The sequence below is a fragment of the Rhinichthys klamathensis genome, unplaced genomic scaffold (genome assembly GCF_029890125.1).
Source record: "Rhinichthys klamathensis goyatoka isolate OS25496 unplaced genomic scaffold, OSU_Roscu_1.1 h1tg000181l_1, whole genome shotgun sequence".
Taxonomy (NCBI): Eukaryota; Metazoa; Chordata; class Actinopteri; order Cypriniformes; family Leuciscidae; genus Rhinichthys; species Rhinichthys klamathensis.
In genome coordinates, this window is record NW_026606709.1 from 763838 (window position 1) to 908016 (window position 144179).

At 39.3% G+C, this 144179-nt stretch overlaps 7 protein-coding genes and 1 non-coding gene across 12 annotated transcripts; 4 read left to right on the forward strand and 4 right to left on the reverse strand.

Moving 5' to 3' along the window:
- Nucleotides 1–9172: 9172 nt before the first annotated feature.
- On the forward strand, nucleotides 9173–11337 carry admb (adrenomedullin b). 2 transcript variants are annotated; one of them, XM_056261200.1, is made up of 5 exons: nucleotides 9173–9327; nucleotides 9665–9777; nucleotides 9863–9991; nucleotides 10095–10390; nucleotides 10742–11337. In XM_056261200.1, the coding sequence occupies exons 2-4, from the start codon at nucleotides 9677–9679 to the stop codon at nucleotides 10363–10365; spliced, it is 501 nt and encodes a 166-aa protein (XP_056117175.1). In that variant the 5' UTR covers nucleotides 9173–9327; nucleotides 9665–9676; the 3' UTR covers nucleotides 10366–10390; nucleotides 10742–11337. The 2 variants fall into 2 exon arrangements, with proteins under 2 accessions (XP_056117175.1, XP_056117174.1); XM_056261199.1 differs by having other exon boundaries at nucleotides 10095–11337.
- A 1393-nt stretch (nucleotides 11338–12730) lies between these two features.
- ampd3b (adenosine monophosphate deaminase 3b) lies at nucleotides 12731–28243 on the forward strand. Of its 4 annotated transcripts, none has more exons than XM_056261172.1 (16): nucleotides 12731–12848; nucleotides 13295–13399; nucleotides 17884–18106; nucleotides 18207–18384; nucleotides 19795–19960; nucleotides 20221–20440; nucleotides 20532–20661; nucleotides 20758–20952; nucleotides 21060–21191; nucleotides 21309–21472; nucleotides 23349–23475; nucleotides 23915–24078; nucleotides 24239–24359; nucleotides 26458–26631; nucleotides 26771–26881; nucleotides 27716–28243. In XM_056261172.1, exons 2-16 carry the CDS (start codon nucleotides 13342–13344, stop codon nucleotides 27890–27892), a joined length of 2340 nt encoding a protein of 779 aa, XP_056117147.1. In that variant the 5' UTR covers nucleotides 12731–12848; nucleotides 13295–13341; the 3' UTR covers nucleotides 27893–28243. The 4 variants fall into 4 exon arrangements, with proteins under 4 accessions (XP_056117147.1, XP_056117146.1, XP_056117149.1 ...); XM_056261171.1 differs by lacking the exon at nucleotides 12731–12848 and adding an exon at nucleotides 13066–13182; XM_056261174.1 differs by lacking the exons at nucleotides 12731–12848; nucleotides 13295–13399 and adding an exon at nucleotides 14129–14249.
- A 13339-nt stretch (nucleotides 28244–41582) lies between these two features.
- On the forward strand, nucleotides 41583–54474 carry LOC130094742 (AMP deaminase 3-like). Its single transcript, XM_056261175.1, has 14 exons — nucleotides 41583–41839; nucleotides 42197–42368; nucleotides 43016–43181; nucleotides 44679–44898; nucleotides 44996–45125; nucleotides 45222–45416; nucleotides 45524–45655; nucleotides 45773–45936; nucleotides 50304–50430; nucleotides 51570–51733; nucleotides 51894–52014; nucleotides 52757–52930; nucleotides 53070–53180; nucleotides 54248–54474. Exons 1-14 carry the CDS (start codon nucleotides 41598–41600, stop codon nucleotides 54422–54424), a joined length of 2295 nt encoding a protein of 764 aa, XP_056117150.1. The 5' UTR covers nucleotides 41583–41597; the 3' UTR covers nucleotides 54425–54474.
- Nucleotides 54475–55204: 730 nt separating this feature from the next.
- rnf141 (ring finger protein 141) lies at nucleotides 55205–60763 on the reverse strand. The gene is made up of 6 exons (XM_056261196.1): nucleotides 60631–60763; nucleotides 59452–59648; nucleotides 58533–58641; nucleotides 58196–58377; nucleotides 57979–58086; nucleotides 55205–56465 (listed from the first exon to the last, which is right to left on the reverse strand). The coding sequence occupies exons 2-6, from the start codon at nucleotides 59583–59585 to the stop codon at nucleotides 56315–56317; spliced, it is 684 nt and encodes a 227-aa protein (XP_056117171.1). The 5' UTR covers nucleotides 59586–59648; nucleotides 60631–60763; the 3' UTR covers nucleotides 55205–56314.
- A 311-nt stretch (nucleotides 60764–61074) lies between these two features.
- On the reverse strand, nucleotides 61075–63686 carry lyve1b (lymphatic vessel endothelial hyaluronic receptor 1b). The gene is made up of 6 exons (XM_056261193.1): nucleotides 63476–63686; nucleotides 63225–63390; nucleotides 62213–62352; nucleotides 61566–61973; nucleotides 61402–61483; nucleotides 61075–61314 (listed from the first exon to the last, which is right to left on the reverse strand). Exons 1-6 carry the CDS (start codon nucleotides 63570–63572, stop codon nucleotides 61134–61136), a joined length of 1074 nt encoding a protein of 357 aa, XP_056117168.1. The 5' UTR covers nucleotides 63573–63686; the 3' UTR covers nucleotides 61075–61133.
- A 2111-nt stretch (nucleotides 63687–65797) lies between these two features.
- On the forward strand, nucleotides 65798–70812 carry LOC130094752 (polyamine-modulated factor 1-binding protein 1). The gene is made up of 8 exons (XM_056261191.1): nucleotides 65798–66127; nucleotides 68231–68371; nucleotides 68456–68656; nucleotides 68750–68937; nucleotides 69081–69294; nucleotides 69487–69585; nucleotides 69677–69744; nucleotides 69822–70812. Exons 1-8 carry the CDS (start codon nucleotides 65855–65857, stop codon nucleotides 69973–69975), a joined length of 1338 nt encoding a protein of 445 aa, XP_056117166.1. The 5' UTR covers nucleotides 65798–65854; the 3' UTR covers nucleotides 69976–70812.
- Nucleotides 70813–70991: 179 nt separating this feature from the next.
- On the reverse strand, nucleotides 70992–104055 carry eif4g2b (eukaryotic translation initiation factor 4, gamma 2b). The gene is made up of 22 exons (XM_056261401.1): nucleotides 103980–104055; nucleotides 103047–103058; nucleotides 81146–81254; nucleotides 80418–80483; nucleotides 80200–80340; nucleotides 79596–79698; nucleotides 78893–79024; nucleotides 78646–78712; nucleotides 78361–78512; nucleotides 78129–78239; nucleotides 75463–75645; nucleotides 74111–74249; nucleotides 73862–74025; nucleotides 73673–73783; nucleotides 73239–73367; nucleotides 73001–73105; nucleotides 72687–72902; nucleotides 72336–72594; nucleotides 71919–72123; nucleotides 71603–71811; nucleotides 71358–71479; nucleotides 70992–71257 (listed from the first exon to the last, which is right to left on the reverse strand). The coding sequence occupies exons 1-22, from the start codon at nucleotides 104053–104055 to the stop codon at nucleotides 71192–71194; spliced, it is 2877 nt and encodes a 958-aa protein (XP_056117376.1). The 3' UTR covers nucleotides 70992–71191.
- Nucleotides 73449–73629, reverse strand: LOC130094879 (small nucleolar RNA SNORD97). The gene has a single exon (XR_008808013.1). It is a non-coding gene; the product is annotated as a small nucleolar RNA SNORD97 (small nucleolar RNA).
- Nucleotides 104056–144179: the final 40124 nt, after the last annotated feature.

The following is a 144179-nucleotide window of genomic DNA, read 5'->3' on the forward strand; positions in this document are numbered from 1 at the left end:
ATTCATATTTCATAGTCAGAAGTTAGGAATGTATGAACACAGATTTCTATGGCCGATCATTAATGGCGAAATTTTTCGCATTCCAAGAAGATTTTTGTTGTTGTTGCAAATAGAACTGTGCTAACTAACCAAGCACATATAGCTTTACATTTTAAACATGTTGCTGAAATCCTTAAAGATCCAACACACATTTTTTTCATTTTTTTTTCATTTCATTTGATTTGGTTTATCATTAACAAATATACAATAACAAATATTCAACTCATCATATACATAACTTTTGATTAAACCAAAGGGTATAGGCTGAAGCTCAAGGCTTATTGACGCCTATCCCTCTCCATTTTTACAACAGTCAAACTGCTCAATTCTCTTCTTACAAACACTTGAAACAACAAAGTCATAGATATTAATTACCCAAAACCTATCTATATGAAAGTATCATCTTGTTTCTTAGGAGCCGTTTGAATCCACTTATTGTTTGTGTCAATTTAAGATCTATATGCAAACAATTCCATAAATTCACTCCTTTTACAGAGATAGTTCTACATCTAATATTTGTTCGTTTTTCGTACCTTCAGTTTTTTAAACAAACATGTTCCTTTTAACTCGTACTTACAATAACGTTTCTCAAACATACTCAAAACTTTATCAGGCAGCATTTTATAGTATACTTTATACATTATCAATGTAACCTTGTAATCCACTAAATCATAAAATTTTAGAAAATATTTAACAAATTCCCAATCTTATTTAATATCACAACTGTCTTTGAGATTTTAGATTTTACATAATCAATATGCTTTTTCCACCCCAATTTACAATCTAATATAACACCCAAAAATTGTATTTCATTTACTCTTTCTATTTCCTCCACCCCTATTCTTACTTTCACTTCTGTCACACTATTTTTACCCCAAATCATAAACTTTGTTTTACTCATATTCAGTGACAGCCTATTAATATCAAACCATTTCTTAACCCATTCCATCTCCCTTTCCACATTTATCACAATGTCTTTTAACTCTTTCCTAGAATTAAAAATTGGTATCATCCGTAAAAAGAATAGGCTTGAGAACACTTGAGACCATACAGAGATCATTTAAATATAAAATAAACAATTTTGGTCCCAGGACCGAGCCCTGTGGAACCCCTCAAAGAATTTTCAGGGGACTTGACATAATTCCATCAACACATTACACATCATGTAATGCAGTGTCACAGAATGCCTGACAAAGTTTTTGTAGCTCCAGGGAACATGTGACACTTGTTTAAACATTATACATGTGTGTGTGTGTGTGTGTGTGTGTGTGTGTGTACAGTGCTTATATGTTCTCAGGAAGTTTATTTTAAACTTCAAGGAAAAAACACAGATAACTGGAATCCCGTATAACATCAGCAAATCCATTCAGACTCTTGTGCTCAAAACATATGCTGCCCTTTTTACGGATGAGGGGTCATTCACAAGGTGCAACACAACCTTTACCGAACTGTCCTGTCCCATAACAGTTACCAGCAGTGCTTTTACTGGAAGTATTTAAGGCATAGGTCCTACTGGTATTAAATAAATATTGAATTGGATATTGAATAAAAACTCTTGATGATTTATAATATTAAATACTTTTGGTATACTAAATTGGTATACTTAAAGTCTGCTAAATTGGAACAACTAATTTGTACTTAATTAGTTATCCAGAAGTAGTGCTGAGGTCCTGATTGTGCTAAAGTGGAACTATTGCAAGTATACTTAGGTACACTTTAAATATCTTGCATTTAAAGACTGATATTATACAGAGATTTTTTTTCACTAAGATTAATATGCTCTAGACGTATTTTGTCATTGTTAGTTCATGTTAACTAACGTAGTTAACAAATGGACCCTTTTTGTAAAGTGTTGCCATTTTATCATTATTAAGATTGGAATACGTAACACGTAACCCCAAAATAACCCTAAATGTTAGGGATGCTGTCTCAGATTACGTCTTGAACACTCACTGTTACAGGATTTAACTATTTATCTTAAAAATGTTTTAAGTTAATTAATTGAAAGGAAAAACTCCATATCTGATATTGATAGAATCGTGTTTTAACTTCCTCTTGAATGTACTGATGGGTAATAAGATACAAATAGCATGTGTGGTAAACCTTATAATGGATCTCCAAGAAAGCAGCCTGAAAATGAAGTGATTCCTGAGCAGTTTCATTTTGTCCAAAGATTCTTTAGTATAAAGATTACACAAGCAATATTAAAGTATAGTGCGATTCACACTGGGCAAACTTGGACATCTATTAATACCACAAAGCAGATGACAAGCCAAGAATCAAAGAACTAAACTCCACATATCTAACAAGACGTTGCCCGAAAAACAAAATTAGATGGTGTGCTCCGGTTAGACAAGTAAAAATATCTGGATTATGTGTCCTGATTACCAACACAAAGTCTGGCTACAATGTTAAGATTACATAAACAGGAGAATGTGTAATCACGCGCTATCTCACGACCGATTCGTACGAATTTGACGAGTGATTAAAAGATGGCTAATTCGTACGAATTCGTACGACCTCACTCTTACGAATTTGTATCTTTGTCTAAACCCACGTGATGGGTAGGTTTAGGGGCGGGGTCAGGGGTAGGTCATTCGTACGAATTCATACGAATTGGGCAACTCGTCAAATATGTACGATTTAGCAAAAATCTTAGCAAAAATCGAGCTGAGGTCGTACGAATTGTTACGATTTAGCCATCTTTCAATCACTCGTCAAATTCGGACGAATTGGTCGTGAGATCGGGTTGCATCACTCATACAATCAATCACTCAGTTTTAAAAAATGCAAAAAAAAAAAAAAAGTATTGTACTTTGAATGTCAGGCCGGTTATCGAGAAGCGTTCTAATGAATGCACACTGAGCTAGTTGATATGATCTCGTAAGACTTCACACTGTAAACTCTAACAAGGTGCATGTGCTTGAGTAAATTCATTGCCTCACAAAAATTTCACATCTTAAAACTTGCAAGTTTACTAAATGGTCTTCAATGAATTAACTTAATTTCTGACTACTAGCAAGTAGACTTAACTCAGTATTGTAAATGAGTTTGTTTTTACTTAAAACAACAAAAGACACTGTAACAGCCGTAATGAGGATGGACACATGCAGGACTTTTTGTTATTTTAGATTATTTTCTGAGATAATTGAATTGAACTAAGTTCACCAACAGATACACGCAACCATAATGGTGACTTCAAAGCCAAAAATGATTTACAACAAAACAATATCAACATCACTAAACAGACCTGTCCAGTGAGCCATAACCAATAAGAACTCACAAAAATAATACTGTTCAAAAGTTTGTGTGTGTGTGTGTGTGTGCATACGTCTCTTATGCTCACTGAAGCTAAATTTATTTAATCCGTTAGTTTTAAATAGCTTTTTTACTCCTGTGATGGCAAAGCTGAATTTTCAGCATCATTACTCCAGTCTTTGATGTTCAGAAATCCTTCAGAAATCATTTTAATATGCCGATTTGCTGCTTTTTTTAATTATTTTTTATCATTGTTCCAACAGTTGTGCTGCTTAATATTTTAGTGGAAACCGTGATGCGATTTTCAAGATTCTTTGATGAACAGAAAGTTCAAAAGAACAGCTGAACATTTGAAATAGCAATCTTATGTTACTTTATAAACGTCTTTGCAGTTGTTTTTGTTTATTTAACAACAATTACTGACCTCAAACTTTTGAATGATAGTGTACATGTATTTTCAAAACACAAAATCTAAGTAAATATTAATTTTAAAGAAAATGTGGATGGTGCTTGGCCAGTGCCAATGTTTGAGTGGTCACTAGGGCATTTCTAAATGGGTTCTATAGTTTTTTTTGGTGGGCGCTAGGACATTGCTATGGTGTTACTCAATGTTTTTTTTACTGCACAAAGCCAAAAGAGCCCAGAATCCATATGGATATTAAAAGTGTGGGCCCCCTTTTCAATGTCTGGTCTTTGCAAGCATCTCTACTTCATTATTTAAGGACACAGCACATCGGTTTACAGTGGAGTTTTCCATGCTGGTATCTCCGCTCCACAACTCTACTGGCATACATTATACAGGCATTTCTCTGCCACTTATTAACACTGAGCACTAAAAGGTGGACCTCTGGACCAAGAAAATGCTGGTAAACAAACACAATGAAACCATTTACTTGTTTCAAAACAATGAACAATTCAAGCAAACCAACAAACAAAAAAGTTCCTTGTACTATTAAGGGCATGATACTATGGTTCTTTTATGATTTCAGACATCTTAGTCCTATAAATGTGTACAAAACATTGTTTTGAATTGATAATCATATTGATATAGCCATAACATAATCTAACACATTTGCCCACCCTTGAAACTCCTTTGGTAAATTAGAAGGTATGAATAAAAATGACAATGATATAATGTCACAAATGCCAACAAATGAGCACTAAACCAGCTATGCATGAAAGAACATGAGCAAGACAGCACAGCAGAAAATGACTGTGACAAGAACGGATGGATGACCACCTGGGGATCATGTTTATATTGCCAAGAATCATTACTTCAGGTATTTGTTCCAAAGCCCAATACTTCATTTCACATTCTGCTAGACACATAAGTGATCCACAGCGTCTTTAAAATCAGATTAGGCACAATGACTGACCAATCAAAACTGTGCAATACCAGCAACTGTGAGTAATAAAAATCCAGACAATAATAGCTAAAGATATGCCACGGAAGATTAGATGTAAGTGGTTCCAGAGAGCAAAAATGCTTTCGAATTGAAGAGATGATGTGACTCAAACACAAAACAGAGAATAAGCATTATTAACTGCATGCACGAACAGTCAAACTTAACTAATGACTGTAACATTTATAGACTTTATAGTTTACCAAACAGCTTGTGTTAAGAAATTAATTCCTCTGAAAGTCACTCACCTATTTCAGGTGATGGTTCCTGGAAAGCTACTGCTGGTTAATTTTCTGAAACGCCCTTTGCTGTTTTTAACTGAAATAAAAGGGTTGAATCATCCGCAGTTATACCACGTATACCACAGTTAGTATACGCTTCGGAAAGCTCGTTTTCCCAAGAAAGCTTGCCGTAGGTGCCGGGAAGTTATTTGATGTGTTTATTAGGGCATGCTTGGATCTTAAACACGTGAAAACATTTAGGTTTTGGTTAAGTATGCTGTATACTTCCATGAAAATTTGACTGTGAGGTCTATAACCTTCAAGTACCAGTTAAGAACTGAGCACTACACTGTTTCGGCCTATGATGCAATTCAGATGCAGTTCCAAATATTACATTTTATGTGTAATTGTGGTCTTCACGGTTATATCTGTGAGATAAAAAAGTGGACTACAGATACTATACCGACAGTCTATGTGGCATTCCGTCATTAAAGTGTAAACACTTAGAAGGATCAGAAGAGTTTAGGGCGGCATTTGGGACAGGGCCTTCAAGTTGCCCAAACCGATAAAGCAGCAGTCTTTATGCCGCACTTGTGGCATATATGAAGCATTGTGCTAAAGAAAAAAAACATTACATAAGAGTACTGCTGGGATGATGTATTTTTGTAGGCCAAAAACGTGGATACGAATTAGCATTTTAGCACTTCTGGTTCTACTGTCCCAAAATCAATAGGTTTTTAGTAAAATGCTTGAAATAAGGTCTGTGGTTAACACAAGCTGATGATATGTTCACGTTTTATTCTACAATATAAAACACACATATCAGTATTACCCCCTTGCGATTTTTTTTAAAGCTTTACTTTGCAAAAAAAGTGGCCTAAATGGGACTACAGAGGTTGTCAGGGAAATTAAACATCATCACGTCATACAGAGAAACTCATACTAGTCTGCTTTCACAGCCTTGTTGTGCTTATAATCATGCTCTTGAAAATAGTTCTAACTAAATATTTCAGAGAAAATGCTTTTTTTAAAGGGATAGTTCAATTCTGTTATCATTTACTCACTGTCAAGTTGTTCCAAACCTGTATGAGTTTCTTTCTTCTGTTGAACCCAAAAGAAGATATGTCAGTAACCAAACAGTTGACGACAGTCATTGACTCCCACAGTACCTGAAAACTCATACATGTTTGGAACAACTTGAGGGTAAGTAAATGATGACAGAATTTTCATTTTTGGGTGAAAAATAAACACTCAAAGAGTTGTCAGAAGCTTAGTGATGGTGACGTCGTGTTCAGTTGTGTAGATTATCAGAATCATGACCTTTTGTTGGTCAAAGAGTTTATTTTCTGCAATAATTCAAAAGCCAATGGACCGCTCCCATTGGGGGAACCAGAGTGATGCTAACTTCCAGGTTGGCTTACAAAAAATAAATCATCACTGCTGCACTCTATTGCAATGGAATTGCTTAAACAGTATTTTTATTTGTCTCGTTTTCCAATTAAAATATATAAACATCTGTACAACAATCTACATTTACAAAATTGCAATTTTCCAGAGAACATGTAATTTATGCAGAAATCTAAGCATTTCAAATGTGTATGCTTCAAACAATGCTGTAAGAGAAATGCATTTCAAATAAACTATCTGAAAACAAGTCTTATTATTTTATATAATAAATAAATGTATAGTGTGCATCATTTTCCAGAGCAGAACTACTGCGGTGACTGGCAGGCCACATAAACGCTTCCATGAAACAGAGCAGAAATAACCACACTTCTAAATCTGCTTGTGATTTCTTTCTTAGCATGAAAACAGCATTTACACCATGCAAAGTGCTGATAGTAAAAAAGATATGACCCACTTGTTTTGAATCAAATCCACTGGATACCCACCAGCGGCTGGTTATACAACCAGCCTGTGAGGATTTATATTAATTTTGATGTGCAGATTATTAACAAATAAATAACATGTGCTGTCCGACCACTCGGATGAGCAGATGCCAGCACAGTCATTATGACATCAAACCACTTACTCCTATATATAAAGGATACACAATAGCAATAAAAAAGTGTCAAGCAGATAACTTATTAGAACAGAGGGGATTTTGCGTAAAAAGTCACGGTGGTTTCACGATGCATTACTTGGCAAGTGTACACGAGAGCATGTATCTCACGACATGGGGATGTGATGAGATGTGTCATTTTCATGGAGCAGATTCTCTTCCTGAGGCTTAAAATAATTTGTGGCTGTCTGTATTCATTGACTTGATGATGTTGCAATAACAATGCCTCTAGGGGACTTGCCCCATCTGCTTGGAATACACCCTTGATTTTTTTTCACCCTTGAGTCGTCGCTCAAGCACTGATATAACCAAAGTCTGGTTTCAACCTGCTTCAACCACATTTAACAGCTGGTAATGCAGATAGGAGGAACAAACAGGTAATCGCTCTATTACCAAAAAAAGGAAACACATCACAGCTGTGCTGTCATACTTGCATCAAAACATGTGGAGTTCACTATGAACATAATACTTCAATGCTGTTAGAATCTAATTCTGGTGCACACTTCATTCATGCTTTATTCCTCTCATAAAGTGACAACACGATTATGTGTCTTCCAGTCACCGCAGCATATCAATCTCTCACTATTTTCTTTTAGATTGTGTGGCACTATAGAAAACCACAAATGGATTCAGACAGTCAGTTTGTCACTTACACCAAGAGCAATCGAGCATCTATACTCTGCTGTTAGACTGGCAGAAACATCTGAGCTGGAGCGTTTTATCTTTCCAGAACACATTTTTAAAAATGTCGACACTGTGTTTCTACTTTCTACCGATAAAAAGACGAGAGGGAGAGGCTTTACTCAGGCTTAAATATAGAATTGGGTGTTGTTTAACTCAAAGGAAACTGGTAGGAGTAAAGTTGTCTTTCCTGAGCATGTCTTCACTTGGCAGGAACATTTCCAGCAGCCTTATGAGGCACTTAAAGTAATGTTACCATAGTCACGCAGCCTATTTGCAATTCGATCGTGTCTAATGTGCTAAAACAGTGCATTTAAAAACCAAACAGATCGCAACTGTGCACAACTAGTAACACTGTTGAAACATTGAAAGTTTTTGAAGGACAAATTGATCAAAAGTGACAGGCAGTAAAGACATGATGTTACAAAAGATGTCTATATCAAATAAATGTTCATCAAAGTATCAGTTTCCACAATTAAGCAGCACAAACATTTTCAACATTGATAATAATCTTGAGCAGCAAATCAGCATATTAGAATGATTTCTGGATCGTGTGACACTGAAGACTGGAGTAATGATGCTGAAAATTCACCTTTGCCATCATAGGAATAGATACAATTTTAAAATATGTTCAAATATTCACAATATTAAAATTTGTACTGTATTTTATATCAAATAAATAATCGGTCTTGCTGATAATAGAGATCCCCCCCCCCCCCCCCCCCCAAAAAAAAAAAACATTCCAAAAATCATACCAACCCAAAACTTTAAAGCAGACGTGTATACAATCTAAATATTGAATTTGTTGTTTATTTATATGGACTGATAAATATGCCACATGAACCTGCAACAATCCAGAGAGAAGAACCCAATCAAAAATATTTGAACAGAAATAATTACCATCTACTGTTTTTCTCTCTCTTCAGTTACGAATTTGGGCATGTTCCATTCTCAAATGATTTTGGCAAGGCATCTGGTGTCATATTAGCTGTACTCAATATAGAAATCATTAATTCCACATTCCTAACTTGTTAACAAAATGTGTAGGTGGCTGGAATGTGTGAGGGCTCGTACGGAGTCATTATCCCAAGGACAACATCTCCCATGCAGTCACATCATTTGAAATGAACTCGATCACCAATTAGATGTGCATTCCAGATGCTTCGCAGGAAGTTAATCATCAGATGTTTACAAGGCTGATGCTGAAGCATATTTGTCTGGGAAATGAATCTCGACTCTACAATTCAAAACCTCTCTGACCCCGTGAACACACCAATGCAGGAGATATGAAAATGATTCGGAAACAAAACAAATGGTGTCATCTAATTAAAAACGATATTACAGGAATGCTGGAATAATGATTTCTCTCAGGGGTTATGTTCCATCCTTTTAAGACAGGGCACATAAAGTTGTTGGCTAGTTTAGAACAGGGATGTGGCTGCTGTCACTCAAGACAACTCCCGCCCCTTCCCACCCCCAGTAAAGTATATAAAAGCACTCAGGTTTTTCTGTGTAACTCAGACCATTAGCAGTGTCACAGCTGAATACTCATCCTTAGCCAACTAAGATTTGGACACAACTTGGAAATACACAAAAATACTGACTTCAACATCACCACTTTTCAAGTGTGCAGTCAATTCTAGAGAGCGACCGGAGTTATCAGGTATGTTTTCTTGGTTTGTTCTCTGCCTTTTTGGTTTCAAAGGTCAAGGCAAAAGCATAGGTTAGCGAGACATTTGGCCTTCTGGCAAGTCATTTTCATTGCACCAAGTGTGCACTTGTCTCAGGCAAATTTAAGACTTGCTACTGGTAAAATGACACGGTTGAGCAAAACTTAACCTCTGTGTAACTTTTCAAAATAAATGAATGACCAGTGTGGAGTCAACAAGGAGTAGGAAGATCACGTCATTGGGACTTTTGTTCAAAAATCAGGGTTTTTTTTTTCATGAGAAGAGCATGCATTTTATATGATTAATAATAACATTGCTGTTCTTCCACAGGTTCCATTTACAATGAACTCAGTGCTTCAGAAGGCTTTCCTGTGGTGTGTGCTGACTGCATTTCTGCCGAGCATCACGGGTGCAAAACCTCTGAATACAGATGGTTTGAGAAGGTACGCTCTCATGACTGAACCACTCTTGTCATTCAAAACTCTGATTTTGAATAAAATCTCATGGGTTTCTATTGTCATCTGCTAGGCTCAGTGTTTGGCTTCAGGGTAAGGTGAGGAAAGATGTCAGCAGCGTGTCTGAGAGAAGCGAGAGCGACTCGACAGCTTTGCTGACTCAGAGGAACAGCGGTACCGAGTCATTTGTACCACAGCACAGGTATGTCACATTATTTGACTGGACAAACACACATATCAAGGGCAAACTGACTAATCACTAGCAGCAGATAAAGGAAAACTAAATGCTTTCTGTTTCCCTCCAGGAGTGTGAGGGTAAAGCGGGCAGAACCAGCCTACACGGTCAAAAGAGTCGAAAGAGCGGGCTGTAATCTGGCCACCTGCTCGGTGCACGAACTGGCCCACCTGCTGAATATGATGCACACGAAGACGAGCAACGCCCCCACTGATAAGATCGGCTCAGGGGGCTACGGACGGCGACGGAGACGTTCACTCCCATCAAACCACCCTGCACTAACGTTCCACGAAGGCCGTCTAAAGCTGGCATGGGTTCGATCCATCCACAAAGGGATTTAAAGAACAACCCAGGAACACCTCTGTGGTTTGTCCAGAGCCTTTGGTTTATATTGGCTCCGTTTACTGAGATACTTCTGATACTTCCTTTGCTGAACGTTAGTGTACTCTCTTCAGGCACAAAGGAGCAAGAGGAGCATCCTTCTCTCCATCCTCTGCCTGATGGGTTGGACAGAGAAGGATTCAGGTCGCTTAAAGTGGTTGTGGAAAAAAGGAGTGCTATCAGTTGAGACAAAAAAATATATATATTAAAAAAAAAAGCTTTGTGAGGGTCTAAGGCAATACGACAGGAAATGGGTGGTCAATGCTCTGTGCATGTGTTTAGCATTCTTGTCATTCTAATGGAGCTTTGGGACTTGACTCTCTGTCTCTTCTGCAGCACTGATGCGCCCTCTGCTGGAGGAATGAAGGAGCAACCCAGGACACTGCCAGCCCAAACTTTCAGTGAAGAGGACAGAGAGTGAATAGCAAGAAGAGCTTTCATAAAGCTATTTACCCTGGAGGACCAATGATGAAGAACAGAGAGAGAAAACTCTTCATGGAAGAAATGATTTTTGTTGTCCTCAAGGACATCCACATACTTGAAGACTGATTTATCTATACTGTGGGGGCCGTGCAATAATTTACTTTAATATTATAATGTAGTCTTTTATTGATGTGTGTATAAAGATGTATATTATGAAAACACTGTAGGGCCTACGTTTAAAAGTTCATATATTTATATCTACAAAACTGTACATGTATCCTTAAGAAACTATTGTTTATTTTGCGTTTATTTTGAAATAAGATGTTTATCCTGTGATTTCATATCGCTATAATGCGAAGCATTTTTTCCACATGAATCATTCAATAATGTGTTGTTAATTGATATATTAAACTCCTGCAAGTGTGAGTGAGGACAAATTGTATCTTATTTCCAGGGCAGCTTTCAGGTCGGTACATTGAACGCAAACATAAATGAGTAGCTAAACATAGGCTGATGAAGTTGGTCAAATATTATGTGTGGACCGACTGAAAATTATACATTGTGTTGACGCCATCATGAGAAACTGAAATTACATCCTTTTCAATGCTTTATTACTTTACACAAAACGTTTACATTTTTAATTACCGTCACGCACGCTACTTTTAAGTAAAGTAGCCGCAGTAAAATATTTAATAAAAAGTCGTTTTGGCAAGTGGACTGTGGGAAAAGTAACTTTTTGAACTACATTACAAACCCAGCAGAGGGCGCGGTTTCCCTATTAATTATTAGTCTACACGCTAAAGCAACATTTCACGTTTGATAAAAGGAAATAAATAGTTGCAAATAAAACACTTACCAAATAAAAGCAATGTTAAGATAAGGTCATTTAACTGTGACTTGCAGATTAAAATACAGTCTTGAGCAACGTCCTTCATGAAATGAGTTGGAGAGATAGCCTATAAAAAAAGACTTTCCCACATTGTTTGTTTCTAATTAAAAAGTGTTGCACTCAAAAGAATGGTAGGCTACTTCTCAGAATTTTTTAAAATAGTGTACACGTACATGAAATGAATTTGTCTCCAAGATGTGTTTTGTAAAGGATGAAGTTCTTGTTTGACAAATCGTGTTAAAAACGCGGCGCTTGTGCACGTGCGAGACGCCGAAAAAATAGCAAGACGCAAAGACGTCTTTGCATTTTTTACATAGAGAAATAGAAAAAAGCAGCAAAAGGGATTAAGGAACGCAATGACGCGTTTTTTTGTGTGAAGATAAACATTCGCCTTCATCTCAGTTCTCTTCTCAAATTAATGGGATGTCATGTGTATAAAGTCAAGCCTCGAGGTTGAACAACATAACGCGAAACATATCCATAAAATGCTTTGTAGTAGAGAAAAAATGTAGTTAGTTAGCCTATGTTTTGTTTTCATCAACAAATAGGCTAGTCGCAAAACGTCGAAAGTCTCTTTAAGCACTCTGAGAACAATGCAAAACACAATAAAAGCCCAGAGAACTGAAATTAAACACACCAGACAAGATCCAAGTCCCAAGTTCAAGGTACCACCAGCACCGAAAGGGTTAAGTGCAGTGACATTTTTTTAAGATTCAGCTTGTAAAAGCCTTGAGGCATTTATCTTCACACCCAGTGAGTTTTGCACTACTGAAAACAGCAGAATCTCCCAAGGGACTGTCACACGAACAGAGAGAGAGAGACCGAAAAACTTCAAGGATAACAGATAGAGGTCTGCAGACAGAAGGTGAGTTGGTTCATATCGCTTTAAAACAAATTTTAGTAACCCTTTGGCAGTTGGGTTAACACAGTAGAAGTGCTGTAAAATATGTGGCCTCTTTTCTTTCAAGCATCTCCTGCAGGTCTGAACCTGTCGACGGGTGATGCCTCGTTCCATCACTGCTTCTCTGTAGTCTTAATCCATGTACATTATTATTGCTCTGTCTTGCATCATTTACATATCTTTCTTTATAAAATGGAAGGATTAAATATTGGAGAGTTTTACCAGGTGTGGTGGTATGTTTTTGAACATTGAGGCATTTCCTTATTCAGAACTGCACGCTGTTTGTGTTCTTGTAGATAAGCTAAGATGACAGCTTACAACGTTCTAGTGTTTATCAGGAGTTGTTTCACCCTAAAACATCAGAAAATGTTGCATTTGCTGTAAAGCAAGAGCTCAGGAAACAAACACACTAGAAAATACCAAACTTTTGTGTTTTGCTTTTGGATTTGACTTTGCAGAAGTAGTGTCCATTAGATTAAAGTTAGTTGGTTTACTTATGAATTTCCTTTTCCTGTTTTTGAAAACCAGAAGACTAGCAGTTAGCTTTCATCTGCTCGCGGAGAGGTAAACAGTTGCTGTAGAATTCTTATCAAATTAATAAGGGTGTTTTTAGAGTGGAATTTTTCCTTCCTGCAATGCATTTTAAGAACACAAGGAGTTTACTTCTGTCTTTCAGGTGGAACTTTGACTAGAGATCGTGTTGCATCTGCTAAGCTGTACAAAATGAACAGGAAAGGAACCCCATTGTCTAAGCAACAATCAACACCCAACTTTGGAAGGGGTAAGTTTGGTACAGTATATGATAATACTACATCTCAGTGCTTCATGTTGGCTTGCGCAATGTTCTTTTTTTGTGTGTACATTTTGTCTTTGTAAAAGGCTAGTATGTTTAATGTGCAGGTCCACTGCACAAACTCCTGAAAGCTGGCATCCAGACATATTGTTGGGTATTGTCAAAATAGGTTAAAAGTATAGCAAAACATTGTGTCCTCAACATTCTTTGCAAGCTTGTCATAAAGTGCTCTATCAAAAGAGCACTGAACCTGTTCTATAAATAACCTCTTTGCAATGAAGCACTTTGCTCATGCCAGGCTCGATGACTTGTGCAATCATTGAACACAAAGTCATTGCAAAATATTTCTGTTTTCATTTAAAACCAAAGAAAGCTTTATTATAAATACAATTATTTAAATTACACTAATGGCATTCCATACATTTGACTCCATTATTTGCTATTTAATATAAGTCTGTGAGAATGATGGCACTGTAATTTAATGGTTTACACTTTTTCAGTCTATGAAATTAGAGTCAATTTTAACCAAATACTACAAAACAAGAAGAATACTGCAAATGTATGGCACAAAGTGAGCTGAACTTGTGTGTCAAAATGAAAGTATGGCTTTTCCGTCTCTGAGATGTAAAGTAAGGGGAGGGGGCAGAGGCTTGGTAGGTATTGAACCAGTGCTACGCTGCAGGGCGGAGTTCTGCTTCTCTTATTCGTTTTCCTACAAATGAGTAAAGGTCGGAGGAGACACGGTTTTAGTAGACACAAATAAACAGAGCTATCCTGTCTGTCACCCCTTATACTTTCTCTGAGACACTCTGGTAGCCTGACCTTCTAAAAGCTCCAGGTAAATTAATGCATTTCTGAGCTGAGCTGTTGTGTTTTGAGAACGCTTTGCTCATTTACTTTAAGCCTACGGTTCTTCCATGCTCATTTTAAGATCCAGCAAAATTAGGTGAGTGTAACTTCAGCCATGGGGATGTATGAAAACGGATTAGGACATTAATGGATGCGGTTTGAAACAGAGTATTCCTCTGGGGTCTTGTGTGTGTCAGCGTGTGCTTTCCAGAAGCTTGATAATGATACGGCACGTACAGTATACTGGAGGCGTGTGAGTTATGTTGATTTAAAAAGGAGTAACCTGTGATTCTAGTTATCTGTGCAGGGGTAGGGCATAGTGTGAGCTGGTTTAAGTCAGGTTGAGCTGTTATATAAGTTGCTATGGTTGTGGATGGGAATGTAAACAACCTGTTTTTAATAGTGGATATATTGTAAGCCATAGCGTATACAGCCTGTCTTTAAAGGTTCATTAATGTTACTGGAACATGCGTTAGCTAATGCCAAGACAATGTTATTCCCTTATAAAAAAAACAGCGAGCTGGGAAATGATCCTGACAGCTTGCAAGCTCCAGAACCTGCCAGCATTTAGAAGGGTCTCATGTTCAGCTCGCAGCTTGTTGTGATGTCCAGCCAGGGCTCTCTGCTGATGATGCTGTCAGACCCTTTAAATAGGGAGGAGAGGGATACTCACTGAAAACACTGAAGCTTCTTAATAAGACCTAGAACAGAAGACCACAGTTATAAAGCAACAAGAAAACAGAGAACCCAAACACAGAGATCCAGTAAAACCATGGCAAAAATAGCTAAAGAAGGTAAGAGAAAAAGTGTATATTCCAACAATAGTACTATAGGATCGGTCAAGCTGAATAATAGGGGTCAGTGACAGTCAAAAGATTGGATATTGACAAGCTTTTCCTTAGTTAAAAGTTGACAAGATATAAGATATATTTGTAGTATAATAGTGTGTGCTTAAAATAAACAATTCCTTTGACAATTCCTTGTTTATTCAAATATAAATAGAGTAAAAATCAATTATATATACATGTATTATTCTATTTATGAAGTTTATAATATATTTACACCATGCCTTAAAAAAAAATATATATATATAATAAAATATTATATACATAATGTATTTGTTTTTTACTGTATATAATGCATATCTTACAGTAAAAATATATACGATTGATTTATATAACTGAGGGGTTTACTTCCATGCGGAAGACACAGCTGTTCTAGAAGTGTGTCTGGTATCTAGGTTTCCTAGATGGGCAGGGCTGAGAGGAGTCTGGAATCATTCATCTGACAGGCTTGTCAAGCGTCTAAATCGAAGGGCTGCGGTTTGTTGACAGTGCAGTGGAATATTCAGTTACATGTCAACACAGGTGGAAGTCAACAATCTTGCACATGACTTTATAACCCTGCCTGCCATTAAAAACTGTTTATAGGGATGGGCCTGACCTACATTGCCATGCTATAAAAGCACTGGACCTTGTACGCTGATGTCATATCCAATGTGATATGGGAAATAGAAAGGTGGCCAAGGCATGGTAACTGATATGAAAGTATAATCTATTGGACAGGATGCAAATGTGGTTTTGATATGCACAGGGAGTCTGTGCACGAATGGAGGAAGGGTGGTGAAGTTAGGCATAATAGAGACAAAAACCAGTGGTCAAGGCCTGACAAATTATTTGTGAGATGCTTTTTGAGAAAAATTCAAATAAGAAATTCAATTAATTATTACACTTATCCAACATTATTTTTTTGCAAATTTCAAATGTCAAAAGCATCCTGCATTAGCCTGGGAAAACCCAGACAACTTCCGGCAAATTTAGATTTGCTCTGAAAGTTAGTCTAGCAAAGAGCTCATTCAAACCCATTTCCAATCCGTCGAAATCGAGGCACCAATCAGAAACGTTGGGGCGGGCTTTACATGATGACGACAGCCCTGGGATTTTGAAGCAGATTTTGTAGCCTACATTACAAAGATGGATGCCGCCGTCGAACATCACTCGTTCGAATCAGCAATCGCGTCTGTTTTAAGCAATTTGAACGTTTCCTTTTTGTTAAAAATCGAGCTAAGAACAACACTCAGAGATTCACCGCCGCTCTGCATACGTCATCTCCTTCATCGCTCTGATTGGTTTTAGGTCTATCCGCGACATCCGTTGGTGACGCCCCTCTGGAAATGATTTGTCTTATTACTTTGTATTAAGTTAACAAACAGCATTTTTTTTTTTACTTACTATTAGGAAGATGTACATATATAAACCTAAAAATAACCAGATTTTTTTTTTTTTTTTTCACTGTTTACAACTAGGGCTGTCAATTTAATAAAATTGAGAATAATGTCCCAGATTTTCAAAAGCAACTTTGAAAACCCTAAAAGATAGGCTACATTTAGTAAAGTGTCAGATTTTCTGTAGACCCAGACACCAGTTTGAAAACAAGACAATTTGCCTTTTCTTAATGTGTTGCATGTAAAACTAAACCACAAAGTTACACTTTGCAAATGTGCTGCATAGCTACTTCTGCTTCAGTGCATGCATAACATTTAATGCATTATTATATAAGTTCCCCTTCCACTTGTGGTTTGTTCTTCATGATTGTGCCTAAACTAATTATGATTGTCTACCAAGTAATTGGGGGCTTTCACACTGGCAGTTTAGTTCGGAACGGGGCACGGTTCGCATGAAAAATCGCTAATGTGAACGCTGTCATGGGACCCGGGTGCGCACTGGGGTACCGAACCCGAGACTACCTGGAGGACTCGGGTGCGCACTTGTTCAGGAAGTAAAGTGACCTGCGCATGCGTTTTAGCTTATTGTGATGTATTCAGTTAAATAAAACACTTGTAAGGGATGATAGTGTTGATGATTTACCTTGGGTACGAGCGAGAGTGAGCCTGCAGTGTATTTGTGCATTGCGCGTGAAATCTAGGGCACCAAATTTGGAAATCCTCTGTCTCCTCAAAAGAGTCCGTTTGCAAGCAGCAGAAGGCCACCTTATGTGACACACGCACAGTAAACCTGTATTGTTCACTCAACTGCGCATAATAGCAGCGAATTAATAAAAAACCCAATATTGACCCGCGTTCTGTTTTCTCTCATGCGCCGTGCACGTTTGCGATGACGTGATATGCACGCAAACGCGTGTGAAACCAGACCAACGCTGAGGGGGGCGCCGGGAACAAACGCGCTCGGACCGCAGCAAACGAGCCCAGAGTAAAAGCCCCCTGAAACCTGAACTGTGTGGACCGATACTTGAGGACATGTTTACAATCATGATGTGTGCAGTTGCAAAACTGCCACGACTTACACATACACATAATTACCTCCGGTTTATTTTACCACCTTCAATAATGGTTTTACATTATGGCAAAATCCAGTAAATAATTTCTTAGCCAAAATATGACACATAATAGGCTAGGCCTTCTAACAGTGCCATGTTATTCATTTCAAAGCACGACTCTCAGTTGTCAGGTTTTGGCAACATGTTTGGGTACTGCCCAAAGTAATGAAAGTTTTTAGAATACTTCATACAAATGAACTCCATGTACATAAGGTGTTCCTACACCTGATGAAAAACATTGGCTAATTATAGAAAGACATTCTTTCTGATGGCACCACTCCTTGCAGAAATGCCGCGTCAGTTCACGAAGATCTCTCTCCAAGAGGTGGATGAGAAAGTCCGACTCATGGCTGAGAAAGTGTACGCTTCAGCTCTGAAGGAAGAAGAGTCTAAGAACAGCTTGTCCATGTTCACCGTCCCTGAGGACTGTCCCATTGGCTTACACCAGGCCAAGGAGTGGGAGCTACGCAAAGAGATGGAGGAGCAGATGTCAGAGAAATCTGTCAAGAGGTCAGTGAACTCAAATGTGCCACGGGTTGCAGAACTAATCAGCAGTTTGCATTATTGTGATGTTCAATATGTATCTATTATTCTTTATGCCCCATTTTAGGAAACAAAGTTTCAAGCTGATACGATCCCAATCAATTTCCTTGCAAATCCCCGCCGCTCAAGATTGGGCTATGTCTGTGATTTCACCCCTGCTGACCCCTTCCACAGCCACAGGCCTTATGCCAGACAATATCCCAGAATTCCAGAGGGTCACCATCAGTGGAGACTACTGTGCAGGGGTAAGAGACAAATGATTATATATATATATATATATATATATATATAGTACAGTATATTATATTTAATAAGGTATAATGATTTATACTACGGGGCTGTTGAATGATTGAATGAATCTGATTGGTTGACGAACGTTCTAAGGTGTGCAATTACTTTCTGGGAAACACATGGCTAAAGTAGTTAGCCAGGCAGGTCTTGGTATTACAGTTCCATATCACTTCGCCAAAAGATTTCAGTTATTTCAAAGTTCCTTACAACCCACAACAGCAAGAGAACCAAAACCCACAATGACACTGACCAAGCAAATAAATATAGTAAACAATAGGATAAAAACGTTTTGTTTTTTCCCCACAAAATTACGTTTTATTATGTACGGAAAGCACATAGGCCTACTCTCTTTCTCCCTATCTCTCTCACACTCAAACACGAGGTGCATTACCGGGTGTGCATTATTTTTCTAATAATTTAACGGCCCCTCGTCAATTATTCCTTACATATATTATATATGAAGATATTTAATAATATAATATACTTAAATATCTAAGTATATGAAAAGTTCAGGAAAGTTAATAAACAGGGCTGGGTACATAGTACAAGTACGAGCAAGTCACACCTGTGCGACACAAATTAAGTTTGCATGACCAGTACAGGTGTGGTTTCATAATCAAATACTTTGGATGCAATGGTAGATTAGTAGACTAAATTATGAAAAAATGCAAGCAAGAAAGTGCCCATTATACAGTGATTCATATTTGATGAACAGAGTATTTTATGCGTACTTTTAAAAGTACACTAGCATATTATGCCTCCAAAGCTAACAAGATATGGACTACAAGTCACAAACTTTTAAACTTAGAGGTTTAAGGCATATATAATTAATATCGTTCAAAAGTTTGGGGTCAGTAAGGTCTTTCTTTTTAAAGAAATTAATACTTTTATTCAGCAAGGACACATTAAATTGATCAAAATCGACAGTAAAGGCATTTATAATGTTACAAAAAATGCATAAATGCTGTTCTTTTTAACTTTCTATTCATCAAATAATTCTGAAAATGTATGATGGTCTCCAAAAAAAGATGAATAATCAGCACAGCTGTTTTTTAGCTTTATAATAATAAGAATTTTTGTCTTGAGCACCAAATCAGCATATTAGATTGATTTCTGAAGGATCATGTGACACTGAAGACTGGAGTAATGATGTTTAAAATCAGTTTTTCCATCACAGGAATAATTACATTTTAGAAATGGAAAAGTTATATAATATTTCACAATATTACGTTTTTTACTGAATTTATGATCAAATAAATGCAGCCTTTGTGAACATAAGAGACTTACCAACTTTTGAACTGTAGTGTATATTCTGTACTCCTAAAAGCTGACAAAATTAATGAATCTATGATCACTTCTGACAGATAACAGTTGAAGACTACGAACAGGCAGCAAAAACTCTGCTGACAGCACTCTTCATCAGAGAAAAATATTCCCGGCTGGCATATCACCACTTCCCCAGGACCACAGCCAGTTTTCTAAGGAGTGCCAATAATGAGAAATGGAGTGAGGAGGACGAAGTGCTGCCAGGTATGTCATGGTTGGCAACAGTTCATGCACCAATAACCTAACTGTTCAAAGACCTATAATGACAACAGCTTTGAGACATAAGAAATGAGAAGACTGTCCTAAATCCTTAGTACAGTCTCAAAGACTGTAGTGTGTTCATTAGGTTTGGGAAAGTGATACTAAAAACATTTAGTCCTGTTTCTATTTATATCAGGACATCAATATTATACGACATTAGTATTCATCAGCACTACCGTTATACTTTATTTCCATGGTAACAGATATCTGCCCCCCTTCAAGTGAGGGTGAGGATCCCTACAGTATGGAAGACCTCCCACAGGATCTGAACTACTCCCTGAGGATGAAAGATGGAATCATATATGTCTATGATAATGAGGATGCTTTAAAACAGGATCAGCCACGGAGCTTGCCATATCCTGACTTGGAAACTTTTGCTATTGACTTGAGCCACGTCCTTGCCATGATTGCAGACGGACCAACGTGAGTTCGGTTATATTATATTTATAACACTGCATGCATCTGTTGCTTATTATTATTATTATTATTAGGTGAATTCAATTCTCTTTTATAGGAAGACCTATTGTCACAGAAGGCTTAACTTCCTGTTGTCCAAGTTCCAACTACATGAAATGCTGAACGAGATGGCAGAGTTAAAGGAACTGAAAGGCGTTCCTCACAGAGACTTCTACAATGTCAGAAAGGTATTTCAAATAAAGTTGCATAAACACTAACATTTACACTATTTACTGCATAAAGACCCTTTTCACTCCTAAATGTACATATTTGTGAATATTCAGGTTGATACGCACATTCACGCAGCTGCCTGCATGAACCAGAAGCATCTTCTGAAGTTCATCCAGGACACCTATAAGACAGAAGCAGAGCGAGTGGTGGTGGAGAAGAACGGAAAGAAGCTCACCCTCAAACAGGTGTTTGACAATCTGAAAATGGACCCTTACGATCTCACAGTGGACTCATTAGATGTACACGCGGTACGTATTTCAGATAACCTCGGGACTTCCAAATTATGCTTTTATGCTACATTTTCTTGCAGAATAGATCTTGCCGCAATAAGAAATTGCTCTATTGTCTGTTACAGGGCAGACAAACCTTTCATCGCTTTGATAAATTCAATTCCAAATACAACCCAGTGGGTGCTAGTGAGCTCCGAGAGATCTACCTCAAAAGTGATAACTACATCAATGGAGAATATTTTGCACGTCTCATCAAGGTAAAATTGATCAACTCATATGCTGATACACAAGATAAAATGAACTATAACTGTCAAGAAAATACGGACTATTTTCTTAAGTGGGTAACAATCAATCGCATTGTTCCTGTTGTGCAGGAAGTTGCTCAGAACCTGGAGGAGAGTAAATATCAGCATGCAGAACCCCGTCTCTCAATTTACGGCCGAGCCCCTGAAGAGTGGGACAGCCTGTCCAAATGGTTTATCAAGCAAAAGTTGTACTCCCCTAACATGAAATGGATCATACAGGTGCCCAGGATTTAGTAAGTCCTCTTCTAATGTCAATTAACATATGAATTTATAGAAATTTAACAGTCAATGAAACTTCAATAATCTAACACATTTTTTTAAATATATAGATACAAATGTTTAATAAATGTTTTATATATTTTCAATATATTTAAGAAATTAATTAAATATATTGAGGAAAAAATATTTTTTGATTCATACAGCACTTATTCCACTGGTCTACAATTTTTTAAACACTATTTATTATGTATTTGATGTGCTGAATTCAAATATAACAATTAAAACAACCGATTGGCTACTGTTTCCAAGATATTGAAGTTTTTACATTTTACGTCAATGTATATTGTGTTGAATAGATATTACCGGTCACCTGTCATGTTTATGTAACACTCAGCAAAAAATTATTATAAAACAAAAGGCAAAAAAAAATCTGCACTTCTTTGGCTTGTCTCTTGTATTCATTAAATGGATTATCTCTTCTCACTGTCCAGCAATATTCTGCAAGCATTGATGGGCTCCATTTGCAGTTATCTGCACTGCAATGACTAAACAGAACTGTGTCCCGTTGCAGAATCAAACACTGGCAAATATGACACTGTTTGACAGGGATGCAAAACTCAGTTCCAGGAGGGCCACAGCCCTAGTTTAGCTTCAACCCTAATTAAACACACCTGATCCAGATCATCAAGTCCTTCAGGCTTAAAGGGTAACTAAACCACTGGTCAGAGCTTGACTCCACCCACTGGGAATATTTGAAAAATGCTGGAAAAGTGGGCGGAGCCCAGCGGAGATAGAGGGAATGAACGGATACTCTATCCTGATCGTTTTCAATACTCGCAATTCCAACTCCTGACTCGCTACAGTGGTTTTGACAAAACAAGATGGTTTTTATACTGCCATGGATGTGGTAGCTCGTACCAAGGGCGTGATAAGCTGAAACCTGCTTACGTCAGCTGTCACCGCTACCGTCACGAACTACCGCAAACATCCAATAGGAAAATTCAACTGCAGTAGCCACCGTTCAACCTGAAGAGGGTAGCACTCAGACGTTTTTACACCATTTATTGTAGAATTAAAACACTCTATACCCAAATGTCAAAAAAGTTACTCGAATCAATGACCAGCACTAATAAAGCCCCAGTCTTACAGATCATTAATAAAAAAAGTTGGTTTAGTGTTTAGTTACCCTTTAATTGAAAACTACAGGGTTGCGTGTTGGCGCAGGATTGGAACCATGGCTGTGCCCTTCCAGGAATTCAGTTTCGCACCCCTGCTGAATGACTTCTAGAGCTGATTTAGGGCAATTTGTTCAGCTGAGTGATGTGAGCATTGTTATGATTGCATCATCCATGACTTCAAGAAATATGAAACAATACCAGCTTCAGATTGCATAATTTATTGGTTTGCCTAAAAACAACTGTCCAAACCCAGTCATAAATCTATTCATAGATCCAGTCAAAGATGTATTTTAGTAATTATTCATTCATCCTCCACCATTCCCACATCAATGTTCGTATATACTGACCTAATAGCATATCTTTGAAAAACTAAAGCCAATCAACAATTTTAAGCATAATTTTCATTCTCAGTGACCCAGAATTAGTCAAGTTTGACTACATTTATTTCAGAAGCATTTGGGCTGTACTGTTATTGTTTGGGCTGTACTGTAATTCTGCTTTCTAAATTCAAATTACAATTCTGCATCCTTTTTCTCTGTCAGTTAAAATTCATGATTTTAAAAGGCATTCTCAATTCATTTCTGAATGGCACAACTCTACAACATATATGATGTTTCCACTCAAACATCTATATTTTTACTCATACTTGCTCATAATACATCTCCAGTATTTCTAAAAGCAAATATTCCTGACTTGTGTACTTTGTTTTTAGTGACATTTTCAGATCAAAGAAGATTGTTCCCAACTTCGCCAAGATGCTGGAGAACATCTTCCTCCCACTGTTCCAGGCCACCATCAACCCTCAGAAGCACAAAGAAACACATGTCTTCCTGAAACACGTAAGTGCTTTTGTTAAGCTGGCAAGACCAGTCAGAGCAGATTCATGCCACAATAGAACATTTTAACACCAATAGTACAATTAACAGCTTAAACACAAAACAGTCATTTTACTAGGGAATCAAGATTTCAATACCAAATCCCTTATGAACAATTAAATAGTTCTCAGATGAATATGAGTTCATGTACAATTGTCATGCACTATAAAATCACAGAAAACATAGTTGTGGTTAAACTATGCACAAGTCAGTAATGTAGTCATTGTGTATTCATTTTTTTTCCCCACCAAATGTGACCAAAGTCAAAGGAACGCCACCTTGCCTATATATCTGAACAGCCTGATCAGTCCTTATGTAAATATTAAGCCACAACCTCAGGAAAATTAGGGCAAAAAGTGACTGTAAAAAGATGTCAAAAAAGCTTTCTATGTTTTTTCTGCAGGTGACAGGCTTTGACAGTGTGGATGATGAGTCCAAACATAGTGATCACTTATTCACCTATAAGAGTCCAAAACCGGAAGAGTGGACCATGGAGGAAAACCCACCATACACTTACTACCTCTTCCACATGTATGCCAACATCATGGTCCTCAACAACCTACGCAAGTAAGTCACTATAAAGATCAAGCTCTGATTTCAGCACTACAACCCATTGTCTTCACAGAACAAGCTAATATATCAAGACAAGCTATTCCCTTCAAATTTAGCCTTAAGCTTTATAACTGAAGTCACAAGCCATGTTAAATAGTGAAAATGTTTTTTGCAGGGAACGTGGTCTCAATACCTTCCAGTTCCGTCCTCACTGTGGCGAGGCAGGATCCATCACCCATCTGGTGTCAGCCTTCCTCACGGCTGACAACATCTCTCACGGACTCAACCTGAAGAAGGTCAGTGTCTAAAACTAATTGTTCACATCAAACCACACAACATTGCACCCACAGGCAGAGTAGTTCAGAATCCACTAAATAAACAAACAATTATTACACCACTTTCAACAGTAAGGATCGTTTCACTGCCAATTACGGGGGAAAAAAAGCATGAATTTACATGCATAATTTCTAGGGCATTGACACGAATTTTACCATTCGATTTAATATCGATTAATTGGGGACTATTAGGTACAGTAGGCTACATGGCAAAAAAATCTCTCAACTAACGCTGTAAACTATACAGGGACAGTGGTAATACATAGTATATAATATTAAAGGTAACTTATTTGTAGGCTACCTAAATTACACATAAGGAAGGTTTTTTAAAATAACGTTATAATAATTTTTTTTAAATGACGTAATTGTGTTTCTACTCGTCGTATTTGGTGGCTGTCATAAAAACATGATGGATTTATTCATACATGCATACATACATTAAATATTGAAGAGCTGGTTAAGTTGAAATACAATGAATATGCTAGTCCCTCCAGAAAAACGCGATTATGCGATCGCATGATTTAGTGCATAATCAGCCAAAGTCCGCATATTTATGCGGGGGCCGCATTTTTTCAAATACGCCGGACTTTCGCCGCATAAATTGCCGATTTCCGTGCAAAATATGCGGGGCTTGCATGATTTCATAATCCTCGCATTTTCGTTGCAAAAAAGTTTGCTTCACACAAGAGCAGCCATTTCCCCCTGTTGCCATGGGAACGTTATGAAGTGACGTAATTAAGCGACGTGAACATCATCGAAAAGCTGTAAAACAGGAGCACGCTATTTTTTTATATTTTATTTATTCATTTTTACAGAAGTTGTAGCATATTCCTTTTGTAAAGCTACAGAACTGGTTTGACTCATCAATGTTTTGTAAGTTTGTTGTTTTTATTAAGGTCTGAAATAAAACAAGATGGGAACTTAAATATTCCCAGCACTTTCTGTGATGTAGTATGCTTGCTTATCATAGGAAGTAAATAAATAGCTCTTTACATTAAGGTAGTAGCCTAGTGAGAACAGGGTGTTGGGGGAATCACTTTTTTTTCTCTTTTTCATCAAAACGCAGTTTTTGCAAGTTCCCGCGATTTTTGCAAGTTCCCGCGATTTTTGCAAGTTCCCGCGATTTTTGCAAGTTCCCGCGATTTTTGCAAGTTCCCGCGATTTTTGCAAGTTCCCGCGATTTTTGCAAGTTCCCGCAATTTTTGCAAGTTCCCGCAATTTTTGCAAGTTCCCGCAATTTTTGCAAGTTCCCGTTCCCGCAATTTTTGCAAGTTCCCGCAATTTCATCGCATAAAACTGCATAAATATCCCGCATATTCCATCGCATTTTTTAAGAAAACGGGCCGCATAATCAAGGATTTTTGCCCGCAACAATCACAAAAAAACGCTGCGTTTTTCTGGAAGGACTGTATTGCATATATTTATCAAAATGCTCCTCTCCAAGTTAATTTTCCTAGCTGACTGACGAGTTTTTGGACATTGATTGAATGGCTTTTCTGAGGAAAATGTAAGATGACGTGACATTATTTAGGCTACAATCTGTTTTATTGACATGTGGTTGAAACACTGATTGAGCGATTACACAGATTTCAGGTAAGTTGTGCTGAATCTTTCAACATACTTTCTGAAGTTCTTTCATGTTTGTTTCATGCTATAACTAGCAAAACAGATGACGATCAGTTCACGTGCGCTAAGCTTGAACCGAAGGCGCTATATGATATGTCACGCCACCAAAGAGCACCAAAAATGTATTTATCGTTTGAATTTCATAATACAATTGACAGAATTTGAAAGCTGAGGCATTATTATATATCAGAAGTAATAAAGCACAAAGCTTATTGCAATTTATTAGATTGGAGGCGCGCTACAAATGTTCTTACTGACCCAATAGGACAAGTGACTGTTCTGTCAACTGACCATCATTATTATTGCCATGTATGCTAAGACTCTTAGAAAGGAGTAATTTAACACACAAAATACCTTGAAAATCATCAGATACCAGTACTGATGTAGTCTTTTCTTGTGGTTTAACATTGTTCTTGTTCATTTCTCAATACAGAGTCCTGTGCTGCAGTACCTGTATTACTTGGCCCAGGTGCCGATTGCCATGTCTCCACTCAGCAACAATAGCCTGTTCCTGGAGTATTCCAAGAATCCCCTCAGGGAGTTCCTGCAGAAGGGCCTGTGTGTGTCCCTCTCCACGGATGACCCATTACAGTTCCACTACACAAAGGTCTGGGAAAGCAGTTCCTGTGAATGACTCGCATAGCAACAAACACTGCCAACACTGAATGAGTTAATTATTAATCTACTTTGAGTGTAATCATCTAAAGCAGTCAGGTGATGTGATTCTGTTGTTTATGTACCTTTAGGAGGCCTTGATGGAGGAGTACGCCATAGCAGCACAACTGTGGAAACTGAGCACATGCGATGTGTGCGAGATCGCCAGAAATAGTGTGCTTCAGGGCGGTCTGTCTCATCAGGTACTTTCTCTCTCTGTCTTAACCTATAAGGGATATTCTAGGTTTCAGATTTCAAATAATTTCAGATCATCCTTGTTTTCTTAAAAAAAAGAAAGAAAAAGAAAAACCCAGCGAAATCTGAGGTGACATTAAGGAACATTCAATGGCAGTTAATGGGGCCAATTTGTAGAGGATTTAAAGCTGAAAGTTTAATAAAAGCACTTCCATTAAAGGTACAATCATGCTTGAAGTGGGCCGGAACACACCGGTACTATACACACTTATATATTTTAATCTGTAGCATATGCTCACTTTTTCTTGAGTACCGGCACTTCACTTCACTTCATGTTGCCATTGCCGGTACTCTGAAATGCAATTTCTTTTTTTCAAATGCAAAATTTCAACCAAGGTGGCTGTTCTTCCACAAAACGCAAAAGTTACGCAATATAATTATTCTGTTTAAACTTGTGTATTATTTGAGCTGTAAAGCTGTTTAAATAATTTTTACAGTCTTTCTAGGGTTTTAGAGTTCATGGTATTGCATTGCCCTGCAACTGGTTAATAAGGGATTTTTTTTTTACACCAAAATCATGTTAACATGCTTTCTGTTCATGTCTTTTGGCTGTACGATTGAAACAGTATTTGTATGAATTGGCCCTTCACTTACATTGTAAGTGCCTCACTGTAACTGAGATTGTTGCTTTTTAATGAAAAAAAAGAACTATGATACAAATACTGTTGGTTGTATACTTCTACTGAAACCGGAATATTTGCTAATTTTAAATGCATTCCAACACTAAATTTAACATCAATCCTTGTGTATAAAAAAAGCTGACATTTAGATTTCCCTTGCAGGAGAAGAAACACTTCCTGGGTGAGAATTATCTACAGGATGGACCAGAGGGTAATGACATCCGTATGACAAATGTGGCGCAAATCCGTATGGCCTATCGTCACGAGACCTTGTGCAATGAGCTCAGCTTCCTAGTGGATGCCGTCAAGTCAGAAGCGTTGGCCGCACAAGCCCCGTAAACATGGCAGGGTGACCGATAGAGTCCATATGAGTGGACCAGACATCAGCATAAAACTTTATCTTGCTATAAGTGATGCACAAAAGAGCCATGGATATACATCATTCAGGTAGCAAGATGTGGAGTCATGTGACTTAATGCCTTATATGATGGGCATATCCCTTCCCATAGTGCCTTGTATGTAATGGATATATTTCATATCTCAAATGTCAAATATCCTTTTAAAAAATGGGACGTTCTTAACTGTTTCAGTATTTTGCATGGTGTCTGAAAATGGGAGGGGCATACATTTGTTACCTTTTCTTAACAAGGGAGTCTTCGGGTGAACAATGTATTCTTTTGTTCAAATAAATGTTTTTGTAAAAAAAAAAAAAAGGCACTGGAACTAAAATTTGCCTTGATAAACTAGTTTGTTTGCAACCTGAGATTCTGGGGTGGGTTTTTTTTTTTGGCACAAAATAGACTTGTGTACTTGAACTTGCACATTTTGTACACCAACAATGATGGTTAAACTGTTGTAAGGATGTTGTATAATGTATGGGTGCTTGGCCTCTGAAAAGCCACCTGAAACATGTGTGAATGCTTCATATCTTTGCTAATATCTGAATACTGCACTCAAAGTAAAATAAATGAAGTGGTGTCAAAAAAACCTTGCTGAATCAATTCATAATGAGATTGTAATAGTTCATATTTCAGATCATTAGATAAAGTATTCTTTATTTGCTCGACACTGCAGCCTTCAAACAAACTAGCTAGAACAAAATATTCAATTTACTTTATTATTCAAGATTTACACAAGAAGACAGAACTGAGAACATCAAACATCTCAATTTAGTCATAAGTAAAAGAAATATCCTTCAACAACACCTAGCAGCTAATGTCATTTTATCTCTGATAAAACTATTAACATTCAGTCCAGTCTCTATATAGCTGAATATTGCAGAAATGAACATTTTCCACAAATTCACATACTCTTCTCATACATAAGTCCAAGATGAATAGGATTTCAAATTGAAAAAACCAACAACACACAGTTAAAAGGTAACACACCCCCACTGACAGCGTCAGTGATGCCCTATAAAATAAAGGTTTCATTTGCAAACCATTAGGCTGCAAAAGAAAACAAGCACATTAGTTCATTCTCAAATGTTAATCCATTTGAAAGATCCAATTATTTTTCATAATAAATGTAATGAGTCATGCCCTATAATTAGCATTTGGTCCTTACACAGAAACAAAGTTCATGTTAAATGGATATAGTTATTCTGTTAAACCTTAGATAATAAACATTACTGAATCATGTGTGACTAAATTATAGCATACATACACTTAAAAATAACCAGATTTTGTTTATTTCTTACTATTAGGGCTGCCAATTGAATAAAATAGTGATTAATGTCAGATTGTTTTGACCAGATTGTCAAAAGCAGAATGAAACCACAATAACATTATATTCTGTAAATGTGTAAAAAAAAATTTGCATTAAACATTTAATTTATGTCTTTCATCATCAACTTTGAAAACCCTAAAAGATACATTTAGTAAAGTGTCTGTAGACCCAGACACCAGTTTGAAAACAAGACACTTTGCCTTTTCTTACAGTGTTGCATGTAAAACTAAACCACAAAGTTACACTTTGCAAATGTGCTGCATATACTTCTGCTTCACAGTGCTGGTTGTGCATGCATTCTGATATATCAAAGAGCAATGACTCAATATTTAACATGCTTTATTAGAAACATTACTGTATTATATGAATATGTACACAACTCCATTTCCAGGAGAGAAAATCTGTAAAATGCAATTAAATCAAGAATCTGTGATTTGTTAATTGTCTTTAAACTTTATTTAACTGACAAAAAATACAACAAAAAGATTTCCAATGTTTTTCACTGACCAACTTAATTGTATTTTGTAAATATAAACAAATTTAGATTTTTATGGCTGCAACACACCCCAAAAAAGTTGGGACAGAGGCACATTTATACCAATATTTAGCAAATTTTTTATTTATTTTTTATCTCAACTGGATATGAATATAAAGATGTTAGTTCAAAAGTTTTTTTTTTTTTTACATTTAGACACCTACGTGTATGGCACACAGAAGGCCTTGGGACTGAGAAACATGCTGGGGGTGCAAGGTTTATGTATGCACCATTTTTATATTTTGCACTAAAAACAAACAACGCACATATCTAATAATCAAAACTCTCATCATGAGCACAAAACAAAGTAATAATAACGAATTATAACTAACATTATTATAACTAATAATAACTAATTAAAACTACGTTTTTTTGTCTTCGCTTGCCATATCTAAATAATTTTCCAAATTATAACATTGTTTATTATGAAATTCTCTTAATAAATATAAATATATGGGGGGAAAAAAACATCTAAAGGTGCCACGTGGTATAAACTTAAACAGTCAGAGTCAACTGTGTGACAGATAAAAATAATTATATTTGCGTTTTAGTATATATTTTCTGTGCACCTTGTTTCTGCTATACTGTTGTTAAAATAACCACGTCATCCGCAGCTCTTAATGTGGCGCTTTACATCTTTAGCGGAGAAGAGAAGCAACATCATTACAGTACAGTATCATTACCACTCCGTTGTTTTGACGCACTGGTAAAATGGCGCAATTATGTCCTGGGCCGCAGTCCGGATGAAAATGGAGGTTCTCTATTTGATTTAAAATACCATTGGTGAGTGTCCGTCTTTGGGTCTGAGAACTCGATGTTCGTTTTCCCCCCGAAAACAAGCTGAAACGTGGACTCATCTGACCACGGCACACATTTCCACTGTCTTTTGGATCATCTGAGATGAGCTCGGGGCCAGAGAACTCGTGGTCAACTCTGCATAGAATTGATTTAAAGCTTTATCCTTGCGTAACAGAGATTCAAGTTGGATTTCTTGAAGCAATGTCAGACTGTGTTAAGTGAAAATGGTTTTCCAAAGTACTCCCGATCACACATGGCTATATTTAACACAGTAGCATGATTGTTCATGCAGTGCCATCTGAGCGCTCAAAGGTCATGTTTCCTGCCTTGATCTCATGTACTGAGTTCTCTTTCATAGGTTCACTCAACGCTGCGGAAAGCGCAGTGGGATATCCTCTGGATGTGCTGATTGCCTGAAGCCCTATAGAATCACACCAATTCATTGGCTGATGGCGCTCGTGCAAAGCTGGCTCCGCCCCGACGCTCTTACGTCGTAGCATGATGAACGCCTGCGCGCCATCCTCTCCTCAGATTTCTCTGCCTTCACGAAGCGGTCACATCTTGCCCTTCGTTCGGTTTTTCTGAGCCCGAATTCTTCAAATTCAACTTCAGCTTTCGTCTCGACACTTCAGCGACTGGTATAAGTGGAACTCTGTTCTCCTTACAGTGAAGTGTCATGGATTATCGACGCTGCTCTCCGCCATGCGTTGGTTTTATCTCGAACGACGACCCTCACAGTAAGTGTGTTAAATGTATGGGTTTTTCGCATGCGCGTGAGGCTGTATTAGGATTGTCAAAATGTACATTTTGTGACAATCTCCTTCTCAAAACCCTCCGCTCTAGACTCGCGGTTTTTGAGAAGGAGTCATTCGTTCCCCCCCGTCGCGCTCCCGAGACTGCTGAGGCCTCTCGTGGATCCGCGGCCTGGGGCTCGGATGTTGAGCTCGAGGATATTGAGTACGAGCAGACGGGCCTCGCCCTTTCTCTCCCTCCCTCTACCGAGCACGCACGTGGCGCGGTTGAATTCGCGCATGATTATTTATGCCCCAGCCCGGGAGCCCGCGAATCGGTTTCTTTCGGTCTGGATGACGTGATTTACACTGCAGCCTCCGACTCCGAGGATTTCGGGCCTGCTTTGACTGATGACGTTATCCCGCCTAGCGGCCAGGACGCGCGGCCTACTCCAGCCTACACTGAGCTTATTGACGTGCTGTTGCGCGCTACATAGAAGCTCTCTATTGACTGGCCTGATGAGCCCCGCGAGTCTCAATCGTCCAAACTCGACGAGAGGTTCCTACGTGGCCCTAATTCTAGGCCAGAGCGAAGAAAGCTGCACTTTTTCAGCGATCTGCATCACGAGATCTCCAGATCCTGGAAGCAGCCTTTCTCCGCACGCCTAACTAATGCGGCAGCCGCTGACTTCACCAACCTTGTGGGTTTTGTGGAGCAGGGTTATTCCGTTATTCCAGCGGTCGAGGACACGCTGGCTAACCACCTCGCCCTGTCGTCTGCACAGTCCTGGAAGGCACGTCCCCTTCTTCCTTCCAAGGCTTGTAGGACTACTTCCTCCCTTATTGGGAAGTCTTACATGGCGGCTGGTCAAGCAGGCATGGCCCTGCATACCATGGCCATCCTTCAAGCCTACCAAGCGGACGTCTTGAAGGACATGGATGAAGGAGAGGGACTGACGCCCGAAGCTGTCAAAGAGCTTCGCAAAGCCACAGATCTGGGGCCTCATTTATAAACGTTGCGTACGCACAAAAGAAGGCGTACGCCGCTCTCTACGCAATAATTGGTATTTATAAAAAGCAAACTTGACGGTAAAATGTGCGGTCCTTCACGCAAGCTCTGACCCAGGCGTACGCACAAAAACGGGTGAACTGAGAAATGGCGACACCGTCGGCAGATGGAAGAAACACGTGAAAGTGTGTGAAACTGTAGACCGTTGTGTAAAATAAATGGCAATACTGCCTCTCATAAATCATAAATAACTTCACAAAGCAAGTCTTACAATTAACAGCCTACACGAACACCCGTTTGATCGATCTGCAACAGAAATGCAAATTAACACATATTTGCAAAAAGAAAAGTGAAATATGTTCTGCAATAATATTGGCATGTTATACAATTCATCCTCATAAATAAGTTGGTAAACAGAACGAAATAATGTACAAAACTGATATTCTCGCCAATGTGTCCGTCAGGCGGAGCAGATATAGATGCAATTAGATAGATAGATAATTAGGGAGATAGATAGATAGATAGATAGATAGATAGATAGATAGATAGATAGATAGATAGATAGATAGATAGATAGATAGATAGATAGATAGATAGATAGATAGATAGATAGATAGATGTATTATTTGTCCACTGGGGAAAGTTGTTTTCATAGTAAAAATGACTTCATCAGCTACGGAATCATGGTATTCATGCATATGCCTTTAGTTTGTTTTATTTTTGATAAAATAACGTATGACGTAGACCTATGTCTCAACCATTCAGAAAGCTCCAAGAAATTACATTTGCGCTGAACTATTTCCCATTTCCAAGTAGATTATAACCGACATCTGTAGCTTGTCATTTCTTTTTTATTTCGGCCACAGTCCGAGGTTGTGAGGCTACAGCATTTACGGCGTCTGCAACCTTTTGCCACTCAAGTGCCTTTTTGGCATTAGTAGCCTATATGCCCACACTGTGCCCTCCAAACAACATTTTTCTCCTCTTTTCCACCTCGCCAACGATAACTTCTACTTCACATTGAGTGAAGTTACGTTTTTTTGATTTCCTCTCTATGTTTGCCATAATTTTGCAATCGATGAATATTAACTTATGGGCGTTTCACGGACTATTTATGGGCAACTATGGGCGTGACATGAAGCCGCAAAAGCTGCGCTACATTTAGAATTGATTGTGATTTATTAAGGGAAAAATGCGTAGGATGTGCGTGCGCACGGTTTTATAAATCCGAATATTTCTGTGCGTACGCACGTCCTATGTTTCATCCGTACGCCACTTCTGACGCAAATCCTACGCAAAGTTTTATAAATGAGGCCCCAGGCCCTAAAAGCCACCAAACACACTGCTCGGGCTGTAGGTCGCTCTATGGCGGGCTTGGTTGCTGCAGAGCGCCACCTCTGGTTGAATCTCACGGAGATCCGAGACAAGGATAAGAGTTTCCTCCTGGATGCCCCTATCTCCCCCTCAGGTCTTTTCGGGGAGGCGGTCAACACGGTGGTTGAGAAGTTCCGCGCCGCTAAGTCTCAGTCGGCCGCGTTCAGGCAGTTTATGCCCAGGAGGGTCAGAGGGCCAAGAGACTCCAACCCTCCCCCTTCTCAAACCCGAGAACGCTCTGCTCATAGGGCTGAATTCCCTACTAGCAGGAGTGACCCGGCTCACCACCCACCAACTACGGTCTGGGGAGCCCGAAGTCATCCATTTCCCCGCCAGCGCCCTCACAAGCGCCTTCAGCTGAAGCGGTCCAACAAATCGGCCGCTCCAGCCTCCTCGAGCCGTTCCTGACCCACAGGTCAGAAGGAGGAGAGCCTCACCAGATCTACGAGGTTGGGACAGACCGTGCAAGCATTTCTGCCCTCCTCCAGCCGGCTCTCCTCATCCAACCGTCACCTTCGCCACCCAGCGTGTTTCGAAGTGCAGGTCCTGTTTCACTCTCTTCACCCAGTCCGGCGCAGGAGGAAGGAGACGCGTCTTGCTTTCTCCCCTCGCTCCCGGTGCACGTTACACCCGCCAATCGCTTCCTCGGAGGCACAGTTCGTTTTCCTCTGGAGCAGGCGGACCCAGTTACTTCTATCCAGGTGGTGGTACCCCCCAGTCAGGACGCCAAGCGCTCTCCTCCACGGTCAACCGCGCCTCCCCATGGGAACCAGCGCAACACCCTACCTCAGGTCAGTGGCGGATTTAGCAAATTGGGGGCCCAAGGCGAAGGTAGAATGGGGCCCCCCATCCGATCTTTAAAAGAGAACGAATTTTTTTATTTTTTTTTAAATAAACCATTAAATGGCACTTTCTGGGGAGTTTTGTGCAAAGAAATATAGAAAAAAAGTAGGTCTAGCAAGTCTTATATTTCTGTAATTCACACAGATCAAACACAAATATGCTGACTGAATAGATTGCTAGTTGAGAAACACTGCTTTAATTAATGTTTTTATGATGACTTTGTGAAAGGTTAACTAAACAGCATGAGCCGTCTTCCTGCTGGCCAGTAAGTTATTTGGCAAATTTCATTCATATAGATCTGTATTATGCTATAGTTTGTGATAGTGTTATACATTTCTTACAGATAATCACGATGATCAGTGCGTTTGTCTTACCGAATGTGGTAGCTTTATGCAATTACAGTTTGTCTATTTTTATTAATGCCGACAGTAAAATGTTGCCAGATATTGCTACGAGGAACAAGACAAACAAAACAAAATAATAATAATAATCCGAAATAAGTTCAAAGCTTGTGTTTTGGAAATAAGATTAATATATCACTAACCCTAACATGCAACTTTCCACTTTAATAACTTCCTAAAGTGTCACATTAAATCAGAAAAACAGGTCCAGAAGCAAGGGGGTAAACCATCGACCGGAAGTTGAAGCCGGCCGGGTGCCGCCATGTTGTAGCAGAACTTCACTTGCGTTAGCATTTCCATTGACTCCCATTCATTTTGGCGTCACTTTGACAGCGAATAACTTTACATCTGAGGCGTTTAAAGACTCCATTTGTCCATTATTTATTTCTAAAGAAATACGACAATGTATAAAGTGCTCCATTACCTTCTATGTTACATTATGGCCCCGTAGAAACAGTTTTAGTAAAAATAGGCTAACGATTGCGTCATAACCACTCGACTCTCTGTCGCGCTGTACAGAAATTACCGTACAGACAGGAGGAGAAGCTTGCAGGCAATCGGGGGGACGCCCCGTCAAGGGAGAAGCCCATAGATAATGAGTCCATAAAAGCAACGTAATACTTACTCCTGCTCACTCACGCCAAAGAACTCTTTGCTCAAGTTCCCCGTCTCTGCAAGATTAACGTTGGCAATTTTCACGCACAGCTACTAGAAGAGTAACGTCTGTCAGACAGGTTTCTCACGTCATCAAGCTTAGTTTGAGTCGGTTTGAGTCTGCGCGTCAGGAACGGAAGTGCTCAGAAATCGCTAAAAATGGGCTTCAACTGTCTCAACTGAGTTCCAATGAGATGGCTCTGTCCATTTCTTATACTGTCTATGTCCAGAAGACTACTGCCACCTTTCCATTAGTGGATCTGGCAACACGGAGGCTGCACGCGCGCCCTCACTCACAGCGCGCTCTCAAGCCCCGTTCACTGCGCTAGCTTCTCGCAGCAACATGAATTGCAAACACTCATATGAGGTGGTTTAAACGGCTAATTAATCATTCAGAGAGCTTGACATTTTATTTTTGAATGTAAAAAAATGACAGAGTTCCGGACCTCGGTCACCTCATAGCTGGCTACGGCCATGGACTAGTAACATATCGTTAGCATTGTTGTCATTGTCAGCGGGCATCACAAAAAAGTTTGTTACCTTCTGCAATTTTGCTAAAAACGTTTTGCTTTCCTCCCGCTTCCTGGTTTTTCTGTACACTGTCTGTTAATCACTTCTTTTTCTCCGTCAGTTTTTTTTGGCGCATTACAGCCTTGTCACTTTCGCACGCAGAAAGTGAGAAAATGGAATAGTCCAATCTAGTGAGGTGGGGGGCCCCCTCCTGTCTGCGACTAATGATTTGATGCCTTTTTTCCGCAAATGTTTTTAGAAATATATAATTTGCGAAAAGTAAAACAAAAACAAAAACGTAAGCATAATTTAATGGGGCATTTTGGGTGCCCCTAGGTAGCTCGGGGCCCAAGGCAATTGCCGACCTTTGCCTAATGGTTAAGTCCGCCCCTGCCTCAGGTATGTCCCTTGCACTGCAACACTCCTCTCCCTCTATCACATTTCGTTCAAGAATGGGAGCATTTACCAGGGGTATCGCCTCAGATCCTTCGCACAGTTCGGCTCGGCTACACGCTTGAGTTTTGTCGTAACCCCCCCTGCTTCAACGGGGTCTTTCCTACTGTAGTCGACAGCGCCGCTCAGGCTTCTGTACTACAGCAGGAGATTTCATCCCTTCTGCTGAAGGGGGCGATAGAAGAGATTCCTTCGGGGCAAGTCGAACAGGGTTTCTACAGCCGTTACTTCCTGGTCCCGAAGAAGGGAGGAGGCCTGAGGCCGATACTAGATCTTCGCCGGTTGAATTTCTCTCTTTAAAAAAAGGGAAATTCAAAATGTTGACGCTGAAGGCCATCATATCTCATATCCGGTTGGGGGACTGGTTCGGGACAGTAGACCTCAAGGATGCTTATTTCCACATCCAGGTCATATGGCGACACAGGAAGTTCCTCAGGTTCGCCTTTGGAGAAAAAGCGTACCAGTACAGGGTCCTCTCCTTTGGCCTCGCTCTAGCACCAAGGACGTTCACAAAGTGTATGGATGCTGCTCTGGCCCCGCTGCGGCTCCAGGGCATCCATATACTCAACTACCTGGACGATTGGCTCCTTTTAGCCCACTCCAGAGAGTTGGTGACTCACCACAGGGACATTGTCCTCCGTCATATTCAGTCTCTCGGTTTGAGGTTGAATACGGAGAAGAGCGTTCTTACTCCAGCTCAGAACACTGTTTTCTTGGGGGTACGCATGGACTCCCTTCTTATGCAGGCCCGTTTGGCTCCTGCACGGATTTCCAGTCTGGTGACATGTCTGTCCCGCTTTGCTCTAGGCCAGCATGTTTCCGTGAGCACCTGCCGCAGACTTCTGGGCCTTATGGCCGCGGCCTCCCCTGTGCTACCTCTGGGGCTACTCCACATGAGACCTTTTCTGTGGTGGATGAAGCTCTCAGGGGCTCGGCCCACGGGGCCAGCCCTTCGCCTATTGAAGGTGTCGCGTAGTTGCTTTCGTGCCCTGTCAATCTGGCGGGACCCCCTCTTCCTTCAGAAAGGAGTCGGTATGGGTGCGGTATTCCGTCGCCAGATGGTTACGACGGATGCCTCTCTGACCAGCTGGGGAGCGGTTTTCGAGGGCAGGCCAGCGTGTGGGGTTTGGACTGGCGAGACCCTCTCGTGCCACATAAACAGCTTGGAGCTGAGGGCTGTCTTGCTGGCTCTTTGCCACTTTCTCCCTTTCCTCGAAGGACACCATGTCATTGTCAGAACGGACAATATGGCAGTAGTGTCCCATGTAAACAGACAGGGGGGTTCACGATCGCGCACCCTAGACAGGCATGCGCGTCACCTTCTCCTGTGGTTCCAGGACAAGTTCCTCTCTCTGAGAGCAGTTCATGTCCCAGGGATTCTGAACCTCGCAGCAGATTTTCTGTCGAGGCAGAAGCTCAGGTCTGGGGAATGGATGTTCAACCGCCAGACGGTGGCCCTGATCTGGGAGGTGTTCGGGAAAGCGGAAGTGGACCTCTTTGCATCTTAGGAGTCGTCCCAATGCCCGCTTTGGTTCTCTCTGAGCCCTCCAGCTCCGTTGGGGATAGATGCGTTCGCCCACCCTTGGCCGATGCAGAAACTCTATGCCTTTCCGCCCATCAAGCTGATCCAGGCGGTTCTGTCCAGAGTGAGGGAGAGCGGAGTCCACCTCCTTCTGGTAGCCCCATTCTGGCTGTCCCAGCCATGGTGTTCGGAGCTGATACCTCTGTTGGAATCCTCCCCCTGGGAGATCCCGGTCAGGGAGGACCTGCTTTCCCAGCTTCAGGGCAGGATATGGCATCCTCGCCCCGACATTTGGAAGCTGTACGTTTGGCCTATCAGAGGCCGTTAGCTTTAAGCTTTGATCTCCCAACCGACGTTCAGGAGACCATTGCGAATGCTAGAGCCCCTTCGACGAGGAGGCTATATTCCTCCAAGTGGAGGGTGTTCGAGGTGTGGTGCTTAGCACATGATAGGAACCCAGTTAGCTGCCCAGTAGGCTCAGTGCTGGAATTCCTGCAGGAAAAGTTTGCTTCCGGAGCGGCCGCTACCACTCTCAGAGTATATGTCGCAGCTATAGCTGCTCATAGAGAATCAGATGAGATTCCCTTGGGGAAACTGAGGTTAGTTTCGGCCTTCATGCGTGGGGTTAGGCGCCTGAAACCGGCTCGCCCCCCTAGTGTTCCCTCGTGGGACCTGTCAGTCGTCCTGGAGGGTTTGACAGAGGCTCCCTTCGAGCCCTTGGAGTCAGCCCCTGAGCGGATTCTGACTCTTAAGGTTGCTCTTTTGTTAGCTTTATCTTCACTAAAGCGGATGGGGTATTTGCAGGCTCTCTCTATTAGTGGGTCATGCTTGGACTTCGCTCCTGGCCTGGTTAGGGTTACCTTGAGGCCGAGGTCGGGGTATGTACCCAAGGTTCTTTCCACGGCGTTCCGCTCTCAGTTTGTTAACCTTAACGCTTTCCACCCTCCTCCTTTTGCCTCTGAGGAAGAAAGGAAACTTAACTTGCTCTGCCCGGTCCGTTCTTTGAAGTTGTATGTAGATCGCTCAGGTGGTTGGAGGAAATCAATGTGTGGTATGTTTTGGTGCTGGCCGCCGCGGTCTTGCAGCATCAAAGCAGAGGATTTCCCACTGGGTAACGGACGCTATGTCGCTGGCTTAAGAGGTGCGTGGTTTGCCTTCACCTCTTCGCATCAGAGCACATTCCACCAGAAGTGTGGCTTCCTCTCAAGCTCTCTTTAGAGGGGCCCTCTTGGAAGACATTTGTGTGGCTGCAGGTTGGTCCTCTCCGCACACCTTTGTGAGGTTCTATAATTTAGATCTTGACATGACTCCAGGTTCCCAGGTTCTATCTGCTTGAACCTATCATGGTTGTTATTATTATTTGGTCTGGTAACAGTTATGGCAGCGCTTAGCTTGGCGAGTTTGGTATTTCGTTCCCACTGCGCTTTCCGCAGCGTTGAGTAAACCTATGAAAGAGAACGTCTCTGGTTACTTACGTAACCTATGTTCTCTGAATAGGGAACGAGATGCTGCGTTCGCTGCCAAGCTCCTCGCGCTGCCGACAGTTTTTCTTTTCGGCAGAGAAATCTGAGGAGAGGATGGCGCACGCGCGTTCATCATGCTACGACGTAAGAGCGTCAGGGCGGAGCCAGCTTTGCGCGAGCGCCATCAGCCAATGAATTGGCGTGATTCTATAGGGCTTCAGTCAATCGGCACATCCAGAGTAACCTGGCCCTAGCCAGATGAATTTCGCTCCGCCTAGCTTCACTCACATCCATCTGGAACCTCTTCCATTGAGAGTGATTTCTCCAACCAACTTTATGGTTTAGCCAATCAGGACGCAGGGCGGGAGTTTCATAGATGTGACGTAGTGGAGAAGCGACCGTGAGACTGTTTTGATTCAGATAACAATGGCGGCTCGCATCGAGGAAACAAGCGTTAACATTGATGCTGCTATTTCATCCGTGTTGTCCAATCTACCTAATATTGTTTCATTAAAAGAACATCAGAGAACGGCTCTTAAGGCTTTTGTTGGTGGAAACGATGTTATATAGATCAGTGCCTTCTCCCGACCGGATTCTTCAGCGTCACGGGTTGGCTTCGGTGTGAGTGGTTGAAATAGCACGTCGATAAAGATGACAGACAAGTGGCTTATCCAATCATATGCAAGGATTTTTGATAAGGCCCAGCCTTCTGAAACGCCATTTCAATGGATCGGTTCCAGATGGATGAGTGAAGCTAGGCGGAGCGAAATTCATCTGGCTAGGGCCAGGTTACATCCAGAGGATATCCCACTGCGCTTTCCGCAGCGTCTCGTTCCCTATTCAGAGAACATAGGTTACATAAGTAACCAGAGACGATTTCTCTGGATTCCCTGAATCTTTTCAGGATACTATGTAAGGGAGATGGTAAAAGACTTAAATTCTTTGCAATCTTGCATTGAGAAATGTGATTTTTGAATTATTTGACAATTCACTTATGAAACTTGACACAAAGTGATGAGCCATTACCCATCTTTGCCTGCAAAGACTGAGATGCTCCTTTTATACAGAATCACGATGCCCCCACCTATTACCAATTCATCTGTTTATAGTGGACTGTTTTAAAACAGTTTAACATTCTATAACCTTTTCACTTTAATTTAGCCTCTGTCCCAAATTTTTTAGAGTGGGTTTCAGCCATCAAAAGCAAAATTGGTTGAATACCGAATACAATTAAGTTGGTCGGTGAAAACATTGGAAATCTTTTCTTTCTACTTTTGTCAGTTAAATAAAGGTTGAAAAAGAAATTAAATTGATTCTTGATTTTATTGCATTTTATAAAATGTCCCAACTATTCTGGGAATGGGGTTGTATATACATTAGTTCTCCTGTCGTTCTTTCTTCATGATTGTGCCTAAACTAATTATGATTACCTACCGAGGAAATAAAGAAATGCTTGCCTGCGCACCATGAGTATTTTGCTGCCAGAGGACACAACAACAACAACTCATCTGACACTTTGGGAATCCAGCCTCTAATAGGACAGGAACTTAGTTAACCTCATAGATACCTGACTAAGACCAAGGCACAAGATGCAGAGAGAAACCTGAACTGTGTGGACCGATACTTGAGGACATGTTTACAATCATGATGTGTGCAGTTGCAAAACTGCCATGTACACATACACGTTACCACGTGTTATTTTTTACCACCTTCAATAATGGTTTTACAGTAAGACAAATTATTACAAATAATAGGCCTTCTAATAGTACCATGTCATTAATTTCAAAGCATGACTGTCAGTTTTTGGCAACATGTTGGTAACTCAGTCATAACACAAACACAAAGTACTTTCTTTTTGTGGATTTTGTGGAATAGATACAGGCTTGTGATCAAGCTGATGGAAAATGGTACTGCCCAAAGTAATGAAAGTTTTTAGAATACAAATAAACACCATGTACATAACAATGTGTTACACCTGATGAAAAACATTGGCTAATTATAGAAAGAAAAGACATTCTTTCTGATGGCACCACTCCTTGCAGAAATGCAGCGCCAGTTCACTAAGATCTCTCTCCAAGAGGTGGCTGAGAAAGTCCGACTCATGGCTGAGAAAGTGTACGCTTCAGCTCTGAAGGAAGAAGAGTCTAAGAACAGCTTGTCCATGTTCACCGTCCCTGAGGACTGTCCCATTGGCTTACACCAGGCCAAGGAGTGGGAGCTACGCAAAGAGATGGAGGAGCAGATGTCAGAGAAATCTGTCAAGAGGTCAGTGAACTCAAATGTGCCACAGGTTGCAGAACTAATCAGCAGTTTGCATTATTGTGATATTCATATGTATATATTATTATAAAGACAAAACACTCCAAGGCACTCACGTGATGAACGTAAAAAGCCTTTAATTAACTGGGCTAAGTCATTAAAAACATGTTTTTAACGATTTAGCCCAGTTAATTAAAGTTTTTTTTACTTTCACCACGTGAGTGCCTTGGAGTGTTTTCTCTTTATAATTTGATGTTTACCTCAAGTTTATCCAATGAGCACCAGTGGCTACGTAAAGACACCCTCACTCTCTGCTTTTGTTGTTTGGTAAATGTATTTATTATTCTTAATGCCCCATTTTAGGAGACAGAGTTTGAAGCTGATGCGATCCCAATCCTTGCAAATCCCCATTACTTCAGATTGGGCTATGTCTGTGATTTCACCCCTACTGACCCCTTCTACAGCCACAGGCCTTATGCCAGACAATATCCCAGAATTCCAGAGGGTCACCATCAGTGGAGACTACTGCGCAGGGGTAGGAGACAAATAAGCATGTATATATCTAAGTATCTTACATATTATATATTAAATATAATATATATAATATATATATATATAACATACATAATAATACACATTAAAAGTAATATAATATAATATAAAGGGAAAGCTCAAGAAAGTTAATAAACAGGGCTGGGAATTTAATTTGAGCCAAACAGCTATGAAATAATTATAATATAAAAAAAAAAGTACAAGCAAGTCACACCTGTTTGACACAAATTCAGTTATAATTTGCATGACCAGTACAGGTGTGGTTTCATAATCAAATACTTTGCATGCAGTGGTAGATTAGTAGACTAAATTATGAAAAAAGCAAGCAAGAAAGTGCCCATTATAAAGTAATTAATATTTGTTAGACTATTTTGTATGGGTACTTTTAGAAGTACATATTAAATTGATTAAAATTGACATTAAAGGCATTCATAATGTTACAAAAGATTTATAAATGCTGTTCTTTTTAACTTTCTATTCATCAGAGAATGCTGAAAATGTAATGGTTTCAACAAAACATAAGACACTCCTTTCAAAAAATCTTACCAACTTTTGACTATTGATCTGCAGTGTATATGCTGTATTCCTAAAAGCTGACAAAATAAATTTATCTATGATGATTTTGGACAGACAACAGTCGAGGACTACGAACAGGCAGCAAAAACTCTGCTGACAGCACTCTTCATAAGAGAAAAATATTCCCGGCTGGCATATCACCACTTCCCCAGGACCACAGCCAGGTTTCTAAGGAGTGCCAATAATGAGAAATGGAGTGAGGAGGATGAAGTGCTGCCAGGTATGTCATGGGTGGCAACAGTTAATAAATGCATTAATATATTAAAGGTATTGTAGGCAATTTTCGGAGTTAAAAGCTACAGTAGCTTTGAAAACACATGAAAGCACACAGCAGAGTTTGCAAAGTGTCACGAGACGAGAGACGGCGTTAAACTACCTCATGTCTCAGAGTATAACATTACAATAATAAGGATCATTAACAAATTAACCCTCCTGTTACCCTCAAATTTACCAACATATTTTTTCCCACTGGGGTAAATTGGACTGCAGAAATTTAAACCTCCAGAATATGATTTTTTTTTTAAAAAAGGTTTATGTCGGGTACTTTATGTTTCTTTGTTGACTACTTAAATAGCCCTTTAAATAATGGTGACACGATTTCGTAGTTGACTCATTTAGGAAGAGAGTGTTCTGGCACTTGTGGACACCCTGGGAAGTCCTGAAGCCTTCTTCACTGCAGTTGAACCCCTACTCCTTGAATTCTTGATCCGGTAAATGGTTCTTTCAGGTGCAATATTCTTTGCTTGCTGCAAATTCCTTGCATGTGAGGCCATTTTGATGCAAAGCAGAGGGAAGTTTTTTGAAGATTATAAAATTGCATTATAATGACCTCAGTATCATCCAAAACAACCAAAACAAATGTGTGTAAAATTTTATTTTATACAGCTAAATGAGCATGGGGCCAAATTGACCCCAAAGAACACTGATGCTAAAAAATGTGTACTGGACTTATAAGACTGGGCATATCATCATTTAAATTTTGTGTTTACCCAGTTGCCCTTATTAAATGAGGAAAAGTCATTAAAAATTAAGCAAAAGAAAATGTCAATCATATATTTAGTACCACCTGACTGCTGGAGGTTCATTTCGGCGTTGATAGTGTTGCCATTGAAACGCATAAATTCAAGTCATGCACAGCTCCGGGTATAACGTCACAGGTTTCCATCTCCTCCAAATTACAGTAGTTATAGCTTGAACGCAGCATAAGCACATTGTTTTGGTTCAGGAAGAACTGTAAAAAGTGGCTGCTGTTTTGGTTGCAGTGCTCGCCTCCATGAATGACGCCTGTCTAACTCTGCAAAGCATGAAACGCACTGGTGCGCGGAGGTATGAAAATACATATTTTGTTAGGCAGGTAGGACATTTTATAGTCCTACGGCTTCCACAGATGACATACATTTAAATACGTTTAGATCACTTAACTTAGTGATTGCTATCAGGACTTTAACCAGCATGACAAAAAAAAAAAAATGCCAGCTTTACCCTGCCTTTAACTGTTCAAAGACCTATAATAACGACAGCTTTGAGACATAAGAAATGAGAAGACTGTCCTAAATCCTTATTACTATTCTGTCTCAAAGACTGTAGTGTGTTCATTAGGTTTGGGAAAGTGATACTAAAAACATTTAGTCCTGTTTCTATTTATATCAGGACATCAATATTATACGACATTAGTATTCATCAGCACTACCGTTATACTTTATTTCCATGGTAACAGATATCTGCCCCCCTTCAAGTGAGGGTGAGGATCCCTACAGTATGGAAGACCTCCCACAGGATCTGAACTACTCCCTGAGGATGAAAGATGGAATCATATATGTCTATGATAATGAGGATGCTTTAAAACAGGATCAGCCACGGAGCTTGCCATATCCTGACTTGGAAACTTTTGCTATTGACTTGAGCCACGTCCTTGCCATGATTGCAGACGGACCAACGTGAGTTCGGTTATATTATATTTATAACACTGCATGCATCTGTTGCTTATTATTATTATTATTATTATTATTAGGTGAATTCAATTCTCTTTTATAGGAAGACCTATTGTCACAGAAGGCTTAACTTCCTGTTGTCCAAGTTCCAACTACATGAAATGCTGAACGAGATGGCAGAGTTAAAGGAACTGAAAGGCGTTCCTCACAGAGACTTCTACAATGTCAGAAAGGTATTTCAAATAAAGTTGCATAAACACTAACATTTACACTATTTACTGCATAAAGACCCTTTTCACTCCTAAATGTACATATTTGTGAATATTCAGGTTGATACGCACATTCACGCAGCTGCCTGCATGAACCAGAAGCATCTTCTGAAGTTCATCCAGGACACCTATAAGACAGAAGCAGAGCGAGTGGTGGTGGAGAAGAACGGAAAGAAGCTCACCCTCAAACAGGTGTTTGACAATCTGAAAATGGACCCTTACGATCTCACAGTGGACTCATTAGATGTACACGCGGTACGTATTTCAGATAACCTCGGGACTTCCAAATTATGCTTTTATGCTACATTTTCTTGCAGAATAGATCTTGCCGCAATAAGAAATTGCTCTATTGTCTGTTACAGGGCAGACAAACCTTTCATCGCTTTGATAAATTCAATTCCAAATACAACCCAGTGGGTGCTAGTGAGCTCCGAGAGATCTACCTCAAAAGTGATAACTACATCAATGGAGAATATTTTGCACGTCTCATCAAGGTAAAATTTATCAACTCATATGCTGATACACAAGATAAAATGAACTATAACTGTCAAGAGAATACAGACTATTTTCTTAAGTGGGTAAAAATCAATCGCATTGTTCCTGTTGTGCAGGAAGTTGCTCAGAACCTGGAGGAGAGTAAATATCAGCATGCAGAACCCCGTCTCTCAATTTACGGCCGAGCTCCTGAAGAGTGGGACAGCCTGTCCAAATGGTTTATCAAGCAAAAGTTGTACTCCCCTAACATGAGATGGATTATACAGGTGCCCAGGATTTAGTAAGTCCTCTTCTAATGTCAATTAACATATGAATTTAAAGAAATTTAACAGAGAAACTTCAATAATCTAACACAACAAAATGGGCAAGACAATTTTGTTTTTCATATACAAATTTATATATTTATATCAAATAAATCATATGTTTTTATAATATTTAAGAAATTGATTAAATATATTGAGAACATAATGAAAAAAAATATGTTCTCAATATATTAAGTTAATTTCTTTATATACAATTGAAATGTTTTATTATATATATTATATATGAAAAGTGAAATACAAAACTTATGTATTTGTGTACTTATGTGTTAGCCAACTACATGTCAAACAACACTGATTACAATAGTCTACAATGTTTTGGAAGTCATCTGCTTCAGAGATAAAATGTACTATTTATTATGTATTTTGATGTGCTGAATTCAAATATGACAACTGATTGGCTATGGTTTCCAAGATATTTAAGTTTTTACACTTTACATCTATGTATATTGTGTAGATAGTACCTGTCACCTGTCTTGTTTATGTAACACTATAAAAATAATCAAAGGGTTATATAAATTAAATGTACCATGAAACAAAAGGCAAAAAACTATTACGTACATAGTTTAGTCTTAATCAGTGTCTACTCGGCGCTTCTTGGCTTGCATCTTGTATTCATAAATGGAGCATCTCTTGTCACTGTCCAGCAATATTCTGCAAGCAGTGGGCTCCATTTGAAGTTATCTGCACTGTAAACACAACTACGAGGCATCTCTGCTCACTCTGGCAAAACAGAACTGTGTCCCTTTGCAAAATCAAACACTGAAAAATAAGAGCACGACACTGTATGACAGGGATGCAAAACTCCTGGAGGGCCACAGTCCTGCATAATTTAGCTTCAACCCTAATTAAACACACCTGATCCAGCTCATCAAGTCCTTCCGCCTTATTTGAAAATGTCTCAGGTTACAACTGTAACCATAGTTCCCTGAAAAGGGAACGAGATGTTGCATCGGAGAAGACAACGCTGTAGCAAGACCTCTGCGTGATTGCGTTGTGAAGCATGTGTGAAATCAGCCCAATGCGCTGATTTCACGCAGCCGCCATTTTGAAATCGCTCCGGTGGGAAGAAAACCGGAAGTGTCGCTTTTAAACATAGGAGAGTCGGGAATGCGATGGCGTATTGTTGTGTTTAATGTAGAAATTAGTTATTCTAAAAATGTACATACATTTCTTTCATACTTTAGACTATATATAGTGAAATTCATTTATAAATAAAATTATTTTTTTATATATAATTCAGAACGTAAAAAAAGAAGCAGGAACGAACTATATACATATCCTATATTGGATATTAACATCTAATAGTGTAAATCGCGGCAGCAGCTTCTGGTTGGTAGTCCAAGGCATTGTTGTCTATCTGTACTTCCGGGGTTCTTCCCACCGGAGCCTCGCTTTCGATTTCAAAATGGCGGCTGCGTGAAATCAGCGTATGGCATGATGGAACGTCATAGGCGGGTGACCTCATGACCAGGAAACTATAAAGCATACCCGGACTAAACAGTGTTAGCTTCTGATTAGTCTCGCGTAGCCAGACCTTCAAACTGACAGCTGAAGGTCTGGAATTCATAGCAGCTTTCTTTGGCCAAGGCCCGCCCATAAGGCCGTTTGACCGACATGTCAAACAACCAATTACAGTTTGTTTCGTTCAGCGTCAGGTTTCGGGGCGTGGAAATGTCCCCACAACAACAGACCGGCGTGCAACAAGTCAGTCAGCATAGAAAATCAAAGAAGGAGAAGAAAACTTCAAGAGTCTATGCCGTGAACCTCGCATACTTTTGAGAATCCTACGTTTAGCTGATCTTGATAAATGCTCATTGCCACTCATGTAAACACAACAGTTTTTCTTCCGCAATCACACGTCTGCGCTTTGTTTCCCGGCGGACCGAAAATAAACGCGACACTCGCGCCCCGCGGAAATCCGATAAAATTCAACCAATCAGATGACGACTTCGACATTCCTGAAGTGTTTCCAGTTAAGTGTACCATATGCATCAGACGTTTAGCCAACGTTCCGTGGGCGTGACGTCTGAGGCTGAGACTAGCTTCTGATAGGCTTAAGTAAGTCGATTACAGTCCTGCAGGAAGTGTGGCAGGGCGACGCAGCGTCGTAACAGTCGCAACAATCGCAACAGTCGTAACCTGAGACTTTCCTTTTCAAGGGACCTCACGCTGCATCAGAGAATTCGACATTGAGGGAACGTTTATACCCACGCCTGTCTTGTGTGAAATCGTAAAGAGCAGCACTGAGACACCAGCACCTGGGACCCTGGTGTACAGCCCAAATACAAGTTATAAAACCTCACAAAAGTGTGCGGAGTGGGCCAGCCCGCCACATCACATAGATCTTGGAGGAAAACCCCCGATAAAATAGCCTTTGAAGCAGCCATACTCCTAGTTGAGTGGGCCTGGACAGCCATAGGTGAAGGCTGGCCAGCTGACTCATACGCAAAAGAGATAGCCTCAACTATCCCCTTGCTCATCCTCTGCTTAGACACTGGGGACCCCTTCCTGGGTGACCCAAAACAAATAAACAGCTGATCAGATTTGCTCCACACAGCAGAGCTGTGGACATTCGCATCTAGTGCCCTAACTGGGCAAAGCATATTCATTTTCTCCAGGTCCGAAGTTCGAAAGGGGGAGGACAAAAGGCCTGCAGTACAATAGATCTCGCCACATTACTGGGGACCTTAGGAACATAACCCGGTCTAGGGTATAGAAAGGCTTTCACTATACCTGGTGCAAACTCCAAACACAAAGGAGAGACATAATAGCGTTTTGAGTGTCAGAAACTTTGCTGGAACCTCCTCAAGAGGCTCGAAGGGAGCCAGGAATAAGCCTTCCAATACCACGGGCCAAGTCACAGGCCGGAACCCTTATGCGAACTGCCTGTACCATGGGGGGATGAGTGAGGGAGAACCAAAGCAGAACTTCCATAAGAAGCAGCTTTCGTTGAGCCAACAGGATGATCTGGTGCACTAGTTTGTAAAGCGGGGGCGACCACAGGCCCCCCTGATGATTTATGTAGCCGACCACCGATGTGTTGTCTGTATGGACAAGAACATGGTGGCCCCTGAGGTCTGAGAGGAAGTTTCAACGCCAGGAAAACCACCATCATCTTCACGCAGTTTATGTGCCAGGAGAAATGATGACCCCTCCACAGACCCAGCCCATGAAGGGAAATGGTGAAATCCATTTCCCCCATAGAAGGCAGGAAGTGTTCTTCTAGCTTACTTTTCGAACAAACTTCCTGCTTCTCGACCGGCCAGACGATTTAAAATGCTGTTTTTTTTGTTGTTTTTTACCATTTTACAATCTTTCTATATATAACTCCGGTCTAATACAAAGAATTGTATGCGACAGACAAACACCAAATAGACGATTTCACAGAGAGCGCCTGTTGAAGACACAGAAGAGAAAGCTGTTTGGACCGGGTAAGCTTTATAGTTTCCTGGTCATGACGTCACCCGCCTATGGCGTTCCGTCATGCCATTGGACTGATTTCACACGTGCAGTCACGCAGCAGGCGCTCCCTATAGCGTCGAATTCTCAGACACAGCGTGAGTTCTCTTGAAAGGGAACTACAGGATTGCGTGTTGGAGCAGTGTTGGGACTAAACTCTGCAGGGCTGTGGCCTTCCAGGAATTCAGTTTTTCACCCCTGCTCCTGCTGAATGACTTTTAGTGCTGCTTCAGGGCAATTTGTTCAGCTGAGTGATGTGAGAATTGTTATGTTTGCGTCATCCATGACTTCAAGGAATATGATGCAATATCAGCTTCAGATTGAATCATTCATTGTTTTGTCTAACCAAGTACTGTTCATATTTATTTATAGATCCAGTCAAAGATGTATTTTAGGCATTTCAGGTTTAAACTGAGATCCCTTCCCTTTATTACTCACGTATCCTCTGCCTTTCCCAAGTCAAGGGTCGTATATACTGACCTAATAGCATATCTTGAAAACTAGAGCCAATCAACAATTTTAAGCATAATTTTCTGGGTCATTCTGACCCAGATTTAGTAAAGTTTGACTACATTTATTTTAGAAGCATTTTGGCTGTAGACCAGTGTTTTTAATATTAGGCTACCTAATGTTCAAACCAATGTATGAAAGTTTTTCTAAATTCAAATGATGATTCTGCATCCTTTTATCCTTGTCAGTTAAAATTAATGAACTTAAAAGGCATTCTCAATTCAATTCTGAATGGCACAATATATGCACATATATGATGTTTCCACTCATACTATATTTTTACTCATACTTGCTCATAATTCATATTCAGTATTTCTAAAAGCAAATATTCCTGACTTGTGTACTTTGTTTTTAGTGACATTTTCAGATCAAAGAAGATTGTTCCCAACTTCGCCAAGATGCTGGAGAACATCTTCCTCCCACTGTTCCAGGCCACCATCAACCCTCAGAAGCACAAAGAAACACATGTCTTCCTGAAACACGTAAGTGCTTCAGAGTTTTGTTAAGCTGGCAAGACCAGTCAGAGCAGAGCAGAACATTTTAACACCACCAGAGCAATTAACTGTCAGGGTTGAGGTAAGGGATGAGGTGAGGACTCAGAGATGCAGAAATGGGCTTATATTTGTTATAAAAAATAAAACAAAAACTACCCCCTGCCCCTGGGGGAAAACAGGACTGGTCAGCTTGACTTGGCAGGACATGACATGGCATTAGGGATCAGGACACAAGGGCACACAGGACGCAACAAACTGGCCCAGGACTAAAAACACAAGGAGAATAGGGAGCAAACAAGGCAGGTAAAGAGGGAGAGCAGGTGGGACAACTGAACCAGTAATAAGCTAACAAGAAGGGTAGGGTTACACAATAGACATACACACATGGCACAAAGAAACAAACATGACAAGCCATGTGCTCAAACAAAACAAGACACGAACACGCAGCTGAGAACACTCATAAGCCGCCTGTTCACACAAAACATAACATGAAATAACGCAGCCAACGATAAACACAAGTCTTGTGCTACACAGCACAAGACAAAACATAACATAAAAGTATGTGGCTGATGAAAACAAGAGCCGCGTGCAACACAACGAGAAAGAACCGAAACCTAACTAGAACGAAGTGCCGGGATCCAAACTCCACAGAGTCCGCACACAAAACAACTTAAATGGACAGAAGAGTGTACGGCCCAAGCAAACTCGGAACCGCACGCTCAATAACAGTGTCAGAGCTCTGTCACCAAACCAAGAATAAACAAACCGAAGTGACAGAACCCTGACATTAAAAGCTTAAACACAAAACAGTCATTTTAGTAGGGAATCAAGACTTCAAAAATCCCTTATGAACAATTGAATAGTTCTCAGATGAATATGAGTCCATGAAAAATAGTCATTTACAATAAAATCACAAAAAAAAAAACATTAATGTGTTTAATTCCCCAACTCATTAATGTATTCTATTCATTGTGTGGTCGATTTTTCAAAGGATGGTCATCAAAGTCAAAGGAACGCCACCTTGCCTAGTCTTTATGTAAATATAAAGCTCCAACCCTTAAGGAAAATGAGGGCAAAAAGTGGCTGTAAAAAGATGTCAAAAAAGCTTTCTATGTTTTTTTCTGCAGGTGATAGGGTTTGACAGTGTGGATGATGAGTCCAAACATAGTGATCACTTATTCACCTATAAGAGTCCAAAACCGGAAGAGTGGACCATGGAGGAAAACCCACCATACACTTACTACCTCTTCCACATGTATGCCAACATCATGGTCCTCAACAACCTACGCAAGTAAGTCACTATAAAGATCAAGCTCTGATTTCAGCACTACAACCCATTGTCTTCACAGAACAAGCTAATATATCAAGACAAGCTATTCCCTTCAAATTTAGCCTTAAGCTTTATAACTGAAGTCACAAGCCATGTTAAATAGTGAAAATGTTTTTCGCAGGGAACGTGGTCTCAATACCTTCCAGTTCCGTCCTCACTGTGGCGAGGCAGGATCCATCACCCATCTGGTGTCAGCCTTCCTCACGGCTGACAACATCTCTCACGGACTGAACCTGAAGAAGGTCAGTCTCTAAAACTAATTGTTCACATCAAACCACACAACATTGCACCCATAGGCAGAGTAGTTCAGAATCCACTAAATAAACAATTATTACACCACTTTCAACAGTAAGGATCATTTCAGCTTTCCTTGTTTGGGGTAATGTTCACTGCCACCAAATAAAAGCATGAATTTAAATGTATAATAACAAATAAATCTGCACCGTTTACACTCGTACAAGGCATCTCAGCTCATTTTGGCTAAACAGAACTGTATCACTTTGCAAAATCAAACACTGACAAATAAGAGATTATGACACTGTATGACAGGGATGCAAAGCTCCTGGGCATAAATTTAAATGTATAATTACAAATTATTATTTTTACATTTTTATTGTATTTGTAAATGTATAGTTTAAACAATGGCACACAAGGTGACATACTAAGTCATTTTTGCAATTTTGTAGAAAAAATACCCTCATTTATGTTGAAAAAAAAGACCACCAATCATCTATGTAGCCAGATAGATTCACCTAGTTGACCAAAAAAAAGGAAAAAAAAGAAGAAAAAAAGATACAATACTGACAAGTGACAGTTCTGCCAACTGGCCATCATTATTATTGAGCTATGTATGCTAAGTTTCTAAGAAAGGAGTAATTTATTACACAAAAAAAACCTTGCAAATCATCAGTAGGGCCTACTATGTAGTACTGATGTAGTATTTTCTAGTGGTTTAACATTGTTCTTGTTCATTTCTCAATACAGAGTCCTGTGCTGCAGTACCTGTATTACTTGGCCCAGGTGCCGATTGCCATGTCTCCACTCAGCAACAATAGCCTGTTCCTGGAGTATTCCAAGAATCCCCTCAGGGAGTTCCTGCAGAAGGGCCTGTGTGTGTCCCTCTCCACGGATGACCCATTACAGTTCCACTACACAAAGGTCTGGGAAAGCAGTTCCTGTGAATGACTCGCATAGCAACAAACACTGCCAACACTGAATGAGTTAATTATTAATCTACTTTGAGTGTAATCATCTAAAGCAGTCAGGTGATGTGATTCTGTTGTTTATGTACTTTTAGGAGGCCTTGATGGAGGAGTACGCCATAGCAGCACAACTGTGGAAACTGAGCACATGCGATGTGTGTGAGATCGCCAGAAATAGTGTGCTTCAGAGCGGCCTGTCTCAGCAGGTACTTTCTCTCTCTGTCTTAACCTATAAGGAATAGGCTATTCTAGGTTCTGATTTACAAATAATTTCAGCTCGTCCTCGTTTGTTTAAAAACAAAACAAAAATAAAATAAACATTTGTTCAGAATTTATGAGTGAGTACATCATGCATCCATCGTCGAAAAAGTGTTTAGTCTTATTCTGAATCACTACGGTACGCCTATAATATATTCGAACTATTTTAGACCGGACGGAGCCACTGCGGTGTAACTACATTTTTTTTTACAGTCTATGGTGTAGCCATAGTGTGTGTAGCCCAGTACCTGCATGACTTTACAACATTAAATGCCCTTGCACAGTCTGAAATTCGCGTCCGACATTTTCGCACGTTAAAAAATAAATACGACCTAACGTTAATCCTACTCAATCACGCTTGCACACTGCTTCCGAAACTTTCGTCCGTCATAAAAAAAGTCGAATCGGGTTCGATTTTTTGCGCTTTTCGCATTCTTTAGCAAGCAGTTTGAATGGTGTTTTGACAAAGAGCCACCGAATCACAAATACGAAGACTTCGGAAGGACCAAAAGTAGCTCCAGCTACAATGTCCTTCCGCAAAACGCATGCGGTTTGTTCGGCAAAAGTGTATAGGCCTACCTTTAATTCTTCTGTTAACATTTACGTATAATTTGAGCTGTAAAGCTGTTTAAACTATTTTTACAGTAATTTAAGGGTTTTTGGAGTTTATGTATTGCCATGCCGGTGAAGTTGTAAAATTTTATATTAATAAGACTTTTTTCTTTTTTTTTTCTTTTTTTACACCTAAATCATGTTAGCATTCGTATGTTTGTTTTTGGCTGTAAGATTAAACAAGTATTTTAACATGTATAAATTGGCCCCATTCACTTACATTGTAAGTGCTTCACTGTAACTGAATTAAATTTTTTTTTTTAAATACTGTTGTTGGGCTTAACTTCTACTGAACCCGTAATATTTCCTTCAGAACAGTTTTCTAGTACTAATTTTAAACACATTCCAATGCTGAATTTAACATCAGCCTTTGTAAAAGCTGACATTTAGATTTCCCTTGCAGGAGAAGAAACACTTCCTGGGTGAGAATTATCTACAGGATGGACCAGAGGGTAATGACATCCGTTTTACAAATGTGGCGCAAATCCGTGTCGCCTATCGTCACGAGATCTTGTGCAATGAGCTCAGCTTCCTAGTGGATGCCGTCAAGTCAGAAGCGTTGGCCGCACAAGCCCCGTAAACACGGCAGGGTGATCGATAGGGTCCATATGAGTGGACCAGACATCAGCATAAAACTTTATCTTGCTATAAGTGATGCACAAAAGAGCCATGGATATACATCATTCAGGTAGCAAGATGTGTGGTCATGTGACTTAATGCCTTAAATGATGGGCATATCCCTTATCATGGTGCTTTATGTGTATATATTTTATATCTCAAATCAATTCTTTTAAAAAATATGGGACGTTCTGATAAACTGTTTAAGTATTTTGCATGGTTTCTGAAAATGGGAGCTTACATTTGTTACCTTTTCTTAACAAGGGAGTCTTCGGGTTTCTGACTTAAATAGTGTATTCTTTTTTCAGATATATGTTTTTGTAAAAAAAAAAGTCACAGGAAGTGGAATTATTTAAACTAGTTTGTTTGCAACCTGAGATTCTGGGGCGGTTTTTTTTTGTGTGGCACAAAATAGACTTGTGTACTTGAACTTGCACATTTTGTACACCAACAATGATGGTTAAACTGTTGTAAGGATGTTGTATAATGTATGGGTGCTTGGCCTCTGAAAAGCCACCTGAAACATGTGTGAATGCTTCATATCTTTGCCAATATCTGAATACTGCACTCAAAGTAAAATAAATGAAGTGGTGTCAAAAAAACCTTGCTGAATCAATTCATAATGAGATTGTAATAGTTCATGTTTCAGATCATTAGAAAAAGTATTCTTTATTTGCTCGACACTGCAGCCCAGTGGAAGTACTAGGAACTCTTACAGTCTTCAAACAAACTAACTAGAAAAAAATATTCAATTTACTTTATTGTTCAAGATTTACACAAGACGACAGAACTGAGAACATCAAACATCTCAATTTAGTCCATAAGTAAAATAAATCTCTATCAAAACAACACTAGGAAGCAGCTAATAATGTTATTTTATCTGATAAAACTATTAACATTCAGTCCAATCTCTATAAATCTGTGAGAATATTGCAGAAATTAACTTTTTTTAAACTAGATTAGTAGATCTTGATAAACTGGATTAAATCATCATAAACTGCCACACAAATTTATATGTATATACTGTAAATAGATGTAGAAAATTTGAGCTATACATTATCATATCTTTTATAATACAAGTGACTCCCCTAAGCCCACAAATTCACAGTCTCTCTCATACACAGAAAAGTGCGAGATGAAAAGTCTAGGATTTCAAACTGAAAAATAAAATAAAATTAAAAGGTAACCAACCTCCACTGAAAGTGTCAGTGATGCCCTATAAAATAAAGGTTTCATTTGCAACCTATTAAGCTTCAGAAGAAAACAAGCAAATTAGTTCATTCTCAAATGTTAATCCATTTGAACGATCCAATTATTTTTCGTAATGAATGTAATATAACTGAGTCATGCCCTATAATTAGCATTTGGTCCAACTTACACAGATAAAGATCTCATGTCAAATGGATCACTGTAATTATTGTTAAACCTTAGATTATAAACCAACATCAACATTACTAAATCATGTTTGACTGAATTATAGTGTCAACAATACTATTAAACTGTTGAACATGCTGATACTGTGATGTTTTTTCAGGTGTTACAAGGCCTTTACAGAACAAACGTGATTAAGTGCAATTACTTCACAAACAAGATAAAACGGCAAGTGCAACGAGGGAATTATGTTTTACAGCTACATGTTGTCTAGAATTTACCAACATGCATTCCCAGTCTGTCAATTGACTAGATGTTATAAATGACCAAAACAAAAAGTCAAATAATCAGCAGTTATTGCCTACAGTGAATGACACTATATAGTGCAAAAAATACCCAGTCACCCTAATAAAATAAGTATTTAAAGAAGGTCATCTGTTATGGGGAGACAGTGAGTTTGACAGTGGCACAGTGCTTCATTTTAAGGTCTGTGTGGGTGCCCGGCTTCATCTGCAAGATTGAGAATGTACCCAGCTATATCTTCCTCCGTGGGAGCATCTGACATGACCCATGATTCATTAGCGGCAGTCACCTGAATTCGGCAGACGGGGCAGTTTCGGCTCTGACCGCTCCTATATTGAGGCATAGACACACAATAGCACAGGGTTTGTCATGGCTGATTAAAATGATTTGTGAATTCTGTCATTATTTATTGTCATAATGTTGTTCCAAACCAGTTTGTCTTTTTCCTCCTTCACTTTCTGAAAATCTTCACTTTTTCCCCCCATATAATGCTAATAAAAAATGAATGAGGACTGAAGCTCTCAAACTTTATTAAAAATGTTTAATAATAATAAAAAAAAAAATATATATATAAAATGTATTATTTTTGTAGTATATAGTCCTCAATGAACCGGGCTGTAAAAAGTCTTAAATTCAGTTTGATCAAATTTGAGGTCGTTAAAAGTTAAAAGTCAAAAACAGGAATCACAATTAAAAAAACAAATTAAAATTAAAATGGGAAAAACTAGATTTACGATGATGATGATAACTTAGGAAACGCGTCATCACAGTCCGTGAAAAGGGTCCATTCCTGATTTCATGCCGACTTTAATGTGATGATAAACTTCAAAAGGTGGGGTCAAAAGGTGGCACTGTTGCACGTTCTGGTGCAGTTTTAAAGCAGTTTTTAAAAAATAAAACCCGCACATTTATGCCAAGTGATACTGTTGATGATTTATTATGCATTATAGTTGTGAGAGTGCATGTTTTATCTGCCTCATCTTTTTAGTGAGCAGCTGGAGGTAGTAAAGCAAAGACATTTCAAAATTAGAGTCCAAATTTCAGGATTGTTCTTAATTAAAAGTCCCACATTATGCATAAAATCTTTTTTTTTTCTGGTAATTATTGCCATTTTGGTTACATAATAAAGTGTATCTGTCATTTAATTCAAGTTTTGTAGCTTCTCTCTAGGCAGCTCTGTCACAGGAAGGAAAGACGAAGAACAGTATTTGAAGTCACCATGGAAAAAAAACAACAACTCTTTGTTTTTTTTATGGAATATTGCAGTATCTATTATAAATTATATATCCGTGCTCCAATATCAATCGACCTCTAATTCGTATGGATTGATATATTAGTATTACATGAACCAATATGTACATAAACCAATATCAGGCATGTGATCAGTTAAATACAAGCAAGAAAAACCTAGATACCTAACCTAAACATAGATATTTATATAATTATATCACAACCATGGCGAATAACACCGTTTCAACGTCGTGAGCTTGCAGCGCTGTCAGAATCAATCCGTGCATGAAATAAATGTAATAGAAAACATAACATCTTGCATGTTATTTAGGAAATGTTTAATACCAACTAGCCAGCCTGTTTAATTAAGTTTTGATTTCTAAAACTTTGCAGATACCCTGGATCCAATTCACGAAGTCGGTCTAAACTATTCATTTGGAGCTTGAAAGCCCGAATCCCTGACCAGAATTCAGAATCAGATTTTCTCCTTTTTTTGTCCCACGGACAAAAGTAAGCTATAAAGATTTGGAACAATATGAGGGCAAGTAATTCCTTATTTGGGTGAACTAATCGATTAATCAGTCATGACGATGAATCACAGATGATTCTTACCACTTGTCAATACACTTCTGACAGAAGCTATGTGCGCAGGGCAGAATAAGGTCTGCTTTCCCATCCATACAGATGCAGCATTCTTCCTCATCAGTCAACTGTTTAACCCTGTTACAGAGCACAAATAGCATATTTTGCTGGGTGAGACAATGAGTCATCCATTATGCATCATTACATCAGGTGCAGATTTGGCAAAGAAATGCAGTCTCTAAAGTACCTGCCCATCCACATGCTGGCCTGGCAGGTGTCTTCTGATGACAGCGGTCCTGAGGATCCTTCTGCTGCCACCTCTAAACTCCAGACTTCAGCTGCTTGACTGGTGATGTCTTTGTAGAGCTGGATAAACTGGTACAGGTTCATAATACGGGAGGCCTCCACCATTCCATTCTCCTTGTTAATCTACAAGAACACAGAGAGAACAGCAACAATTGCCATCCCACCCTAGATAAACATCAACCACGCAGAGCAAATGACTAATGTCTATAGCTTGACTTCATTGTAATCATATTAATATATTCCACTGATAAATGTATGGGTCTTTACATTGACCTCACCTTGGTGCACACTATTCTCACAGCAACCTTCCATAAAGCAGTTGAATCAGATCCAGGCTGCACTTCAAACAAAAGGTGTTTCTTTTGGCCAGAGGCTAGTTTAGCAGTTCTGTGGAAGAAAATTAAGTCATTCCACATCTGTCAAACGGGATAATGTGTATATTTTCCACAATAAATGGTAAAGTTATAATTAAGAAGGAACCTATAGTGATGTCATTCTTACTTTTTGAAAATTCAAAAAATATTAATAGATTATATATTTGTATTGTTATTTTTCTTTCAAATAATAATAATTATTTATTTAATATAATTGTATTGTTTTACATATTATTTTCAATATTATAATAATATTATGGTTTATATGGGACGCCACATTCTTATCAAACTCCAGCAGATTATTGTGTCATTATAATACAAAAAATGTGCCTATTATAATAATAATAATAATATTTTGTTTTACATAGTTTTAATAACATTTTCAATATTATAACAATGTTATGGCTTTTATGAGACGCCACATTCTTATGCCAATATAATTAAAACAATTATTATTAAAAATTTTATTGTTTTCCATATTATAATAATATTATGGTTTTTATGGGACGCCATATTCTTATCAAACTCCAGCAGATTATTGTGTCATTATAATACAAAAAATGTGCCTATTATAATAATAATAATAATAATATTTTGTTTTACATAGTTTTAATAACATTTTCAATATTATAACAATGTTATGGCTTTTATGAGACGCCACATTCTTATGCCAATATAATTAAAACAATTATTATTATTATTTACATTTTTATTGTTTTCCATATTATAATAATATTATGGTTTTTATGGGACGCCATATTCTTATCAAACTCCATCAGATTATTGTGTCACTATATTGATTTATCCTAAAAGCCTCACTTACACATCATTGAGCTCCGCCACACGACCCAAGAACTCGTCATAGTTGAGGTAGCCACTGTCACGCACTAGCCCCACATGTTTGATCAGTTTCTCAGGCAGTCTGGTCATTGCCTGGCCAGAAAGATGCTGGCCCATCCTGGCTCCAGATGGAGGTCTGCTCTGTAACAACTCTAGACCTCATTCACTGCTGGTGTGGCCCTAGACAAGAGAGGATGCTGAGCTGACATGACATGCTGCCCTGTAGTGTGACATGCTGTACTTTAAACAGTATTTTCTTACACATGCAATTTTATTACCTCATTTTAATTCATAGAATACACTAAAATATCTGAACTTGTAAAAATGTATTTATTTTGTCACACCGAATAGATATTATGTGTAGTGAAACTTCACTAAAATGTGTTGTTATATTTGTTAAAAGAACTGGCGGCCAGTCACAGCAGCTAAAATATAGCCATTTCTTTTATTCATGCACTGTGGGGTCCTGAAGTCTGAGACAACACTGAAAACTTGTTCAAACCTTTAAATATCATTTGAGGATTTGGGGGAAATAAATGTGTGATGTAGATATTTAATGTAATGTAGAAGAGTGCAAAAGTAAGCATTTTCATTAGTGCTCACAGTCACATGCATTTGGATCCCACTCACTAAATAGTTAACCCTAAAATATTTATGAAAATTAAGTTTATGCTTATTAGGCAGCGACGCATGGAACAATATTAACTTCTTGATGTGCTACAATAAAAGCATACGGCCACAAATTGCCACAAGTTGTCAATTGAGATCAGCGGTACATTTAGCAGACTTTGAAATAATCCCTGAAACATTCATTCATAACAAATGTGCAACAGTGCTTTCGAATTGAACAGGTGTTTATTTATTTTCTTATCTGCCCAATTTGATGTAGCTACCAAAAAACAAAACAAAACAAAAAACGAACTCTCTTTTAAAATAATGTACACGAGTGAACAATATAGGTTTATTTCGGAATGTGAAAAGGCGGCTTAAATACTGATGATGTTTGTATATCGAATATTACTACAAAAACAATCATCTGGCTACTAGTGTTAGCTTGCCCAGCCAAAACAATACATAAATCTCTTAAAGCAAATACACCAAAAGTTGGTATTAGCTACAAATATACAAGAACTCATCGAGATGCAAATAAATGTGTACAAACCTGCTGACATTTGTTTTATCCAAGCAAATATTCGAGATGACAAGCAGGATGATAGCAAGAAAACCTTTGACGCGGAATGATGACGTAACGACCAGACTCGATTGTAAAAAAAAAATACATCGAACCTTGAAGCAGATACTAGCAAGTACAACTAAGGAATGTAAAGAGTAGGCTAGGCTACACATTATTCTCATTTAGCCTATTAAGTTCATTAATGGTCAAATGTGCTAAAAAATTATCAAGAACAAACTAGTATTTACATCAGTTCTTAATATTTGATATTGATATATATTTTTTAAATGAGCATCAAACAAAAAAATAAAAAATAATAATCATTGGTTTTTCACCCCAAAAATGAAAATGTTGTTTCAAGTCTGCAGGGCTTTCTTCTGTGGAACATGAGAGGAGAAAAAATCAGAATAATGTGCAGGTTTCTCTTTTACATGCAGATACAGTGACAGGACTTTTTTTCTCTCTCTTTAAATACAAAGTTCAGTGTTTTCTTAGGGAGAGTTTGGGTCTTGTTCCATTTGAAGGAGGATGTTGTTACATTTCCTATTGTTGTTGTCTTTGCTGGTCTTTTCTGGCATACAATGCCTTTCATTTATTTGTTTCCACATCTCCGTTTCAATAATCTGTTTTGGCCTCATTCTAGTCCAAGATGGAAACCGTTGTCTTCTTTTGCTGAAAAAAGCATGGAGAATAGACCAGTCAGTAATGCAAAGCCTACACATGTCTCTCTCATAATAGTCATTAAAAGTAAAAACGTACATTTTGAGGTACCAAGCTGCACCTGCCGCTGCCAACAAGAGCAGTAGCACAAAAGAAATGATGACAAATGTTTTGGGAGTTGCTAAAAAAAAAAACCGACAAAAGAGTGTGATTAAATGAATGTGTAAAGTGATTAAAAAGTTATGTAACTTTTAAAAACCAACCTCTGGATGCTCTGTGAGGTGTAGTGGTCTGGGACAGTGCAGGCTGACCTGTGGAAGTTAAAGTATGCTGAAAAAGAAAATGAACGGATGAATAAGAGGAAGTCGAGGGGGATGAGGTTGAGAAGTTGGGCGAGGTTCTGGAAGATTCTGGAAGTTCTGAAAGAGACAGAGGGCTTGTTGTTGCCTGGGAACTTTCACTGATGTCAGAAAGACTAAGTGTTATAAATGTTGTGGAGGAAGTGTTGAAAGCAAAGGAAATGGATGGGGTGGATGTGTAGGCAGGTGAAGTAGTTGACTTAATAGATGATGGATGGGTTGTTTCAGTGAAATAATGCTTGTTTGATGGTGTTCTTCCTCCTGTTGTAGGTTGAGGCCTGCTTGATGTTGTTTCAAATGATCCATCAGGACCTGAGGTGCATTGAGAGAGACAAATTCTGATTATGTTGCACATTTTACTGACAAACTATGTTAGCAGATTTATGTACTGATTTTATTATCATTATATGTTCTTAACAAAATCCAAAGTCCAGACATATTATAGAATTTTAATGTGATTAAAAATCACATTAAACATCATTGTTCCCTATTTCAGGACACTGATTATTATGATGAAAGCATTTTCAAAAACATATTACACATATAATTACCCGCTGGTTTAAAACAATAAACATCAAACTTTGTGCTGATGTCAGCTCTCCAAACAGAAACGCCTGAACTGTTTCGACCACATTTTTCATTTCTCTCAATTCGAGGAATAACTGCAATTCGCTCTTCGATCCAACCAAACCTGTGTGAAAGAATGATATTGCACTCTTAGAAGAAACATGAACTATAAACTATAGAGTTCAAAAATACTACAAAATATGAGGACTTTAGATACTTTAGTTGTACTTTATATTTTACTTGTAAATATTTGAAATATGAGAGAAGGAAAAAACACTAAACTTGGTTAAGGTTAAGATATTTATCTGACAAAATAATTAGGCAAAACAAGGCAATCTACAGCTACAGGTTTTATTTTATTATGCAAAAAAAAAAAAAAAAAATATATATATAAATGCATAGAAAACAAACTCAGAAAAAAAAGCATATACTGAACATAGTCAGTTATTACTATTTTTTCTCTCTCTTGTTTTTGCAAGTTTATAATTTATTTGTATGACAGCCTGGCCAAAAATGATGTCTGCACAATTTGGCATGTTTTTTAGTTTTTTTTTGTTTTTTTGTGTTATCACAAATAAAATAATTGACAACATGCAATATGCTTAACAAATATTTTACAAACTTTTGAATAAAGGGTGAAGATGTCAATTTTCCTAGTCCAGGCATCACTTTTGGCCACAACTGTATTTTTAATTATAGACAGCATGAGACAACACACATAATATGTGATAAAGATGGCTCATATTTTATTTCAATGAATATTATCTGGTATTGTACTTTAAAATATACAAAGCATCCATTTTTAAAATGTTATTTAGAAATAGGAATCATATTTCCTAAAAAGATCAATATCATATAGGCCTATCTACAGTAATATTTTAATTACCTATTCAATTACTATTTGATTGTCTATAATTGACTATTAATCAGACCATTAAATTACTTTTAATTGACTATTAAATAACTATTGAAGTCCCTCATTAAATAGTGCTTTACCTGCATGTCTGTAAGCCATTTTGGTTAGCTGTCTCCACTTCAGCTAGCTTTGCAATTCTCATTTTAATAGCCTCACATGCCTCATGCGCTGTGGTGGCATTAAAACTGTACTTGTTGGTCTTGGTTTGGACTAACAACACTCCAGAAATTCCATCATTTGAAGGGACTAAAATGCAAAAGTACAGATTCACAAATAATTAAAAGCAAAACAGTGCATTTAAATCAACAGAAAAAGAAAGAGAGCAACCTACCTAGGATTTGACTCACGTCCAGACAGGGTGTGCTTGTAAATAAGAAAAACAGTAGACAAAATGCTAACCAGACTCTTGCCATGACTGCAGAACACATGCCACCAAAACTGGCCAAAAGCTTGAACACACTCAGTCTGTTGATGGTGCAGAAAGGGACCCATAAAAATAGGAAACAGGAGGTTGAGGATGATCTGTAAGATGACCTTCCCAAAGAGGGCATTTAAAGCTGGGTCAGAGGACAACTGAACATTGTTTTTGCTTCCTGTGGTTGTACATTAGTTATGTTACATATCTTTAAACACATTCAATACATCATAGACATTCTGGACAAGTTGGAAAAATATCCAACTTCCAGGCAGCTATATCGGGCACTTTGGAGCTAATTTCTCTCAGGCACCTAACAGGCATACCTTTATAAAAATACTAAGCAAAAATAAAATGATAAAATTTGATAAAATTATTATTTATTTGATGTTTTTAAAGCTTTATTATAACAATTATATTGATATATTTATTATTAATTTAAAAAAAAAAAAATGTATCCAAATATCCAAGTGAAAAATGTATAAGCCTGTGTAGCATGAGTGACATAGGTAGGCCTGCTTCTTTCTTCAGAGCATTCTATCCAGTGTTGTCTGTGATTTTGAAGGCTAAATAAACAGAAAGGATCATTACCAAGTCACTTTCAAAGCAACCAGCCAAGTGGCATGCTGCTATTGCAAGAAGCTGGGACTGAGAACAGTGAATTACAGGCTATGTTAGTCTATAGCGAAGACCTATCAGGCAAAAATCTTCTCCTCCATATGAACCCATAGGGGAGATGTACAAAATGACAGGAAGTTATTCAAAGCATCCTGCCATTTTGCAGATCAACATAATTTATTATCTCATCTCTAAATTCCTGACTTAGAACATAAAAACATATTTTCCTGACTGTGCAGAGAGCACAGGAAATAAACCATGACAAAAGGTAGGCTATATTGACTGGGACTTTCAATATTATTCTTCAGGACATTTGAAGAGGTTTGCGTTCTCTGCTCCTTTTATATCACTAGTTTGTAGTCACAAAATGTTACAAAAAAATCAGTTTTTGTTCAAATGGCAGAATTGTTGTTAAGCATTTAATATTTATAGCAAAATCACAAACAAAGCTAACTAGGCCAGTGGAACTTGTCCTATTTGTGCTGCTTCACATGCTTGAATAATAGAGGGGGTTGAGTTTCCATGTCTGTAAAGTAAAGGCATTCAATACTTGTAAACAGTGTTGGGGCTAACGAATTCCAAGTAACGTGGGTTACGTAATCAGATTTCTTTTTTTCAAGCAACAAAGTAACGCATACTTTTCAACTTACAAGTAAATATCTGAGTTAATTTTTTAAATAAGTAACGCAAGTTACATTTGTCCCCCATTTATTCACTGACACCTCTCCTGTCCCCATGTTGTGTGAACATGATGGTTATTAGCTCTACACTATTGTGAGCATGCATTTACCCATCTCACTTACACAAAAACAGATTAAGTATCCCCAAAATGAATAAAAACAGTGGAATGCAAAACCCTGCAATAATTAAATGATAAATAACACAATATACTGTATTTCACTGTATAAATGTAATCTCGCTTTATTAACTGATGTCTTTGCTGCTGACCTCAGATGATCCAATTCAGTCATACGAATAAGCAAAAATGACTTTAGTTAAACAGCACATTTGTGTTTCATTTTTGAATTGCTGCAGAGTGCAAGAAAAGTGATCCAGGATGGCAGCACAGCTGAGAGGTTTGTTTGAGCTGCGCCCTCTACTGTACAGGTATAAATTTGCATTTATTTCAGTCTGAGGCTTATTCATTTCATTATTCATTTTGATGTGAAAGGCCCTTTACATTTGCCAAAAAGGGAACTTTATTCTTATTAAAAAACAAAGAAGCAAGCCCAGCTTAGGTGAGAAAAGTAACACAAAAGTACAGTAATACTACTTTCCATTAAAAGTAAAATTTCACTCACATTTGCATCAGAAAATTAAACAAAATCTAGTCATTCTCCATTCCTGGCATCATTACCAATATGCTGTGAACCCTAACCAGCTTAATTCAGGATGTTGAGAGGCACTATGGTCCAATTAGTCAAGGACGAGGAGAGCTGTGTTTCAATCCTTGTGGTAGCATAGAGTTTCTGCTCCCTCTGTGGTGGTATAACATTTCCCTATAAATAATTGAACTAGGCTGCATGTTGGTGAGTCTCCTTAGTTCCCATTGCATGCACTTCTACAGGAACTCTGGGTCGACAGAAGCAACAACAACAACAACAACAACAAAAAAAAACATTTTACAACTGCTCAAAATTTGCAGTTTAAAACTGGTTTCAGCGTCCAGTCAGAACGATGACCCTAAGGGCCACCTCTCATGGAGAGCTCCAGAATCTGACTTCAATGAAGACCTATGGTTCAGACAGCGGTAGTTTTAAGTCTCTTTCTCACAGCAGCAACAACATGGGGGGACGATTCGAAAGCATTGAGGAGATTAAAGGAGTTTCGAAACCCACACACCCTCCTCGAAGACCTGTACGTGCAGTCCGACCCGTCAGTGCTCTGAGCGCCAGCGGATCCTTCCTGCAGATCAACCACCTGCAGGGAGAACTGGTGAGGAAGAGGAAGGTAGGTGCTGACATGATGGAGAACATTAGAGCAACATCCTGCGGGCACATTCTGAACATTAGGATGTATTTATACTGAATCAATAGAATTCTGTATTTGTGGTTTGACTTTTTCACTTATTCTGCCTCATGTTTCAGAACATTGTGAATGACGTGCATGTGAAAATTAGCTTGTAATTAAGTCATTTTCAATGCCAGTAAAATGTACTTGTATTATCATGTTCAAGTTATGTTGAAGACTATATAATGTTTTTCAGTACAATTAATTATAAACTGTATATATATATGAATTATATATATATATATACACACACACATTTTTCCTATTTATATATATACACACACACACATTTTTCATATATATATATATATATACACTCACCGGCCACTTTATTAGGTACCCCATGCTAGTAACGGGTTGGACCCCCTTTTGCCTTCAGAACTGCCTCAATTCTTCGTGGCATAGATTCAACAAGGTGCTGGAAGCATTCCTCAGGGAGTTTGGTTCATATTGACATGATGGCATCACACAGTTGCCGCAGATTTGTCGGCTGCACATCCATGATGCGAATCTCCCGTTCCACCACATCCCAAAGATGCTCTATTGGGTTGAGATCTGGTGACTGTGGAGGCCATTTTAGTACAGTGAACTCATTTTCATGTTCAAGAAACCAATTTGAAATGATTAGAGCTTTGTGACATGGTGGAAGTAGCCATCAGAGGATGGGTACATGGTGGCCATAAAGGGATGGACATGGTCAGAAACAATGCTCAGGTAGGCCGTGGCATTTAAACGATGCCCAATTGGCACTAAGGGGCCTAAAGTGTGCCAGGAAAACATCCCCCACACCATTACACCACCACCACCAGCCTGCACAGTGGTAACAAGGCATGATGGTTCCATGTTCTCATTCTGTTTACGCCAAATTCTGACTCTAACATCTGAATGTCTCAACAGAAATCGAGACTCATCAGACCAGGCAACATTTTTCCAGTCTTCAACTGTTCAATTTTGGTGAGCTCTTGCAAATTGTAGCCTCTTTTTCCTATTTGTAGTGGAGATGAGTGGTACCCGGTGGAGTCTTCTGCTGTTGTAGCCCATCCGCCTCAAGGTTGTGCGTGTTGTGGCTTCACAAATGCTTTGCTGCATACCTCGGTTGTAACGAGTGGTTATTTCAGTCACTGTTGCCCTTCTATCAGCTCGAACCAGTCTGGCCATTCTCCTCTGACCTCTGGCATCAACAAGGCATTTCCGCCCACAGAACTGCCGCTCACTGGATGTTTTTTCTTTTTCGGACCATTCTCTGTAAACCCTAGAGATGGTTGTGCGTGAAAATCCCAGTAGATTAGCAGTTTCTGAAATACTCAGACCAGCCCTTCTGGCACCAACAATCATGCCACGTTCAAAGTCACTCAAATCACCTTTCTTCCCCATACTGATGCTCGGTTTGAACTGCAGGAGATTGTCTTGACCATGTCTACATGCCTAAATGCACTGAGTTGCCGCCATGTGATTGGCTGCTTAGAAATTAAGTGTTAACGAGCAGTTGGACAGGTGTACCTAATAAAGTGGCCGGTGAGTGTATATATATATATATATATATATATATATATACACACACACACATTTTTCCTATTTATATATATACACACACACACATTTTTCATATATATATATATATACACACACACATTTTTCCTATTTATATATATGCACACACACACACATTTTTCATATATATATATATATATACACACACACACACATTTTTCCTATATATATACACACACACACACACACACACACACACACACACACACACACACACACACACACACACACACACACACACACACACACACACACACACACACACACACACACACACACACACACACATTTTCATATATATATATATATATATATATATGTGTGTGTGTGTGTGTGTGTGTGTATGTATAGTTTCCACAGACATATTAAGCAGCAAAAGCTGTTAAATTAGTTATAATCAGAGTTAAAAAGAAGTATTTGAAACATTCTCCATCAATATACTTTGTGCCTTGGATGCCTAGTAACCCTCATTGTCGCTGTATCTGTGTTCAGGAATGTGAGGACCTGAAAAAGGAGAACAAGTATCTGTCTAATGAAATTCACATGGAAAGGATCATGATGAGAACTGAGAGTGAGCTCACAATGAGAAGCCTGCGGAATCTCAACCAGGAACTCCAGGCCCAAGTTAAAGAGGTTTGCACATTAAACATCTTGAAATATAGAAGAACAAGAGAGAAAAAATAATAATACCAGTTTTCTTTCCTTTGTTATAATAAGCTGAAACAGAAGCTCTATCTCAGCCAGCAGAGGGCGACACTGTGTTCCAGGGCAGCTGAGGATGCCGATAGAGCTCGAGCAGAGGCGGACAAGAGCAGGGCACTGGCAGAGACCCGGGCACTGGACAGCAGGCAAGAAAAAGATCTTACACTAGCTGACAAAACACGGCTGGGCGAAGAACTACAGCTGCTGAAGAAAGAGGTACACATACAATATCATGAAAATATACACGGGATGCAAAATAACACTTTGGCTCCACTGAAATTAAACTAATTTGCATACTGTCATCCATAGCACAAAGATGTCCAGCTACTTTTAGCACAGGCTGAAAAGAATTACTTTGAGACCAAGCTTAAACTAGACAGGGCGTCAGGAGAAAAGCAGACTTTCCTGGAGGAGAACAGAATACTGGAAGATGAGAGGAACACTTTACGACACAAACTGAAAGAACTGACTGAGGAGAACGTGAAGATAATGGAAAAGTAAACTCACGAGCATTCAGCAGTGCAATTTATCTTTTGTAATTTAAGCAAAAGATCCTGACTGGCATGCCAGAATTCAGGCCATTATAATGGAATAAAAGCTAAATAGGAATGGTTCATGATGCTGTCTGTCTCCTCTGTAGGGAGGTGAACTCCAGACGCAGAGCTTTGGTTGCTGAAGAGCAGAGTGAGAGGGCCAATAAAGCCCTGCAGGAAGCGGAGCAGGAAAGACATTTAGCTGAGCAGGAGAGGCAGGATCGCACCAGGGAGTGTCTCAGCTGGAGAGAGAAACACCAGGCCCTGGCAGAAATCATCAGAGCCCAGGAAGAGCTGAAGTCCCTGAGGCAGACCAAAGCCGTAAGTCCTCCTAACTGTAGGGTCAATCCATGAAGAGTTCCTTTTGTATTTTATCATCATTATATACAAGTAAACAGAATTTTACTTGCATCTTATTTTATACTTTTTTTTTTTTACTTGCATTACTCGTCAAATTACTCTTTAGAATGTTCTTTGATGGCACTAATAACACATACTCGCATCTCACTTCAGTGTCAAGCTAATATTAAGAGCTACTTCCTGTGTATGACTGAAAGCGACCAGAGGGTTAAGATCCTAAAAAATCAAGACGGCACACCAAGGAACTTCACGGTAGATTTTCTTTTCAGCACATTATTAATAAAATAATAAACATTTGTTTTTTATTATTATTAAATAAAATTAAACAATATGCCCCCAACAGGAAGGAGACCCTGTGTATATCTCCACACCTGACCTCAACAGTGAGGATTCAGAGAGGAGGTCAGGGAGGTAGGCTTTTTTTTTTTCAATGCTAAATTAAGACAAATAAATGTCTTGACTGTTAATTTGTCTCATCCCTTCAGCAGAACAATGTACAGGGTGGCAGCTCCGCGAGTTGGAAGAGACACTGGCCCATCCCACTTCAGTGAGCTGTCACCAATGGCTGACTCCCACGATTCTGGATTTTCAAGGAGAAACAGGAAAGTGGAATATTTCTGGATCCCCACTGATGAGGAATAATTGCACTTAAAACACTTGAGCTGATCAAATTTTTCCTTTATTGTAAAATCAGCAATAGTGGTGAATCCAGCACTAAACAGCCTTACAATGACATGATCATAAGCCATTTCATTTGACAATTGGATCAGTTAACATGTTGGCAAATGTAAGTACAACAAGATTAACTGTCAAATACAATTAAACACCTGTCAATAAAAGGTTGTTTGAGAACCCCTTATTGACAAGGGCAAAAGCCTTTCCCCTTTAATGGGCATTAAGGGTTTCCATTTACGTTTAATGATCAATTAAAAGGCAGGTTAAAATAATCCACCAGTTTGAGGGTTAAGATTGGAATAATTTGCAGCAGATCATTGGGACCTGAAGGGCAACATTACTACAGCCATCAGACAGAGAACACATCTCAGGTACCTTGTCAGACCACACTGCAGACAACATTAAGTAAGGCTGGGGCAGCAGAGGCATTAAGTTGACTAATAGCTTGATATCGGAAACTTCAAATGGAAAATACTTAAACTGTTGCAAGCTGAGATATTAGGTAGTGTGTTGTGCAAAACTGAATGACTATGCAGCTGTTCTGGATCTTAATTCAAGGCTAAAATTTTAGACGCATCAGAAGCCTGTACTAAATAACGCTTATTCAGGAGGTAGAAGTGGAAACTGCTAAAAAGTTACAGTGATTACAGTTTTAGATGTTTAAATCATGCACGAGGGTTGAATAAAATATTGCAACCGACCCAGAATAACACTAAAAGTGTCTACAGCGTAACCTATGAAGGCCTTTCAACTAGGATCTCATGATCAATGTTAATCAATCCCCCAGACAGACTGCAAACAAAACATTGGTTCTATATAGTGACTGCTTAACTTTCGCAGAGACATCGAAAGGTTTCCTGTCACGTTTCTTGTGAAACAAAAAACGATTAAACCAGGCAGAACATGTAAGGAGAATTTGACTACCACTTTTTCTACCGAAAAAGCATAGTGGCTGATTATCTAAAAAAAAAAAAAAAAACCCGATAACAAGCCAGATATTGGTTAGGATACAAGCAAACAGAGACATTATGATATTGGTCTTACTATGCCTTTCGTTTAATTCATGAGCCTAGCAGCAGTGTAATAAAGCTGTCTGAGTGTGAGCTACTGCAAAGAGTGTTGGAACCAAAGAGAAGAGTCATGTAGCAGGAAATTAATATGTACTATGAGGATTAGTCCCTCCTCAGTCGGCTTCCTCCTCTGACTCCTCTTCCTCAGCCGTCTCAAGCCAAGTCAGCCACTGGTTCACCTGAAAAGAAAAAGATTTGTAAATGTACATGCTTGTACTGAAGAGAGATAGATAACTGTGTTTGAGAACACTGTAGAGTTTGCAGTAGTTAAATAAACACCTGGAATAAGGCTTTTCCTTTTCCAGGAAATTCTTGGGAAACGTCTTCTTTCCATGCAATGAAAGCTTCCTCCTCGATGATCTCCAGGTCATAAAAGTGGACAAAGTAGCGAAGCAACATACCTAAATTGCAATAAATAAAAAAAAAGATAAAATAAGAGCCTCATACCTCAAATAAGCAGTCATGTTTTATTGATCTCAACAGGATCTTATATAAGATCTTACAAATCGCAGTAGTTTCTGTACCTTTTGGGAAAGCGTTGGAATTGCAGTGCACCTGCAGGGCGTACAGGGCACTGACCTGTAGGTCAGTGTGATCGTGGAGGAACTTCTGCATGACTGGCTTGAAGGCGAGTAACAGTTGCTTCTCCAGGTCCAGCTGCTCTTTAGAAGGTGACGAAAGTTGCTCGTCACCCTCGGTCACACCAAGCTCAGCAAAGAAGTACTGCAGGAAACTGTTAAATGGAAAAACCGCAAGGCTTGTAAACTACAACATTGATTATAGCAAAATCTGAGTTGCATATATCTGCATTTGTAGATGTGAAGATACAGTGGGCTGTACCTGGTCATAAGTATGTTGACGAAGCCCTTGTCTGTGTGGAGTTTGAGAGAAATATTGTCTTTGATCCACTTGTAGATGGTCTGAGGGGAGGGGTCTGCCTTGATTTGTTTCAGCAGTTCCTTCTCCAGTTTTAGCAAGGGGAAGAGGAAACTCAGACCTTTCCCCTCAAGAACCTCCAGCATACGATCCTTATTCTGGTCGATTTCTGAAAAACAAAAATCCACTAAATCAATCCTATTTAATATCAAAATATCTAACAAATAATAATAAAACAATCTTTCAGAGGACTTTTCTCCTGATATAGCAAAAACCAAAAAAAACAAAACAATTTTCACTACTTAAAACAATCAAATGACCAATCAAAGTCAAGTATTCCAGAGTTGTGTAATAAAAACCGAAGTGTAGGAGGACACTTACCAGGAAGCATCTTCTGCATGTTGACCTTGCTCTGCTGGAAGAGATCTGTGAGCCATTCGCGGTCCTTGAGCTTGGAAGCTTGCTGCAGGCAGAGCAGGAAAAGAGGAAAGTGGTTGCCATTCTCCAGTGGATGAGCCAGTTCTGCCACACTGACCAGCTCAGCGATGACGGCTCGTGCTGCAAACTGGGCTAGGTATGACTTTACCAGAGGAATGTCTACCTCAATCTTAGGGCACTGATCCAAGACATTCAGCAGAGCCTGATGACAAAGCACAATTATTGGAATTAACAGTGAAATGCTAAATGCAAACCTTTTGATTGCTTAAGAAAAAAAAAAGCAAGGTAACTTACACACATGAAGTTTTCCCCAGTGATGAAGCCCTCAGTACGCAGTGTATTGATAAGAGTGCTAGCTTGTTCTCTGTCTTCATCAGTTCTTTCCAGAGAACAGAGGATGATCTTACTCAACATCTCTGGCAGAAAATGTTTGGGAGCTTTCATCTCTCTCACACCAATGACAGCATCCTCCATGTTCTTGCTGTTCAGATACTCAGTTACAATGTTCTCCTGTTGTAAACAAAATCCGTGAACCATTAGAAAATACTCCATCAATCTGTGATAAATGTTTTGAACATAAGAGTAGTACAACAAACAAAGATACCCACAGTCATTTTCAGCAGTTCTTCCTTAGTAGGTGCTGGTTTCTTAGTAGTCTTCTGAGGTTTCTCCTGGATCAGAGGCGGGTTGGATTTCAGACCAAGTTGAGGAGGCTAAAAAGAACACATGAAAGATGAGCAACACACTGGCAAGATAAGATTAAAACCCTATAATAGCAATGACTTGCTCCCATATGTAATTAGTTGTAAAAAAAGAGAGTTCAGCAAAGCTTAGAGAGATTTATACCTGTCCAAGTGGTGGAGTCTGTGTCCGTGGAGGCTGAGCACTGGGAGGAATCATGGTGGGAATCTGGGGTTGCAGTTTTGGCACTTGGTTTTTATTCAAAAGGAAGGATTGAGCAGGTCTAAGGCTGATCTGTAAGAATGGATCATGGAAAAACAAACATTGTTAGGTTAATTACAAAGATTAAAATGTTTAAGACCATTGTACCAATTCACACCCTCATATCTCATAATCGCAGTCAGCGGACTGGGTAGGAGTTCAAGAATGAGGGATAGGAAAGAAGCAAAAGGAAGAGAGAAAGAAAAGGACGAAACAGAACAGACCAAGAAAGAAAGAAAACTACTATCCAGTTGAGTCCCTCAGAATAACGCGTCTTTTTATAATCACAGGGTGCGAGAAGTTTTGGTTTTACTCAGTAATTAGTGTCTCCGGTTTACCTCATCTGCATTGAGCTGCCCCTTCTTGAAGCGTGGAGGCATGTCTTTAGATTGAGCTTGCTGCTGGTTCGAATGGTTCTGGTTTTGATTGTGAAAATGCTGATTCTGTCCCTAAGGATATACAGTTATTTAGCAATCTCATAAACTGCTTTGAAAAAGGCAAATTATTGCTGAAAAAATGATGCTTACCTGGTTAGACTTGATGAAAGGCTTCATACCCATGTCAAACTGTGACTGTGGTTGGGAGGTCATATGTCCACTGTGGCCATTGAAAAGAGGATTTGTACGATGACGTCCTAGGGTGGGGGAAAATCTGTCCTGGATCACACCTGGACCAGTTCCTATGCCAATACCTGCACATATAAATGCAGTTAATATGAAGACATGGCATTTATCAAGAGACAGTTGATCAATACAATTAACAGGTTCTTTACTCACCTGGAATCTGACCAAACATATCGGCCAATCCCCCGAGAGTTTCTCTATCCAGTTTCATCCTGTTCGGCATGAAGGGGCCTTCTAGGAAGAAGTCCATTCTCATACCCTGGTTCATGGGTGGAATAAAAACACCCAAATCCTTCACAAAAGGAAAGATAAAAACTTCTAATAACCAGCACTATATAAACTCACATCAGTTTATAATAAGAGTCAATGGCCCTCATTTATCAAAAGTGCGTACACCAAATTTCCAGCGTACACCTGGCGTACACCCAAAACCACGGTGACTTTGAGATTTATCAATATGAACGTTGGCGTACGGCACGCTCAAATCCTACGCCAGCTCAGGAGGTGGTGTACGCACGTTTTGAGTTAGTGCGGAAATGCGCAGAAAAACAATTCCTAACACCACAAAACGCACTGACAAACTAACTGATCAACTGCTCAAACTGACATAACTAAAAGATATGATATATTGATATATGACCAACAACAACAGTAATTATAAACTTCAGTGTTTATTTTTGTGCAACATGGACTTCAATGTTTAATTTGTGTGACTTTACCAAAGCATTTGATTTATAAGCATATGTATTCCTTCAGTTGCGAGCCTGTGCGCTTTACCCTGACGTTTCATGGTTAGGCCCGGCAGGTGCGCACGGACTGGGTTCGGTAACGAAAGGCTTTCAATGACCAAAAAATAATTCAGACTGACAAAATAATAAAAAAAACATTCTTCTTCTTTTAAATAATAATAATAATACAAATAATAATAATGACATTCTTCTTCTAAATAACAATAAGCGTCATTAATAATACAAAGCATACTAATAATACTAAGAATAATATTACAAATTGTCATGCAATTATTAATGTGAATGAATGGTACTCCACATCACATCATCATCATCACTATTGTACACCCCATACATGTAACGTGATTCGAAATTGAATGCTAATTCAAAAGACGTGCTGTAAAATATTGCATTGTGATAGGTCATTTCGGGCTCCACGTCAGAGAAGTTTCTCTTCTTTGCCGTCTTCCGTGTGTCCATGGCGTAAAATGAGGGCGTGGGGGAAGCGGAGACTTGAATATATAGGGGCGTGTTATTCTAATGACGATCGTTTTCAGCCGCGGGATTTATCAAGGGCAGGTATTGCGTACACCTGGATTTCAAAGGTACGCACAGCTTCATAAATCAGGCGGTGAGAGGAGTGTAAGCATAATCTTACGCCAACATATACGCCCGTTTCTACGCAAGAATGATAAATGAGGGCCAATGACTCCCTTAGCCTAAAAATAATATTTGACAGTATTTTGTAAAAACCTGAAAGAAAAACCACCAACTCACCTTCACTGCTTCTTGACGAATCTGGTTAATCGTCTTTGGTCCATTGTCGATGAAAGCTTTGCGAGGAACCCAATTGTTCTCTCTTAGCTCCACAGTGTCCTGCAGTAGGAAACGAATCCTTGCAGGCAAATCCTTGTTGTTCATTAAGGATCGCATACGGCCAAAGTACTGATCCATTAAAGACTGTGGGAAAGGCAACAATAAATGAAGTATTCCCACTAATTACAATCATGCTGCTCAATGGCTGTGTTATCCTCTTAAAACTGCTTTAGAAAAAATAAAAAAATTCTCAGTCTAAGATTTGTCAAGTCTTAAAGTGCTTCAAACCTGCATCCAAAAAGTCACAATGCCATTATTCCAATCAGTCATGGTTTGGCTCTTTCAAATATAAGGCCAATTTCAAGAAAACTGACCAATTTTTGGAACAAGGTGAAATCGGTCTTTGTCAGACATGTGGGTTTGTTGATGTGTGACGTCACCGCGGCGCCATTTTTGAGGTATCGCTGCTGACTGTGAGCATTGAAGAGATTACGAAAGTAGAGATAACAAGTAAATAACTTGCAAAACTGGAGAAGCACAAGAAAACTGAGAAAATGCCGTACCGCAATAAACTCGATAAATTTGGCAGGTACCGTTATTTGGAGAAATTGTCATCCATTCAGAACATAGATCCATTATGAGCTCAGCTGACTGCAGTAAGTTGGAGTGCTGATCCCGCATTGCTTTCTCATCCTCAAACTTGGGCATTGTCAGCTATCTTGTTTATGGTATAAGCGCATATAACGTTACCAGTGAACAATTTAAAAACTATAAATCTCTTAAAGCCCGCGGACATTTCAGCAAGTTACTGTATCCTTCAGTAGGAATGTAAATAAATCCTGTAAAGTTAGTAACAGCAAAGATAGGTTTGCTGTATTGATGATGATGATAATGTCATGTTAAGGATGGTTTAGTTTGAAAAAAGAATGAAAAAAAAACAATTCTCCAACAACAGAATACCCCAGCATCGATACCTTACAAATGGCGGCTACGCCCATAATGCACTTCGTGTATCACAAGTGTGACGTCACCTGACAAAGACCGATTAAGCAGTCCATTTTAGAAAGAACAGGAGCCTGCCACAATTGTTTTATGGTTGAAACTAGGTGTGGACGATATGGCATAAATATCATATCACGATTTTGTTTTCCTGGAAAAAATCACGATTCACGATTTTATCACGGTTCTTTTTCATGTTGGTTTTACTATTTTGCAAGTGACTGAGCATTACAGCTAAACTAATGTCCCTATTTTAAAAACAAAGCCTTACAAGGTAACAAAATATAAAATAAAAAAAGAATGGCAGACATTTAGGCCAAAGTGGCAAAGATAAAAAATCTGTAATTTTCTTTGTTATTAAAAATTAAAAACAAAGATTCACATCACACATACACACCTTAATATACAAATGAAATAAACAGTGCTTTATTTTTTCAGCTACAGCAGGTGTCTTTAACAGTAGCATTGAAGTAATTAAATGAACAAATATGAAAATAAAATAACAGACTTCACTGTATAAATTATACATTGATTCTTATTAAAGCTACTATTAAAGTTCTCAGTCAAGAGCAGTGAGTGATTTCCTCTGTGTTTTGTTGTTTAATTAACTTTAAATTATGACATTTAAAAATTTGGAGTGAACTATCCCTTTACTCTCTCTAGTTGTTTTAAACCCGAATAAGTTTCTTTCTTTTGTTGAAAATTAAAGTTATTTGGAAGAATGTGGGTAACCAAACAGTTGATGTACCCCAGTGACTTCCATAGTATCTTTTTTTACTACCATGGAAGACAGTAGGGACCTGCAACTGTTTGGTTAGCGCCATTCTTCAAAATATCTTCTTTTGTGTTCAGCACAAGAACGAAATGAGTATAGGTTTGGAACATTAGAGTGAGTAAATAATGACAGAATTTTTATTTTTGGGTGAACTATCCCTTTAAGGACAAGCAGTAGCATGTTTACTACTATACCTGCACGCGACACGTCTAATATACACGCATTTGACAAGCAGATTTTCTCAGTTTACTTTCACTTTAGACATAACCAACTTTGTTTATGTAAAACTTGTGCATTTGACAGTATTAGCGCAATAAGATTCGAAAGATAACAGTCCAGTAACCAGGCGCTGTTTGACAGGGTTTTATTGCATGTGCACTTCGGGTTTTTGCGCTCAGGAAAGCGCACGTTAGAACAGCACATCAGCACGGGATTGAGCTTTAAAAGCACATGCAAATAATGAACTTTTGTGAACTGCAGTGTCCCGTTCCTCTGCGTTAACATTTGATGTGAATATATGTTGCGTTGTACAGTATGTTGACACGGAGGCACCAAAACTGCAACTGATAGAATGCACGATACTACGATATTTCTTCAAAAGCAGATCGGAGACATTTTAATCGTCCACGATCAAAAAATCGTGATAACATATGAGCATTAAATCATATTTCTTGAATAAAATAAACAATTATATCAGTTAAAAGTAAAGTTAAACTTGCACTTTTACTTGTAACAAGATCATTAAAAATAGTAAAAACTTGAAAGACATGAAATTGGTGTTTCCATTCATCAGTCAATCATTTTCCACTGGTGAATAAGATGAACCTTAAAATGTTCTTGGGCCAGATGGTACCTTGGCTTTTTCATGGTCGAGTCTGGGCCCCACAGTCCTCATTATCTGACAGAGACACTCCAGATCCTCTCCCATGTCCTTGAGCTGGACCCTCTTCTTTTTCTCCAAAAGCTACAGAAAGTGTAGAGAATGACTCATCAAAATCACTGACTCACCATTAACCAAAGAACAAAATGGAGTGGAACTAAATGATGAGTGGGATATGTTGAGCGAAATTGAGTAGGATACATACTGTTTTGATGCACTTATGAAGGATAGATTCATGGATGAGGTCAAGTTTTCCGAGTTCTCCGATGAATTTGATATTGCCAAGCATCTTGATCTTGGCAATGGCACGCTGCTCCTCCTCCTCAGAGGTGAGAGGGTTGTCTTGTTTGTCATAGACTTAATGCAGAGACATTTAAATATTAGAAATTATGCCACAGAGCATAATGCCTTGCAATAAAACAAAACAGTGTGTGTATGTATATGTGTGTGTGTGTGGTGAAATGGGTTTAGCAGGGGAGAAGTGACTCACTGTCAACATTTTTGGCACGGTTCTCAAATTCATCTTGAAGCTTGGAAATTAGAAGTCTTCTGAAAGTCTGCAGGGAAATACACAATCATGAAAATGAATATGGTGCACAATGAGAAAGTAAAACTAAAGGGGCAATTAGCTTGGTAACCAATCATTTGTTTGGAAATTAACAGCTCTTTCAGATTCAACAAACCCTTAAGAAACACAGATATGGCATTCAATTTATAAATGGCATTTAGGAACTCACTGTGCTCTGCTTTTGCGATGACTGGATTTCAGGTGTTGGGCCATCAAAGTTTGGTGCATCCTCTGCCAAACGCAGACATAGCTGAGCATAGAGTGAGCTGTATTTGGGCTCTTCTAGGGCTTTGTCTACGATCTATGGGAAACAACAATTAATATTGTAGCCACAGGTATTTCAGTATTGTATAGTATGTTTAGCTATATTTATAGCTTAATTTCATTGCGTAGAATCACTTAGTCAAGATGGTTTTTGAGTTTCAAACACATATGAAGCTCTGTTGCTCTTTAAAAGGTAGTAATCTGGCTTAGAACTAATGTCCAAGCAGGGTTGAATGATAGTGGAAATATTTGTATTATAATAACTAACACCACAATGAATCAATCGATTACATGAGCAAAACCCATCACCAACACTATCATTAAAAAGTGTGAGGTCAGTAAGATTTTTTTTTTAGAGAAATTATTTATTAATTAACTATTTCTGCTGCTGTTTTGAACTTTAAGGAACCCTAAAGTCATGTTTCCACAAAAATATTAAGAAACAAATCTGTACATCAACAACAACAAAAAAAGATTAGAATGATTTATAAAGAATCATTTGGCACTGAAGACTAGTGTAATGATGCTAAAAATTCAGCTTTGCCATCACAATAATAATTAAATTTTAAAATCGAAAAGAGACATTTTAAATTATAATACTAGCTTACCAGCAAGATGATTCCTTTGAGGACAAGTTTAGAGTCTACGCCCACATTGAGAAGCTCAAGGCATAGCTTGTCAAACTTTTCAGGGGTCAGCTTATTAAGTATGCTACAAGAGAAAAGCAACAGCAAAGAATAAACATCCTGTACCAGTTTCAACAAAGACCACAGTTTACCACACGTAAAGATTCGTGCTTATCTGAGCTTGAGAGCATCAGCTGACACAACCACAAAAACATGCTCAAAAGGCCAAGAGCACAACGAACAAAAGAGCTCAAAAACAGAGGCTTCTTTAAGCTCATCACTGCTGAATTGAATATTCTGAATCAAAATGCACCAATGCTACATTTTGGTATTGATTACGTATTCATTACTTCAATTAGCTTTTTTTTTCTGCCTTAAATTAATACATTGTTAGCTAACTGCACAATTTGTATAAGTACATTTCTGAAATGCATAACTTGGACACAGTCACCTCTAATAACAGATCATTGATCACCCATGCATTTTCTGTAAAGCTGCTTTGAAACGATGTGTATTGTGAAAAGCACTATACAAATAAATGTGAACTAAATTTAATTTAATATTCACGCTCCTTAAGGACACTTACCCTCTCACTTTCCTAAATATTCCATCGTGATGTTCTTTTTCATTGGAGGAGTTGACATTGGAGGAATTGACATCTCGTCTAGTGCTTCGTGAAGGAACCCATCTCTGAACGCTAAGCCCTGGGGTTTTCCCCAGGTACTCGCTAAAGACAAACAAAGCAATTAGAGTCTCTAAAGCATGTTACAAAGCTGGAATGCTCTTGACTTTAGCATGGCATACCTGTTGCCGACAGTCTTGGGATAGTGCTGAGGTGCACCCCTACCACCTCCTCCGCCCGAAGAAGCACTAGAACAAAAGTAATATTAGATTAAACGACTTCAAAATGCTTTTCACACAACAACCACCACAAACCAATACTTAACTGGCTTACAGTTATCCAATTTGTTGTGGTGTGGAAACCATTTTAAATAGCAAAGCAGAAGACAAAGGAACTAGTGGACCAGTTAATACACCTTATGACTTTTTATCTTTAACGTGGTAAGAACCCCAATATCTGAGTGACTCTCCCATCTTTATCAATTATTTCAATCTTCAATTAAAAATTCAGGCAAATGCTTTACCCCTCTGTCATGAGTTAAGTTAAATCGACTGAACTGTCCACTTGCTCAAGGCGATTGGTGCGGCGTCAATGCAGATGTTCGGGTCTAAAACGCAACTGAACCAGTGTGCGATAGAGAGAAATGCCAGTCATTACACAATGTTCATGGGTGTTTAATCTGAGAGTAGACCTATACATATCATTTTGACCTGAAAAGCTTCAACATTGGGAAATCCCATTTAAATAGGGTGCTTCAAAATGAAAAATTTTGCTGAACAAAAAATTATTTTAACATATTTAGGGCAACAAGTGCCTATATTTTTAGGCAATAGCTAAGCTATGTTTTTTCTATAGATGTTAAGAAAGACTTGTAGCCAAATCCTGGCCAGTGCTTGATGTTTGATCTCACCTGAAACGAGAAGCACCCCCTTCTGCAATCACACTCTCCACTTTGGCGGCTTGACAACGAAGAATCTTCAAAAAAATTATAATCAAAGGGCGGGGTGGGGAAATCCGAACTGTATGAGAGAGAAAGAAAGTCAAGGAAACATGAGAAAACACAACTAACTTAACAGGTTAAGAAATGATTGCGTATTACAAACACACAGGAGGTACTAGTCTGGTCAGAGATTTACTGATTTCCTCTTCCTTAAAATGAAAAGGCCTACATCAGAGATTGAGGTTGAACTGTTAGCAAACATTTTATAGTAACGTTACGAATATTTGGTCGGAAACAAAATGGTTTTCCACCTTTCTTAGCAAAAGAGGCGAGACAATTTGCTTGATAACACAGTAACAAAGGCAACAAAGAAAAAAACAGAAAACATGAAAATAACGCCTTTTAGTTTTAATTATTTTGAAAGCATGAAAGATGACCGATTCACTTACGTTAACAATAAAACGTAAACATATAACGTTATATCAACATTTATTTGGCGTAAGTTAATGGCTAGCTTGCATGCTATCTTTGGTCACGTGGCATTTTAAAGATTCAGGACACAGAGAGAAGCCAAAATGAGATATATATATTAATATGTCTAACGACCGACACGTATTTTAATATTTTATATGAACAGTAATACATACAGAAACGCTCTCAGGTGTTTGTTCTATAACGACGCCATTTTCTGTTCTCACACGAGCAGCCATTTTATCTTACGTTTTATACAAAAGAACCTAACGTTACCTTTACTAAGGCGACCTCAGTTTGGATTTTGGTTTCGTTCTTCTAAAAGAGAAAGAAAAAAAGATGAAAATAAAAACAGATGTGTTGGGAATATTGGGACGGTAACCGGTCAGGCACGATTGCAGCTCACTGTGGGTTACAAATGCTATTGCGCGAGCCTCCTCCTGACTGACTGTTTGACGTCACACAGGAACTTGACTTGTATTCGTCAGGACTTCGTTGTCAGTATTTTTCCGTTATTAACCACATAGGCCACAGATAGACCTATTTTGGAATGGTCTCCTAAATATTCAGTTAAATTGTAGTTCATTTTAGAATATTTGATTTGATTATAAACAAAACGGTTGGTCTTGGCCATAAAACTATAGGCTATTTTGGTTTACTCTTGGGGCCAGTTGCATTATGTTAAGACTGTGTCTTAAGAACTAGTACGAACAACTACCAGTTAGTTAGGGGTAATCAGTCTTACTTTTGGGTATAAAGTTAGACCAATCTACATTTTTTCTATGTAACTGACTTTAAAAAAGTTATGAACAAAAAAATTGATGACTAACTTTTAAGACTAGCTATAGCAATGCAACCGGCCCCTGGAGTGGACATTAACATTGCATCCCGTGAATGTCACATATTGACACATCTGGTTTAATTGGCATGTGTCACTTAAAACAAGTGGAATGTGCTAGTGGATAGTGGCATTAGGGTGGCCATATACGTCCGGATTTTGGCCGGACAGTCCGAATTTTAAGCCCCCTGTCCGGCGTCCGGCGCAGCCTCAAGCCGGACACTCATTTGTCCTCCTTTTTGGAGTTGCGCTGAATTATTAAAAAAAATTAACCTATAAAAATCCTGCATAATGATGGCGGCTCTCTGATGCCTGTAAATTAGTTCAAATCTCTTGGAATCTAGAGCCGCGCATGCGAGACAGAACATATGTGCTCCAAACCGTGCAGCGCGCGGCAGAGAGCGAGAGACCTTGCGTCTCTTTTTGGTGTTATGGAAATGGCCACCCTAAGTGGCATGTAGGCCTACACTGACAGTATCGCTGTGTCCTAATTCAGAGGATGCATCCTTCGAAGGACTCGGATTTCAGAGGCGGAATCCTTCGAAGGCCGGGAAGGTCGGACGAGCATTGTTAAATGGGACGGTCTAGCCTAGCTGCCGTTGATGAGTGGCAGTAACGTTTGTACTAGACTTTTTTGAAAGTTATATTCAACTGTCTGAAAAAAAACAAGGTTCACAAACTGTCTTATCTTCACCACGGTCAATTTGTATATAATAAAGAGTATAAACTAGTACGATAAGTCAACACTTGAATCGCTTTAAAAGTTTTTTTCTTCTTCATTTTTTTTACATTTGTATCATTGGATATTTGATTAAACTGAAATCCAATAATTACGTTTAAAAGTGCAATTCCTTAATTTCTCTCAAAAAAGTCCTGTCGTCACTGGCGCGCATTGAATTCTGGGGTAGGCAAGGCCACGAAGGATCCATCTGTTGTATCCTTCATTTTACGGGAAACTAGGCATATGGAGGCCGCATTTGAAGCTTGTGTCGCGGAACATGTCGCTGTATGTTGTAACACCTCCAGTAGTGATTGACAGGTGAGCTGAGCATCCGTACTGATGTAATTGTGACACAAAATCCTTAATAAATAGCCCATTTTAGTGATATTTTTAAATTACACAATTAAATTTATGTTAACTTAAACAATTTTTTAAGTACAATCAACTTGGCTGTTTAAGTCATTATAGGCTACATTAAACTGACTTTGCTGCTCACTCAGCTTATTTTAATGAGTTGAAGTATAATGTAAAAATATGTGGTCATAACTTATTGATCATATCATTTTTTACAGTTGGTCATATTTTTTTTAAAAACATGTCAGTTTGTGGCACATCAGTTCAGTAGCCTATCTGAGTGGCATGTGCCACTGAATGTTAATGCCAATGTTGTTGATCACGCAAACTGCCCATTAGGAAACGCAATTTACATCATAAGTCACTATACATATACCGCATTAACAGTCGCATCCATACTGTAAACCTTTATTTTTGCATGATGCTGCATGCCGTCAGTATAAGTGCGTGCGGTGGGTCAGTATAAGTAAGTGCGGTGGCCAGCGCAAGATAAACCAAAACTTAAGACAGTTGAGGAACATCTATGGTGTATTAGTCGGATATTGATATAAATAGTTAGTACATCATTTATATAATATACCGGTACTATTTATTTCAAGTAACAAAAAGGTTGAAGATTCAAGTGCTCTTCATGTTGAACTACTAAACAAATCTCTGCACATTTAATATCTTTAAAGCTTTTTATTTTCAACATTATGAATTTTAAAAGGTAGCAAATATATAATAGAATAGATATAATTAGATTGTAGTTATTTATTTGGATGTATTTAGTATTATAATTTATAAATGACACAACTATGATTTCTGTTTTTTTTCTGTCAGAAAAAAATACATCTTCTATGCAACAGGCAAGAAGAAGGGTGCATGAATTAACTCCTCCAATGATAAAAGTGAGAACGAATTTGACATTAAAGCACGAGAATGCCATGGATTTGAGTTTCTTTTGACTGCAGATAAGAGGGAAAAATGGATATCGGAAAACTAAGGCTTGAGCATGTGAGTGTTTAGTGGATTCAAGACAGAAATTGCCCATTATCTCTAAAGAGAACAAGGCCAGCAGCATCAATCAAAAGGGAAAGCTTATATCACAAAGTGTGACTGAAACCCAGGAAGGAAGATAAGAAACAGGTGCACCGATCAGGTGCACTTGGACAGAAATGCCCACAGGCTTGAAATAGACAACATAGGGAGGTGAGTATCCTGGCTGTGATGGAATAGCTGGATCAAGAGTTACATCTTTGCATCACATTAAACATGGAGTTTTGTAAGATGCCATGGGTGGGAATAACTTGGTCCCATGCTCATTGAATGGTTTGTAACATACACATATCATTGCTGTAAGACATTTTTTTTTTATTTGTAAGTGAATGTTTCTTCACTTTAAATATAGGCTAAGACAATTAGTACTTTAAGTACTTTTAAGAATGGTTTTTATAAATAGCTATGTATAAGTATAAATTATTTTGATTCACTCAATTTTAGTGTCTCGGAGTTCAAAGAACATTTAGAAGTGTAGAAGGGAAATGTATTTCTTTTTTCTTTTGTAGCCCAAAGCTTTTGTGGCAAAAATCAAACGAACATTACATGTTTAAATTGCATTTCTGACTTTAGCCACTAAATGGCAGTAGACACTTAAATATATTTTCAAAAAAGAAAGCCCAAGCATGTGCAATACAGTGGCTCCCATAGCACTATGGACAGATAATTTGCACAAAGCTTTAATTATTAAACTGTGTATAAATCTACACTGAATGATCACTTCGAACTCTTACAATTTTATAATGCATTCTTGAGGTTTTTTTTTTTCTTTTTTTTTTCTGTGTATACCACTACCAGTTTTACATTGATAATATATATTTTTTTTTAATCCACAGGAGCTTAATGTTCAATAATGGCAGAAAGAGTCAAACATTTGTTTTGGTATAATGGGATGTCATAATTGTAGGCATCCATGCATGCACTGCTGGACATAATTGCATGTAATTTGGATAGCCTAATCAGATTCCAAAAAATAAGTATACTTGTAATTAGATATTACATTTTAAAATATCTACTCTTAATCAGACTTCAGTACTTTTTTATTGATTACATATTATTCTTTCTAAAAAAAAGCCTACTGCCTATATATGGAATTGCACACACAGAGCAGCCACTAGACATGTGACTATTGCTAAAAATTGAGACCCACAGCATTTGATCACTGGATTTACAGAAATCATTTCACTTTTAAGAATTGTTTTCGAACACATTAATGTTTATTTGAATTATCAGCCATTTAACCACGTTTAATAATAATAAAAAAATCTATGATTTAATTACTTAATAGCTTTTCATTAAACTCACAAAGTCCTGCAGTTCCATCACGAACCATCTAGGAGACCCTGACGCAATGTAAAATTCAATGCACTTCATGTTGTTGATAACAAACAATGGCATATATTTTTATTTGTACTTTGTATTTTTACGAGATTGTCCTATTCAAATCAATGTGATAAACGAGTTATAAAAGTAGTTCTATTACCTTAAATGTGTAATGTAATGGATTATTATTCATTTGGAATCAGTAAGGACTAGCTACAATTTGTAGGTAATCTACCCAGCACAGCATGCATGATACACAACACAACCACTAACTGAGCATGAAAGTTTACTCTTGTTAATTAAAGACCTTCAAGATGCAGATCTTCTTAGTTTTTACATTGAGATTATTTGACCTTATTCTCCCCCAAAAGATAGATATATAAAAGCCATCAAAATAGTTGCATCAAATCCATTATATTCACAAGTTATATTATATTTGAATGAATCCAATTCAAAGGCTTGTAGCATATCAGCTTAGCTGATTTCAGTTACTGAAATCTTGGATACTTAAAATGTCTCTATTGTAGCCACAATGCAAGTGTGAACTTATTCAGTGTGAAAATGTTAAGCTGCCCTGTAGAGTATTCAACTCTCACGGTGCACTGCATTCCCTTTATAATTTGCCCTGTTTTCTTTCCTGAGAATGCAAATTCTTTAATCAGTATTTCAAAGGCCTTTAAGCCAGCAAGTAAACCACAAACACGTTTCTGAAATTGGGAATCGGCTTTCTCTGCAGAGAACATCTCCACACAATCAAAGAACATGCCTTCATCATGGGAACACATCACATTACCTCTAGTTTAAAACAATATGTTCATAAGGTCCCTGATGTAATAATGTTCAAAGTCAAATCTAGTCTCTCGGGTGTCCCTCACAGTATGACTTTGCATTGTGTTTGTACTGCAGGCCCATTGAACTACGAAGGATATACACACAGTGACAAAAATAAATTTGCTTTGGTAACAGCCACTTGATTTCTTGTTTATGTCCCACTGCTGTTTTGTCCTTCAACTGCGACATGATTTAAAAGTAATGATGTAAACTAAAGACACCTTATTTGTTTTCAGATGTGCTAACTCTAGCACTTGAATAAGAAAATCTGTTCAGTGTAATATAAATGGTCCCCCCCCCCCCCTTTTTACCTAGGGAGAAATTACTTTGTTGAGCAAAGCAAAACAACAATAAGGATATTTTTTTATGATTACAGAGTAGTGTGTTATTTATCAATTCAATGTAAAAATGGCATTGGACACACACACATCAGATTTTCATGTTTTACGGGGACATCCCGTAGATATAATAATTTTTATACAGTACAAATATTTTTTTTTTTTACTGTTGTGTCTTGTTGGGACATAAAAATTTCATAAGGATTAAACAAGTGAACTTTTGCAGTTTGCATGTGTGCAAGATGTGATGTTTTTATGAAAGAACAAAAGTGTGTGAACCCTGAAGACGAAGGTTAGCCAGACCTCGACAGCAGCAACAGAGACCCATTGCACATGTTTTCTCATTCAAATATTCAAGGATGGCCTTGTTGAGAACTGATCTTTGCAGAGAATGTTTTCCTTGGGTTATTTCCAGTATTTGCACAAAACTTCTCTTTCTGCCTGCTTCTACATTCATAAAGATGAAATAATAAATGAAACTTTGGTTGCATGCCGGGGACCCTCTTTTTTACCCAATATCTGACTTGCGAAATCACAGGTTGACTGAAAGGCTAAACCTCAGTGTATTTCTCAAGGTCCTGCCATAATAGTGCCAAAAAGCTCACCAAGATTTGATACATCCAATCATTTCATTCCCCTCCTGAAGACGAGCGAAGTGGTCCTTGTGATAATTAAAAAGCCATCGCTAACAGGAATCTTCTGGCTCATTAAAACCCTTCAAGCTCATAGATTTTATCTGCTGGAGGGAATGCGCACCAGTAGGGTGGCAGCCAGAGGGCCATGTTTCAGATGATAGCATCACCTCCAAATTAGGAGAGGGATTGTAGCTTCAAGGTTTCCTAAAGGTTGAATTTTGGCCTAATGTAACATGATCACACTATAGTAATGGAAAGGATGAATAGTAGCTGATTTAGAGCTGTAAAAATGGACAAAGAGCAAGAAAGGACAAGGGCCATAGTGGAATTGAGAAACACAAAGAATCATGGGTTGAGACAATGTGTCAGTCTTAAACAGCTCACATGGTTTTGGTTAAGTATTTGATTGTTCAGAATTTGATTGTTGAAATGTGATATCTCAATCGGCCATGATTCATGTATTTTTTGAGCAATAGACATAATGAGTAGAATATGTGATTTAAATTTGTTTTCTTTCAAAAGTATACTTTTCTTTTATTGAGGGGTAAAATTATTTAAAAAAATTTTAGTTGCTGTTCATAACCAATTTTACCTAAACAGATTATTCAACTTGAAATGATTAGGGCAGAAATCGACTGGATCGTGAATATTTACGTATACCAGAATGGAGCCACACGTAAGTTTCTCGTTTTAAACATTTGGCTCTTAGCTAATGTCACCCATAGGGACATTAGCGGAAAGTTTAAAATTACAGCTAAAGAAGTAGCTACACATTTTATATATTAATAGTAATTTTTAAAGTTTACAAACGCAAACAACATCTGATAAATTGTTTAGCGTGACCATACGAAACATGCAATAGAGAAAGCAAATAGGGCAAATTTTGATTTCATGTTGACCCTAAATTAGTCATTTATAGAAAAATACTTTGCTCAGATTAGTGAAATAATATCTTGAAATAATTATTTTGAGAGTACATTAATAAAATGAGAAACTCATCATAATATGAACTGTTCCCTTTCGAGGGAACTCGCGATGCGTCACCGACGCTTTGGGAACGCCCCCAGCGTGAATGCGTCTGAGCATCAATGTCAACTAGTCCAATGGAAAGAATGAGCGACACGGGCGGATGACGTCATGACCAGGAAGGCATAAGAGCACATCCGGTGAAACGCGGCATTAGCTTCTGTCTCAGCAAGCGATCTGTGTTACTCTGTCTCTGTCTATTTATTGTTGTCTGTTCGATATTATTGGGAAGAGTTATGGCGAAACAACTTTACAAACTCTGTGCTTCTCCCTGCCCGCGTTATTTAACGGGTGGGGACACACACGAGCTTTGTGTAGTTTGTTTGGGAGTGGAGCATGCGGTATAAGCCTCCGAGGGGGCTGATTGCAACATTGTGAGAAGCTTTCGCTTCGCATGCTCCACTCCCGCCTGTCACTTTTCGAGGAAAGTGGCCAGGCTCGCGATCCTCAGGGTGCAGGACCCGCGTCTGCCGAGGCAGCGCGGAGAATGCATTCCTGTGGATCGCGAATAGGATCTCTTTACGGGGTTGGAGACAGGTCCGCGGATCTTATCTCCTCCCTTTCCACGAGGGATCCAGTGCTCTCTCTCCGGTCTCGGAAGCCCGCGCTGCGGTCTCTTCTGCCCGGGGAGAGAAATCAATGCTTCAGTGCACTACCTCCGAGGAGGTAGATGTGCTGGGCATTGAAAGTGTACACAATCATGGGGGAAGTGGATTTGCCATCTCTTTCCCCAGCGTATGAGAAATATATAAGCCTTATATATATATATGATAGTTTATATATTATATATAAAAAATATATATATAAAAATAAGCTGGTGGAGGTGTTTAGTAAGGCTGTAGATAAATTAAATATTTAATGGCCAGCAGAAATAAGGGGGCACTCGTTCTAAAAAAAATAAAACGAGTTTCCTTCCCTCTATTTGTTCACCTCCATCACGGGGCCTTCCATTTTTCCCGATCTGCACAGCGAGCTGTCTAGATCATGGAAAAAGCCTTACTCTTCTTGTTTTTTAGCCCCCACATTCATGTATATTCAGATATTGGGGGGTTAAGAGAGTATGGCTATGGGGCAATACCCCGGTTAGAACAGACGCTTGCGAGCTATCTGTCTCCCGGTTCAGTATCGACCCTGAAGGCGTCGGCTTCTCTCACTAAACCATTAAAGAAAACTATTTTTAATCTAGTGGGAAAAGCATTTACGGCAGTGGGTCTAGCAGGAGCCTGCTTGCACACTATAGCAGTGCTACAAGCATATCAGGCTGACCTGCTGTGATATTTGGACAGAAGTGAGGGAGTTTGGCCCGATGGGGTTTGAGAACTTCGTCGGGCCACAGATTTATCTCTCAGGGATGGCAGCCCTTGTGGTCACTGAGAGACACCTCTGGCTCAATTTGATGGGAATCATGGAGAAAGATACAATATAATCTCTCCCTCGCTATGTCCAACCCCCTGGGGCTGCTGGGCGTGAGCAGCTCCAGCCGTCTAGTTTCTCATACACAACACAGCAGCCAAAGCCTTCAAAGCAGAAGCCGGATCCGAGGACCGTTCTTCATGCTGAGAAAGCTTCGGCTCGAAGGAAAAGGTCTGGCGCCACCGGCGTCAGACCGGTGAGGGCAGCCCCAATCGGGGTGGAATGGTGTACACCTCATTATACGGTGCCCTTTCCATCTCGGTGCCCTCAGGGGATCGTTCTGCCTACCCGCCACCCTTGGTGCTCGGGGCGCAGAGGTCTCCAAGCGAGCTTCTGGCGCAGCGTCAACTCGACGTTGCGTCGGACTCGCGCCCTCTGAGGGGGGTTCGAAAACAGTCAGTTCGGGTGGTTCCTGCCAGTATGCTTCAGGTCCCCGAGCTGGCTGTCTTTATTACATCAGAGGCCAGCCTCGAGGGGCTGGTTCCCTTGGTAGATTTTCTGGCAGCGCATTAGCTACTGCCAAATATATCTCTATGGGTCCTGCAGTTAGTAGTAAGAGGCAGATTTGGTTCTCGTCCTCCAGGCTACAACGGGGTGTTGCTCACGTTAGTGCATTCCAAGCAGGCTCTGGTAATGGAGCAAGAGGTAAAGGCCCTGTTAGCAAAAAAAGCTATAGAGCAGGTGTACTCACCCGACATTGCGTCGGGTCTTTACAGTCGTTATCTCATTTCTCCAAAAAAGGATGGAGAGCTGCGTCACTTACTAGATCTTCGTCTGTTGGAGTGTTTGGTGCTGGAACTCAAGTCCAAGATGCTGACACTCAAACAGATCGTGACTCAAATCAGATCCGAGGACTGGTTTGTCACGATAGATCTAAAAGACGTATACTTCCATATCTCCATCCTCCCTCAGCACAGGAGGTTCCTGAGGTTTTCTTTGGGGCAAAGAACACCAGTATCAGGCACTTCCTTTCGGTCTAGCTCTATCACCCCGCACATTCACGAAGTGTGTAGACGCAGCTCTGGCCCTGCCAGGCTGCAGTGTATACGCATTCTGAATTGCATAGATGACTGGCTGATTCTAGCGGAATCAGAACAGTTAGTGGTTCGGCACCGAGGTGTCGTTCTCGCTCATATGCAGATGTTGGGGTTGAGGCTCAATGCCAAGAAGAGTGTGCTTTCTCCAGTACAGAGAACCACTTTCCTTGGTGTGGTATGGGATTCAGTGACGATGCGGGCCACTCTGTCGCCCGTTCGTTTAGCTGCTATCCTAACAGCCACAAAAGAGCTGAGGCTAGGCCAGTCACGCACTGTAAAACAGTTCGAGAGACTGTTGGGTCTTGTGGCAGTAGCGTCCAACGGGATACCTTTTGGCCTGCTGTACATGAGACCTTTGCAGTGGTGGCTCAGGACCAGAGGGTTCTCCCCGAGGGGAAACCCACTTCGTATGATCAAGATCACGCGGCGGTGCCTTCGTGCCTTGGTTATATGGAGGAAACACTGGTTCTTAACCCAGGGTCCGGTGTTGGGAGCTCTTTGCCATCGAGTTGCTATCTCGACAGATGCTTCCCTCACCGGCTGGGGAGCGGTATTGGAAGGCCGCTCAGCTCAGGGCTTAGGAGGAGTCATCATCTCGCTTGGCACATGAATTGCCTAGAGATGATGGTCGTCTTCAATGCGTTGAGACATCTCCTCCCAGACCTGAGGGGCCATCATGTGTTGTTCTGAAACAGTGACTGTTAGGCCTCAGGGCAGCAGCGTTCAATGTGATACCCTTTGACCTGCTGTACGTGAGACCTTTACAGTGGTGGCTCAGGACCAGAGGGTTCTCCCTGAGGGGAAACCCACTCCGTACGATCAAGATCACGCGGCAGTATCCCCGCGCCTTGGTTATATGGAGGAAACTCTGGTTCTTGACCCACAGACAACACGTTGGTGGCCTATTATTTTGGTCCCTCAGGAAATTACGCTGTCTGAGGGCAGTGTATATTCCAGGGGGGCCAGAATATTGGAGCAGACACCCTGTCGAGGCAGGGGCTGAGGCCAGGGGACTCCACCCCGAGGCGGTGGAGCAAATATGGGAGTTTTATGGCCAGGCAGAAGTGGATTTGTTCTCGTCTCAGCATACGACGCACTGTCCACTCTGGTTATTCCCTCACTCAACCAGTCCCCTCGGGGGTGGTTGCTATGGTGCAGACGTGGCTGAGGCTACGTCTGTACGCATTTCCCCCTGTTGCTCTGCTCCCAGGAGTTCTGGAGTGATTCCGCCAGGATGAAATAAGCCTATTTAGTAGCACCACCCTGGCCGAGCTGAATTTGGTTTGCGGACCTAATTTTTCTCCTCGACGGACCTCCCTTGGAGGTCCCGATCAGGAGAGACCTTCTGTCTCAGGCAGGGGATGCAATATTGCACCCCCGGCAGGGGATTTGGAAACTGTGGGTTTGGCCTCTGAGGGGGCCCAACTCATAGAGAGTGGTCTCTCAACCGAGGTTGTTGTGACCATTCCAATCTCCAGAGCTCCCGCTACGAGGAAACTATATTCACTATTTCGAGAGTTTTTCACTTCTTGGTGTTACCAGCGTCAGTGGGATCCGGTTAACTGTTCAGTAAACACAGTATTCGAGTTTCTGCAAGAACGCTTTGTATCAGGTCTATGTCCTTCCACGCTTAAGGTATACGTGGCGGCCATTGCGGCTTTCCACGCCCTGGTGGGTAGTACATTTTTGGGTCGAGACCCCCTGATCACTCGTTTCCTTCGTGGCACTTTGAGGCTGAGGCCTGCAACTTGCACTAGGGTGCTGGCTTGGGACCTGGCAATAGTTCTAGAAGGCCTATTTGGGGCTCCCTTCGAGCCCTTAGATTTGGTCTCAGAGAAGTTCCTTTCTTTTAAGACTATTTTCTGCTAGCTATTTCGTCCCTATTAGAGTCAGACCTTCAGGCCCTTTCGGTCCCCACCTGCCTTGAGTGCACCGGGGATGGCCAAGGCAATCTTACCCGAAACATGGATATGTTCCAAAGGTGCCTACCATTATTCCGAGGCCTATTGTGCTGCAGGTTTCTGTCCTCCTTTTACATCTGCGGACCAGGAAAGCCTGAACCTCTTGTGTCCAGTGCGAGCACTGGATACTTATGTTCATCGGACATCTTCAATGAGGAAGTCCGACCAGTTATTAATTTGCTTTGGATCACCTAAGAAGGGTCTTCCTGCTTTTAAACAGACGGTTAGTAAGTGGATAGTTGAGGCTATTTCACTTGCATACGAGTACTCTGACCAGCCGTGTCCTTTGGCGGTCAGAGCTCACTCTACGAGGGGTATGGCGGCCTCTAAAGCCTTACTATTTGGAGTTTCTCTTCAAGACGTTTGTGATGCGGCAGGCTGGTCCTCACCGCTCACATTCGTCAGGTTTTACAGTTTGGACCTGGATGCTGCCCCAGGTTCTCAGGTGCTTAGTGCTTAGTTCCAACAGACTGACACTCAGGTACTTGGAATTCTGGCGTTTTGGGTATTCTCGTTCCCAAAGCGTCGATGACGCATCGCGAGTTCCCTCGAAAGGGAACGTCTCAGGTTACTACTGTAACCATAGTTCCCTGAGAAAGGGAACGAGACGATGCGTCACCCTGCCATACTTCCTGCATCCCTGTGATCGGTATTCAAATATAGGACAGACATGGAAATGGAATTTTCTTTCATCTGCCCTCAGCATTATTATACAATTGGCATACATTTATTGGTTCATGTCTGAGGTTCGAGGGAGATTCTTTATTTTACGGTACAGACACATCACATCGTACATGAAAGACTGGGAAGAAACACAAAATAGTTTTTGTTTGTGGAAAGTATACACTTTTTCTTTGAGTTTCTGCATTAGCATGATGACCCCAGGGCCTTTTATTTCCTGTATTGGAAATATCATCATTTTAGATTTGCACATGAAAGGCCAGCTCTCTCTCCTCAACAAAAAAGGGACTTTTTTTTTTTAACTTCAAAAGAATTAAAATGATGAACAGAACTTTTGATAGGCTTTGTGATAACACATGAAAAACACTGTTCAGACACTCTGATTCAAACACGGAGTAATTTCTTTAAGATAATAATGGGCTCATTGATTTCCTCAGATGTTCCTCAGAACGATTTTCACAAAGTTGAATGATTTCCATACACAAGGTTTGCTTTTGATACTGCATTTAAAATTACATGTATACACATGCATATCTTTCACAGCACCCCTTAATCTTTACACCATTTAACCAACGCAACAACATAAAACACTGATTCATGATTTATTAATTAATTGATCAAATTCATCTGTGTATAACAGATACCATAGTTTTCAACAATATCATGCATTGCAATAAAAATTTCTGAGGTTCCCATGGGGTATAATTTTAATCAACAAAATTGATGATATGCAGTTTAGGGTCATTCTGAAGAAATGCTTTATTGGATGTAACTTCAATTGACACGTCACACATACTTAAGAGAAATTTCCTTAATTTACATTTATATCAGGATTCAATCAAGAGCTCATTTTCCATAAAGCCACCATTTTTCCAGTTATAATGAAGAAAGTCAATCTGCCACTGGTCTTGATCTACAAGTGTTGATATTACGAGTCACGGTAAGTCTCAATTTGGAGAAAAAAGGTTAAAAATAGAATAAAACGTATGCCAGGTCTGTCTTCTTTTCTGCCAACTTCCTTTCTGTTGTTTATGGCTCAGGTGCACATAACCAACAGGAAAGTGAAATACAAACAGTTGATAAATTTAACTATAAGCTTGGGATGAAAAGTCGTTTCAACTCGACACCCACAACCTTGACAGAAGAAAGGAGGCAGAAATAATGGATTCCAGGGGGAAATGATTGGAGGTTGTCCTATAAATCTGCAGCAAGAGAGCCATTGAGGGATAGCCATGCTGTGCACCAGTTCATTCGGATATTTCATGTCTTGAGCATTGCCTATTACTGCCATGTTTGTGGGTGCAATTGTGTTAATTTTGGTTCATGTGGGTGATTTGACTACTTCCCTTGCAATTGCAATCACCTGGACTTTAGCAACTAATGAGGTGATACTTTCCCTCTAAAATGTTTGTAAACAACTTCATTTTAGCAAATCACACAGATAAATCCATTGCATCCAGGCAATCAAATAAAACCACACACCAAAAAAAGGGACTAAAAACAGTTTGTTTAAGCTATATACATGTGTTTTGCTTTGTGAGGTCAGCCACTTCAGCAAATTGTTGTAAGAGCTGGAGGAGCATGCCTCAAGGACAATGTGAATGATCCAAACCATAAGAGTTATTAGTTAAATGTTCCTGCTGTTCCAAGCTCACAGCAGCTATACATTCAACTTCAGATGATTAAGACGTGAGGATCAACATAACACTCCAAGTTAACGCATTTATGTGCTTCTTAGAATGATACATATTTATCATCTTTGGAGAAAATAGAATGGTAGTAGTTCTCTAAGGAACATGTATTTTGCATACCTGCTCCTCTGTACAGTTTTGTCTTTTCATTATTCAACAGAATGCAGAATCCATTCCACTGAGATAGTAAATACATATGTTTTCAATAAATAAAGGCATTGCCTTTTTCTTTTACTGTATGCCTGCTGGGAACTCAGTGTGTTTTGTACTGTTATTGCTATATGTACTGTAACCTGCTCTAAATTAACCTACTGGCAATATATACAGTAGGCTGTATTAAAGTCAGCATGAAATCAAAATGTACAGTATTTACTTAATAGAAGTTCCTATTGTACACATTAAGTAATGTTAAAACGGAAAAAAACTCCTTAATCACTATTTATGCTCGTAAAAAAGGTTTACCTTTAAGTTCTGAAAAGATTTGTGTACATCTATCTGTTTATTGCTTGTGTGTCCCGCAGGATCAGAGACAGACAGGAAATAGCCGTTTTAATGGCACAGTATGTAAGTTTCGCCACTAGATGTCGCTTCTTAAAATCAATAACAAAGGCGTAGGTTGATGACGCTCTGAATGAACGTGGAATCATGGGACTTGTCATCTTCCTCCACAGCCGATGGAAAGCAATCCGACGGGACTCAGGCAGAAATTGTGTTCACGGATGAGCAAATGTATTGAAATTTTATTAACGTTGCTGTGGCATGAAGCGGGGCTGGGGGGCGGGACTGAGAGCCTGGGTCTGTGTGGGTTTGCTTTGGTTTCCCCCACAATCAAAAAACATGCAGTATAGGTGAATTGTCTGTAGGTGTGAATGCGTGAAGGTGTGAAGACTTGGCGACCTACCCTAGAAAAATCATAGCCAAAAAAAATCATGGACATTCATGGTTAATGAATGATGATTATGTTATGTTAGCCACTTAGTGTTATTTAACACAAAAATAGTGTTGTCTGATTTATTTGTAGGGGTACAAACATGTTACTCGCGGTATCAAGAAAACAAGAGATTCAAACAATAAGACTAACAGTGTAGTGGACAGGACAATGATTCTTTTTCTGTCGATTAAAGGTGGGGTATGTGATTCTCTTTTTTGTACATTTTTTTCAAAATAACTTGAAATCCTATTCCTAACCCACTTACAGCCACTGAGTTAGAAGCACTGAAATGAAAATTAAGCAATTTAATCATCTGTGGAACGGGCAGGACTCGAAAAACTCCAGCCAATCATTTCCAAGACCACCAGAATCATTGGACAGTAAGTCCGTCAATCAAACGGTTGTACCACACCCCCCTCCCCCCAGCGCGCGTGACCCCCGTCGTGCGCATACTCAAAGTTTGTGACGCATGCGCATCTCGTCAGTAAAGCCGGTTCCATGATTAGTAGTAAATCGTCATTACAATCTCTCGCGCATCTGAGTTTTCGCTCGTGCATGATTGCGCGTCCATGTTCTTCGAATGGGTGGAGTCAGAGCCGGCGTTGGAGGAAAGAAGGTAGGACCATTTGAATTGTACATTTTCAAAATCTGCCGGTCGTTTTCCAAATCACATACCCCACCTTTAAGGTTTCCAAGCAGTTGCTCACCAGTCTAATAAAACACATAATACTATATTAAAGCATATTTGGTGTTTCCATGGTTTCTACGGAAGTAAAACCAGAAATCGAGGGTAGGGTAATGCGGCTATGACGTCACTGACAAAGATGCAATGACATGGGAATTCACACTGGTTAAAATGGCTGATCGCTCTGGATTTAAACATTTGGGATAATGTAAGTCCACAAGTCAACAGAATATATAACATTGCTTTAGTGGTTTTCTAAAGACTGATCAACAAGCTGAACATCACGTCACACTTTTCTGTTGTTCTGTCTGATGTTGCATTTCCAATTCTAAGCAGCCCTCCAGGAATCTAGTTATATATTAGAGCGAGAATATATCATATCATCTTATCTTTGTGATGACCCTGACTGACAATCACTCATAAAAAACTCATAAAAACCTGTGACTTTGGAATTTTAATATTTTCACACTACTGTTTGCCATTATTTCCAATTGTGAAAACTGAAAGAGGCAAATTGCATAATCTCATATTCTGATAAATCATCCTCGGCGACATCTCAATCATTATAGGGTTATTCTCTGAAGATTGTGCATTATTATTCATCGATCCTGTTTTAAAATAAAGTCATCTGCTTGATAGAGCTCGGAGGGCATTATCAAAAGGAATGATGGGTTTGTAAATGAGTATGTATGTATGCGAAGAGAGAGCCCTGAGGGAACCAGCGAAAGCCTCCAGCTCTTCTCTCTGTACAGAGGAGAGACATTTACAGGCAATATATCCAGATGTGCTACAAAGATATATCCCTTTGTCATTACAGAAAACTTCAGTTTATTGGGCAATATTCCAAACACACCCTTGACATTTCATATCTACGGTGAGGATCTCAGAACAGATGTATGCGGGAGGAAATATCATGACATCGTACTCTGCCATAATATAATATCCACCATGCATGGTTGATCCGTGTTAACCGAAGACAATTGGGCTGGTATAAAATATGCATGTGGGAAAAGGTCAGAGGTTTTATAGTTAGATATTTGCTTCAAGGGTCACTTCCGCAAAGTTCTCTCTGTGATTGGCTCCATCCCACACACTCGGTATCCGAATCAATAAGGACAGTTACAACTGATAAAGGAGCTTGACACACTCAGAGGCCATATCACATGACCCCAATCAATAGTCTGGAATGCGTAATTCACCACTGAACCACCCACCATGTTTTTCAATGATGTGAGAGATAGAGAGACTGAGATGTATTTAACCAAGTGGAAACAGAGGAAAGGAGAGAATGAATCTTGTTAATAATTAATAATTAACAATTAGTAAACGGTACAAATTACTGCAATTAGTGGAAAATGAATGCACAAGACAAACAAGCTCATCAGCAGGAGCCCCAGTTTTACAGAGGTACACACTGAATCACATGAATTCAGGCTAAAATTTGCATTTCAACAAGGCCCTCGCTAAACCAGAAGAATAAAACTGATTTATTTATTTGATGATTTTTTCCGATTGTATTCATAAACGGTTTGTTCACAGCATAGTGAAAACACGTTTGGTGTTATGCATTATGTATGTATACGTTCTCACTGGCAAGTTTGTCTTTCCTTGACAATGAATAATAAATAAAAAAAATCTTTTCATTACTACATTCTTCTCTAAACTCTTTTGTATTTTGTATAATGTTCTTTTTTTCTCTTATTAAATACATGAAGTACCTTATTAACCTTAGTTCATGTTCATTAGTTAGTGCTGTCAAAGGACATGTGTAAAGCAAAAACTATTTCCGTCGTGTTGTGGCTTGCTTCCATTGTATTGTGGCTTGATTCCCATGTGTTGTGGCTTGATTCCTTTAAAAAAAAGTAAGGGCAAGAACTAATACAAAAAATAATGGAATAATTATGGAAAAACCTATGGATTAATTGTGATTAGAAGGAATTAAAATTGTGTACTTTACTCTGTAAATTCAGGAACATGTTTAAAAACAAGGTGATAAATAATTATATAACTCAATATGAATAATTTGTGTGTCATATGCAGAGGTGGGTAGTAACGAAGTACATTTACTTCGTTACATTTACTTGAGTATTTTTTTGGAAAATTTGTACTTTTAAGAGTAGATTTAATTGTGGGTACTTTTACTTTAACTCGAGTAGATTTCTAATGAAAAAACTGTACTTTTACTTCGTTACGTTTGGCGACGTTCCTCTCGTTACTTTATTTTAATGCAATATGTTGTTAAAAGCGTAGTTTATTCTAAGCGCGCGCTCTCTCTTTTTTCTGGGCATGAGCGATGCTCAATTCACAAATGAATCACTCTTTTGAGTCGATTCTGTTCAAAGACTTCATCAAACAAGTTGGGCAGATCTGTCTAAATCGGTTCGCGAATCAGTTTGAATGATCTGCTCAGTTTCCTCACGCACTGAATCGTCTCGGAGTCGTAACAGGAAGATTTAAAGGGGTCATATAATGCCATTTTTGTACAAGCTAATATGATTCTTTAGGGACTAAATTAAAAGTTTGTAATATACTTTAATTAAAAATTCTCATTAGTATTGTAAGAAAACACTTATTTTACCTGGTCAAAAACAGCTCTGTTTTCAGCACGCCGTTTCAGTGCATATGACTTTAAATGATCATGAGCTTTGCTGACTCCGCCTCTCTGTTTTATGCGTACACGTTTGTAACACAATACCATAACGTGTTGTTCATTATAAACGTGGGATTATGAATTATATGGAGAACGTCGTACATAGAAAACATGCAGTAATGTACCCTGAGTGTAAACCTTAGACTCATTCATCGTGAAGCGATTTGCAAAGATAAATATTAATATAAAGTTTAATAAAACGTTACACTCACTTCAGTTGTTCTAGAGGTTCAGCAGGAATACGAATATCTGGTACCGATTCTTTATTCAGGAGCAGCTGCTTAGCAAAACCAGCTTTATACTGATCCTCGTTTATAAAGCAGTCTGGTGAGAAATGATTCGCGCACACATGAGAGCATTGACGTTGGTCGTGGGGAATATTCCCTTCGAAAACAAACTCAGCCACTGCGTCTTCAGCGGTTCGGATTTAGGAACATTAAAATGACTGCTGTGTTCGTTATTACACCCAAGAACAGAACACCACAATCGCTTAGACGCCATTCTGCTCATAGACAGTGCTCCAGCATATCAACAATGACCGCGCCGGTCCGCGCAGACTATGATTGACAGCTCTCACGAGCGAGGGCGGGTCTGTGTTGAAACGCGCCTATCAATCAACAATCGTGGGAGGGGCGTGCGAGCTTGTGACGTCACACGGTCGAACGGCTCGATTTGAGGCAGGGGAAAACATATAAGGAGATTAAAACAAAACCACTGGATGGATTTTTATCATTATATGATGGTTGTGTACAGGCACTGCCAACACACATTTCAGTACAATCAACTTAAAAAAGTGCATGTACCATTATATGACCCCTTTAAGAACATCAAGAACATTGTGTGGCGGTCCATAGTCTACAGTACAGTCTAGAAAGTAAATCTGCAAATGCATCATATTTTTTGCCAGCGATGAAGATCTTTATTAGTTGAACTTGAACATCTTCGTATACTTCGTAAGCTGTCTGTGAATGAATTATTCCACACGACGATACATTCGATTTCATTCAGGTAATACATTTTACAACCAAACACATTATTACGCCATATAGCACTACTACAAAGTATGGCATTACCCTTTTTTTGGACATATACATTACTTTATACATTAAATAAGCTATCATCGTCCAGTTTATGAATGTGTGTACACACACAATGTATTCTCGGTGTTGTAGTGTCGGTATTGCGCAGTGGCGTGCGAACTCGACTTGAAAACGAATGCCTTTGCCTGCCTTATTAGACTCAGTTAACCAGTTTAAAGATGCTTTCATAAATATAGCCTACATTTAAATACATTTTGGAGAACAGACAGAAGAAGATCCGTGCATTTGATCGTTGTTTATGTTGGGCATGACATGACTGCGAGCACATGTGCAGAGTTTTAACACTTTCTAATCTGTCAATGGTTCCCATCCCTTGAATGCAAAACTCCATAGAGTCACTTTATTCCGACATTGTCTAATAATCCAAATGTAGTTGTATAAGTTACTATACTATTATACAAACCAAAGGACAGCCAATGGTTTTCAGGCTATAGATATACAGAAATAATGTTTGTCTCTTCTGTTTTTGTTGCAAAGATAGCTTATCTAATTATGATAATAATAGTCATTTAAATGAAAAAAAAAATCTAAATAATATCATGTTACATATACAGTATATATATATATATATATATATATATATATATATATATATGCCTATGTGTAAAGTAACTAGTAACTAACTACTTGAGTAGTTTTTTCATTGGATACTTTTTTACTCTTACTCAAGTAACTTTTAAGATTATTACTTTTACTTTTACTTTGAGTAAATATTTCTATAAGTACTTGTACTTTTACTTGAGTACAGTTTTTGGATACTCTACCCACCTCTGGTCATATGTAAACTATTGTAATAATATTTGATATGTGTACCTTTGTAATCATGTATACATTTAGGAAATTTGAACTGTTTGTTTATTTTGTATGAATAAAATTAGAGAAAAGTGACTCTCATTAAATAATTATGTATAAAGGGTAGGCATAATAAGCATAGGCTTCAGCCTAAACCTTTTTTCGGTTATTATGTATATTTTTTTCTTTACTATGGGAAATGATCTGGACTGGAATCAATTTTTGTTGAATTGAAAAATTCCACTGTGTTGTTAACTTATTTATGTTAAATTTACTAGAGTTGTGCACTATACTGGGCCACCAGCAATGAAGTCTCCAATCAATTGTGCGTCTGCTGTCTCTATAATACCTGACATCAGGTGTGTAACATCACATCTTCGCTGATACTGGCAACAGCCACTGATATTACATTCTTTACAAATAAATAGAAGTTAATCCAAATAAAACAGGAGTGCGACCACAAAAATATGCATATGCATTTAATCGTCACACTACTTTTTCCATCTTGCATCTTTTAAATGTTGTGTGTCCATTCACACAACACGTTCTTGCACGTCAAATAATGTACGTTTTTTCAGAATGTTGGGAAGGTCTTTATCTTTCTTGCTATCTTTAAATCCCTGATTTTTGCTGTGTGAAGTCTATTTTTTTTTCCATTGTGTAATAAACATTATGCAACATGCTGTCTATGATCTTACTGACCCAGAACATTTAGCAGGGGCAGTCACACATGTGTATAGTGATATGTATTCATGGATTACATGTATGGTCATTTTGCAGTGACTTCAAAGTTTAGTCCAATCAAAATTGATAGTCAGAAATAGCAATTCAAATTAGGTTTTAGTTTGGATAATGCTATCAACAAGTTCTCACTTGCATGCATGCAAAAATAGAACCTGAAACATAAAAAAAAAAATCATAATAAGCACTTCACACATGCTCATGAATCATGCTTTAGTGTAAGTAAAACGTTTTTACCCTAAGAGTGTTAAACAACACTTCAATTTTTTTTTTGTTATGAATTATAGATACGTGTCAAGAAGTGTACTTACCCCTAAAGTCTGGAAAAGAAGCAACTGACTTGAGTACATGTTATTGAGTCTAACATCTGGAATGAAAGTAGTGATGGCCTCACCCTAGGACAAAAAATAAATAAATAAAAACACCTTGGTGTTTTTGTTGCTTTGAATTATTTATGAGTTTTACGGCAATCTTGTCTTTTGAACGTAATCAAAGCAGGGTGTAATTATCTCCTGCAGAGGACCTTTCAACATAGATTCAGGGCTCTTACTGGGAATTTGCATTTATAATACTTTCCCCCGCTTTAGTTGTCCTGAAGAGTGGTGAGGTCTTACCTGACAGATATCCTGGAGTGCAAGGATACAGAAAAATCTAATCAACTCATCAACAAATCATCTAGCCAATATCTTTACTGGATGTCTTCTGTGAACAACTTAACAGTGAGCAAAAATCAGATATTGTGCTGAAACTTTCACTCAGAAAATGATTTATATTGCTTTCTCAATTGTTTTTAGAACTTTAGGACAATAAGGATATGCTGGAAAATGGGGTATAGAGAGGGGGAATGGAATCAGGACATGACCCAGGCCAGACTTGGTCCCAGTGAGTCTTATTTGTCACTAAAAAGTAAACTACTTTCAGTTGCAACTTTAGTTTCATGCAGTGCATTTAGATTTGATATATGAAGATTCAATAATCCATATATGTATGAATAATTTTCATCTGTGTTAATGCATTGTTGAAACCAGGAAGGTAATTTCCAGTTCCCAGCATGATTTAGATGTGTAAATATTGAAAATAAGTGCTATTTTTGATTAAGATGAGAAAAGGATTTAAGAGTATCTGTTATGTTGAAGGTTTGGGCTTTACCCTTGTGGTGAAGAGTGAAGCTTGCTGTGCTTAGATATTCTCAAAAAGCAATTAATGTTGCACCAACAATTGTCATTGTGGCCAGTCTCTTCCTCCTTGTGCTCCTTGTGTTAATGTTACACATTGCATTTGTTAAAATAGTTTCAGAATAATATTGTCACAGTCACCAGCTCACTCACCAACTCTGTAACCTGTCTGCACTACACTTCCCAGCATCCCTCCTGGTCCCCACCTGCACTCAGTCAGCCATCGCCACACCTGCTGCAGATCATCACCAATCACCAGTACTGATTCCCTGCACCTGCACTCCATCATCACAGCATATCAACCTGCATCACCCTCACATCAGGGTCTGGTCTTGTCAATGGTACGGCTACGTAAACAGTCAGACTCCTTACCTGAACACTCTCCTGAGATCGTCAAGTATCCTGTCTTCTGTCTGTCATCCTGATCCTGATCCAGATCTCTGTTCATCCTTCACCTGCACAGAGTTTCCACTTTAGTCATCGCCAGCTGTATTCATCACCTATCAAGTCACCATCCTTTTACCTTCGTCTGGTTCCCGCTGTTGTCCCAGCACTCTGCTTTTACTTAAATAAACCATTTCATCTTACCATCCGTCTGTTCCCTTCTGTGTGTGACAAATATGTGCATTATTGCTTGCTAGTAAACTGCAAGAGATTAATTTGGGTTAGATTGACATATCTAATTTTAGGGTATTAGAGTAGACTTTACATGGAATTTATCAATGTTTGGAAATGCTGTCCATATCTGAATTAGGTTTTAACTTTATTAAAAGTACTTTAATATGCAGGCAAGTATTTGAGTACATGTTTAAGCTGTGCTGAGCATTAGGGAAAAAAAAAAAACAGAAACACTGTACTGTATAAAAAGGAATTGTCACACTTGACAGTACTTTTTCATACTGGAATATGAAACTTTATGGTGCTTGGGGAGTAATTCAGAAACTTCTCAGACAGATAAATATTTTTCATAAGCTGAGGAGTCATTTCTAATGCCTTTTTCTCCCCATGAGGGCAGTCAGTGTGTCTGAAGAGTGTTAAACAGAGTTTGCACTTCGCTGGTGCTAAACAACGAAACATAATGGGAAATCACACCGTCTCTGAGAGATTTCTCAAGCCTCTGAGATAAGCCTCCTCCATAACAACAGATGCCGTCCAATTGTCCTTAAGTTATTACACAGAGCCTTGGTTCTCATCATTAAAACAACAAATTGTCTCTGCCAAATGCCATTATGTAGGGCATTTAAAATGGACAATTCTCGCTTGTTTTCAGTCAAGCTCTTGTGAGTAGTGAAATCATGACTTCTGAAATCTGTCAAAATATCACACAAAATGTTTTCTTGGTAGGCCTATGTCAACATCAGCAGCTTGTGTTGCAATTTAGACTGTATTTGAATTATTTCCAGTAGATAAAAACATCTAATTGGATTATCATTACCTAAACTTCTCACTTTAACAAGGTTATCCATCAAATGCAGTTTAATTACCTCAAAAGTAAACACTAAGAGGGCTGACTTGCAGCAACGTGATCAGAATGGTTGGGGTGGCTAGCCGGTGTGTAACAGCGGAGACGTGAATGACACAACTGACTTCAATGTTTTATGGATGAGTTCCTCGGGGCTCCTAGGGAATATCTGTCTAAGCACAGCTCCTCAAGGATTGAATTAGTCTTTTGATCTACTAATTGATTTGGAAAGCTAAGAAAAAGAAACACTGGAGTTTTCAACTAGCAAGCATGTGAGAAATAAATCACTTGTGGCTGCTGGCCGTAAGAAGCTGTGGGGAAAATGTGATTCTTTTCACCTGTTTTTCAAACTGGTGTACGGATACTTCACAGCCTTATTCATTATGATGAATATTCAGAGTTTGTCATGATGATGTATGAATGTAATTTCCAACGTTGTATATTTGATTTATGTACTGTTTGATTACAATGTTTGGAATAACAAAACCCAAATAAACAAAACCATCTGACCTTACTCTTAAGATACTGCAATCTCCAAATGTATTTACTCACAATGTGCACAGGTTCGTATTAAGTAATATTAATCATTTTACAGGGCAGACTTTAGAAATTTGCATGCAAGTGATGGCATATTGAAATGTGGATGGATGGAGCAGGTGAGTGTGTGATGATGACACAAAGCCCTGAGAGAACCAGAAGTGATTAATGAGGACTGAACACAACTCACACCAACCTTACACAACACACAGGTCTGCAAACTGGGTCAGTCTCAAGTGTTCATATAATACTGGTTCGGAACAGACGGTGAGTAGAATACTAAAAGAGACATTTCACCCAAAAATGATAATTCTGTCATCATTTACTCACCCGTGTCATTCAAAGGCATTCATTCTCAGCTTAGCATGCCTGTAAGTTGTGTATAGTTTTGTTCCTTTGCTCCATTTATGCACTTTCTCTATAAAGCTGCTTGGGTTTTCTCTGTAAAGCTGCTTTGGTTTCTTAGTAAAGCTGCTTTGGCATATGTATTGTGAAAAGCACTACAAAAATGAACTAAAATGAATATTTCACCTTATCCTTTTTTGCAAAAATTTGTAAATAGAACGAAAGACGCTTGTATCTAATATCATTTGAACCCCCCTCCCTCGAAGGACATCCTGGTAGGAAACATGCAGAAGCAGAATGACCTGGTCAACGCAAAGCTGCAGCGCGGACTGCATATTTCATGCATTAAGCACAAATTGCTAATTTTGGATGTCTCAGCTCAGTGAGTTCATGGTTTTGAAACTGTATTTAAATTCTGATCACATCAGGGATGCAATTAATCATTGCATGGTTTTAGGGTCAAACTGATGAATATTTAGTTATCTATATAAAATTGCCTTGACCTCTCTTGCCATAACTTTCATTTAATTATTCAAACCAGAGCAGAGGCTTACCTGATATCCCAGGCCACCACCTAAAGAGGAATCTGCCTCTCCACAGATTCATAAATTAAATTCATTGCGCATAAAACTTTATCAGAGTTCTGCCAAATTGCTTGATATGAATTCATCTTAATCGTATTTAAAGGGTTTTATTCTTCTCTAAACATTTAAAATGATGATCTTTCTATTTTTGGGTCCCCACTGAATGGAAATTGATTTTGTTGTAATTTGAACCTACTTCCAAGATGTTGTTAATATAGACTGAAAAAAAAATCTTTGCCTGGACAAAAGTCAACGCTTTACCCGAGAGACAAAACAGTGTTATAGCGCAGCCGCTATTTTACAAGTCTCAGTGTCACTTGTCTACACAGCAATCTCCTTGCAAGTATGCTAATAATCTACATTACGTTGTGTTTAGAACTCTGCAATGGCAACCTACTGTGTGCTTATATTCTTTTTCCCCCCAGATATCTCAGCCAAACAAATTTTATAATGCAAGACATGCTGAGCAGCTAATAGACATTGTTATCCAATAGTTTTTCTACTTATCTATTAACTTATCTATAGAATTCCTCAAGGACTTAGGCCCATGATATGGCCAGATGTACATACTAAGTGGAAACTAATATAGTTAAAATTATAATTAATATGGCTTATTTAAAAAACAAACAAAAAAAAACTAAGAAACAAAATATGTGTCTGTAAAATATACAACAGCAATGTATAATTGAACCAGGTCTATAAAGGCCTGTTCACACCAAGAACAGCTATAAAAATAACTATAACTATATTAGCGTCCACACCAATGGACGATAAAGTTTGGTTCATTATGAGTGTGTGCTGCCATTATGCTGGCTGTATGCCCGAGCTCTTTAAAGCCGAGATTCTGATTGGCTCTCTTTTTTTTTTTTATCGTTCATCAGCTGGAAAAAAATAGTTCTAAAAGTGATTCCAATGACATCGTTCCTCTGTCTGTTATAGAATAGATTGATTATTAAAACTTTATAGTTATCGTCCTTGGTGTGAACGGGCCTTAAGTGGCAGCTTTAAATGAACATTTTATGTTTCATAATTTTTTGATGGCCTGACATTTTCTGTTTCGAAATCGAGCTTTCTTTTCTTTCCCTTTCTCATAGCTGAAATTGATCTTTTCCCTTGGCACTTTGATGAACCCATTTTTGCTGCAGCTTCATTGTTCTGAAATTATGCATTTTTAAAGAGACTTTAAAAAGTTTTTGAATAATAGTAAAACACATATGGCCCCAACATAGTGTCACTAGACCCTTGAAATGAAAAAATGCATAGTAAGAGAGATTAAGCTCATATATGTTAGATGCTTATTGATCGAAGATTGGCAATATAGAGCAATTACTCGCCACTGGACAAGCTGAAGCTTGATCTATAGCTCTGGTTTAACTGTGCCCGATCAATGCCTGTGCACAGCAGACACATGCATCATAATATTCTGACATTCAAAAGTCACAGGGCAAGAATGGAGTGCCAGTCTCAGAGACTGATGATAAAGCAAATATTCACCAGAAAATATGTTGTGACAGCAGTTTGACAAACACTTTTCAAAAATTGATCCTGCATGTCTGCCTATTTCTCCAGGGTATATGCAGAGGAGGCAAAAAAGGAGACCTGGGAATATTATATTTATTCAGTCGCAATGTGGTTTAATAGAGGATGAATATATAAGCATGCTGCCATCGAATGCATGACTATACATCTCTTATATTTTCTTAAATATTTTGTGGTCGAGGATGTAAATTCCCAGTAGATACGTTCTCTGCGACGGAGAATATATGTAGAATATGTGGTGCAAAATGTCAAGTCATCTAAATGTTTTCCAGTGCATGACATTTCTCATTTGACTATGAACATTTGTAACCTGATTAGATGGAGCCCCGATATGTAACATGCATCTCAGTAAGACATTGATCACAAGCAACAGCTATCAGAAGCATGTTCCCTCCCCTCTATTCTTCTTATCTTCTCTTAATTGCCAACCGTCTTCCCAAATCATTATTCAGCCCACTATTAAAAGAGCAGAGCAGAGCAGACATGGATCAGATATGGTATCCTACACACTCTGCCAGCCGCCATTCTATGTCATCACTTCCTATGTACGCCCTGTTCTCATTAGAGCTCAGTCCTGCCATTGTCTTCTGCTGCTGATCCACCACTTGCCCATCAGCTGCACACAGCAAAATCAATACCCTTCCTGGAAAAGCTTGAAGGGTCCATTCTATATCTAACCCTTATTAGTTCAGCTACTGCCCATGACATTTACCATATAAGACCTGTGTCCATTTCAATGACCCTCAACCTTGTCCAAACCCCCTGAAAACAACCCACTTCTCACAGTATCGCTCCAAAACTGTCACTGTTGCTATGGCAATGGCTGTTTCAAGATAATTGTTGTGTTGTGGAAACCAAAGCACCCAAATAGTCTACACCGGAAAAGAATACAAGCACCTTTTGAAGCAGTAAATTATTGTGGGGGGATTCAGGGGCTTTAGACAAGGCAAGGCAAGGATCTAACAAAAATTATAGTTTGAACAAACTATTGGTTTAAAAAAAAAAAAAAAACCTTCATTACTAAATAAAATAAAGAATTTAAATAATAAAAAATAAAGAATTACTGTATTTGATGACCTTCCCATGAGTAGTTTGAACCTCACTGAATTGTGGAGAGCTGTTAAAGTAATAGAAAGATTACTCTTTTGAAGACTGTTTTTGGATTTTTTTCTTTCATCCTCCAATTTCCAATGCAATACTTTTACATTTTTAAATTCAAATAAAAAGATCTCAAAACAGAGATCAGCCCAAATGTAGACAGATGTGAAAAGAAAAATCGACCAAGGAAGCACAAAAAATACAAACAAGAGAGATGCTCTGCTTAGTCAAATGGAGTTCTTGTGATGTAGTCACAATCACACTGTAGTTCCATACATTGAAAACAAAATCGGATTCTTAGAGCCCTGGCTGGTGTCTGATTATCTGAAAGGTATAGAATATAGCACCTTTCCAGCCTTTGATTGCTGTGATTCCTTTGACTTTGAGTCTTTATCTGCTGTTTTCTGAAAGCCATATAGTGGTCATTTGAATTCTGCACATTGTCACAGTTCACTTCTGAGCTCTGTGAGTAGATACTAATGATTTCCAACAACCAGAGTGACAAGAACATTGATATTTTTATACTTTATTCTTGAATTAGGAGCTGGGCTGTTAGGATGTCTGAGATTCTGCCAGCATGCTTTGTCTGATAGGGATATTAAAAGGGCAAAACACTGCTGATTGGATCACCAGTCCCTAAGGTGAGTTTTAATAGATGTTCTGCTATTTTTTAACTCATGGTGATTATTTTCAAACCTAATGGTGAGCTATTTGGATGCCCCTGTATGGTTTTGAAAATGGTTGCAACAAACCCCTTAAAGGGATAGTTCACCCAATAATGAAAACTCAGTTCTCTTACGAGAGGTTCTCTCGTATTGCGTAAGCTAGCTTACGCTGCGGGAAAGATTCATCTTTGCTGAGAGTTTGAAGCCAAAAAAATTATTTCATAATTTGTATCCATTGACAACGCAGTTCCTCTGCGGCAGACCTAGAGCAGGCTAGCTAGCAGCTCATTGGTTCGCTCAGAGAGAACTGCTTAAAGGGTTAGTTCGCCCATTTAAGACATGAAGTTGTATGCAATCCTTACCAGCACTACAGTGCATACACACTGACCCACTCTGTTGTCACCTCCCTGGTCAGAGTTCTGGCCGATGGAAGTTTTTCAATAAAGTACTCCCGGTTATTTTCCGGGGCCACAAAACTGTGCGTTTTTACGTGAAAAAATGATTTGCGTTTCAAAGCTTGATTAATTTACCACACAAAAAACACGCCGGTCAAAATTCATGTACCTCAGTTTTAATCGGCACTATTTTCTATCCATTTCTATCAATCCGCGCTGCTGTCAACGTCAACAGTGCGCACGTTCCGATCAGCTGTTCCATAGTGTTTACACAAATGATTTACAACGACGTAAAAAGTATTAAATTAACAATGGTGCGAACTTGTAAATTCCCAGGCTGTGACCACAAGGATGTGCCGCGATCAAAGTTCAGATTCCATCGTATTCCTGTTTCGAATATAACTATGAGACAGCTTACCGAGCATAATCTCCATCTGCTGTTAGTCGATCTCACCAGCAGGGGGTGCAAGCGCGTGTTGTTGATTTGGCTGGTTGCTATCGGCTACTCTGCGGGAGCTAAAATATCCAGAATAAAGGATTTTCGTGTGTGTAGTGCTCACTTCAGCGAAGACGATTACATCCCCAACCAAGGAGGAAAAGGAAAATTAAAGAGTTTTGCTGTACCAGTACCACGGGTAAGCTCTATTTACTAACTTTATGATCCCATGTCTAAACTGTACGGTAAACAAGCTGATGTTTAGACTCCATTATAAAACACGTGAATATAAAATATATATATTCTAATATAAAAACAGTATATAGGGATATTGGTACAATTTGCTGAGAAAACTATTTGATTGAACACACACACAATTGAGGTTTTGTGTTGCAATCAATAACATTGTCGTTGTGCTAAAATTACTTTCATCATCTGATCCGTCTGACATTGTGCTAAAATTGGTTTCATCATCAGAAGTTTCGTAGTCAGACATGTTGTCAGCGAGTCGCGCTATCAACAGCTGATCGGAACGTGCGCACTGTTGACGTCGACAGCAGCGTGGATTGATAGAAATGGATAGAAAATAGTGCCGATTAAAACTGAGGTATGAATTTTGACCGGCGTGTTTTTTGTGTGGTAAATTAATCAAGCTTTGAAACGCAAATCATTTTTTCACGTAAAAACGCACAGTTTTGTGACCCCGGAAAATAACCGGGAGTACTTTATTGAAAAACTTCCAGCGGCCAGAACTCTGACCAGGGAGGTGACAATAGAGTGGGTCAGTGTGTATGCACTGTAGTGCTGGTAAGGATTGCATACAACTTCATGTCTTAAATGGGCGAACTAACCCTTTAAGCCTATGGGAGAGCGGGGCTGAACCCGCTGCCAATGAGAAGCGCCCGCACGCTCATTGCATCATGGCCCGCCAGAATGGGCGTGGCTATGGTGTATATAACAGTCTCTCCCAGGCTTATATGTTGATTCATTTCATCTTCAGCAAGCTACACGCTTCTGCTGTCCTGAGAAAAGCCGTCGCCGTCGAGAAGGCATCACTCTAGCGAGCTCCCGGACCCTGAAGAAGCCGGCCGTCTTCGCCACCTTCAGCCGCCCTGCAAGCTAGCCACCACCTTCAGCCGCCCTGCATCCGACGACTGTATCCTTCTTTTCTCTATATCTAAAAGAGCCGAGCGTCTTTTTAAAGATGTCTCGTTTTTCCTGCGGCTCTTGCCGCGCTCCTCTCGAGGACGGAGACCGCCATGTCATTTGCGCTCTCTGCCTGGGACTCGAGCACGCAGAACTCGCCCTCGCGGATGGAGGATGCGACTTCTGTGAGAGCCTGCCGTTGTCGTCCCTGCGGGCACGACTTCTGGCGGCAAAATCCGTTCCCCCGCCGCCTCTCTCTTCGCCGCGTAAAAAAGAAACGCCGCTCCCAGAGGCCGCCGGAGCCCCCTGCGGAACCATGCGGGCCGCCGCCGCCGCTTCCCGCTTCCCGCTCTCCCTCCCCGCCCCAGCCGGACATACAGTTGCCGCCGAGTGGCCGCTCTGTCGCTTCCGATGACGCCGCGGAGGAGAAGGATTCCTGTTCACTGATCGCGTCAGACAGTGAGGAATGGTCATCTCTCGGATCCACGAGAGAGTCGGCGGGGATCCGCGCCGGGATAGAGGAGGAACTAATGCGCCTCCTCTCACAGGCCGTCGAACGCCTCGGTCTCGAGTGGTCTCCTCCACCCGAGCAGGCCCCGAACCGGATGGACGGCAGCTTTTTTCATCGGCGCTCGACCCCCGCGTGCAACCGGGCCGCCCCATTCCTGCCTGAACTTCACACAGAGCTGACGAAGTCCTGGAATGCCCCGCTCTCGGCTAGAAACCGCTCCGATATATCCGCCTCGCTGCGCTCGGTGGACGGAGCCGCCGAAAAAGGTTAATCAGCCATGCCACCCGTTGAGGACTTGGTCGCCGCACACCTCTGCCCGCCCTCTGCTAGATGGCGCTCTTCCCCCACGCTTCCTTCGAAAGCTTGCAGAGCGACCTCGAGCTTTCATGCTCGCGCCTACGCCGCCGCCGGTCAGGCCGCCGCAGCGCTGCATTCCATGTCTGTCCTCCAAGTGTTACAGAGCGATATTCTCCGTGAGTGGGCCGAGAGCGGTAGAAACCCCTCCCCCGCTGTCACGGATCTGAGAAGTGCTACGGACCTCGCCCTTCGCGCCACTAAAGCCGCCGCACAAGCTCTGGGGAGATGCATGGCCAGCCTTTGTGTATCCGAGAGACACTTATGGCTCACGCTCGCCGACATGGGAGATTCTGAGCGCGCCGCGTTTCTTAACGCGCCCCTCTCCCCGACGGGCCTTTTTGGATCTGCTGTCACGGGAATCGTCGATCGCTTTTCCGAGGTCCAGAAAGCCACTCAGGCCATGAATTTGTTTCTGCCCCGCCGCGCTAGCTCTTCCGCAGGCCGCTCTCGCGAGCCTCCTGCCAGAGCTCCACCACAGCGCCCTCCTCCGCAGACTCAAACAGCCCAGCGCAGACAGGGCGGCCGCCCTCGCTCTCGCTCTGACAGCCGCCGCAGACCGCCGCCCCCACGGGGCCCGCGACCCAAGATCACGCTGAAGCCTGATCATCAGAAGTCTGCCTAGCAAAGTTAAGAAAACGACGGCGCTCTCCCGCTGCGGCCGGACCGCCGTCAAAGCTTCGCCCTCTGCCAGTCCCCGTTGTTTCGCCGACTGCTGTAGTGTTGACCGCCACAAACAAGCCGGTGTCCCAGCCCGCTTGCGAGCGACAAAAAGCCGTTTTCACGGCTACCCAGAGAAATCTCAAAAAGAGAAAATATGCCAGTTGTGTAGAAAATGTGCCCACAATCATGTGTTCACCCATACACACAAGCATAACATATCCCGTGTCTCTCTCAGAGCCCCATCACATGAAACGGGCACAGCCCGCTCTAATATCAGAGAACATAAACACGCCCACGAGCTCATGCGCGTGTCCCCTCTCTGCTCGCTCTGTTTCACGGCCCATAGACTCCTCTCTGAGTGCAAATCCCGTTGCCACACACATTCAAAGCGCGCCCACACACTGTGTCCAGCCCGCTATGTGCAGCAATCAGGGCGATATAGCCATTCGGCCACTAGCCGCATGCTTCAAAGCGTGGGAAGCCATTCCAGGCATTTCCCCGTGGGTGCTAAGCATTATAAAGAACGGCTATCTGCTACAGTTTCGCCGCCGCCCGCCTCGTGCGCGCGCCTGGCTCGAATCTACTGTCAGCCCGCTGGCCGCCGGCACGCTCAGCTCAGAAATTGCGACGCTGTTGCAAAAGGGCGCCATAGAGAGAGTCCCACCATCTATGACCGAGTCGGGGTTTTACGGCCGTTATTTTCTGGTTCCCAAGAAAGACGGCGGCCTCAGACCGATTTTAGATCTCAGGTTTTTGAACAAAGTGCTCATGAAGAGACCGTTCAAGATGCTCACTACCAGGAAACTCCTCGCGCAGGTGCGCCAGGGGGACTGGTTCGTCTCTCTAGACCTGAAAGACGCCTATTTTCAGATCCAGATAAATCCCCGTCACAGGCCATTCTTACGTTTCGCCTTCGAGGGTCATGTTTATCAATACGCCGTTCTCCCGTTCGGCTTATCCCTGGCGCCCCGTACATTCACGAAGTGCATGGATATGGCACTCGCCCCCCTGCGGAGCCAGGGGCTGCGCATATTGAATTATCTGGACGACTGGCTGATTTTGGCCCAATCACAGACGGAGCTTCTGTCGCACCGCGCAGTTCTCCTCGACCATCTGAAAACGCTGGGCCTCTCTGTCAACTGGACAAAGAGCTCCCTTCAACCCAGTCAATCGATTTCCTTTCTAGGAATAGATTTGAACTCGGTCACGATGGCGGCTCGCCTGTCCACACAGCGCGCGCGCAGTGTTCAGCGACTGGCCGCCTCGTTTCAGATGGGCACCCGCACACCTCTGAAAACTTTTCAGAGGATGCTGGGTTACATGGCCTCAGCCTCCGCTGTGCTTCAGCTGGGCCTTCTGCACATGCGCCCGCTTCAGCTTTGGTTAAACAGCCGTGTACCCCACCGCGCGTGGAACACGGGCCGCCAGCTGATCAGAGTTACGCAGACATGTCTCACGGCAGCCATGGACAGTAGCAGAATGGTTTCGGCAGGGCGTCACGATGGGGACCTTTTCCCGCCGAAAAGTCATCTCGACAGATGCATCCAACACGGGTTGGGGTGCAGTCTGCGAGGGCTCACCGGCCTTCGGCCATTGGTCGACACAGGAAAGCCCCTTACACATAAACTGTCTGGAAATGCTTGCGGTCGAGAACGCGCTCTCGCGCTTCCTCCCGCTCATTCGGGGACACCACGTCCTGATCCGTTCGGACAACATGGCTGTGGTCTCCTATCTCAACCGTCAGGGCGGTGTCAGATCCAGGAATCTCTTCCTACTGACACACCGCATTTTAGTTTGGTCTCAGAGCCGCCTGCTCTCGCTCAGAGCGACGCATGTGCCGGGCCATCTGAACGACGGTCCAGACATACTGTCCAGGAACCTCATCTCCTCAGGAGAATGGTCCCTGAACACACAAACGGTCCAAATACTGTGGCGGCTATTCGGCAGAGCAGAAGTGGACCTCTTCGCGTCAGAAGAGAACGCTCACTGCCCAATATTTTTTTCAAGGAGCGAGGACGCGCAAGCCCAGGAATGGCCTCGCCGCCCGCTCTATGCATTCCCTCCGATCGCTCTGCTACCACAGGTAATTCAGAGGATCAGGGACACACGCCACTCGGTGCTCCTCATAGCCCCGCGTTGGGAGAGTCAGAATTGGGTTCCGGAGCTCACTCAGCTGTCACAGACAGCCCCGTGGCCCATCCCAATCAGAGCAGATCTCCTCTCTCAAGCTCGCGGCACAATCTGGCACCCCCATCCACGGCGCTGGGCGCTACATGCATGGGTGATCAACGACTATTCGTCGATTTGCCAGAGGGAGTAAGAAACACTATCATACAGGCTAGAGCACCTTCAACGAGAAGGCTCTATGCGTCTAAATGGTCTGTGTTCTCAAAATGGTGCACCGACAAACATCTGGACCCACGGTCATGCGAGGTGCCGTCTTTGCTTGTTTTCCTTCAAGAGATGCTGGACAAGGGCAGGTCCCCCTCCACTCTCAAGGTTTACGTGGCAGCCGTCGCGGCGTTCTCTGAACCCTGACGCGCTCAGTCCCTGGGCAAAGACGAGTTAGTCATCCGCTTCCTCAGGGGAGCTAAGAGGATGAACCCTCCGCGCCCCCCTTCGGTTCCTATCTGGGATCTTTCTATAGTTCTCGAAGCTATGAAAGCACCCCCGTTCGAACCGCTCGAGTCTGTGGACCTAAAATACCTCTCGCTCAAAACCGTTTTTCTGACGGCTCTGTCCTCAGTAAAACGCGTGGGGGATCTTCACGCGCTCTCATCCAGCGCCGCGTGTCTTGAGTTTGGACCGAATGATTCTGTTGTCATTCTCAAACCTAGGCATGGCTATGTCCCGAAGGCGATTGGTACCCCGTTCAGGGCTCAGATTATTTCCCTATCGGCTCTGCCTTCATCCGATAGTGAGCGCGACGCCAATCTCCTCTGCCCGGTGCGGGCTCTGAGATTGTACACTACGCGCGCTGCCGCGTTCAGACGCGCTGAGCAGCTTTTCGTGTCGTTTGGGGGGCGCACCAAAGGTCTGGCCGCCTCTAAACAGACACTGTCTAGATGGATAGTAGACGCTATCACCTCTGCTTACGCATCTAAATGCCTGCCCTGCCCTCTGGGCATCAGGGCGCACTCCACTAGAGGCATGGCCTCATCGTGGGCATGGTCCTGTGGAATTTCCATTCATGACATTTGTGTGGCCGCGGGGTGGGCCTCCCCGTCCTCTTTTGTCAGATTTTACAACTTGGAAGTTCCCGCCTTGCAGGCAAAATTACTAGCTGTCTAACGACCAGCTCCCTAAGAAGCTGCATTACTGGGAGTCCCTCACACAACCGGTTCGCCCCTTGTGCTCTCCTTAGATGCTTATGTATATACTTCATGTGCCCGCTCTGCCGGCCTCATATCACATTCACTCCACGTTAAAAATCCCCCGGTATCACCCTGGGATTCATGAGTGGATTCATAGCGCGCACGGCGTTGACCAGGTGTTCCCGCAGCGTAAGCTAGCTTACGCAATACGAGAGAACCTCTCGTAAGAGAACGAATCGGTTACCTAACGTAACCTCGGTTCTCTCTAGAAGAGGGAACGAGTATTGCGTTCCCGGCCGTGCTTGCGCTACTAGCGTTTCGCTTCACGCTGAAATAAATCAACATGTAAGCCTGGGAGAGACTGTTATATACACCATAGCCACGCCCATTCTGGCGGGCCATGATGCAATGAGCGCGCGGGCGCTTCTCATTGGCAGCGGGTTCAGCCCCGCTCTCCCATAGGCTTAAGCAGTTCTCTCTGAGCGAACCAATGAGCTGCTAGCTAGCCTGCTCTAGGTCTGCCGCAGAGGAACTGCGTTGTCAATGGATACAAATTATGAAATAATTTTTTTGGCTTCAAACTCTCAGCAAAGATGAATCTTTCCCGCAGCGTAAGCTAGCTTACGCAATACTCGTTCCCTCTTCTAGAGAGAACCGAGGTTACGTTAAGTAACCGATTCGTTATCAATTACTCGGCCTCATGTTGTTCCAAATCTATAAGACTTATGTTCATCATTCATCATCATAAAGCATTCATATCCCTTTACAAGACTTGGATTAAACCACTCTATTCATTTGGATTTCTTTAGTGATCTCTTTATGAACATTTTGAAGCATCATGCTGCCATCACACCGGACGCGAAAAGCGCGTCAAATTCGCGTCTACCGCGTCTAGTTTGACGCTTGACCACTTTGTGTTACTTTGCGTGTCAAGAGTGAAACTGACGCGCGTAAAAACAAAAGTTTGAAGCGAAATTTTCGGATTCAAAATCTGTTGGCGGCCATCTTTTTTATGTTGCTCGAGCATTTATCGAGAGAGTCACCGCTCTGTATTTGCTCTGAAAAGCAGAACAGCGGCGTACGGATCATCGTCGCTGTATTTGGGTCCACCAGACCATTCGGAGGCGAACTCAGTTTGGCGAGTTCCGCCATTTCCTCGCTCCAGGAGCAGCGCCTGGATGACGGCCGCTCTCAACGGTACTTCCGCCTGTCCCGCGCCCAGTTTGATGACCTGTTGTCCCGCATCGGAGCGAGGATCACCCTCGCCCTCACCAACCTAATCTGTCAAATATATATAACAGACCGGACACCGTCGGGTCTAGAATAATTATGTACTATGTTGGTTGTCTTTACATTAGAATAATAATATTTCATATAATCTAGAAATGGAATAAAAAGCATTCAATACAAAATGAATATGTCTCATATATTTAAATCAAGTTTTTATGTGATAAAATATTTGCTTTGTTGCTGCATTAGAACAGAATAGAATAGAATAGTCATTTTATTCCTTTTTGTCATATTACAAAATAGGGGTGTGCAAAGCAGCCGGTATTTGTATCTGTATTTGTATTTGTTGAGGGGGAAAAGTATTTGTATTTGTATTTGTATTCGAGTAAAATTCCAAATAGGCGTAAAAAATACTTTTTTTTTTTGCGTTACACTTCTAATTTACGTTATAGTGTAAGACTTACATTATATATTTATACTAAGAATACTTAGTATTCTTTAATTATATCCATTATAATAATTATGGATATGCAAAATTGGTTGATGTTTTTCCATAAATCCAGCAATGAACATGTAACAAGGAACGTCATTGAAAAGATAATAACAATATGATATAATAAAATGCTTCCACACAGAACTTGAGCAAGTTTTTTTGGCTGGTGGAGGACCAAGAAAGAATATTGTCGTTCTGAGACCATTTACATCTAAAATAATGATAATGGCATAATAATGCAGGTAGGCCTACACCTTTTCAAAGATCAAAAAACTTTTATTTCTAAAGACTATTTAACACTGAAAATGGAAAACATTTTAAATATCCACAATAAATGAACAAAATAACCAAAAACAATAAAAGCAATGGACTCTCAGTCTCTGTTAACAAAAAATACACTGGAATAAATATCAAAAACAATAAATAAAATGGATGTAAACAAAACCTGACCCTACCCTATGATAAATTATTTTTTATTAAAGCATTAACACACAAACCACTGTTAATTTAACATAAAAGCAAGCAGCTATGCGTGCATGATCTGGCATGACTGAATGCGCTCAAAGTGCGCTCCCTTAATAATCCCTAAAAAGCTGACAGTTCATCGCGATCTCACACATCTCTGTTATTATCAATGAATCTTTCATAATATCCACACTTTGTTTGTTATAATTAGAGGATGTACCAGCATACATAATTCAGCACTGAACAAAAAGTCCGTTTTGAGCGGTGAGGGGAGTCTATCCCTTTCACACGTAAGTTTAAAATATTCTAACTGACCCCCCAGCGTGAGTTTTTCAAGGCGACCGTTATTTAGAACCTGTCACTTTAATGTTTCCATGGTGACGCGTCATTTCTTGTCACGTGACACAGCGCAATCACAACACAGAGCTGAATGAGTGATGATCTGCTTTTATGTCTTTTTTCCTTTTCTATTCAAAATATTCACAAATGTATTAGCTACAGCATGAAACACTGATATTCCGATTGTCAAATATGTGCAAGTGGATGTGTTTTGTTGTTTAAACATATTTATAACGATCGCGTTAGTTGAGCTGTATGCACGATGGGCGGCGCCATGTTAGTTTGTTTCACAGTTCAGAGAATCGGACCTGTTGTTTCTCACGAAATACATGAAAGTAAGTGGCCGGTGAACTAGGAGAAGAATAGGGTAAAATGTAAAGCTACTTACACAATGTGTATCTGATATGAATAAAACGTTTTGTCTTATTATAATGGAAATTATTATTGTTGCCGTTTCCATAGACATCAGTGTCTATTTTACTAATTCAAAATCACTGTTTTGCTAGTACTTATGTGTATTTAAATGTCTGAAACCTAAAATAAACATTATGTGGTTTAAAATACTCAATAGTTGTGATATATGACAGCACTGAGTGCTCTGTCTCTGGCTCAGCGCCAGCCAACGCGCGAAAGCACGTTTGAATTTAGCAGTTGATCACGTGATGCACTGACCGTTCTAATCACACCGGTGTGATCGTACGCTCCAGGGACCAGCCAAGACTGATCACACCGGTGTGATCGTACGCGTCAAAGGGTTAAATGCTTCTGATTGGCCAATTGCGTTCAAGAAATCAACACATATGTCTGTGATTGGCTACATCGCTCAACGCTGCAAACATGTTATGAATAGAAACTCTGGCCTGTAAATCGTTTCTATTTTGTTTTAGTTGTTCTTGTTGCTTTTCTGCAACAGATGAATACAAATCTATTAGTCTTATGTTTTATTCATAGATATTTCTAGTTTGCGGGAGTCCCGCGAATCGTTTTATTCTCCCGCTACCCGCACACACAGAGTGCATTACCGCCCGCGCCCGCGCTCGCGCTCGGCCATCAGATCTAGTCCCGCGCCGCGTCAAGTTCGCTTCCCGAAAGTTATAAACTGCCTCCGGAACCCAGTTAAGGTACAAAAATCAATTCAACAAAAATAGTGATGCAGTTAAGTGTTTTTCGCTCAGCCGAGCCCTCTCTGTTGCTGTGTGGAGCAGCCTGTGTCAGTCACCTCTTCCTGAACGTCACACACTCACTCTAACGGGCATGCACTGCAGTGCGGTCTCACGAGGAAAGCAGCTTTTTGATATAAAGTTTTTCTTGTTCCCGAATACAAATATTTTAAAAGTATTTGTTCGAAATAAGTATTCGTAAAAAACACGCTATTTGTGCCTTTCCGAATACCGTATTCGGGTTCGGCTCCACCCCTTTTACAAAATAATGTATTGAGGCATCCAGATACTTCACCACGTGACAGCAAGCAGGCTCCTGATTGGTTAACGCGGCGCAAATTGACGCAGAAGTTCAGATTTTTCAACTCGGGCGGCAAAACGCTTGAATGCACAAATAGCACTAACTAATTAATTTGCGCGTAACGCGCTTAACGCGCCAGACGCTTCATTCGCGCCATTCGCGCGAACTTGACGCGCGAATGAGGCGTATTCGCGTCTACCGCGCCGCGCTCTACGCCTCATTCGTGCCGCAGGAATTTTTTACGCGCGTAACGCGTCTTTGCATTGACTTAACATTGAAATCAGTCAGGTGTGAACGCACCATCAGAGTTCCCTTTCGAAGGTAGGGTAAATAGACTTTCCATGGATGGACAGAAATCTCTCAGATTTCATTAAAAATACTTAATTTGGGTTCCGAAGATGAAAGAAAGTCTAATGAGTTTGGAACGACATGAGGGTGAGTAATTGATGACAGAATTTTCATTTTTGGGTATAACCATTGTTTAGTCTAGTGCAATGCCCGTACTAAATCTGTTTTTGTGTGTTTTTTAATTGTTGGTTTGGTATGTTTGAGTTGCTGAATAGCCTAGGCTACTATTACACAGGAGCCTATAAACTCTGAGAAAACGATAATGTTAAGCGCACCAGAATAAAATATAATATTCAGAATTAAACAGTGTATGACTTACAGATTCAGTTAACATCCACAAATGAATAAGCGCAACGATTCAGGGGAGGTTCAGACCTTGGCTGGAGCAGCTACACAGTGAACTCCGAGAAAACGCTACGCTTGAGCAAACAGTTTGTGAATAGGCTATATAACGATATCTTTAACGATATCTTTTGCATCTCTAATCCAAACAACGTCAAACTTGGCACTGCACTTACTCGTGCCCGTAGCAAGACACCTGTCAAGTTTGAAATCCATCTGACTTACGGTTCGAGAGATATGCGATTAACAGACAGACAGACAGACAGACAGACAGACAGACAGACAGACAGACAGACAGACAGACAGACACACAGACACACAGACACACAGACAGACACACAGACACACAGACAGACAGACAGACACACAGACAGACAGACGTTCCTGTAATTTATAGATAGACTAGTGCAATGCCCGTGCAAAATCTGTTTTTGTGTGTTTTTAGTAGGTGTTGGTTTGGTATGTTTGAGTTGCTGAATAGCCTAGGCTACTATTACACAGGAGCCTAAACTCTGAGAAAACGATAATGTTAAGCGCACCAGAATAAAATATAATATTCAAAATTCAACAGTGTAGCTGACTTACAGATTCAGTTAAAATCCACAAATGAATAAGCGTGACGATTCAGGGAGCAGCCACACAGTGAACTCAGAGAAAACGCTACGCTTGAGCAAACAGTTTGTGAATAGACTAGTACAAATGATGGCCGTGAATAAAATATAATATTCAGATATTTTTAAACCACAACTCTCTAATGTCAGAATGTTTATTTTGGGGAGTGGTCACTCAGTGTGAGAGGGGGAGTGGCCACTCAGTGTGCAGTGTGGAGGGGGAGTGGTCACTCAGTGTGCAGTGTGGAGGGGGAGTGGCCACTCAGTGTGCAGTGTGGAGGGGGAGTGGTCACTCAGTGTGCAGTGTGGAGGGGGAGTGGTCACTCAGTGTGCAGTGTGGAGGGGGAGTGGTCACTCAGTGTGCAGTGTGGAGGGGGAGTGGCCACTCAGTGTGCAGTGTGGAGGGGGAGTGGTCACTCAGTGTGCAGTGTGGAGGGGGAGTGGCCACTCAGTGTGCAGTGTGGAGGGGGAGTGGCCACTCAGTGTGCAGTGTGGAGGGGGAGTGGCCACTCAGTGTGCAGTGTGGAGGGGGAGTGGTCACTCAGTGTGAGAGGGGGAGTGGCCACTCAGTGTGCAGTGTGGAGGGGGAGTGGTCACTCAGTGTGCAGTGTGGAGGGGGAGTGGTCACTCAGTGTGCAGTGTGGAGGGGGAGTGGCCACTCAGTGTGCAGTGTGGAGGGGGAGTGGCCACTCAGTGTGCAGTGTGGAGGGGGAGTGGCCACTCAGTGTGCAGTGTGGAGGGGGAGTGGCCACTCAGTGTGCAGTGTGGAGGGGGAGTGTTCACTCAGTGTGCAGTGTGGAGGGGGAGTGGTCACTCAGTGTGCAGTGTGGAGGGGGAGTGGTCACTCAGTGTGCAGTGTGGAGGGGGAGTGGTCACTCAGTGTGCAGTGTGAGAGGGGGAGTGGCCACTCAGTGTGCAGTGTGGAGGGGGAGTGGCCACTCAATGTGCAGTGTGGAGGGGGAGTGGGAGTGGTTACTCAGTGTGCAGTGTGGACCAGAGTGGCCAAAGAGCGGCAAAAGCCAATGTGTGCTTCTTTTACCTATATATTTAACGATATCTTTTGCATTTCTAATCCAAACAATGTCAAACACGGCACTGCACTCACTCGTGCCCGTAGCAAGACACCTGTCAAGTTTGAAATCCATCGAACTAACGGTTCGAGAGATATGCGAATAACAGATATGCCCGTTCAAAATCAGTTTTTGTGTGGTTGTTGGTTCGGTGTGTTTGAGTGCTTATTGTTACAATTACACAGCAAAAGTTCAGTGACATTTTTATTTGTGCATGGTAGAAAGCAAATACTGATACTGACATAATGACATACAACAATGGCTTGCTTAGTTGGGGACATTTAATTATTCAACAATATTTTTGATCTGCCTTACTTCAGGTCGACGATGAAGCAATTTTATTCTAGAAACAAACTTCTTGTATTTATTTTCATGTTATCACTGTGAAGCTGCTTTGATACAATCTGTATTGTAAAAAGCGCTATATGAATAAAGATGACTTGACGACAATAAATATGGAAAATTTAACTACATATCTATCTATAAATTACCGGAACGTATGTCTGTCTGTCTGTCTGTCTGTTAATCGAATATCTCTCGAACCGTTAGTCCGATGGATTTCAAACTTGACAGGTGTCTTGCTATGGGCACGAGTAAGTGCAGTGCCGAGTTTTAAGTTGTTTGGATTAGAAATGCAAAAGATATCGTTAAATATATCTGTAAAAGAAGCACACGTCGAAGTTGTGGTTTAAAAATAAACATTCTGACATTAGAGAGCGTTGTGGTTTAAAAATTGTGGTTTAAAAATAAACATTAAATCAGCTACACTGTTTACTTCAGAAGTAAAAAAGTAGCGATTCTTTTGGAGAAATGTAGCGATTCTTTTCAAGGTTGTTATTTTACATTCATTACAATGTAATTATATGTTTATTACAATGTAATTACACATTGCTTGCAGTGTTATTACACATTTCTTACAATGTAATTATACGTTTAATACAATGTAATTATACATTTGTTACAATGTAATTACACATTTACTACAATGTAATTATATGTTTCTTACAATGTTATTATACATTTATTACAATGTAATAATACATTTATTACAATGTAATTATACATTTATTACAATGTAATTATACGTTTATTACAATGTAATTATACATTACAGTGTTATGATACGTTTATTACAATGTAATTATACATTTATTACAGTGTTATTATACATTTGTTACATTATTTTTATTATTATACATTTGTTACATTATTATTTTGTTACATTATTCTTTTTGAAAAAAGTAGTGATTCTTTTTGAAAAAGTAGTGATTCTTTTTGAAAAAGTAGCGATTTTTGAAAATTGTGTAAAAAAATTTTAATTATACATTTGTTACAGTCTTATTATGCATTTATTACAATGTACTTATACGTTTATTACATATAATTATACATTTATTACTGTGTTATTATACATTTATTACAATGTAATTATATGTTTATTACAATGTAATTACACATTACAGTGTTATTATACGTTTATAACAATGAAATTATACATTTATTACAGTGTTATTATATATTTGTTACATTATTATTATACATTTGTTAAATTATTATTTTGTTACATTCTTTTAAAAAAAGTAGCGATTCTTTTTTTTTAAAGTAGCGATTCTTTTTGAAGTAGCGATTCTTTTTGAAAAATTAGCGATACTTTTTGAAAAAAGTAGCGATTCTTTTTGAAAAAAGTAGCGATTTTTGAAAAAAGTAGTGTAAAAAATGTAATTATACATTTGTTACAGTCTTATTATACATTTATTGCAATGTAATTATACATTTATTACAGTGTTATTATATGTTTATTACAATGTAATTATACATTAGTTTTATTATACATTTATTACATTGTAATTATACATTTATTACAGTGTTATTATATATTTGTTACATTATTATTATTATACATTTGTTACATTATTATTTTGTTACATTATTCTTTTTGAAAGAAGTAGCGATTCTTTTTTAAAAAGTAGCGATTCTTTTCTGAAAAAGTAGCTAATCTTTTTGAAAAAGTAGCGAATCTTTTTGAAAAATTAGCGATTCTTTTTGAAAAAAGTGATTCTTTTTGAAAAAGTAGCGATTTTTGAAAATAGTGTAAAAAATGTAATTATACATTTGTTACAGTCTTATTATACATTTATTACAATGTAATTATACATTTATTGTAGTGTTATTATATGTTTATTACAATGTTATTATACATTACAGTTTTATTATACGTTTATTACAGTGTAATTATACAAATTTTTACAGTGTTATTATATATTTGTTAGATTATTATTTTGTTACACTGTAAGAAGTCGTTCAGTGCTATTGTCCGTATGACTTAATTTTAAAAACTAAATTTATCCGAATAAATTCATTTATTTTTCTTTCTTTGTTTTTTGAGTTATCAATAAGTAAAAAATGTGAATATTTTCGTAACTTAATATTTTCTATAATAAAATTAATTTCATTGGACTTCACCATAAATTGATTTTACAAAACTAATTTTAAAAGTGTATATCAGGCGTAAAGATACACGACCCGCCCACCTGCAGCAACGGAAGGACAAGCCCGGGCAAATGGAGTTTTTTCGAACAGTTTCCACGGAGCCGGATAATTTATACTTCACGTACCTCATGTAAGTAACTCTTTTTATTGTTAAAAGTTATATTTTACCCTGATTAACGTGTTTGTGTTGCGCAATCTGCAAAAGCATCGCCCTGTTTCCTACAAACTTTTGCGACCGCCAACTTTGAATATGCTCTATCTCAAACAGGTCGTTAACTTGAGCCACATAATAAGTTAGCAGCTACTGTATCTACGTCTGTGCGCGCGTTGTATAAGTAGGCTATATTGTCTTTGTGTGATAGTTTAATGTTTCAGAGGTGTTTGTAACTTATTCAAAAACATTGTTGTGGCTTCGATATAGTTTGGCAGTGGAGTCGACGCACGCACGGACACACAGACATACGAAGCCAAAGCTAGCTGAGTGATTATCGCCGGTTGAAGATTAATGTGCCACTGAAGGAAGTGGTTGCCAATCTCCTGGTGTGGTAGAATTTAAGGAAAGTTGGCCTGCCCTCTTCAAACCATTCCAGGTAAGTGACTTATTTCTTTTTTTGGAAATTGTGACCTGGACATGAGATAGTACTTTGTTTTGCATAAAGTTTAAATGTTGCTAATCTTTAAACCCTCTTAAATAACAGTCAAAAATTTGCTGTCTTACAGGTAAACGAGGAGTTTCAAAGATGTACTGGTTCCCCTGGAAGCAAAGTTTATGTCACAGCTGGACAAGCACACCACAAAGCTGGAGGAGCAACTGGTCAATGCATCAATAACTTGATGATGGAACGATACTGGGGCAAACGTGGTTACAAAGTTAAAAGGTACAATATTAATTAACTGAGTGGTTTTCAGTTATCTTGCTTATCTGGGTGTTTTCAGTTTTGTTTGTTAGTTAAACAGTTTTTTTTTTCTAAATAGAAAAAACTACAGTAATGATGGCATTACAGGGTTGGAGTGAATTTAGCAACACAAATCATTTATTCATTATTGTTCTATTAACTAGGACTCAAGTGCCACTGCAGTGAAGAAGAGAGATGTCACTCTAAGATGCCTCTTTGAGTATATGGGAGAACCAGTGGACAGGAGCTCATCTCTGATTACTGTGTAAGTATTGTCTCAAAGAAGGTTTGGGTCAGTCTGGTGAACAGATTTAAATTGTGCTGACTGTTAATGTGAACTGACTGAACCAGCATTTGGCAGGTAGGGGTGGAGTATTTGTTTTTCATCAACAAATGATATTGTCTTACATACTTTATCTTTTATCTCAAAGGGAGCTACAGAGACCACTGTTCATGAGGACCTGAAAATGAAGAAAATGAGCGTCTATGTCTGCCGTGAGCCAGATGCAGTAGGAATCATCTCTGAGGGAATACCAGTCCTTACCAATCTTGGAAATCTGGCCAAAGCATGCTGCTTACTGCTTGGGTTGACTTGACATATGCACTAAATCTTGAGTATCCATCCAAGCTTTCCGAAACATTTGAGGTATTTCAAAGACTTTTCGTGGGACTCGACACACTGCACACAAAACCAAGCCCCAAGTTCATGACTCTGAAAAACAATCTCATTGCCTTGGGACTCAGACATGACTGTCACTCTGCACTTGAGAACAGCTATTTTGAATATGGTTTGTGAAACGTTACAAAAGTGTCTTTTGACTTGCCTTGTAACATTATGTATGTACTGTACACAGTGAAAAACTGTACTGTGAAGGTGTTCCACTAACCTGCACTTTATTAGCTGAGGGTATGCTTTCTTTAATGCATGAATACAGATGTTATTGATTGTTTATACTGTCCAGCTCATTGTTACTGTTTGGATATGGCAATGATTCAATAAATGTTGAAAATTAACATAATAGCAAGTCATTATTTGAAGCCGTTTTCACTTCCAAAACAAAGAAAGGGCAAATTGGTAAAAATTAATAAATCGGAGGACATTAACTAGTATTTTTTCATTTAAATGTTACCTATTTTAATTAAGTCTAATTTGTTTAATATGCTGATATTTTTTACATTGATTGTACTCAATTTATTGGCTTTTTCTGAAAATGCTACTTAATCTTTTCGCATACATTGAAATGCATATTAATAAGTTTTACTTAATCAAAATATCAGTTAGTTCACTAAACTTGCAAAAAGTAGTTGGAAAATGTTGTCTTAATTTTATTGAGTTAGATCCAAGTAACAGTTTTAACAGTGTACATTATTCTTTTTGAAAGAAGTAGCGATTCTTTTTTAAAAAGTAGTGATTTTTTTCTGAAAAAGTAGTGATTCTTTTTGAAAAAAGTAGCGAATCTTTTTGAAAAAGTAGCGAATCTTTTTGAAAAAGTAACGAATCTTTTTGAAAAAGTAGCGATTCTTTTTGAAAAAATAGTGTAAAAAATGTAATTATAAATGTGTTACAGTCTATTATACATTTATTACAATGTAATTATACATTCAATACAATGTAATTATACGTTTATTACAATGTAATTATACATTTATTACAATGTAACTATACATAGTTTAAAACTATGTATAGAACTATGAAAAACTATGATTCCTTTTTTCAAAAGTGAATCGATACTTTTTCAAAAGTATAGATATCGTTAAATATATCTGTAAAATAAGCACACATTGAAGTTGTGGTTTAAAAATAAACATTCTGACATTTGAGAGGGTTGTGGCTTAAAAATTGTGGTTTAAAAATAAACATTATATCAGTTAAACATTAAGTCAGCTACACTGTTTACTTCTGAAGTAAAAAAGTAGCGATTCTTTTGGAGAAATGTAGCGATTCTTTTCAAGGTTGTTATTATACATTTATTAAAATGTAATTATACGTTTATTATAATGTAATTATACATTGTTTGCAGTGTTGTTATTAAACATTTATTACAATGTAATTATACGTTATTACAATGTAATTATACATTTATTACAGCTCTATTATACATTTATTAAAATGTAATTATACATTTATTACAATGTACAAATATGTTTACTACAATGTAATTATACATTTATTATAGTGTTATTATACATTTATTACAATGTAATTATACGTTTGTTACAATGTAATTATACAATACAGTGTTATTATACGTTTATTACAATATAATTATACATTAGTGTTATACATTTGTTACATTATTATTATTATACATTTGTTACATTATTTTGTTACATTATTCTTTTTGAAAAAAGTAGCGATTCTTTTTGAAAAAGTAGTGATTCTTTTTAAAAAGTAGCGATTCTTTTTGAAAAAAGTAGTGTAAAAAAATGTAATTATACATTTGTTACAGTCGGATTATACATTTATTACAATGTAATTATACGTTTATTACAATGTAATTATACATTTGTTACAGTCGGATTATACATTTATTACAATGTAATTATACATTTATTACAATGTAATTATATGTTTATTACAATGTAATTATACATTTATTACAGTGTTCTTATACATTTGTTACATTATTATTATACATTTGTTACATTATTATTTTGTTACATTATTATTTTTGAAAAAAGTAGCGTTTTTTTTTGAAAAAAGTAACGATTCTTTTTGAAAAAGTAGCGATTCTTTTTGAAAAAAGTAGCAATTCATTTTGGAAAAAGTAGTGATTCTTTTTGAAAAAGTAGCGATTGTTTTTGAAAAAAGTAGCGATTCTTTTTAGAAAAACAAGTGATTCTTTTTGAAAAAAAAAATAGTGTAAAAAATGTAATTACATTTGTTACAGTGTTATTATACATTTATTACAATGTAATTATATGTTTATTACAATGTAATTATACATTACAGTGTTATTATACATTTATTACAATGTAATTATACATTACAGTGTTATTATACATTTGTTACATTATTATTATTATTATACATTTGTTACATTATTATTTTATTACATTATTCTTTTTTTAAAAAGTAGCGATTCTTTTTTTAAAAGTAGCGATTCTTTTCTGAAAAAGTAGTGATTATTTTTGGAAAAAGTAGTGATTTAAAAAAAAAAGTAGCGATTCTTTTTGAAAAAGTAGCGATTCCTTTTGGAAAAGTAGCGATTCTTTTTTAAAAAGTACTATACATTTGTTACAGTCTCATTATACATTTAATACAATGTAATTATAAGTTTTTTACAATGTAATTATATGTTTTTTTACAATGTAATTATACGTTTTTTACAATGTTACTATACATAGTTTAAAAACTATGTATAGAACTATGAAAAACTATGTATAGAACTATGAAAAAGTAGCGATTCATTTTTGAAAAAGTAGCGATTCATTTTTGAAAAAGTAGCGATTCATTTTTGAAAAAGTAGCGATTCTTTTTGAAAAAGTAGTTTTTCAAAAAAGAATCGATACTTTTTCAAAAAAGAATCGATACTTTTTTTAAGAAACGATACTTTTTCAAAAAAGAATCGATACTTTTTCAAAAAAGAACCGATACTTTTTCAAAAATGAATCGATACTTTTTCAAAAAGAATCGCTACTTTTTCAAAAGTGAATCGATACTTTTTCAAAAAGAATCGCTACTTTTTCAAAAGTGAATCGATACTTTTTCAAAAGTAAATCGCTACTTTTTCAAAAGTGATTCGCTACTTTTTCAAAAATGAATCGATACGTTTTCAAAAGTGAATCGCTACTTCTGACAGGCAGAAGCGGAGGAGTAGAGCGGTGGCTGATGGAAGGAGGTGGGAGAGGGAGGCTGGGTGGGAATTTAGTCTCTTGCCCGGCGTGGCTGACGTGAAGCGCGGGCTCGGCGGGCTGGACAGGACCAGCGGTGAAGGCGCTGGACTGGACGGGACAGCGGTGAAGGCTCTGGGCTGTACGGGACCAGCGGTGAAGGCTCTGGGCTGGACGGGACCAGCGGTGAAGGCACTGGGCTGGACGGGACCAGCGGTGAAGGCACTGGGCTGAACGGGACCAGCGGTGAAGGCTCTGGGCTGGACGGGACCAGCAGTGAAGGCACTGGGCTCGACGGGACCAGCGGTGAAGGCACTGGGCTGGACGGGACCAGCGGTGAAGGCACTGGGCTGGACGGGACCAGCGGTGAAGGCACTGGGTGCCTGATGGAAGGAGGTGGGAGAGGGAGGCTGGGTGGGAATTTAGTCTCTTGCCCGGCGTGGCTGACGTGAAGCGCGGGCTCGGCGGGCTGGACAGGACCAGCGGTGAAGGCACTGGACTGGACGGGACAGCGGTGAAGGCTCTGGGCTGGACGGGACCAGCGGTGAAGGCTCTGGGCTGGACGGGACCAGCGATGAAGGCTCTGGGCTGGACGGGACCAGCGGTGAAGGCTCTGTGCTGGACGGGACCAGCGGTGAAGGCTCTGTGCATGTACAAATGCATTTCTAATTTCTATTAGACATTTTTTAACAATAATTTGCATGTTTTATCATGTTGCATTAATCATAATTGTACCATCAACAATTAAATGTTATGATTTGCATGAGTGATGTATTCAGCCATTTGTGTCTGCAAAAAAAGAAACTTTGTATTGATGGAGACTAAATCAGTTTCATTGTGTGACAACACATGCTGGCACGTTTTCCCCATGAGATTCATAATCTCACTGTGTGCTCTCTCTGGACAGAGTTATTTTGTGCTCTGTGAAAGTGAAAACTGAAGTGGTAAAGAGAGATGTAAACGGCTTGTTCACTGCTGTCAGTTTCGTGGCTTTCTCATCTTGTGCACTGTTTGTGAATAATTCCCATTGAGCAGAATTCATAAAACAACAGTTTTATGTTGACTGTTTTTTTCAAGGTTCCCCTGTAGTTGATCGATCTGTTCAAGCATAATGCCGTTATTATGCCTAAATTGCATTTTATTTGAGTCGGCTCTGAACAAGTCCCCTGTTGGTAAACAAATAGTGGCTTTTCTAAAAAAAAAAACACACATTTAGCTTAACAGGTATGGATGTTGAGATTTCTGTGGCTCAGTGAATTTACATCACATTTAAGCAACATAAAAGGTCTTTGTTCAATAAATGCAGACAGTTTTAAGATAAGCCCTTATGAGACATCATTTCTGAACCTCTTAAATGTTTGTTTTTTTAAATAATAGTGTAGTAGTGCACAGAAGCTATTAGAGTGAATTTAAAAATAACAACAAAATGCCATTTTTTTTAAGCCCACAGTCAGACCAATGGACAGTTTTGTTTGCAACCTCTGTCCTACATATTTGCCCTTATTTGAACACTTTAAAGTGTCCCTCAGAAAGCTGTCCTTTGAAGGCTGTTTAGAGGAAGAACATTGATTGACTGGGAGCTTTCAGAGTCTGTGAAGTAGAGCATGCAATGAGGCCTCAGATAATGTTTAGTTCATATTTTAAAGGCAGTTTTGCAATCTTCGGACAGCTCTTGTTGAGGGGCTATCAGCTCGCATGCAGGCGGATGGATGCAAGCATTCTCACATAATATATCAATATCAATGTGAACATATGACTATAAATGTTCCCAAAAAGCTTTTTTATTTTATTTTATTTTATTTGTGTCTTTCTGTATGAATGTTCGGATATTGCATCGCAGCACTTCTGTCTCAATTAGGATTAGTGTTGTAGCATTCCTTATTTGTCAGTCTTATTAAATGTAAATGTTATGCTACATTTTATAGCACTTCTTACATCTTGTACTTCTTCTTTTTCCAAGAATCTGTGTTATTATAATTTTGAATCATTGATTCAAGTGTATGTATTTCAGTATGTTCCCTCAGCATAATTGCTCAATTTTCTCTATTGATCATTAAGAGCTCTGTGAAGCCTGTTGCAAGAAAAAGAAACAAGGGATCTTTTTTCTTAGAAAAAGGGATTTGGTCTTCGTTTGTAATTTTACTTAATATTATAGCTAAGACATTTAAAATTTTTCATCAAATTAAATATATTATAAAAATGTATAAATATGTCATTTGTATATGTCATATTGTCACGATGTGGGTTTGTGTCCTGTCATGTTCTTTGGTTCCCTGTCTTGTTTATTAGTTTTCCCAGGTGGTTCTGATTTTCCCACGCCCCCTTGTTATCCTGTTAGCTCGTTTGTACTTGATTATTTAAGCCCTGTGTTTCTGCCCTGTCTTTGTGAGTTGTTATATGTTTCAGGATTAACGTGAGTGTTGGTTTCCCAGTGTTAAGAATCTTGTTCCACGTTCGAGGCCCTGTTTACACGAAAACGATTCCGGGTGAAAACGTAATAATATTTTATCGGATGTGCCTTTCGTTTACACGGCGACGGCGTTTTTGGGGCTTAAAAACGCAAAAAAGTGAAACCACTGGAAAATCCACAAAATCAAAGTGGAAATCTTAAAAACGCTCCACCGTCGCGTTTCCGTCTAAACGGGTAAAAACGCAAATCTGCTCATGGCGGCTCTCGTCGCGTACGCATTTACGTCACAGGCATGCGCCAGTACAGGAAAATAACAACCAACATGTCGGATTATTTCCATACGTCGGACCTTCAAGTTGCCCTAGCAGCTCTGATAAACGTCCAAGAGTCTTTTCAATTTCGCGCTACTAGGGAGAGAAGTAGAAGGAAGGTTGTATGCAGGCGCACGGACTTGTTGTTGTTGTGTGGCAGTGCTTCACATTGCCACCTAGCCGCCTGGAGTGCATACTACATCGCATTTCTAACACTTTTGCGTCTCTTATGCACGCAGATTTCCCCCCCATAACTCTCGTCTAAATGCAGAATAAAAAGTGAAAACGAAACGCCACTTTTGCGTTTTCTCTTCAGATCGTTTCCGTGTAAACATGGCCTGAGTCTCTGTTTGAGTTTATAGTTTGTTTAAATAAAGCGTGTAAACTGCGTTTGGATCCAGCCTCCTATCTGCCTTCACCGCATCACGTTACACATATAAAGTTAAATAAAAAATATTACTATTATTATTATACAAATATTTTTAATGTGATATATGACATTTAATTATCACATTATTAACAAAGTTTTTGATCTCATGGCTAATTCAGATCAGCTTTTTTCCTGCACAACCAATTAGCTTGTTTTGTATTTCTCATGTGCAGTTCCACCTCTAAATGTCTTGTATGGATCCATTATCATGTGTCCTTATCATAAATTAAATGCAAACAGTGTAGTACTTTATGGGCACCACATCACTTGTCATTCTAACCGGACAATACGTTTTTGTGCTCCTCTGCCCTTTTCTGTTCCCATGCTACCATGTTCACAAGAAACCTAGCATATGTCAATCTACTAGGCATGCCAGAAACGCTAATCGATTCTAACTTACAGTAGAGATAGATTCTCTCTGGAACTTGAAAATGTATAGGTTCGAATAGAGGACTATACACACCTCTGATGTTAGGAGATGTATTTACTTAGAAGAGATATCAAAGGGCCTAAAATATTAATACCAGTAACTACACAAAATATCCTGTAGGCAATTTTCATCTGCTTTAAAGAGGCATCTGCTGTAATCAGTCATATAGGAATCTTCAGTCATGAAGGGCTCTTTTTTCTGTACAATATGTCTGATCTAGTGTGACAGGGAACCTTGGAACAAGGAATGGACAAATATTAAAAATGCACTCAGTATTTATTTTACCTGCCTACATAGTCAGCATTAGCAGATTGCTTATCTGATTATTATTACAATATTGTATTATTCTTTTTCAGGACTTTGTGGTAACACTTTTAATACAAATACAAATAAAAATTTGTATTATGTTCTTGTAATTATGTTTTAATTATTATTTTTGTTATTTTGATATTCTACATATAAGTGTTCCGTTTCATGGTTTTGGAAACGGAGAGTGCCTTTAATATTATTTGTAAGATTTTTTTTATCGTATGAATTAGTTTTGAAAAATAATAATAAAAAAATAATAAATAATGACTTGAAATGCAAGAAAACGCACATCATTCGGTTCATTATATCTACTTATTGTCAAATAGCTACAATTTATGAGCTGAATTGTGAAGAAAGCTGTAAACACACATACACAGTCACACACCCTCGAGCCTGTTTGCTTGAAATATGAAATATGAGGCACCTCTGTGAGTCATGGTAGTTTGAAGCTGTGAGGTATTTACAGGGGGGTCCACTGCAGTGATACAGAAAGCTATGACCTTTCCTTTAAGAACAACCACTAAATCATTGTCTCTGTTGCAGAGTTTCTTAGCTGGCTAAGACAGAGTGGATGGCTATATCAAGGGATAGGCCTAGGTGCCTTTTGAAATCTTTTCGATTAATTGCAGGGGTGGTGGATGAAAGGCCAGTCACCTCTGTCTAAATAATCCTGGATAATGAAAATTCCCTGACAAAAGCTGTAGCAAGGGATGACGATCCAGTGCCCTAGAGTCCAGGTAAAAATACATTCAAATTACAGTTTGTATTACATTTATATTTTATGTAATTTTTTCCTCACCCAATGTTAAAATGATTTCTTCTATCCCTTTTGTGACATTAACTCAACAAATGACATGCATTTGAGCTAGGACTCTTGGTTTATCCAAAGTGAAAGAGGTAAAGTGTTTGAGAAACCCATTTGTGAAAAATACATTATTTTTGTAATTTTCAGAGGATGATGCTAATGCTAAATTTACAAGCATTTAAAAGAATGGCAACAGATGAACTGACAGCTTCAGTATACAACTATAAAAAACGAAATAATAAAAAAAATGTTAACTTTACTATAAAAAATGGCCCCTGTGGTTGAAATCCACTGTAAAAAAATAAATAATGGTGACCATGTTTCAGGTATTGTGGATGATATATTGGTTCCTACTTTTTTTTACAACTTATTACCTCATATTTCATTAAATTTTATAATGTTACCAAAATCAGATTTTTATATACCTTAAAATGTACTTAACTACCCTAGAGCCTAGGTGGTACAATATAAAGCCACATGACAAATCAGAGTTTATCATAAGTTAATCATCGTAAGCGGTCTGTCAATAAAATATGGCCAATGCTTATATGTGGTGCACATGATTCAAAGACAAAACACCATCAATGTAACACACGAAACTAAAGTAATCCAATAAACATTAACTAAATGACATAAAATGTAACACAAAAGCCCTATAATGACAAATAACCCAAATAACAAAAATGAGAATAAACGAAATTATTTCAATAAAATATAATCATATGCGATGTGTCATGCAGGGACTTCTGGGATTTTTTTTCACTGTAAATTATATGGTAATTAATCATTTTTATTTCCAAAAACTTTGACAGACATGTTTGACATGTCTGTTTGACATGTTTGACATGTTTGACAGAATCTTACAAGCAAATTGCATATAATGCATAGGGTATTTTATTTTAATCAATTAACAGGTATTAATGTTTTTCTGTAAAAATGGCAAACACGTTTTACAGTGTGGGGAGATAACGTATCAATCATTTTCCTGTAAATAATTTCAAAGGCCTGTGCACACCAATAACAATAACTATACCAGTAATTAGTGTCCACACCAACACACGATAATGTTCAATTTTCTCCTTAATAACAAAGTAGGAAAATGCAGTAGCATTAATTCAAGTATGACACTCTGCTTTAAGGCCTCTTCACACCAAGGACGATAACGATAACGACAAAGACTCCATTCCACAACTATAACGATAAGCATATGGCAGAAAAAAACAATATCATTGGAATCATTTTCAGAGCGATTTTTTTCTGATAAATGATAAAACCATTGACAGCCAATCAGAATCCATCCTGCTAAGCTTGAGAATTTAAAGCGGCAGGAGGTAAAACTGCAGCATGCGCTTATAATAAAATGAATTTTTCTCTGCAATCAGTGACCCTTAATAAATACATGCTGCTTTAACATTAGCTGCATTTGTTTGAAAGCAGGTGAAGTCAACTCGCGAGCACTTCTCCTCGTCTCACAGCGCTATGGGGAGGTCTCTGACACACACCTTCCCCAGTCATGCCCTGTTAGTTCTGCCGTGAGGCAAAATAGAGGGAGACACATTGCATCGTCCAGGGGCCCCGTATCCTCTCTGGCAGCAGCTTTTTTTTTTCTTCTTTTGGAACTGTCAGGTCGGTTGAGCTGGGCAGCAGCAGTACCTGTCTCCCCCTCAGTTTCGTCCCTCTCCGCCCTCATTGAGAATTCTGGTGCTCACCTGACAGGGCCTCAGCAGGGGCCTCCTGCCATCTGGCCTCATCTGCATGCTGGTGCACAGACAGCCAATGAGACTCTCTGGAAGAGCTGGGCTTTAATGTTGGTGTCTCCAGCGACTGACTCCAGTTATATCTCAGACAGCGGGGCTATAAGAGCTAAAGCGCTAAATTGCTGTCTGGAGATCCTCGACAGTTTTAAAAGGGAAACCCACTAAGAAGCTCTGCAGAGACCTGCCATCTTGGTAAAAATTAATTCCTGTCTAATCAAGCCAGCCAATAAAGCATATAAGCAGCTTAGCCAAGACCTTTTCATTTTTTAGCTCTTAATGTAGCGTATAGATATTATGTAAATAAATATTTCTATTTTTTGTTCAGGGAAAAAAATGTATCTCGGTTTACACAAAGATATTAAGCAGCACAACTGTTTTCAACATTGATAATAATAAGAAATGCTAATTGAGCACCAAATCAGCATATTAGAATAAACTTAGAAGACTGGAGTAATTATGCTGACAATTCAGCTTTGCCATCACAGGAATAAATTACATTTTCAAATAAATGAAAGTTGTTTATGAATTGTAGTAGTATTTCACAATATTACTGCTTTTACTGTATTTTTGATTAAATAAATGAAGCCTTGGGTGAGCATAAAATGTAAAAATAATCTTTAGTGTAATTAGCTTCTGTTTTAGGTTCATTGACAAAAAGGTTGTTTTCAGTGTCGTTTTTACAGTGTTTTTACTTTCTCCAAGCACAGCAAAAGGTTTTCTCCATCTTCCATTTTTCCTCTCTGTTTTTTTCTTCTTCTTTTATGCCCTCAGTAGACATCGATTGATGCCATTATCGTCGCTCACTTGTGGAACGCGAAGACCGCAGAAGTCTCCGCTCCGCTGCTTGACTGAGCGTTAACCTGTGAGTTTGACCCAGTTTTCTGGCCTGTGCGCGTAAGGTTGGTGTGAGTTGCGTTCAGTCCTCATTAATCACTTCTGTTTCTCGCAGGGCTTTGTGTCATCATTACATACTCACCTGCTCCATCTACTAGTGCTCTGGCACATTTGAATATTCCATTACCTATATGCAAATGCTCTGACTCTGCCCTAGGTTATGATTTATATGGGCTTGCAAGAGACCGTCATACACATATTTCTACTTGTGAACAAATCCTCCAGGCTGAGCGAGATCACCTGCCACATTAAGGTCTCCCGAAGTTATAGATTATTCATCTTACAGGTTGTGTTATGAGCATATTGTGTGGCAGCGCAGATCAAAAGCATGGATGTACTATAAGTGTGCACCTTATAAGCGCAGAAGCAAATAAATGTTCTCACTGACACCCAATTGCCCACAACCAACCTGACTGATTTTCTTTGATAGTAAAATACTGTTACTTATTCTTCACTTTCAAAATTGATTAAGAGATCAAAAAGACTTATTCAATCTTCAAGGATTCATTTTTCATAAGACTGGAGGAGCATACAGCTCACAAGTCTGTTGTTGAATGTACGACCTTTTACAATGGTGATGCTGACTGTTCAAATTATTTTGTAAACCTTGGCCAGATTGGACCTTTAGAAAAGTATACATGCCCCTATTATGCTATTTTAAAGGCCCCTAATATTGTTTTCAGGGTCTCCTTCAAAAGTATTACATGCATCCAAGGTCAAAAACATACATTGCAGCATCACCTCTTTTCTCACAGTGTCTGAAACGGTTCGATAAAGGATTCGGTCTCTCTAAAACCCTCCCTTCCAAGAGTCTACTCTGCTCTGATTGGTCAGATGGCCCAGTCTGTTGTGAGTGGTCTAGTGCTTACAGTGCATGTTGGAAACAAAATGCTATTACCATATCTGAATTTCAGCTCCGGAGGCTTCCTCAGCACTTGTATAGTGATATGAACAGTAATGAGAGCGACGGTTTTACCACATCAATTCAAGTCCTAATCCTTTGTAAGTGCAGGCAAAGTGGATTTGCTTTCACAGCTCAGAAAACAGCGTCTTCTCAACATGTCAACAACACAAATCAAACTCTTCCAGGCCTCAGCTACTAATATTTGAGAGCGGGTCATGTAGATGTTGTTCCTGGGCAGCCAATGAAGAGGCTGGCATTATGTAAATTTGTAACAAACCTGTTTGTGCAGACAGCAAGGGGCCATTTACACAACACCGTTTTATGCGTTTTGGCCGTTCATTTACAGGACAATAGCGTTTTAGGGACCTCAAAACACAAACTTTGAAAACGAGTTTTAACGAGTGAGCATTATTGTCTCTGTGTAAATTATAAAAGATTGCAAATTTGTGAAAACGGTGATGATATGCGCATGCGTATAACATGTTCAGTCTATAGTGTTTCTTTACAAATCAGCAACTACTTGCATTACATGCAAAATGCAGTGTTTTCAATCGTTCCCATGGATTCGTATGAACAGGGATCGTTTTGACAACATTGTCGTCTGTATGCAAAAAAAAAAAAAATCACAGAAAAAGATCGGTTTGACATCAGCTCTTTCTTTTGGGAGTAGGGTTGCCAACTTTCTGAAACGGAAATAAGGAACGGGGGAAATTCATACATTTTATATCATATTATAATGCAACTTATTAGGCCTATATATTTATAGAATAGCAAAGTAGGCTTAATCAATATACAAGACTTAACCACACAGATATATAAAGGCTATCATGATCATTTTGCCAAAAATGAACCATGTATTTGTTTAGATTATAATACGTTTTATTTTTAACTTAAACAAATACAACATATAACATTCAAAACTCATCGGCTTAGACTGCATTTGAAGAAAAATAAACACAACAGTTTTCTGTAGCCTTGTGCGAACTTATTCAATAGAAATAGACTTCTAGAATGTTCTTTCCGGTGCAAATTTTTTTTTACATTTTTTCTTTAGTAGTTTTTCTTATCATAGCCTACAAATGTCTTCGGAAACACATTTTACTCGATTTACTGAAGCCTGTAAAATGCATTGCAGCTGCACAGCTCGCACATTGAGCGTCTGGCTCGCTCAGGCTGCGCTGCGGCAACTGCACATCCAATGGCGCGGGCGCCTCTGACGTGCGACCAATGAGCCAACTCTACGTCATTACACGTCAGAGCCCGTCAAGGTGGCGCCAAGTCCCCGAATTTGCCATTATAGCAGCGGGTCTTCGTTCATTCATCATAGTCTGTCTGACATATGATGTTTCCTAACAAAGTTCGGGAGGAGCATGTTCAGATAATTAAACACATGTGGAGCACATTCAGGTAATCAAGCCTAATTAGACACGAGTGGAGCACACTCCCAATCAATGAGGTAAGAGGTATATATTCAGCAAACTTAACTCAGTTCTTTGACAGTCTAACAGCATCCCTCCACCACCCCATCTCCTCACTTCTTCTCCTAAATACTCTTACAACAAGGGGGAGCACTCTGGGTTCGGGCAAAAATTTCCGAGCTCGGAGCCCTCCCCCTGGACAGCACGCCAAATACGCATAATCTTTACTCTGTTTAATTGATGTAAATGTGAACTCGTGAAATATATTAGAAGCTATGCGTCTGTCATGGATTTGCACTGAATTGATTCTCAAAAATACGGAACAAAGTGCGTTCCGTATCAGTTCAATACGGAACAAGTCTTTTATGTGTCAAATACGGAATGATTCCGTATTATACGGAACGGTTGGCAACCCTATTTGGGAGACAATGTGCCCTATAATCATACATCTGGCACAATGCAGCGCCATGGCGTGACGCGAGTGTTTTTTGCTAGTTTCAGCCCGACGCAGTTATCATTTTCACATCCTGCGCCACGCTGTTTAAATAGCAAATGCATTTGCGCCCATCTGTGCACCCATGGGCGTGCTGGTCTGAAAACGAGCTGTGTTCAGGCGCATTGTTGGCGTGTTGCTATTTTGAGGCAACTGAAACAGACTGCGCATTGACCAACTGAAACCTGGTCTAAAGTCAATGGCGCAATATTTTGTTTGTTATTTAACGCAAAAACATTTAGCGCGTTAGTATCCTCGCGCACAAGCAGATCCGTTTGCTCTCTGGAGACGCGTTCGGTCTTTCCAATATCAAATTCAGTCATGTAAATAGCGCCATGCAGTCCACCATGGCGCGAGCGCAACTGGCATTTAAAGGGAATGGGAGATGAGACTCTGATTGGTTTATTGCAAGTAAAGCCCAAAACACACCCATTACTCATTAAGAGAATAGGGACAACTCTTTTAGACCATGTGCCTGGCACGCCGACCGTTTTTCCCGTCGTTAAACTAGCAAAAGTGGATTCGGACACCCCCGCACTTGCGCCGTGCGCTTTAGACCATGCGCTTAGATTCAAATAGGGCCCAATAACTCTTTAAATCTTTGAAACTTAATGGGGCCACTTTAAGTTGTGCATAACTTGGTTGGGATGATACATTTGGTATATTTAGGCTACAGTGTTTAATCCAATTAAGCGATTTGAAGTAAAGGAAGTTACTGAGAGTCGAACAGAACTCGCTTTTGAACACAGTGAAACACAGCTCTCATTATGTATTCTGGCCTTTTATCTCTTTAGCAGAGAAAGCGGAGTAATCAATATGGAATTAGAAGAGAGCAGAGTCCTGAATTATTGAGGATTTTAAGCTCTGGATGCTTTGAATAATATTGTTCATTATTGCAAATTAACAGTCACTTGTCTCTTCCTTTCACTCATGTTTTGCAGCCTTTTAATAATTTTAGTGAACAATTTCTCATAGAATTGCAATATTCTATTTTTACAGAGGTACAAAGGGGACAACAAAGCTTTACATGCCCCCCTTACATGCACCCACATAAAGATACTCTCAGACATGACCCTGCTTGCAATGCTTATTTGAAACATTGTAATTAATACAGTACTGCTCAACTTCAACAGCTTTCTCTCTGTGTTCATGACGTGAAGTCATTAATTGGCATCTTAACTTGTTCGGCTTCATACTATCAGAAGCTAATATTTTGAGGCACACAACAACACACTGTGGTCTCTCTTCTTTACCTATCATTGTACTGAGCAATCCGTGGGCGAGATACTGTATGCCTTGTCATATTTTCTTGTTACCGTGTCTACACCGGACCACAACAGCGTGGCTGTCGATTGGAAGCGATAAAATTAATGTTGCAAATCAATTAGTCCTTTGTGTCAAAAGTTGTGTGAGCACCAACGGGGCATCAGTCTTCTGTCAGGGATTTGTTGTGTCGTGCCGCATCCAGTGTAGACAGCACCATTGATTTTATAATGGGTTGCGTTTGCTTTTGTCATGTCGCTCGGAATCTGGTGTAGACACGTTGTTTGTTGTGACTTTTGAAGTATTCATTGTCTGCTTTACTTTTACTTGGTGCTGGCAATCATTTCACAAACTTGTCCATTCTTAGTGAAGAACCATGCTTCATTCATTTTTATTTTACTCCCTGCAATACTCAATTCTGATTCTGCAATTGCACCATCTAGCGGTTTTGCATGACAACAACCGCTACAACTGAAAACAGAACACTCCAATAATAACTGCAGAACCGCAGAGGCATACGTCACAGAAGTCTGAGGACAGCTGCCAGGCCAGTGTTGGGGTGGAGCTTGTAGCGTTATTAAGTGTAGGGTTAGAGGTTGGGGTGGGATCGTCAGCACCACCCTAACTTCCAGTCTGACACTGCTGGCTTGGCACTGCTGTCCTCAGACTGCTGTGACATGCCCTGCAGAGTTTAGCTCCAACCATGATAAAACTCACCGCCTGTAGCTTTAGTAATCCTGAATACCTTGATAAGCTTGTTCAGGTGTGCTGGATTAGGGTTGGAGCTAAACTCTGCAAGACAGTGACCCTCCAGGACTGATGTTGCCCATCCCTGGCCTTGCAGCGCCCCCCTTTTTATAACTCCGGGTTTGGCAACCATTGAATGTAGGAACCAAAGCTTCTACAATATGATTCATAGTAAATGCCTAATGTGAGAAATTAGACAGTAAGAGGTAGACAGACGCCTATGTGTTATTTCAAGGTCCATATGCTGTTAAATGGTTTTTACCATGCATTTACCGTGCAGGTGATGCCCTACTAACAATGGCAAATGCAAATTACTGGTCCAATATATCTGATTAAAATTGTGCATACTGTTCTATTAGAGATAATGACAGGCCATTAAATTGAGAGTAATAAAAAATTCTAAATAATTAATGTAAACAAAAGCGGCAAACTGTGGTAGAGAGATCTTGCTTGCAGTTGATTTTTTAGCTTAGAAATAAATTGTACAAAAAAAACTTTCAGTTAATCTGCAGTTTTTATTTGACCCCTTTGACTGTTAATTAGGTTTAATCTAATGCAATCATATCTCCAATTTTAAAACATTTCTGTTAACATCTGATTTCGAAGGTTACAGACAAACAGGGCCTTAATCATGAAACTTGTTTTCTGTGTAAATCATTGATGAATCCGTTCATAAATAAATTGCATTACATTTAACGGGACACATACCATTTACAGAAAATCATTGTGCTTGTGTTTGGTGAATAACACCCTTTGACTTTAATATTTGCAATGCGACTGAATTCATCATTGACTTTTTCAAACGAAGATCTGTTTTCTGTCTGCTCAGGCTGAACCAACAATTATGATGCCATTTTTTCCTCAATGTTTTGTGTTTTTCAGATGTGATGTTCTTTAGTCTTCAGTTGGCTGTTTATGCTTTCATACTGGGTTTTCAGCAACACAAAAGGGCAAGAAACCAAGCATCAATTTATGAGATGTCAGGCTAACCTCCCAGATAGTAAAAGACTTTTGAAGAGAACACAATGTATGGTATTAAGTGTAGCATTTGATTTGTTTTGAGTCATCGCTTTTGGCAGTAAAAGTGCTTTAGAATGCAAAGCTTAAAGGCAAAATTTCCATTGCTAAAGTAAAGGTAGCAGTTGGATGATAAAAGAATGTTCTGTTTTGTTTCATGTATTACATGAGATGTTGTTGTCTTTTCTGTCCATAATCATTTATATTTACATTAGTTCCAACTAAACCCATAATTTAATATGCAGGTAATGGTTAACCGTTTTTGTTATTTTGGCCAAGATTTTAATGACGATTAATGCCATTTTGGTGCAAAAATGTTAATGGCCGAAATGTCAGTGCATTCCTTGTTACCTCCATATTATTTCACTCTCTGTTGATAATATAAAATAGTGAATTTCTTTTTTTCTCTCAAGGGAATCCATTACGGCTGCAAATAAAGAGATGCTTTCAGCTATCAGTAAGGAATATAGTCTCAAAGAGACAGAAAGAGAGAGGTGCTTTTAATGCATTCACTTTTGCAGGCGAGTATAAAGAAGCTTCAATGGTTGACAACAAAGTAGAGAGATTAATGTCGACGATTTAGTGACCCACCAGAGCGGTGTGTCAGTCTGGTGGAATCCATCTGACCTTTTGCATTACCATGGGGATTCAGATAATGATTCTCAGCGGGGAGTCTGAAGTGTGCATTATGTGCGCCTCTCACTTTGTTAAAGAATATAATCAGTCCTAGCACTGGGACACAAGATGAAAAACAGA

What these genes read in the sequence shown, in the direction of transcription:
- admb (XM_056261199.1), top strand. Translation starts at nt 9,677, where the DNA reads ATGAACTCAGTGCTTCAGAAGGCTTTCCTGTGGTGTGTGCTGACTGCA. An exon ending in AATACAGATGGTTTGAGAAG is followed by an intron (nt 9,778 to 9,862) that starts GTACGCTCTCAT and finishes GTCATCTGCTAG; the next exon opens with GCTCAGTGTTTGGCTTCAGG. An exon ending in TCATTTGTACCACAGCACAG is followed by an intron (nt 9,992 to 10,094) that starts GTATGTCACATT and finishes GTTTCCCTCCAG; the next exon opens with GAGTGTGAGGGTAAAGCGGG.
- ampd3b (XM_056261172.1), top strand. Translation starts at nt 13,342, where the DNA reads ATGAACAGGAAAGGAACCCCATTGTCTAAGCAACAATCAACACCCAAC. An exon ending in ACGGACTCAACCTGAAGAAG is followed by an intron (nt 24,360 to 26,457) that starts GTCAGTGTCTAA and finishes TTCTCAATACAG; the next exon opens with AGTCCTGTGCTGCAGTACCT. An exon ending in TACAGTTCCACTACACAAAG is followed by an intron (nt 26,632 to 26,770) that starts GTCTGGGAAAGC and finishes ATGTACCTTTAG; the next exon opens with GAGGCCTTGATGGAGGAGTA.
- LOC130094742 (XM_056261175.1), top strand. Translation starts at nt 41,598, where the DNA reads ATGGCACCACTCCTTGCAGAAATGCAGCGCCAGTTCACTAAGATCTCT. An exon ending in ACGGACTGAACCTGAAGAAG is followed by an intron (nt 52,015 to 52,756) that starts GTCAGTCTCTAA and finishes TTCTCAATACAG; the next exon opens with AGTCCTGTGCTGCAGTACCT. An exon ending in AGAGCGGCCTGTCTCAGCAG is followed by an intron (nt 53,181 to 54,247) that starts GTACTTTCTCTC and finishes TTTCCCTTGCAG; the next exon opens with GAGAAGAAACACTTCCTGGG.
- rnf141 (XM_056261196.1), bottom strand. Translation starts at nt 59,585, where the DNA reads ATGGGCCAGCATCTTTCTGGCCAGGCAATGACCAGACTGCCTGAGAAA. An exon ending in GCCAGCATGTGGATGGGCAG is followed by an intron (nt 58,087 to 58,195) that starts GTACTTTAGAGA and finishes GCTCTGTAACAG; the next exon opens with GGTTAAACAGTTGACTGATG. An exon ending in CAGAAGTGTATTGACAAGTG is followed by an intron (nt 56,466 to 57,978) that starts GTAAGAATCATC and finishes GCCTCAATATAG; the next exon opens with GAGCGGTCAGAGCCGAAACT.
- lyve1b (XM_056261193.1), bottom strand. Translation starts at nt 63,572, where the DNA reads ATGTGTTCTGCAGTCATGGCAAGAGTCTGGTTAGCATTTTGTCTACTG. An exon ending in ACCTCACAGAGCATCCAGAG is followed by an intron (nt 61,484 to 61,565) that starts GTTGGTTTTTAA and finishes TTTTTTTTTTAG; the next exon opens with CAACTCCCAAAACATTTGTC. An exon ending in GCAGCTTGGTACCTCAAAAT is followed by an intron (nt 61,315 to 61,401) that starts GTACGTTTTTAC and finishes TGCTTTTTTCAG; the next exon opens with CAAAAGAAGACAACGGTTTC.
- LOC130094752 (XM_056261191.1), top strand. Translation starts at nt 65,855, where the DNA reads ATGACCCTAAGGGCCACCTCTCATGGAGAGCTCCAGAATCTGACTTCA. An exon ending in TCCAGGCCCAAGTTAAAGAG is followed by an intron (nt 68,372 to 68,455) that starts GTTTGCACATTA and finishes TGTTATAATAAG; the next exon opens with CTGAAACAGAAGCTCTATCT. An exon ending in CCCTGAGGCAGACCAAAGCC is followed by an intron (nt 69,295 to 69,486) that starts GTAAGTCCTCCT and finishes ATCTCACTTCAG; the next exon opens with TGTCAAGCTAATATTAAGAG.
- eif4g2b (XM_056261401.1), bottom strand. Translation starts at nt 104,055, where the DNA reads ATGAACAGAGATCTGGATCAGGATCAGGATGACAGACAGAAGACAGGA. An exon ending in TTCATAAGTGCATCAAAACA is followed by an intron (nt 78,240 to 78,360) that starts GTATGTATCCTA and finishes CACTTTCTGTAG; the next exon opens with CTTTTGGAGAAAAAGAAGAG. An exon ending in TATGTTTGGTCAGATTCCAG is followed by an intron (nt 74,026 to 74,110) that starts GTGAGTAAAGAA and finishes TTATATGTGCAG; the next exon opens with GTATTGGCATAGGAACTGGT.